We start from the raw sequence: 144179 nt of genomic DNA, 5'->3' as shown, positions 1-144179 counted from the left end.
TGCTAGCATGCATATGTATTTACCATGTTCACCCTGTTGGTTTAGCATGTTAGCTTGCTAATATTTGCTAATTAGCATTAACCACAAAGCACAGCTGAGGTTGATGGGAATGTCATTAGTTCTGAAGATATTTGGTTATAAACTACAGGAGTGGACAAAATGAGATTTTGACCAGATGATGGCGCCAGATGAAAAGTCAGGAGATCAAAGTTCTTACTATTCATCCTCTAAGGAACATTAATGTGTGAAGCAAATTTCATATCCATCCATCTAATAGTTGTTGAGATATTTCAGTCTGGATTCAAGTGCTGCCGGACTGACTGACTGACATTGCTGTACCTGGAGCTGTACTGCTAGCATGGCTAAAAAAAAAAGTTAAAACATGCATGAAAACAAATGATCCACAGTCCAGTCTAATGTCATACTCTTCATAATATACTAGCAGACATAAAAGAATGGATCAGAGATACTGTATGCTACCTATGGTCCGTGATCGAGTTATCATCTGGCCGATGTCATGGTAGACTTTGCAAAGGAATTCTTGAGCCCTCTCCCACAGTCCTCGCCGCACGTTGTTTAAGCCGCACACAGAGGAGAAAGCCAAGAGTGGGCTGTAGAGGAACAGAGTGAAGAGACTCCCACGCTGAGACTGATCTGAACAGGTAAGAAGACACACGGTCAGAACATACGACATATACGTAAACCAGACAGATACATAAACCAGTAAAAACATTTCATTTACTTTAAGGTAATATTCTAGATTTTTCTTATTATCAACAAATCTCATGAAAGACCACAACCAACAAAGAGACTTTTGCTGTAATGATTTGTTGTTGTAGAGTGACACACACCTTGTACACTCTTGGGATATACAGTAGGTGATAGTAGGCACACCAGAGGCTGGCCAAACAGATTTGTGAAATTCTATTAACATAAGCAAAAGACAGAAAAGGTTATATGAATGAGAATATACATTCTTAGTGTGATCACATGATACAGATTTTTTTTTTTCAAAGAAATACACGTGTTCAGGTACCTTGTAGGCTGTGCTGTTTGAAGAATCCACAATGACAAATAGTGGCTTCCGGGTGAAAGGGAACAAGTCTCCAGGATGAAGGCTGCAACATTACAAACAAGCATTATTCAGTGTCAGGAAGCTCCATTTATATCGCAGCAAACTCAGTCATGAGTAGTTTCTCAGGTTGTGCACACAGTTAGAATTACTAATCTGAACTTTAGCTTTTCCTAAAAAGTTAACTGAACATTTGATGACATCAGACATGATGAGTTAGTTTCTCACCAGTGCATTTCTTTCTGGGCCTGATTCCTCTTCTGCACCGTCTCTCCATTCACCACGTCTCGATTCGTATTCGTGAGAACTCCTCCAAAATCATACGGTCCTATCAGAAACGCCAACAGATAAAAGCTTCATTGCTTCAACTTGAAAAGACAGATTGTGACATGTAGATCATTGTAACTCTACATGATGTATGTAAGCTTTTAACACATGATGAGGTCACTACATCTAACTTGATGAAGAACATTCTTTTTTAGATTGTGGTTTTACAGATTGCTTTGACAAATGACTTGACACTAACAAACAAAATGTTTCTGATCTGACTTTAGTTTTTTTCAGTCTGTTTTGGCTTTCAGTCCACACTAAGGTGGCATTTTTCACACCAAAAAACTCAAAAACACGGACGTCAGCCTGCTCACATGCAGTCAGAGGCCATCTGGCAGAAACTTATGAGCCCACATCAAATCACTATTTCATGCTGGTTCAATTGTATGATGGGAAGCTTTACAAAAACAACTTGAAAATGTTTTCACATGTTAACAGTGTTTTCAGTGTGTACATAGTCTCGGAGGCTGAATGCTGTGCTCAGATGTACACTAAAATGCAAACAATGCACATGTTGGCCTTTTAATTTGTAAATGTATAATAATATAATATTAATATATATACATACTTTTGATTGGTGGAACAACAGTGGCAGACTCTGTTCTAATAAATGTCATTTTACCTTCATAATCTGAATGTCCAGCAGGGAAGACTCCAGTAGCTGACAGGTAGACGAGCAGAACGCTGTTTGCAGGCAATTCCTAGAAATTAAAGCAATGAAAAATAAAAGATAATGCAGCTAAGTAATACCACTATATCTATGATATATGATATGACTATGATATGAGTGCAACATATACTTGAAAGGCTCAAATGAAATGACTAAAAATAGCTCATGGCTAGGGATGCAGAAGATAACCTATCCAAATATGGGTGCCCAATAGTTCAAATCTCCCCCAGTCAGTAAATAACTTGACCCTTAAGACAGGATGACCTCCCAACTCATGTATCTTACCATTAAAACAATGTTTGGATGTTTACATAAAAACGGCAGAGGAAAGCTGAGAATCAATCAGTAACAATGTAACGCAGCAGTGTGTGTAATACTTGAAGGTGACATATCTTGACAACTTTGCATGTCTAATAATAAACTATTAACTTAAGTGACATTTAACCGGGAAAGGTTAAGATTGAAGTCAGTACTGACCTTAAAAGAGGCAGACAAGAAAGTAAAAAGCTGGCTGAATGTTGGCTTGTAGAGCAGATACTTGTGAGGGTTTTCTCTTTTAGCTGGCTTCTCATTGGGCTCCTGTGGAGAAGCATTTCAAATAATTATCCTTCATATTTCAAGTTTATTTGATGTACAACAGGGTAATCAGTCCTCTAGGCAGCAGTGGAAACTAACTAAGTACGTTTACTCAAGTACTGTACTTAAGTTTTGAATTTTCTGCTACTTTGTACTTTCTACTCCACTACATTTATCTGACAGCTTTAATTACTTTACAGCGGTCCCCGAACTTCACATGAAATCAGTTTGTAGTTGTGTCTGTTTGTCCTGTTTCAGATGTCTATGAGTTGCCCCTTTTAACTTCGTTTCAAATTAATAAAACCCAGAGAGGGAAAAGTGCAATATTTCACAAAAACACAAAGACGAGAGAAAAGGTCTGGAAAATGAGTCCAAATGTATCAGAACTTTCTTCTTCTTTCCAACACAAACTATCATCTGACAGTCGCTCAGATTTATCTGGTGACTCTTATTAAGTCCTGAAGATCCAATAATGACAACAAAATGCTGCTTATGCACTGATTCATCAGCATTATTAATGTACTTCATTAAACATATTTGCAGTCACAGCCCAGTTTTCTGCAAAACAGGTACTTTTACTTTTAATACTTTGAGTAAATTTACTTGTTAATACTACTTCTACTTTTACTTAAGCGGGACTTTTACTTGTAATGGAGTATTTTTACATTGTGGTATTTCTACTTTTACTTATAAAGGATGAGTACTTCTTCCACCACTGTCTCTAGGAGGGTATCCATGCAGTTATGTGTTCATTTGTTCATTAGTCAGACTCCAGCGGGGAATGATGCAACTCTGGAGGGAACGATGCACTCAGTTATAGCTAATTACAGGTTTGCTATCACGGACTAAAACAAGGTGACATACAGGTATTTGCTACCGACTGGTCCTGAGAGAGACTGCATTATTTATGAGACATAACATGTTTACTGTTGCCATGGTGAGAATATTCTGCTCTGAGTTTTGACATTCAAATACTAAAATAAAAAGAGGATTCACATGAGAAAAACAACAACACACTGAAACTCACCAGCGTTCCTTGTTTAGAAGTCTGTGTGGCCAGGTTGACGGGTTCCCTCTCCAGAGCTTGAAGCATGCGGAACATGTCGATGGTTAACTCGCTGAACTTCACCTAAAAAAAAGGAAGAAAGCAAGACTCAACTTATTATTAAGAGATTTGTGGATTTTAGGCCGTGTCATGATGTTTTTTACAACACAAAAAAATTAGTTTGAAGGCTAAAAACACTTGTTTACTGCATTCAAAGACAAATCAGGGCTAAAAACTGAGAGAAAAAAAAAGGCAGTAAAAATCCTCTCAGAATTAGTTGAAACAGGGAATTTAATTTTGCGTCAGTGTGGTTTTACAGCCAGCAGGGGGCACTGCACCTCCCAACAGGAGATGAGGTGTTATACAGTACAGACGCCTCAGATCAGACACACAGAGAGCAGAGAGGGTGAGATAACATCTCTGTAACACCTGAATGTGTGTCAGGGGAATAAACTATACACTTCCATGGACACAGAGCTACTGTCAGCTAAAAAAAGTGGGACTTTACCACTTTCCCAAACATGAATGACCTTTCTTGAAATTTCCTTACAAATGTAAATGTGTGATGATGGTTGTTTGAATGATATGTATTCTGTAAACTGCCTGCATTATTACACAGCCTGAAAACACACACAGATTTGGTTTACATGCACTTTACCTCCACTGCCTCCCTAAAATAACCGAAGGGCCGACATCAAACAAGTTTCTGGTTCATGTTGTGAGTGCTGGTGCTTCACATTTGCCTTACTTCATGTCTGCTTGCTCCTTGACTGACCTGGAAATCAATCTGGTCCACCATAATTAAGGACGTCTCAAAAAACCCCTTTTTATTGCTCAGGGGGATTGAGGATAGAGGATTGAAGAGGGTTGAGTGAGGATACGCGACAAAGTTCTTTGAGGAAGTCTTTTATCAGACAGATGATCAGGACATCATCGTTTTATACCCAGACAAATGACAGACTCTGGGATCATGTTATTCCCAAGTGGATGTGTAGTAACTTTAGGATGACTAACAAAACAACTTTCATATTGTTTCTGTGTCCCGTCATTCATGAAGATTCTCCTTTAATGAAAGCCTGCATCTTTGGTTCATAGTCAGGAAGAGCGGACAAGTCTTTGACATGCAGTCTTTGATCCGTAAACACATTTTCTCACATGCGACACTATAAATCAGTCATTATTTTAATATGAACCAGAATTCACTTCATCACTTCCATTTTCCCCCTTTAGGCTGATAAATTATTTCTACATGTAATCAGGCACTCTAATTATAACATAGACTATCAAATGATGAGCTAAAAAGCAAAATATCTATAAATGCTGGTGCAAATAATTATTATATGTAGAAGTGGCTCATATACATGCAGTGCCTGAGAAGGGAGGTCAATGTACAAACTGTGCAGGATGAATACAGGGTTAATTTAGTATGTGCAGATGCTTGTCAGTCCTTTTTAAGACTAATAATCAACATCTATTTTACATTATGCATCTCATGTGGGATGCATAAAGACGCTGGTGAGGAAAACAAGGAGACATTTAAGACAAATGAGAAGCATCCTTAGAAAAGTGTCGCAAAAGCTAAATGTGCAGTGTGCTCCCTAAAATGTGTATTATACTACAACTATATGGTGACCTTTGCTTTCTCATCATATTGCTTTGTAAAGATTTACAGGGAGGGGAAGTGATAGAGCTGCCCTTTAGTAGTAAGGTTCCTACCTCGCACAATTCATATCCTGTATGTATCATTATTTTTATTAGAAAAATCAGTCAGTGAAGATATGAATGAAGATTCTGCTCTGGTAGAAGCAATGTCTTGAAAATGTAGGTGAACACTTCCCTTCCCCATAGTGTTGTGTTAGTGTTATGACCAGAGTGGAAATGCAGATCTGTGCGTCAGACAGTGGAGCGAGAAGCAGCTGGCAATTAAACAACGGGTCTACTGCAAGAACGTTTTATATCATTATCCTAAACCTCTCTGCAAGGTTTGCTCGTACCGTTGTTCTATGTCAAATTTATCAAACTCTCTTAACTACACAAACTTGTTGTATGTTTCTTACTTTAACCTGACGAGTGCTACAGGTGGTCTTCCTCTGTCAGGTGTGATGAGGATGTCAGGTGCTTAGTTAAATCAGCAGCCATGATGTAGTTTACATCACACTGATAATGCCATGAAAATATGATGTTTCTACAGTAGCCCAGAACGGACAAACCAAACACGGTCTCTAGAGAGGACCTTTTGTGTTTTTTGTGACCACCGTAGGTTCTCCTACATGCTTGGAAGGGGATGGTGAGGGGTATTCATTTGGTTGCAATCTGCAACCTCACTGCTAGATGCCACTAAATCCTAAAAAAAAACAAAGCACACCAGTCCTTTGAGTCAAACAGGAACTTTTACTCCTGTTGAGAACTGCAGACCATCTGTGTGTGATTAGTGCATCAGGCCTGGAACACTTGTGAATTTCCTTCATACCTCAAGTTCACTTCAATCACTCGTACCTGTAACAGATGAATGAATGTATTCGTGTGAGTGGTTCTTGCATGAGACCCATTGGCTCTATCCTTATTGTTGTTATTTTGTTAAAGAATGGCAGCTGTCACAATACTACTGGCTATGGTTAGAAACAGTGGGTTACAGTTTGAGGAGTGGTACATGGCATGCACCATCTATCAAAAGTTGGTTTACACAACTGACATACAGTACTTTACCCATACTGTAGTACAGTAGTGAAAATATCAGCAATGAGCACGACAGAGCTGCAGGTAAAACTGACACTGTTCTAAAGTGAAAAGCGTTCAGGTTTTTTTTTTTTCCCTTTCTCCAACATCATAGGTTTTTCTCCAACCAGATAAACAACTGTGTCTATGTGTTTGAAGTGTTAGGAACTGTAAATTAGAATTAGTGGGTTAAAACCTGGTTGTTACAGTTGCCGATGATTAGTGCATCTGCAAGGACGAGCTGCCCAACCACCATGCCTTGTTCCAGGGGAGGCACACTTCCCTCCTGCAGCCGGTTGCTGGTGACGACGACAGAATTGTTGTCATTCAGTACGACCACTGGGTCTGCCTGTTGTACAAATGGAGAGAAACACCAGTCAGCAGACAACTCACAAAAAGGAACTTCTTTATTTACCTGGCTGTCTTTCCAGAAAGGTGAAAAGTTGCACTAATGTTAGAATTTTTGTCTTACCCAGCCAAGGACTACACAGTTATGGGACACATCTAATAAAACCATTTTGTAATATGCATGTTGGGTAATAAAACAAACAGTTAACGTTCTGAGTTACTTTATTTTTGGAGAGTGTATTACCTCTACAAAAGCTGCAACTTCCTGTAGCACTAGGTTCCATTCCAATTGGTCCTCTGTGTTGAATCGCTGGGTGTAATCTTCGATTTCCTCAGATAACTCCTGCAGGTAGCAGACAGGTAGGAAGATGCATATTTACAAATATACAAACACTTTTTTCAGACTACTGATTTATAAAAGAAGGTCTCATGCACATTACAAGATGACAGCCAACTTCCTCCAGTATTCTGAAAGGGGAAACTGGGAAACTGAAACAAAGTTTTAGTTTTCCTCCTGAAGCCAGTGTCACCAATCACTTCCAGCTGCCTGGATTCTCTTATACAGCTGTTTGTGTCTCTGTGTTATTACGTGGCGTCATATGGGCTTCATTTGTAAGAATTGTGAAAAGACTGCTGATGAACAAAAGACAGATAAAAAAACCAAGGTGTACCAATGATGGAGATGGCTAGGTGGCTAAGTTATAACACATTCACTGATTACATTTCCCCATTGTTAATTCAAACCTCCATTCAAATTAAAGCAATTTATACAACAAATGTGTTTCATCTTCATTCAAAAGTTATATGTAGTCACTTTAAGCAAGAATGTTCCCCTTCATTCAATCAATGTGCAGAACACACACATCTTTCATGTCCAGGTGCTGAGTCCAAAAAATTGTGGATACTTCCTGCTTCCTAGGGACTTGCAACACTGTCAAATGCTCCCTTTCAAAATGTTTTTCTTTATTACATTTACAGAGAGTACAACATTATTAGCCCAAATATCCTATTTTTTAAAAGGAAGCATTTGGGACTATGGGATACATCACGTATTTTCAGAGTAACGACAAACAGGCGTTTTGACGCTGGGGCTCGATGTTGTATATACTGTATATGTACTGTATATGATCTATCAGGTGTCTGTTCTCATAGCCACTGGTGAGATTACCATTACAAAGTACCAATATTTGTTTGTGTGTCCAGCACTGTAACCAGGTGGTCTTGGGCCAGGCTGGTCTAACTGACCCACTTCTCCGCTAAGGAAAAGCAGGATATTTTGGACATTCAAGTTTTTCCAAGAAGCATGAGAATACAGCCAAGCAGCTCTGTCTTCCAGGTAAGATGCAGGCCATGGTGCAGCTGCCTTCTAGTCAGACTTTCACCCAGGTGCCTTTCAGGTCCAACCCAAACCTCCCATGTGAGCATCTCTGAACAGCCGCAGTGCTCAGGCTCTTGTTGCAACATTCATCAGAGCTCTTGATACCAAAGCTATCTGGCCTAAAAGGGCAGGACTGTGCCATCTCAAAAATGCACATATTAACTATTTATTGCTATCAGCAGTCTTCTAAATGCTAAAACATTTTCTTCCATTTCCTGAGGCCATCATGTACTGTGAGGAAGGACAATATGACCATGGTGGCCTTCATCTGTGATCAAGGGCAGCTGTGTTCCCATCATTTGCACATGCAGGTAGACTGTGGAACAATGCAGGGTTCAGATTTTAGGTGCAGATCTGCTGTCCGGGGCCATTCCCTGCACAGGAAATGGAAGATATAGTAAATCAGATCTGGGCACAGATTGCAAAGGCAGTCCTGTTTGTAGAAAGACTGGAACACATCACTGACAGTAGATGCATCCATACAGGTTAGGGGTGTAATGGTACGTATATTCACCTTTTCACTGTGTATACACTACTTTCTACTGTTGGGAGTCCACAGCTGACAGTGATGATGCAATATGATGATGATTAGTGATTGTCTTCTTGTCAAATTCTTACATAAGAGTTCTATCTGGAAAGTTTTTGCAGTGAGCCAGCTCTTGTTGTGTGTTAGCTGTTGTGTTACCGTTACACCTTTTCAGAGAACACATTTCCTGTACTCGCCTCAGGATTATGGAAGAATTGTTTACCTAATTTGAATCACTCCTCACTGGCCGTTCATGCCCTGGCTGGCAGAAGCAGCTACTCTGTGGCTGTTCATGACACCTCCCTCTGCAAGGACCTGCTGTCTCATGTCATACAGAGCTGCTTGGCTCATGAGTAGTGCAAGTGTTATACAACCAAGACGGAGAGAGCGTCCTCCACCAGGTCCCTTAATAACTGTAAGTTGAGAGTGTTTGAGAAACGGTGAAAATCCTTTCCAGTGTGTAATTTCAGCATAATCTTCTTACAGGAATCCCAGGTGTCTCCATATCCAATAGTGTGACATTGAAATGAATGCTATGAATGCTACATGGGGTACACAGGGGCGGGGGGGGGGGTGTTTATGATACAAGTCATAAAATTTTGCTTCCATACCTTCACCAAAACTTTGACTAGGTCCATCTTGTTGAGCAGTAAACAGACGACTATGTAGCGAGCATAATATCGAAGCTTCTTCACTACTAATTCTGGCCTAACAGAAGATGAGAGAAGATAAGAACTTGTGAGGTAAAACAAATCCACAGTAAAGTACAGTCACATTTCAAGCTTTGTTCATTAAGGCATAACAGCTTATGGTTCACTCATCAATCTGAGGATTACAATTTGTGTTTTTACATACGACTGGTCGTTGTCTGTGGTTGAGAAATTTTAAGAAATACCCTAGACTTGAAATTTGCTGAACATATTCATAATCTTTGGAACAAGAAAAGTGTTGTTTGGCTTCATTTTTAAAACAGCAGAATATATGAGGAGTTCACAATTTTTTCTAGATGTTCACCCATAGACCATATAAAAATATCTAAAATAAAACTGGGCTATTTTGAAAAAAAATCTAAGTAAAGTCTATAGTGCAATGACAATAAAGTCAGTACTGGACTTCCACTGTCAGCACTTGCGTGACAATAGAGATGACATGGCGTCTAGGCTATGTGATGATGCAGTAAATGGAGGTCAGGGGTCGCCTCCTTCCCTACTTGCAGATTTGCAGAGATGTGGGTAAAAGAGGAGCGAGACGCCGCAAATGACCCCTCCACAGGGAAGCATAAATACAGACAGAAGTCCATCATCGAAGCAGACTGTTTTCTTAGTCTGACAGGTAGGTACATACTGTAGCCTTTATTTTTATAATGACGGCACATTGCGCTACTGCATGTTGTGATTATTTTGTATTTAATATTGAAGTTTGCCTCGCGCTGTGCATAGAGCTGAATTAAACAGGGACTTGCAAGAATGATTTTAAGTGTATTGACACGTCTGGCCAAGTGGTGCTATCCACAGTACTGAAAGGAGCGTTGAGGGATTTCATTCTGGTATTTTAAATTAGCATTTAACCTTTTGTTTTGTTGTATACGATCTATGTGTCTGCATGAGGAAAGACAAGACGTGAACTTGACATCACATCACTGAGAGTGAAAATAATGCACTACTTGATTTTTTTTTTTTTTTAACGGATTAAAATATTTCTGCGAATGCAGTGGTCAAGTTCAAGTTTCTTAATTATTTTATTAAAGCTCATAATTATTTTATAAATGTTACTGGAACACCTGCAAGAAAAAGTCTAATATGCTTCATAGTCTATATAGGCCCACTGTGGCTCTGATTTATTTTCATGAATAACATCTGATTTTTTCACAAATGGCACCCTGTATGTAGGTCTGCATTTCACTACAGCAGCTCACTTCACTGATGCATTTCATTCATTTAGTTAGTTACCTGTCAGAAGGTTAAAGCTGCACTGATCAATATTTTTATATTAACAATAGATTCAATTACTATGTCAGATATGAAAGGGATCACAGAGAGGCCTTTCAGTGTCTTTCAGCTTATTATTTTGGTTTTCTGGCCCACAAACTCTGATCAACCTTGTTTCCAGCAGCAGCAGCAGGAAGCTGATATGTACACCATATCAACTTTAAAAGGTGATAATATTGTGTTTACAGCTTCTTCCACTCTGCACAAGTAGTAAAAACAAATCGATTAATGCAGCTTTAACAAAATTGAATGTCCATACGATTTATTATATGCCAAGTAAAGGCAACTACAGTAGTTAGCAGCAACTAACAATATTTTAAGAACATTTTTTAAGAAGTGTTTTTGGAACTTACCTGTCCTCTTTGTTGACCTGAAAGTAGTAGGATCGCTGACGGATGGCTGAGTAGAATGAAAAGGCCTCATTCAGGTAACTTGTTTCTGAGGTACGAAGGCTGTCAATAAAGATTAGAAAATACAAAGTGTATTACTGTCTCTGCGGAGCACATTTAATCTGCGCTTGGGCGTGCAAATGTGAATACATCTAATCAGTTAGTCGTGCATTCAAATTAACTTTAATTATTTGTGCCATAACTCTTGTTTTTGAATATTTGTTTGAATTTTATACATCTATGAGAATTCATTTAATAATAATAATTACATTATTAAAGGACCAGTGTGTAAGATTTAGTGGCATCTAGTGGTGAGGTTGCAGATTGCACCCAAATGAATATACCCCCCTCACCCTCTCCTTCCAAGTGTGTAGAAGAGTCTACAGTGGCCACGAAACTCGCGAAAACACAAAAGGCCTTCTCTAGAGTCAATGTTTGGTTTGTCCGTTCTGGGCTACTGTAGAAACATAGCGGTACAACATGGTGGGCTCTGTGGAAGAGGACATCCTCCCTATGTAGATATAAAGGGCTCATTCTAAGGTAACAAAAACACAATGATTCTTACTTTCAGGTGATTATACACTAATGCACATACTTATGAATATCATATTCCATTTCTGCTTTTCTGATAGATGCCACTAAATCTTACACACTGGTCCTTTAAATTAAGGTAATGTATTTTTGTTCATACACCCTCAAGCTGCCCCACTTGCAGGCAAACTCTATTATCTCAGAAATTATATCGTGACCAAAAGTTGTAGAATGATTTATAGTTAGAGACTTAACTATTTGCAGAAGTATTCTGGCTTTTTCTCTAATATCAAAAACTATTTGAAAACAGAGAGTGAGACCGTGATGCATGCGGCTGAGACACAGTGTGACTTACTAGTAGTGGTAGTAAAGCTGTCCAATTTTGGATGCTACTTCCCCAATCTGCCATCTCTTCAGCCCGTAGCGACTGTCCAGAACCTGCCTGTCAATAAATGAGAAATTATAACACTGAACACCAGACAATGATGTCATTTAACACCTGGCAGTGACAGAACATCTGGTAAACACCTATTACATGTACATCTGTCTTTGGGCAAAACTGTGACACTGTATATGTCTCAAAGCAAAATTGATTCAACTCAGTATGTTTCGTCATTGCTGAATTCATTCAACTAAAAATGTGACTGCTGAATCGAACGGCCACCCTTCACCTCACAGAAACACAGCACTCTTCATCCATCCATTCTGACTTTGCAAACACTTTGTGAACTATTACAATAGTAAGAGATGGAAATAACCTGTGCTGCTGCTGAAATTTCCACAGCTTAGTGTAGACATCGAATGTCCGTCCAAAGTAGGACTGCCACTGTTTGTGTCCATACTGAGGAAGGTCTCTGCAGCAAAGAGTACAACAGACAGAGGAGAGATAAGAAAACGTCAAATACAGCCTGCAATTAATTTCAGGAAATACAATTGTTTGCATTCATGGTGCTTTAGTTCCTGTGGGTGAGGAGAGTTTTCAGACTTTTCTACACATGATACCGGTGAATGACTTTGGAACATCCAAGGAAGAGCCTTGACCTTTTGGTCCTTTACACTAGTAGTCAACACTTCAGTCACTTTTCTTTATGACCAGGAGATTACTCTACACAGTAGTGACATTAAAACAGACCTCAAAAACATATCCAAATTAAAACTTCTACACTTCAGTGTCAGCTGAAGTATTCAAAATCACGTGATAAAAACTTTACTCATGGTGCCCACTTTGTTAAATGTTTTTTTTATCATAATATCTTTATGTGAGAATTTTGTAAAAAACAGGATTTTGGTATACAAAGACATACAAAAATTCTCTTGTAAGCAAATTTTAAGAAGAAATAAAAGAAAAAAGTATGGGACAATAAATATTTACTGTCCTGGTATCTATGAATTCCTGTCTTCCAATAATAAATAGAAATCCTTATTTCATTTAACCATGTAATCTTTACAAAGCCCTAATTTTTTTTTTGCATGAATTCATAGTATTAAAGGAGCCCAAATGAACGTTGAACATGAACATGTTTTTCTTGCTGTAATCATTCCTCCTGTTCATGCTGACCGTTAGAAGATCCTTTCATAATATACTTATAATGTCACATTTAAAGGGTACAGTGAGTGGGGAGGAACAGGAGGAATGATTACAGTGAGGAAAAAAACCTCTTTCACTGTTCATATGGACACCTGACTGTTGACCCGTCCTTTAATGTACTACAAAAGACCATACCATTACTGAGTAGTTGCCAGGCGGCATCTGATCTGATGAATCCATTCATCTATCACATTTCATGACTGTAACAGTAGAAGGACAGGAGAAGATGCAACAGCCAGCTGGATTTTTTATTTCGGGTTGCAGTGCTTGTTTTGCTGCAACACATGGATTCAAATGTAAGCCATAGAGCTCGTCCGATATATTGATCAGCCGATATTTTCAGTTTAAAGTTATATAGGCAGCACTTTGTATATATTTGATCCTTTTGTTTAACTCAAGGTTAATATATACGTACATGTTAGTTTTTTTTTTTATTTATAGTTATTTATAATTATGAAATTCCCAGTGAAGCTTACTGTTTCAGTACACTGACTAAACTGTAAAATATCATACCTCCATCACAAGTGTTTGATAACCACATTTGAGAGATCATTGCAAAAAATGTGCGTTTATGTATATATTCAGTATAAATAAGATTATCTGCAAATATATTGATATCGGAATTTTTTGTACTCCCTAATATTGGTGATGGCATCTGCCCAAAAAATCCAGTATCAGTCAGGCCCTGTAAGGCCAGTCAGAATACTCAAGCTCAGTGTGAACGCTAAAAATCATTTCACATGGCTCTGAGTGTGTGAGCCCTTTAAAAACGGGTGCTTTGAGCTGACGATCGTGCCGTTCCGTCGGTGATACAAAGACGACCAGAACGCAGCATCACTTCTGACTAATTCACCACAAACCCGATGTATCACTCAGCTGAGATCATAACAAACACGACGTACCAGGAGTGGGTGTTTGTCTGTCTAAATCGATTTATCGTTTCGTGCATTCATCTATCAATCAAGCTCCGGCCTGGCGCTTTTCTGTTTCTCTGTCAGTGTTGTCGGTGTTATCCTGTTGGCTCACCAGATGACAGGTTCACTAGCTCAGCAGGAAAACTGCTACTCCAGATGGCCGGTCTGTCTGTTTGCACTCTACAGTCTTTCTGAGCGTATTGTGATTTTCACTGGAACCATATCAGAATAAAAACATTCAAGATCATTTAACACACAAGAGTCAACCTGAGGATTTGATCTAGAATTCAAATATAAAACATCCTGCTAGATTCTGGTAGGAACCACCTGAGTAGTCTTAAGAAGATTGATGCAGTTTCAGTTTTGAGGCAAATCTGTTATTTATTTGTTTTCAGTGCTGGAATCAGTGCCAGCAGCAGCATTTTTTCAAAAACTTGAACTGAAGAAGAACAATGATATTGAGATTTTAGGTTTCCTAATGCCATCGATTTAACGAAGACAAGGTGTCTCCTGCATTCTATGATCACGTCCTCACAACCTACTGCTCTCTCAGCCGGTGAGGCAGCTCTTCATATCACTGATGAATGGAAATTCTGAGAGATCACAATGATGTGCACATATATGGTAGATTCACTGGAATTTTAATAGTTTATTAAATTATATATTTAATATATCCCTGACATATGAAACAGACTGACACAAAGAAAAAACTTTGGAGTAGGTGGGAAAATAAGACCTATTAGTGTTTTTTAATATCTTATTTATATTTCTAAATCAAGTTTAAATTCTGTAATATGTTTACTGGACTTGAAACAAAAATTACTAAATGAGGAAAGCAATTATTTACAAAAGAAATGTTGGCAGGTAAGGTTATTATTTGTTAAAGGTGATTTAGTATCACCTTTAATTTAACCTTTTATATATTTTAATAATAGAATAATCGCATAAGTCAATTTTCAAGCAAGAAATGCCAAAAATGTGATGGTTCTGGGTTCTTAAATGTGACAATGTGCTCCTTTTGTGTTCTTACATTATAGTAAATGGATTCTCTTTGGACTTCGGACAAAACAAGACATGTGATGACTCTAGGAAATCATGATGGGCGTTTTCACTGTTTTCTGATCTTTTACAGACCTCCTCCAGAGCCACAGAAGACATGATACCAGTGTTTTCACAGTAGCACTCCTGCTAATGACTAAACTGATGTTGATGTGTATCAGTAAAATGTTTGTAACACTGAAAACTGAGAATCTCATTACGAGTATATTACTGATAGCAGCAGTCAAGCATTTACTTTACATAGATATGTTAGTAGGTTACAGTACCAAATGAATTTGTTGAAGCCAGTGTTCAACTGTGCATGTTTGTGGTTCAAAATACTAACAGTGTCTAAGATACAGAAGGATAAAATGTATTCCAATGGAAAGCTTTTGATAGTAAGTTTAAACCAGCTCGATGGGCAGAAAAAGGAAAAAAAACAGCACTCCTGTTTTGGATACCTGCAACTAAGAGTTTACTACCATAAAGAAATGAAACATACTGTACACCAGTTCACAGATATGGAGGGACATTCCCTGGATAAAATGCAAGCAGTTAAATAGACATCAGATATTTTGGAGAGAGTGTGGATTCTTTTATATGGATCGCTAGAGCTGAGATGATTATCTGATTTATCCATTCGTCGATAGTCAGAAAATGAATCGACAACTATTTTGATAGTCAAATTATAGTCTAAGTCCCTTTTCAAGTGAATATTTGTTCCAGCTTTTTAAACGTGACAGTTTGCTGCTTCTCCTTGTCCTTTATTATAGTAAACTGAATTATTTTGGTTTTGGATTGTTGGTCTAACCCTAACCCTTTTTTTTTTTTTAATGTGTTTTCTCAATAAGTTAATTGAGAAAATAATCAGAAGATCGATAATGAATATAGCCCAATCATATATAGATATTTCACTCTGAAGAACTGTACTAGGAAACCATAGATATGTTGTTAAAATGCCATTAATAGCAGGTATTACAGGTGATTACAAGAAAGTAGGGAAAAGTAGCTTCCTTGACTCAGGACCAACAACTTGTCATTTTTGAAGAAATCTTCTTGATGGAGACACCACATATTTCGAGACTACAAGACGGAACTGGAAGAAAATGGGAAAGTGGACTTATGGATGACTGACAGAAATATATCTCTCAAACTGTTGACATTTTTGTTACTGCTATTATTTAATATTGAAAATGTCTCGCCGATAAAAAATTCTGAGTGACAAAAAAAATAAATAAAGATGACAGTATATAACTGTGATAGTGGAGCATCGGTTAATCTACAACCATTCACAATTAGCCTATTAATATAAATAGGTCAGTGATGTTCAGCTGGTAATTGCTTCAATTACATAATCACAAGGAGAAAAAAAAGAAAAAAAAAGAAAAAGGTTTCAATTTCCAGATCAGGAAAGTAGTCAGATATCTGCCATAAATAGAAGCTGGCAGAATGTCAGTGAAGCAGGCGTACATGCTGTTATGTTTATTAACAGTTCTGCCTGAGGAAGAAAGTGCCACTAAAGCCAATAAAGATGGGAGATTAAATTCCACTGTGTGGATATTTATCATCTCACAACAAAACGTCACAAGCAGATACAGGATTAGATGGGTGCTTTGGTGGGAACACACATAATAAATGGTTCCTGCTCCTCATAAAGACAGACAAAGGGGATGAGGAAAGTTTGAGTTCTACATGCAGAGGTTCTTTCAAAAACTATCATTGCCGAACCCCGTGTTATGTTCAATGACAACATATTTAAGTCAATTCATTTTACAATATTTGTACATTGCAGTTTCACATTTGCAGGTCTATATTTATTTTCTGGGGCTCTACTGGAATATCTTTGCATGATTTACATTAAAAAAAACTCCTTATTTAACTCATACTGGCCCTTTATGCGGCCCCTCAGTTCAGCCATTTAGCTCCTGTCTCTTTGAGGCCCCGCCCCTCCTGATGAGCTCACTCTGTGCCGATTGGCCAGCTCTTGGAAGCTGCCCCTCAGGAGGCTTCTGCCAACTCCAGAGGGTACGTCAACAAACTATGAAACTAACTGTAGTAGTGGGATTTCACTACTTTTTCTTGTTCTTTACTCAAAATGTCAACTTCTCATAAAGATCCGTACAAGTTTGAGCCGAAGCTGTCGACAACTCTCCACCGCTGTCAGTCTCCTCCGCTGCGCTTCACAAGTACACGGAAGGCTCAGACCCGCCGCGGTGAGAAAGAGCAAAGTAGCAGCGAGACAGCAACCATAAATGACAGCAAAACGCAGTAGAGACTGTCTTTATTTATGTTATTTACTTCATTTATGTGCACTCTTTTAATTTGAGCTCAGTGTGTGAGAGTCTCTGCTACAGCCGCAGTGTTGAGCGGAGGTGTGTGGGCGTGTTTGTGCTTTAGAAGTAACCGCTCTGAAACAATCGGAAAATAATGTTTTATTGATCTGATTCACCGGCTTTCTCGCTACCGGCGCTCCCTCTCTTCATTCACTCTCTAGCTCACATGACCGCAGCTGCTCTCTCTCTTTTTCTCTCGTCTTTTTTAAAATGAGTCAGGAAGCCGACAGAAAAGTCTAACTTCATTTTTAATGTTGTCAAACAAAGAGAAATGTCCTCCCCTCGTCCTAGTAACGTCTTTGTCCTCCCTCATGGCAGAGTTTACAGCTCTGATCAGTCTGATCTTCATCACGCCTCTGAATCCGGAACACCTGCATGCTATATAAAAGCACACACAGAGGCGGAAGGACGGACCAACTATTCATACATTGAATTAAAATGTGCTATATCATGATAGGTATCGTTATCAGGATATGAAATGACCTATATCGGGATATGAGATTTTGGTCATATCGCCCGGCCCTACTGGACAACGCAAACAACACATGGAAAAACCATAGCAACAACCTTAACAACCAAGGCTACGGAACGACAGTTATGGGCATGTGCAACGAGCTGATGTCAGCTCGTCAGCAAGGCAGAAAAAACATTACAAACTAAGCTTTCAGAGCAGGTTGAAGGCCTGACTTTTGACTTGCAGGGAGCATTTTTACATACCTCAAGTTTTGGAAAACTTTGACCACGTTTAACATCCAACATCATAACAGGATATAAATAAAAGAAAATTTCAAAAAGCAGAATATGTCCCCTTTAAGAGGATACCCTAATTTTTTTCTCCTGATGTTTATTCTGGCACGTAATCTCGAGGTATCTGCAGATACTGAGAACCTCTCCAATACCATTTCCCAAATTTAAAATCTGTATAGCTCACTGCACAGGAATGACATATTTTCATATAAGGTAACAAAAGGCCAGGGACTGCAGGAGATTCAGCAAGTGACTTAACGAATGGAATGCACTTGAATTTCCTCTGAGCTCAGCTTAAATCTCAGTTTTACACATCCATCCACCTTCCCAACCTCCACACCCTTATATAATGGACACACTACTTCCTCCAGGGGCACTAGACATAAATTGTGTGCTGCAGAGTTATCATATATGAATGTACTTCCTCAGAGTACTGGGCTAGAATTTTAGATACACCCCCCTGGTGCATCTTTTGCATGGAATAAATTTCTCTTCTTGGCTTTCTACTTGCAAAGCTTTTATTGCACTTACAGTAAGGTAATGACAGTAGTTATCATCAACTTGAGAACTAAACCTGGTTCACTGTCTCTCCTCTGCTGCGCTGTGTGCACAGAGGTGATACACAGAGAGTAGAGGAGAGTAGCGCGACAATAACTGAGAGCAAAACGCAGTAGAGACTCTTATGGAGCTGAAATGAAACGAGTGCACATAAATTTGTTAAATAACATAAATAACATAGTCTCTACTGCGTTTTGCTGTCATTTCTGGTAACGCTGCTCTCCTTTGCTCTGTGTTTCACCACAGGTGGGGATGAGCTCTCCATGTGTGTGCTGCACACACAACGGAGCAGAGGAGAAACAGTGAATCAGGTGAGGTACGCAAGTTGATAACAACTACATTCATTACTTTACTGTAAGTGAAATAAAAGCGTTGTGAGTAAAAAGCTAAGAAGAGTCATTTATTAATGTAATCTGTACAAAAGATGAACAGACTCCAAATGATGAAAAATATAGCCGTAAAGACTGGGATGAAACAGTATACATTTTTCTATCATCACATGATATATATCATATCTCACAGCCCTAATGCTTGATTACAAAAAGAAGCAACACAGCAGAACAGATTAAATACAACAAAAGCTGACCTTAGCCCATTGAAGAGTTGTTTGGACTTGTCCAGGAGATAGCAGAAATCTGTGACAGTCTTCCTTTCGCCTAATGGAATATCATCCTCAGTCTCAGCTCCAGTCATGACAGTGACTTTTCACACCTGATTACCAAAAAAAAAAAAAAACAGAAATAGTGTATATAGACTGTGGGGGGTACTGCATTAAAAAACAATTACTGGTTAGTTATAAATGGTTAAAAATAGTACAACATGCAGCAAACACAGCAAATCTGTACCAATGTGAACGACTGATATGTTCATGTTAAATAAGACATGCATTTCAATTAGTGAGAAGAAACTACTGATATCTAAGTAGACGTCGCTGGTTGCAGAGTGTCTTACAGGTGCCCTACTTACATATGAATAGAAATAAGAAACTATGGAGGAAATGCGTCACATGGTCACCTTTTTTAGGTTGACCTGGGCTGTCCCAGATTTCATTTTCACAGTGACTGCAACCTCCAGTACGCTAAGATGGTGCAATCAGGTCAAGGCAGCACACAGTCAGGTCACATTTTTCACCTAAATACTAACTTTATTAGAACCATTTGCAGCCAGTAAAATGTTTATTCTGCCTCATGAGTGACTGACTGTATCATGGCTAGCTTTAGGAGATGTGTGTGCCTATTTATGTATGATGGTGGGAGGCTGTTAGTGTCGCCAGAGAAAGCCTGCAGGATCACCTCAGCTGCTGTACATCCCGAGTACTATCTCCAACCAATGCACTACTATAAAACCTCCAGCACGCGTATATCCTGTTATCCTTCATTAGGGTCTGATATACTGTAGCTATACCTCAATAAACGCTTCTCGCCTCGGACATATTGTTCTAAGATGATAAAAAAAAATATGCAGGTATTTTCCGTGCAGGACTGAACACTTCACATCCCACAGCTCTCATTCAGTTTACGAGAAAAGAGCTCACGCCGCCGCGGTTTTTGACGTGAACATGACGGGACGTCTGCGGACGCAATGATTGGAGAAAGAAACTACAATGAGCCGTGCACGGCGAGACAGGACACATACATTAAATACTTCTTAATGAAGAAAAGCATGTCACAACAAATGTGCAGAAAATAACAAGGACTCGGTCAATGGTTGCTAGTTGTGAATTGTTTATTATTTAATATCCATACTGGACGTGTAATGTAAACTACTGTGACAGTGATGCCCTCGAGGTAACATTAATCTACCAAACTAGCCACTAATGGGACCAAGCCTAATTTAGCCGTAAGCTATGACATGGCTAATGCTCTGTATCTAACGTTATATCAGCCTTCCATCATCCCCAACATCGTTCAATTAAAGTCAGGACACGACTCCATTAACGTCACAACTAAATAAACACCTGGACAACAAACGCTGACGACGATAACCAGTAATATGTGTCAGTTACACCGCCTGGTTAACTTACATCAGTTTGAACCTCCCTTGCTTGTGTAATTCACATTTGTTCCTACCTCGCCAGCCGGATAACGTTGATGGTGAACAGGACAGAGAACCACAGAGATGCTTCTCACAAATCAGTGCAAAAGCCACGACGAGCTGTGTCGGTGAAGCGGCGCCTTTCTTGGCATCTCACTGCGTGACTGACACCCGGACCGTTGTCTGCTGAGCCTGTCCTCCAGCAACCTGCTGAAGCCTAATGTTACTCCGTATGAAAGGCTGTTGTCCCGTAGCAGGCACAGAGGCTTGGGAGGCAGCGGGAGGCAGTGGGAGGCAGGGTTAGGAGGTGAGGAGGTGAGGACAGCTGCTGGCTCCGTTCCACTACAACTGGCTAGCTACTTCTGGGTCAACATTTTCAAAATAAAAGCGTCTTCTGCTACTTCTTCTTCTCTTATTGTTTAATGGCGGTTTGCGAACAACTTTCAGCTGCATTACTGCCACCTTCTGGATTGGAGTGTGGATCAGAACAATTATTATTCTATTACATAAAAGGTATACTATGCAGGATTTGACGTTGGTGTTTGTAAAGACAGAGTTGAGAGTGATAGAGAGATAGAGATAGAGAGACTTTTGATGCCCTTTATTAAAAACCAAGGCACTTAAAAATAACACCGGGTATAGCTCCTACCCATTGAGAGAAAGTAACATAAACCAAAATCACACCTCACAGACACCCTTTAAGCCATCCACCAATCACGCCTCAAACACATGCACACACACCCCTCACCCGCACCGCACATGTTTGCATACACACCCACACACACAGCTGCAGCCCTGTACAGCAGCATTCCTTATAAGAAGACTAAAAACATATCAAGCCTTCACCTTCAGATACATATACAGAGACCCTCCTCCCTCACACTACAAACAGCCCTTTCTATACACCACACCTTCTGAAACCCAGCAATATCATTTACCAGACTGTAATGAGCATACTCAGCCCTTAGAGACCAGCCCCTTTAACACTAACACTGGCTCCACCGGCCCACAGGCCTTCACTTTATTCCTCCTTGTGAGGAGGAATAAAGTAGCCAGTTTAGCCTGCCCAAACAGAAAGTTCATCAGCACACTTCACAGAATACAATGGTCCCAGAACGTACAACCCCACAGAAAAAAGAACCCCCATTTTTCCACATAGCACATTCAACAGAGCAAGAACTGGTGACACACAGCTACATTCAGTGAACACATGTGCAAAAGTCTCAGGAAATTCTCAGGAAAATTAGTCACTAGGGCTTCATGAAGCACCCTCCACCAAACATCCCCTGTTCTTTTAAAGCCCCCACCTAAACCTTTCCATAGTCTGCTCTCTCAGAGCGTCCTGCCACTGATGCTCCCTGATGTCCTGCAGAGCTCTAATGTTTCTGACCTTCACGGCAGCTGCGTGCAATGCCTTCCCTTCACAGCCTCCAAACTCCCAAGGCTTGGAGTAGCAAAGGACAACAGCCCCCCCCATGCCCTCCTCCTGCCATCCTTGAGTCTCAGCTGACACTGTTAGGGAGGGAAAACTCCCGCACTTCACTTGGCAGTGACCTTAAGACCTCTCCCCTCAGCCTCTCCCCTCAGTCTTGCCATGACTGCTGAGGTGTCTTCCACCCCGCACCTTCAGCCTGTCTCAGATGATCTGATCTCAGATTTTGTCAAGGACACGTCTCACTGGAAATGATGCTCTCCCTCCATTAGTAGTGAACTGCATGTCACTGCCCCAATATGAAGGGCCGCCCTAAAGACCTTGGATAGGTTCTGCAATGCAGGGTTTTTTTTTAAAACTCTTTAATTGTTTCCACACATTTTTAACAACAAAACCTGGAAGATTATCCTCAGTCTCTATGAGTGAAGTGTTTAGAGACCGACCTGTGAGTCAACCTGCACACAGGCATTTACACAAAACGTCAAACCAGTCCAGTATTTTTTATGTCTGAAAACATGTCTAGAGGGGATCTGTCAGTGTTTAGTAGAACCATAGACTATCCCTATCCAACTACTGTATTTTTAACTTAAGTTAAAACATTAAGTTATTTACATCATTGATATTATTTACTTTTGAAGTAGTTACATCTTTTATGCTGGTAATGAAATAGCTGCACTTATCCCTAACTCATTACTGCAGTTGAGGTGCCTTTGAGCAAGGCTATTTGAGTGTAAAGCACAGTGTTTCTGAGGACGAGACTCTTTCACCTCAGTGAAACTATCCTGGTTTAAAAAAAGGTCCCATGATGCATAGCATTAAGCTTCTGCCTGGTGCATTTAGCTTTGCAACCATGGACTCACTAAATGTTGAGTCATATGTGAACTTTTAGAATGTAAAGATGTGATGGTGAAGTCCGTGAAAAGTAAGAGCTTGGGAATTAAAGGTCAGATCAAATCATTTGTCTCTCATGAGACAAAAATGAACCTGAAATTGACAAAATGACTGTAAAGGGGCAACATGTCTATTACTAGGACACTGGAAAGTAGCTAAAGCTTAAGCAGTCAGTGCCCAGTAGACTAAAATGTAGCTTGGAACATTTTTTTCTAGACTAATATTTAGAAAAAGATGATGTGTGTGTCTAGATTTCTTTCATGGCTAAGAATCCCCTGTATATGGGATTGTTTACTCTCTCATTTTATGTCATTGTTAACTGGGCCCCCTCTTTAATGCATGTTTTTTTTATTGTTTATTTTCTACACCATGTCTTGAAATGTCAACTTCCGTTGTGACCCTGAAATGATGTTAAGATCCACTTGTTGCCATGTGCCAAGCCTTTTCTTTAGAAGCAAAAGGTAAAATCTCTAAAATAAAGATAAGAGCAGCAAAGCAGTGACAAAGTTATGTAATAGGACTAAGTAATGTACTGCAGGTGTGCGGTCTACAGTGCCAAAGGTCAGGTCAAAAGACACAGATATTCAATACAACTACAGTATGAGTCAAAAGTTTGGACACACAAACTCATTCAAGGGTTTTTCTTTATTTTTACTATTTCCTACATTGTAGAACAATACTGAAGACATCAAAACTATGAAATAACATATATGGAATCATGTAGTAAACAACAAAGTGTTTCACATTTTAGATCCCTCAAATTAGCCCCTGTTTGCCTTGATGACAGCTTTGTACACTCTTGGCAATATCTCAACCAGCTTCATGAGGTTGTTACCTGGAATGGTTTTCAATTAACAGGTGTGCCTTGTCAAAAGTTAAGTGGTAGAATTTCTTGCCTTCTTAATGCGTTACAGACCATCAGTTGTGTTGTGCTGAGGTAGTTTTGGTATACAGCAAATAGCCCTATTCCACTACTATAGTAATCCATATTATGGCAAGAACTGTCAAGCTAAGTAAAGACAAATGACAGTCCATCATTACTTTACGACATGAAGGTCAGGCAATCCAGAAAAGCTCAAGAACTTTGAAATTTCTTTAGGTACAGCAACAAAAACCATCAAACACCGTGATGAAACTGGCTCTCATGAGGACCATCCCAGGAAAGGAAGACCAAGGGTTACTTCTGCTGAAGAAGTTAAGTTTATTAGAGTTACCAGCATCATAAATCGCCAATTAACGGCACCTCAGATTAGAGCTGACATCAATGCTTCCCAAAGTTCAAGTAGCAGACGCATCTCAACATCAACTGTTCAGGGGACACTATGCGAATCAGGCCTTTGTGGCCGAATTGCTGCAGATCAACTGAGGGAGACGAATAAGAAGAGAATTGTTTGGGCCAAGAAACACAAGGAATGGACGTTAGACCAGTGGAAATTTGTGCTTTGGTCTAACGAGTCCAGATGTGAGATTTTTGGTTCCAGCTGCCGTGTCTTTGTGAGATGCAGAATAGGTGAACAGATGGTATCTGCATGTGTGGATCCCACCATAAAGAATGGAGGAGGAGGTGTGACACTGTTGGAGATTAATTTAGAATTCAAGGCACACTTAACCAGCATGGCTACCACTACATACTACCTGACCTAAACCCAACTGAGATGGTTTGGGATGAATTGGACCGCAGAGTGAAGGAAAAGCAGCCAACAAATGCTCATCATGTGGCTACTTTGAGGAATCTAAAATATGAAATACATTTTGGTTTAACACTATTGTGTTTACTACATTATTCCATGTGTTATTTCAGTTTTGATGTCTTCAGTATGCTCTACAATGTAGAAAATACTGAAAATAAAGAAAAGCCCTTGAATGAGCAGATGTGTCCAAACTTTTATTGTGTATATGTGTACACAAAGTGGACCACTTGCAATTATCTCAAGGGATTCTGCTTTAAATCTACTGAGGTAACTCTTAGGTATTCCAGCCTCTCACCTCATGTTGACAGTCACCTGCTTATCCTGAATTCCACTTTAAGCAGTCCCTGAACACCCACTTGTTGATATTTAGTTCAGTTCAAAACATGAAGCATGGATCTTTCTGACATGTCCTGTTCATTGTAACCATGTTATCCCACATTTTACATTGGTTGTGACAACATTTTAAAAAAAAATTTAGTTCACAGACTTAATGAATGTTTTATTCAAATTACAAAACAGGGGAACAATGTCAAATAGCAATGTTCGCTGCTTCATACACAACTACTGAGCTGAGCTAATCAAGAAAATGCACTTTCACCGTGTGATTTGTTTTCTTTAAAATGTAACTCATATTGCTTTTGAAAGCCTATTACATACATGTAGGTACACAGAACTGTTTCAGTCAACAAGTCATCAATCTATCAAATTAGTCAGAGACAGTGAAAAGAAACTGCAAAATTCATTGCTAGTTTAAGACACTTGTGGATGTTTGTCATAACAAAAAATACCTTATGTGTGCTTCCATATTAGCTTTTTTGCATTGGCTCCCTGTATAATCCAGAATTGAATTTAAAATACTTCTCCTCACCAACAAAGCCCTTAATGGTCAGGCACCATCATATTTTAAAGAGCTCATAGTACTCTATTACCCCACTACAACACTACACTCCCAGGCTGGAGACTTACTTGTGGTTCCTAGAGTCTCCAAAAGTAGAATGGGAGGCAGAACCTTCAGCTATCAGGCTCCTGTCCTGTGGAACCATCTTCCAGTTTGGGTTCAGGAGACAGACACCTTCTCTACGTCTAAGAGCAGTCGTAAAACTTTCCTGTTTTGATAAAGCTTATAGTTAGGGCTGGCCCAGGCTTGCCTTAGACCAACTAGTTATGCTGCTATAGGCCTAGACTGCCGGGAGACTTGCCATGATGCATTGAGCTCCTCTCTCCTCCACTCCCTCTCCATTTGTACTCATTCACGTCCCATTAATGCATGTTACTAACTCGGCATCTTCTCTCTCTGTAGAATCTGTGATTGCAAGCCACCCACTTCTACAATTATTATTATTAGTCTTATTATTATTACTATACATATCTATGTAGAACTTGCATCGTGATATGCTCCCTCCCTCCTTCTCTCTCAACCCAACTGGTCAAGGCAGATGGCCACCGACCTAGAGCTCAGTTCTGCTCGAAGTTTCTTCACGTTAAAGGGGGCTTTTCCATGCCACTGTCACCAAGTGCTGCTCATGGGGTAACGTTGGGTCTGTACAGAGTACCGTCTACACCTGCTCTATATGAAAAGTGCCCTGAGATAACTTCTGTTATGATTTGGTGCCATATAAATAAAATTGACTTGACTTGAGCTGACAGGATACAGAGCTTTTTTAAAACAATAAATTAAAAAAAAGAGACTGAGTTGAAATGAAACCAGCATTTAAGACAGGACACTGTATGGTGGGCTCAGCAGCTAACAGTCTTTATACAATGGGTCTGAGGTGTAACTTACAGCTCAATTTACTTCCTAATTCAACAAGTTTATTTTCACACTGAGAAGAAGCAAACTAGTCTCTCAAAAGGCAACAAGACCAAACTGGTATACTGATACTTAAAGGAAAAAAATGATATATCACTTTATTTGAACATGTATTATTGGCAGTCAGCACCCAGTTTAAATGTTTAATGTGCTTCAGTAATGCCTGACATCAAAATTTAACATTTTCCTTATTTAAAATATGAAGAAATTCATGAAGAAATAACTATAATTTTCTCATCGAGGGTAGAGGAGGATTTCTTTTTGTTATGACAGAACAAAGTGAGTGTGGTGCAAACATACAGTAGCTTTGGAAGAAACCCTATTCAAGATACTGTAGACCTGAAAGGGATGTTACTCTTGTGACTTTCTCAAAATATGTTGCATATAAATAAGTTTGACAAGGTGGAGAGGAAAGAGAGAGAGAGCTGGCTCTTGTCATTAGAGGAAGTAGGGAGTGGTTGTTCGGGGAGGTATGACGCGCTCGGAGTCGGGGACGGCGCGGAACAGCTTGGGCTCTCGTCTGTTCACGTCCTTGAAGACCATGATGGACGCGATGTTCCCGCAGCGGTAGCAGTAGTTGGGCGCTGACCACACGGTCACCAGCTTCTCGTCAAACATGAACTTGTAGCCTTCGTGAACCAGCTGATGTGCACGGCAGATGAGCTTTAGGTTGTTGATGTGAACAAACTAAAACAAAAAGGAGGTGTGAGCATTAATTTCATACAACTGAAGTTTCCAGTCAGTTTCAAATGTTGAGGATACAGCTTACTTCTAGAGCTGCAATGATTTGTTGATCAATCACTTGGTCGACAGAAAATTAATCTGCAACTATTTTGACAATAGAATAATCCTTTCATTCATTTTTAAGCAAAAATGCCAAATAACTGCTGGTTTTAACTCCTCAAATGTGATTATCTAATGCTATCTTTGTCATACATGACTGTAAAGTGAATATCATTGGCTGTTGGTTGGACAAATCAACATTTTTCACTATTTTCTGACATTTTATGCACAAAATGATTAAAAGATTGATCATGAAAATCATCTGCAGATTAATCAATAATGAAAATAATTGGTAGTTGCAGCCCTATAATCATTTAAGTAATTATTTAAGCAATAATCCATTGGTTCCAGCTTCCCAAAAGGAGATTATTTTCTGGCCGTCATACTCTTCTGTGATGATAAACTGAATATCTTTGAGTTTTGACTGTTGGTCGGACAAAACAAGACATGTTGAAAAGTTACTATGAGCTCTGCGTACTTGTGATGCAATTTTTTCACAATTTTCAGATATTTTAGATGAAGCACAAATAATTGATTAATCGAAAACATAATCAATTGATTCACTGATAATGAAAATAAACGTTACTTACCTCATTGGTAACCTTGGAGCCAAACAGCCAGCCTGCACCTCGAGGACTGATAGCCCAGGTGTCCACGTCCTCTGGATCTGACCACACCAGATCACAGAAGGCCCCCTTGTGGGGAATCTCTTGGTTGCGTTCGATAGTGCGGATTTGGTCCAAAGTCTTGATGTCGGGTGAAAGACCACCGTGAACACACAGGACCTGCTCATCTATCAACTGGAAATTCAAAAATAAAAAGATGGCATTAGAAAATCAGGTAGTTCTGAAAATATCTCAGCAATATATGACCTGAGTCTAAATGCTCAGCGACAACAACAATTATACAAATTGTACTTAAAATAAGGATATCAGATGATACACTGGGGAAACTTAATGATTCTGTTGATATCAGCTCATGTGAAGGTGCATACTGCATTACTGCATACTGTACATTACTTGGGGAGATCAGTGACATGGCAGCATGGCAGAGGCTCCCCCCTGTAAATAACAACTGCTCAGATTACAGTATCTACTACTCAGTGAGTGTGGGACTACAGCCCTGTTATTAGCTGACTAACTATCAGGCATTGTTTCATCACTTTAAATCTAACGCAGATTCTCACCTGAATGAGTTCTGCTACTAATGTTGCCACCATGATGAACTGCGCTGTGTCTGTGGGGCTCTTTTTGGTCATGCTAGCAGCCTGGCTAAATGAACGACCATGTTGGTTGGTCATTCACCACTTTGGTCCAGACTGAAATGTCTCACCAAATATTGAATGGATTGCAATCAAATATTGTACACACATTCCTTGTCTACAGAGGATGATTCCTACTGACTTTGGTGATTCCCTGACCAGCACCACCATGAGGTTGACCATGAAATTTGGTTGAGTCATTTATGTCCCCATAGGATGAATTTGAAAAACTTTGTTCCCCCGACCTTTCATTTAGCGCCATCATCAGGTCAGGATTTGTTTGTCCAAATCGTCCTAGTTTGGTTTATGACCAAATACCTGCAAAACTAATGACATTCCCATCAGCTGTATTTTGTATTTAGTGTTAATTAGCAAATGTTAGCATGTTAAGATACTACACTAAGATGGTAAAAAAAATAATACCTGCTAAACAGACTAGCGTTGTAACTGTGAGCATGCTAAAATGCAGATGTTAGCATTTAGCTCAAAGCACAGCTGAAACCCCTTTTTCTAACAAATGTAGATGATACTGAAAATGTCTAAAGATAAATAACTAGATACAACTAGGGGTAAGTAGGAAAATGTGTTTTTATTGATTAAAAAGGACAGGTTCACAATTTTTCAAGTGTGTCTTAAAATAGCAGTCAGGTGTCCGTATGAACACTGAAAGAGGTTTTCCTCTCTGTAATCATTCCTCCTCTTCATAAAGATCTCATTCAAATGTGCTTTCATTTTTAAAAAATGGATGTGAAGCTTATATGAGGCTTCAGCAGTCTGAGTTCAATTCAAGAGTCTTCAATACAGAGTGAAGACCTCTGAATTATTGCTTTAGGGGAGAATTTATCCACGTTTACTTACGATTAAAGATTCACACTATGTGACAATTAAAAAAGGCCCAACAGCCAAATGTTATCATGTTACCAATGTGAACCATAAATAAAAAAAAGAACATAAAGAACCATAAATGCACTTACAGCTGCCACAGTTAGCATGTCAAACACTTTTGTGCAATACCGCCAGGCATTTGCGTTTCCATATTTTGTTTGGCACTCGTCTAAAAATAAGCAGAACATACATGGCGATGTGGTTGGATGAGCTTGTGAAATATGAAAGCTGAACAAATTTGCATACATAAAATAGTAGACGGAGAATCACGTGTCACCTACCGTAAAAGCCGTACACTTGTGTTATTTGCCTGCTCTCGTGGTTTCCTCGTAGGAGCGTGATACGATCCGGCCACTTCGCTTTTAAAGCTAGCAGATGTGTAAATGTCTCCAAGCTATAATATCCTCGGTCTACAAAATCTCCCTAAGAGAAGGAAAAGACCATCAGAGACCGCCAAGATCCTCCCTAAATCCATTCAAAACACATCTCTTCAGGACTCTGATTTAGCATCACTCTCCTGTAACACTTTCAGACTTGAGATGGACAGTATTTAAAAAAAAAAAAAAAAAAAAGATCCAAATCAGTGCAGCGGAACCAGAGATATCGTTTTGTTTTTATTCTGAGCAATCTTCATCCTTGTCAAAACCACCTATCACCATCATTACCCACAATGCACCTCGACTTGATTCACTCGACTGTGCAGATTCTGGTATGTTAACGCTTGTAGCCCCTAACGTAGCCAGGAGCAGCAAGCTAGAGCAGAGATGGTAACCTCAGTCCACGCTTACTCAAGTGACATCACTTGAGGCAATTCATCAGATTTCAAACAGTTCCCTCCGGAAACACAAAAGTCTTTACACTACTTTTTTACACATATGCAGTAGTGCTCCCCAACACGTGGAAACATGCTTATATGTAAAATTGGACTGAAACAGAGACAGATTCAGTGCGGTGTTGGCGTTTTGACAACAAAACTGGAATTCACAGGTTAACTCAGGAAACAATGCTATGTATGTTTTAGGGTTAGAGTTAACATCAAAATAACATTGCAATATATAATATATATATACATTTGTTGCAAGACGATCATCATAATATCTGTGTAAATGATATCTCTAAAATGTCATTATTCAAAAGGAAAGACAGAGTTCAGATGTTTTTTTTCAACATGGAGGTTGACTAACTGAAAATAAGGCATGATTGACAGAAAACTAACTTACCATGAAAATGTAATTTGTGTCTGGAACTTGGCCTCCAGTTCTGAAGAGCTCGCAAAGATCATAAAACTAGAAAGAAAATGAAAGAAAGCTCATTTATTCTTGAATTCATGACTATGATTGTTCATAACAACCACAGTATTAGACATGTAAGAAAGATAAACAAACTCATTTTGCGTTTTACATGGACTGTGTTTTAGATGATAGAAGGTTTAGAAGAGCTGAATATAATTGCAAGTATCTGATATCTGCTTAGGCTGTTTTTTTACAGGTATAATGCACATTAATTACAATCATTGTAAATGTGCCAGTGTTAGCCACAAGACTCATTTTCAACTGTTGATCAGATGCTAGATTAGCCATTGAAAAGAGCAATAAAGCAAATAATGTGCAAAATCAAATCAGAATTTTTTTTTTCCAAGTGAGTAATTTAGATAGACGGTTAGAGGACATGCTTACCTGACCATGGATATCTCCACAAACAGTAACTGGAGTAGAGACTGGCTGAACATTGGATTCTTCCAGCAGTAAATCACAAACATAATCACATAATCTCTGGGAAAAAAAAAAAAAAAACATGACAAAGGTCACTCTTCACGGTCTTACATTACAGAATCACGCTGACTGATCAGCTGTTGTACTCCATGGTTTCAAATTAATGATAGCTTTTCAATATTTAACTACTGTTGTTTAACTCAGACATGGACACTGCTGGATGCACAGGTAGGAGCTACAGAGGTTTAAAAACTCCAGATGATCAGCGAGATTCATTCTATATCAGGGCTGAAATGCTCATTTATTCTTCATTATCGATTTATCTGACAAGTAGTTTCTCAATTCATCGGTTTATCTATAAAAATGTCAAAACCCAAAGCAACGTCACAAAATTCCTTTTTATCTCATCATCAATCAAAAATCAAAAGACATTCAGTTTACTATCATATATGGCAAAGAAAAGCAGGAAATGCTCATAACTGAGACACTGTATTCAGAAAATGTTTATGTCTATATTAAAGCTAACACCATTACTCATTGACTTTGGAAACATCATGCATCTATTGAACTTTAAAACTGTTTAACAGTGGATTTCATTTAACTTTAAATATAATTAAATTGAAAAACATAAAAGAAATAAATGTAAAATTGAGATAAATAAAATAAATACACACACACACAATAAATAAAAATAAATTAGACCAAAATCAATTAGAATAAATGTAAAATTGAGATAAATAAAATAAATACACACACACACACACACACACAAACACACACACACACACACACACACACACACACACACACACAATAATAAATAAAAATAAATTAGACCAAAATCAATTAGAATATGTTGGAGTGCATTGCAACAACCTACTGACAACTGCTAATGTTTGCTAACATTAAATTAAAGTTCAGCTTCCTGACTCATTTTAGAGAGGGCGAGAGAAAGAGGGAGAGAGACAGCGGTGGTCGAGCAAGCCAGAGAGTGAATAAAGAAAGGGAGCACTGCTGGCGAGAGCAAAGCCTGAGTCAGATAAATAAAATGTTATTTTCTGATTGTTTCATGGCAACAAAGAGAAACGTCCTCCCCTCATCTTAAACTGGTCCTAAATCAATACTACAGCACTTCCTTGTATGTATTGTTAATGAGGCGACACACAAGACAAAACTAGAGCATCATTGCAAAACAGAATACAGCACAATAATAGTTTTATCTCAATTATCTTGTTTGTTTTCATAATCGTTGGACGTATTAACTCAGAAAAACTTGCCCACCTGAAGTCAAAGTGCTACAAAGATCATTTATAGTTCTTAACAGGAAGTCTCAATACCAGTGGGGGTCTCACAGTGGGTCAGGAGATAAACAAAGTATGTAGATAAACAAATTAATTTACACCTGTTGCAGAAATATGAAGCCAACAAACTGCACTATAGTGTGACAGATAAAATGCACAGGAAAGTAATAGAGAAAGTCCAAATATAACTGCAAACTGCTGGATGAGATGCTCACAGACATGGCCAGGTTGGAGAGGAGGATGAAATGACAGATATAATTCTAAGGCTTGTTTGTCAGATTCTGGGTTCAACACACGTATTGTTGCTCTCATAAACAAGTGTTTTCATGCTAGTTATCCTTTAACTCATTGGTTCCGAACATTTTTGGCCTGTGACCCCTTAAAATAAAGCAAAGTCTTCACATGTTGCATTGTATACCAGTTAAGTTACTGACGATTGACTTGATTCACTGGTTAATCATTCTGTCCATAAAATGTCAGAAAATGCTGAAAATATCGTTTACGTTCAAGTTCCCCACAGTCCAAAGTTGCATCTTCAAATGTCTGGTTTGATCTTACAGTCCAAAACCCAAAGATATTCAGTTTATCATCATGTTCCACAAAGAAAAGCAATAAATCACCACAGTTGAGAAGTTGAAACCATCTTTTTGCCCCCCATTTTTGCTTTAATATGACTAAAACAATTATTCATTTACCAAATAGAAATCCAAAAGAAGAAAAGCAAAAATCAGAAGAAAGCTTAAAAAAACCCCAACAATTTTTATGTTTCCAAAATGTTTTTTTCCCCACTGTACTATATCCTGGCCTATAATCTCGCGACCCCTTTGATTAATCGAGCGGCCCCTGCTGGGGGTCCCGACCTCAAAGGTTGGGAAGCACTGCTTTAAATGATATTTGAGCGACACACATTTGAAGTTTATAATACTCTTTGTGACTCTGGTGAGAAACGATGTACTGATTTAAACTGCCGATGAAACTAGCTGATACCTGTTCGGTTTGCGCTGCCGTGTCTCGTTGGGAACATTTACCTGCTAACGCTAGCTCGTAGCATAGAGTAACTTTCATGTCCACACTAACATCTTCTCGTTTCGTTTCTTTCGTTAACTTAGCCGATGATCGCCATGATCTGTGACGCTGGTAAAATGTAAAAAAGAAACAACAATCCTTGCTACATACGAGTAACGTTAATAAATAAGTTACTAGCCACGCTTGTTGAACAAACTTAACCTAGTATCACAACGTTAGCTTCCACTGATATTAACGCACCTTCCAGTTACTTTAACTCACCTTTAGATCATTTTCCGGCAGATATTTGCAGTGTCTTGCTATTTCAACGTACTTATCCAGGTCTAAAGGCGCCATTATCAAGACGCTAAAACCAGAAAAATGCTAAGGTAGTTAGCCAGCTAGCAAGTTCCTCTTCTTCCTCTTTACCGCTCCTTCACAGTCAACCTTCGTTTCCGGTATCGAGTCAAGCACATCCTGTAAGGACCTTCAAAATAAAAATCTTGACTGACAAGACGGTCTTCCGGTAATGACGAACACAAAATGAAATCCAGCAAGCTCTTCAAAATGAATGTTTCACGTCTGTTACTTTAGACGCCCATTTCGGAAAATGTTCTAAAAATGCCAGTAACAGTTTGTACACCTTTATTTCGAAGGTAACATTAACGTGAAATAATCGGAAGGTAACGTGACCTAACGTCGTCCCCTGCTGGTGCAAACACGCTGTTACAACTGTATGTTTTGTTTTCTCAGTTATGCGTTATGTAGTTGCGTCATTTTTACGGCGTTTTTACACCTGGTCGTGCATTTAATTTTGTATCGTGCACGTGTATTTAAATGACATTGATAGAAATGTGGCGTCCATAACAGGTAGTCGTTAAAACAGAAGACATATGTTCCAGAGACACTGGAACAACTAAACCGACAAGACAACATGTACTTGGTTTTCCTCTTGTAGAACAAATACTTGAGTAACTCAATGACACAAAAAGGTCTCTGTTACAAAGGGCTTTCAGGACTGTATTATTAATTTAACAGCAGGGTTTTGGATTTTAAAGATCTTTGGACACACGTGAGGTCCATATAAATCCTCTGTATTAAGTATTCAGTCCCCATCATAAGTAAAACTTAACTAACTATAGTTGTGGACAAAATATTAGAAACATTTCAACATAATATAATCCAATTTAAACCCTGCACTACCTGCAGTGAACACTTGATATTATAAACTTAGTTAAGAAAAGATTTTATAGTCTGGCTAATATATTGGACAGATTTTACAGGTGTTAAACTGGTGTCTGTTATCTTTGTAATGTATTAGCAGTAGTTTTATTTGCATATACAATGGTACAGTTATGTTTTTAATAAATTGGAGACATCTGTGTTATTTTAATGGTATTTACCCCGAAGTATTTTACAAGCCTTTGTAATAAATGCATTTGAAATTAACCAGTTTGACAATTAATGAGATAAATATTAAGTAAGAGCTCATAACCCAAGTAACATTTGTTCTGTATTTTGTAATAAAAAGGTAATAAATGTGATTCCCTGCAAGTGTTCAAAATGAATTCTGTATGTGTGAATTTGTGAAGCTCAGATGTAGCTCGTGCCAACTGAACCCATCATCAAACCTCAGCACCACCCAGTTATTAGCCAGTGCTCTCACTTCGTCTGAGGAGTTTCCAAACTCAGACATCCAACTATTAGCATATGAAGCAATGACTGACGGCTCTGTTACCATGAATCAAAGCCAACATGAATCTGCATCTAGCAATCAATCCTTCCCACTCCTGTCAATCTTAACATCTTACATGAAGAACCTGCACAGTATTGCCTCCCAGACAGTTGCAGCAGCTGTTCTGACTGTACAACCCCTGCAAACATAAAGCTAGACAGAGAGACAACCAGACATGCCCAAGACAGATGAGCAACTTGTTCTACAAAGCCGTACCACAACTACTACCTCGACGGGAGACAGAGAATCAATTGTTCCACACATGAGCTGTGGTTTAATAACCTGTACGGCAAAGGTGAGCAGCAGGGGTTTGATGGTGGGAGTCATCTGTGGAATTCTTCTTCAAGTTTTGAGTTGAAGAAAACGGAGACGCCTATCTGACAGCAGCTGTGTTTGGATGAAAAGAAACTCAATCACCTTCTTCAAAACAACTCCAATCCAAACTGTGATGAACCGAGATGAGAGATTCAACAGCCCAACAACATCCTGCTGCTAAACATTCGGTATAATCTTAAACAGAACTCATTTCAGTTTCATTTTTCGAGCCAGCTACATTGGAAAGTAATCAAAGGAACATTAGAAAATGACTTTATACTTTTTTTTTTTTAGTTTTCCAAAACAGATGTCCACCTTCTGCAGTTTATCGGACTGCAAAGTCACTATTATACTTTTCACTCTGTTTTACTCGTAAATCATTGAGAATAAAGAGCACACCTGAACTCCTACACAAAAAGGCTTTTATGCAGCTGGTTACTAGTAAATGTCAAATGGCAATTTTACTACGATAAATAATTTGTCCTGTACATTAAGGATAACGTCACTGTAAATACCTATAATTGCTTGTAACTGATATACTGTCGTCAGTTTTAATGCATGTTTCAGCAGCATTCACATCCAGACACAATTACACCCACAGTCTGTTATCCAGCGTGGGTGATGAAAGACTGCCAGGCCTTATAAAATGTATGAGTGCATCCCCTCAAAGTGACACCAACTTCCTCTAATTGCAAAAAAAACATTAGATCCCTTAACCAATGAGTGTCGGTGGGCGGTGTTTCATGTTTCCACTTTAGACGCCTCGGTCTTCTCACAATCAGAACGCAAACATAAAAGCAGAATCTAACCCTGACCCAGTGATGGAAGGGGAGAAAAATATGTAATCTGTTTGTGCTGAAAGGGGCATTGCTATGAATCCATTCTTTTCTAAACTGTAGCCAGATTTAAGGGATTGGTTGTTTTTATTTGACTAGAATTCCACAGGCGAGGGGCTCATGAGGGAGAGCAGGTAGTAGAGATATTTTACAAAACAAGGCTTAAATTTTCAACCTGGAGGAAATGAGAAAGATTTCTTTTAACACTGTTTAAATTATACAACTGCAACACCAGATGAACAACAGAAAACCACAATAAAAACAACTGGAAATACTGTGGAATAAAAACTATGAAAGCTTTGTCCAAACATGATGTTTTATTGGAGAAAATTAGAGGGTAAAGTGTTGGGAAAATGGGGTGGAGTGAGTGGATGGGTGCAACTTGAAGCATGAGACCTGGGAGATTTCGACATACCCACAATAAACTGTACCAGCTCATTTGAAGAAGTGGACTGGTTTGAAGTACTGGAGGACTTTTTTTTTTTTACAGAGAAGAGCTTTTCTTTGGTGTCTGTTTAATCTATTCCATATTGTAGTCCAGATCAATAATGCTGTCCATCATACCCCTGCTCACTTTACAAACGTTCTCCTTCTCCTACAGGGTCTGCTGCATGTCATTTACAACCTTTAAAAAACAGGACTTAACCTCTTGGAGAGTTTCTCAAACTTTATTGACTTTGCAGACCCTCCTCTGCAGAATCTGTCTTGACAAAAAGGCTCAGAACCTTGATCTTTGTCTCTCTCTCTAATAAAACCACAGCATAGGGAGCCTTTCTGTTTGGAGCATTTACTAAAACTTCAGTTCAGTGAGTAAGGCATCCTTTCCCTTGCGTAGGGCTCTAGCTTTGTGGCCTGCTCTGCTTTCTTCCGCTGATGATTTAATGTATATGTTGAGCTCAGGCAGAGATATGAAGGTCTCCTGTGTCTGTTGGCAAAAGGCCTCCAGTTCATCAGAGGTCTTGACCTCACCTGTGGTTCATGTTCAGGTGTTCTCTGAAGGGTGTGGTAGCATGGAGGGCAATCTGTTCTTAGTCAAGCTCAAGGTTTCCTTTCATATTAACTACAAGTAACATCACCTCTTTGGGGTGTTTTAGCCTCTTTAAGCTCATTGTTTTGGATTCACTGCTGTGGTTCTCCCACAGCGATTATCAACTACTTTTCTATCTGGTGCAGGCAACTGTTCTCAGTGAACCCAAATAAACCCCCCAAAAACAAAATAAACCCACTGTACACAACCTGTCTACCACCAAACACCACACAAAGTGAGTGAATAGTGTTAGCTTAGGAAGAAAGTTGAACATGTAGCAAGTTAAAAAGCCAGATATTTCTCTCAGGAGTTGGTAGCGTCAATATTGAACTTATATTTATCAGTTGGCCAGAAATACGACTCCAAATGAATGATAATGTCATCCTGTGTCTGCTGGATGTGTGAACTGCACACTACATGACTCTATTTGACTCATAAATAGGCAGGCCCATACAATAAACACATAAATTCAGTCTCAATTCAAATCACTTTTTTTTTTCATTCAGTAATTATTCAGTTATATTTTCTGTAGATGTTATTTCCAAACATTAATGTATAAATGCTGTTTCAAAGCCTTCTCCAAACTGTCTGGGATAAAATTCTGGTGGGATAATAGTGAATTCTTATTCAATATATTAAACATATTAAGTTTGAAAATACTGGAGTCAGTCAAAAGCATATCCAGCAAGTTTTTAAAAGTAATTTGAGAAAAAAAAATGTAATTTCCCCTGCCTGCAAAACTCCTCAAATTCCCAGAAAAAATACAGAGGACATGGTCTGAGTGTCCTACTATGTCCATGGAAATAGGAAATTATTTGCTAACATGTTAGCCATAACAACTTAATAAGGTGGTAAAACGTCAGAGGCGTGTCTGTCAATTAGCTGCAAAGTTCTTCTGCTCCCTCTTGTCCAAAAAATTCAAACAATGCAGTTTCTGAATGGTGAAAAACAATCAAATATTCCTTAAAGGGGCAATCAAGTGATTTAGCATTGCCCTTTGCAATGCTAAATCCCTAGTATGGGTCTAGCCCCAGTTTGTATCTCTCGTGTATTAGCTTGCATCTGAGCTGCAGAGCTAAGCATCCATGTCTCTAAAAGATAAATATTCAGTGATGTTGATGTTTAACAACGCTTACTGCTGTTCAGAGGGTATTTCAAGAATTCTTAAGAACTCTCTTTATGGCTGCATGATAAAAAAAAAAAAAAAATTTAAGCCTTTTCCCAAGTTGGTTGGATGACCCTTTAATGCAAGTATTAACAATGGAAACCACACAATTACCCATATGTTTGGACTATGACAATTTGTAGGAAAAAACAAACAAAAATTCTTTTAAATTACACACTTCACAATTCTTTAACTGACAGGAAATACTTAGTTTTTAGTGTGTAGTTTTGTGTGTCAAACTACAAATGAGCAAATTAAGTTCTGAAAATCTTCACAATGAGCTCATTTCCTGTAGACTACCAAATTACATAACCCTGAATTAACAGTTACACAGCAGTTACCTTTGGGAAATGATTGAAAAAAAAAGTTTGACATACAAAACTACACGCTGAAAACTAAGTATTTTCTGTCAGTTAAAAACACCGGCAAGAGTCAAATTTATGAAGCGTTTTTGCACATTTCCATTAGTCGTTGTACAGTTGGAGTAAAAGGGGTTAACTGACGTGTGCAGTGTAGTTGAGCACTTGGGAGCTTGTAAAAAGTGTCATTTGAAGAGGACAAAGAAATCCCCCTGCAGTCATTGATTTCCACAACACATCGTCTTCCACAGCTCGGCGGCGGCAGCGTTCATTAAAGCTCGTGCTCTCTGCTCTGCACACCGTGTCATTGTTTCAGCTTGTGTCTGTGCGGACATGATGCAGGCTGTCGTGTTTTGCAGCAGCATCTTGCCTTTGCACCTCTTGCTCTGCGTTCACTCTCTGCCAGTGCTGGAGCGGACGGCCGTCAGCAGGTACAAGCAACTACAGGTGAGTGAAACGTTACTTTAGCTGCCAGAGATCACACAGCCTCGTGCAGGATGCGGTGAGTGTGTATAACAGAAATAGAGAAATGGAGTTAAAGGCACAGGTCATGGTATACAGAGGAATTACATTATACTGAATTTGTTGACTTAGTCAATCACTCAAACTTTATTTGTATAGCATCTTTCGTGCAAATTAGTGCATTTCAAAGTTCTTTACTAATGACTGACAAGCTGGTAATAAGACAGAACAAATGTAAACAGTAAAACAAATTGAGACTAATGCACAAGAGAAAGAGATGATGAAATAAAAGTAATAAAACCAATAAAACAGATAAAAAAATAAAATAAAAATAATTTAAAATAGACAAGGACAAATACAATCGGTGAGAGGGAATAGAACATTTTAAAACATGAATATAAGAAATATGTACTTAAATAAATAATGGCCATAATAATTCTAATTAAAAAGCCAGGCTTATATCAACACTTCCAGCTGCTCTCAGATCCTCGTCAGACTGCTCCAACAGCTCGGTGCTTCACCAAAAGTCTTTCCTGCGCTTTGGAACAACTGAAAGCCTCGCGCCAGAGGACCTGATGGACTGTCCTGGTTCATACACTGAAAGCATGTCAGACAGGTAGGCTGGTGCATGACCATGAAGTGCTTTAAAAACAAGTAAAAGAATTTTAAAATCAATACAGAAACTCACAGGCAACCAATGTAAGGACTTTACACATGGGTGTAATAGTCCTAGTCAGCACTTTCATGACATGTTTCTCATAAAACTGCTAAAAAATGGTGAAATTGTGCTCTGCTTTTTATGTGCTCAGTTGTAATAAAAGGCAGAATTTCAAACGTCAGTTTTCATGCAAGGCTATATGTCAACTTTTAGTTCAAACGGAGGCCTGCCATGCACTGCAAATGCTTTTCCACTTCATAATAAGCTTGATTTATCTGGCTGATATGCTATTAAAGATGTGAAGTTTCTCATTGAAAGCTGGTGCCTTAAAGGATTATTGACCTCGAGGAACTCAATGGTGCTGTGGTTGTGATGCAATAGCAGTGTTTGTACTAGATCGGATGTCTTTATAGATTAGAATCAACCATTCCTTTTCTTTCAGGAAAAAACAACAACAAACAAAGCATTGTGCATATTGTGTCATTGCACTATATATCCAAACAGAACAGTCATTTGTGTCAAACTTTTTGCAACTTGATGGATGCCAGGCCAGGTTTCCGGTGTGGCTGTCTACAGCATGACTGAAAGATTCACATTATGCAGGCACAGGCAAGTCATCTGGCAGTCTGTGGAAGCTAAAAAATCTGCTCATTTGCTGACTCGAGCAGAAAAGCAGAAAACAGCAGATACAGCCACTCAGAAAGAGGCACATCAGGCAAACAGACACTCAGAAACTGAGCAACCTGCCACTGAGACTTCTGTATGCATATTATACTGAGTTTCAGCAAGAAAACAACAAGCCACACCAAACAGGACGACGCTGCAAACACAACCAAACATCGGTATTCATTATATGATCCAAGATATTTAAGCACTTAATCTTCATAGTCAAACCAGACTTGCTGCTGACAGATTAATCTTCCCCAACATTCAGTCAAGCCCTGACAGCATGCATGAAGCCACCCCATAAGACCCTTTGTGACTACAAGTAAATAATTTATGTTTGCTTTTCTAGTTTGCTAATAATTTGTTTATTGGCATATTCAGAAGTTGCTCTATAAGTGCATTTTATGTGGAAATCTATGAACGTAAAGTCAAAAATGTTTAATGAGAGGTTCAAGAGGTTTAGTAAGGGATGTTTACAGTGGAGGATCAGTCTCTTATCCACTCTTCATCCTGCAAACATTCCACCCCCTTGGTACTTGTATGTGTGCACAAAACACAGAATACTTGCTGATATCTGGGAGCTTCTGCGATTAAATATTTACCTTTGAGAGAATTCATGTACATTATTTATCTAAAGTTTGGACTACATTTTATCTGCCCGAGAATGTCCGTGGGAGTACATCTTATCACAATTGTAGTGTGGTGGTTTAGGGAGCCAGATCAGATTCTGCACATGTATTGTTGCTGCAAGTTTTGAAGTTAGTCATTCACAATAATGTCAGATCAGCATCCTTGAAATCTCTCATAACACACCCCCATGTTATGGTGCAGACACACTGATGTCATGACTGAAGTGGGAATTTCCAGACATCTGGTCAGTGTGTGTCATGCAACTTTGTGGAGGTTTGTAAAATAGATTTCTGTGCCAGTGTGTGTTTGTTAGTGGTGCACATTTTTGCAGTCTTGTGCATGCTCATACCTGCATGCACACTTTGTATTTACATGTTTGAGTGACATCAACAAAGACTCCCCAATGTAACAGATGACACCTATTAAATAAAACAACAATGCCCTACTCTGTAGACGGGCTCAGCACTTAATTTGGGTTGAAGCTCGGGCACGTCCACAACCACAGCCACAGTGTCCTGTAGTGACATGTTAGCTCCATCTCCTGGATTCCCCCGACATAGAAAAAACTTTGTTTTAGGGTCATGTGATTTTGTGCTTATGCTTTTTAAATGAAAACTTGCCCATACACTTGTGGCCTGTGGCTTCATCTTTGTTGAAGTGGTTAAAACCTCTTCAACCCTGCCAGACAAATCAGTTGGTCTATTATTATGTGCTCATGTTTTGCATGAGAGCTGTGTTCAAACTAGCATAAGTTTATTTTACAGTGAAGATCTCAACTAGAGCTGACACGATTAGTCAATTAGTTAATCATTAATAATAATAATAATAATAACACAAGTTAACAATTAGTTAGACATCATAAAATGAATAGGCAACTATTTTAATAATCAGTTAAGTTGTTTCAGTCATCTTTCAAGCAATCATTCACTTCTCAGAGGTAAGATTTACTGCTTTTTTTGTCATAAATGATAAACTGAAAATCCTTGGGTTTTGGACCGTTGGTCAGACAAATCAAGCAATCTGAAAATGTCACTTTGGGCTCTAAGAAGTTGGGTAATGGTATTTTCACGCAGGCCATTTCTGCTGATTATGACAGGCTGATTTGTTGCCAACTCCTCCGCCGCCTGACTGTGCTTCCCTCCACAGACTGTTTCACCCTGACGGTCCCGGTCCTTCCTCCGCAGGCTCCACTTCACTCAAGCTGCCCGTCAGACCCGCTGCTTCTTCCCACTTTAACTTTAATAACAAACCGGGGCTCAGTGCTCTGGTTGGATCCACAATTAGAACCGGGGCTAACGTTAGCTGGGAGGCTAGCAGAGGCTAGCTGGCTGTGCTTTCCTCCGGTCATGCTGCGGCTAACGCTCCGCTAGCCTCTCAGCTAACGTTAGCCCCGGCTCTCAATGTGGATCCAACCGGAGCACCGAGCCCTGGTTTGTTATTCAAGTTAAAAATGGAAGAAGCAGTGGGTCTGACAGGCAGCTTGAGTGAGGTGGAGACTGCGGAAGAAGCACCGGGACCGTCAGGCAGAAGCAACCCGTTGAGGTGCTGCTAAGTTCGGCTGCACAGATAGGAAACATCTTGGCTGACAGGATGTACCACTCTGTTTGGAAAAAAAAAATCTTTTTGGTTTATAACGGCAGTTGGCAACCAGCGTATTAGGTGCATTACCGCCACCTTCTGCTCCGGAGTGTGGACCAGAGATTAAATCCTACACATTAATCCTGCTCCACCCACTTGGCAAATTCATTAAAGTTTTAAGGCTTCCTAAATTCTTACTTCATATATTGTCTTTCTTGATCATACATACGTGCATCCCTGGTATTTTTCACATTTTATAGACACAATGTGCAATCAATAAAATAAGTGACAGATTAATAATAATGACAATAATCATTAGTTTCAACACTAATCTCAACATTTTCTTATATATACAAATGTATTAGAATTATTCAGAAGAGAACTAGAAATTTTTCCTTTGATGAACTGATGCAGCAACTGAAATATCTGACATTTCCGTCAGTGTAAGCATCATATAGCTTCAGTTAAGGGTTAGAACAAGCAGATACAAAACATATACAGTATATGTGATGTCACAAAGTGAGGAAAACTTCAAACTTAACTTTTTGGAGTAAACCACTTTTAAAATATTGTAAAATAATACAATATATTGAGCTTTCTATTAAAAACGTCTCAAACTCACTCGGATGAGATAACCCTGATGACATCATCAGGGCCAAGATAACCCTGATGACCCTGATGACATCATATCTCTATCTATGAATATGTACGTTCATTTCAAAAGTTTAACTGCTGGACAAAAGATGTGTCCTACTTCATTGTAAAGTCCATTCTCAGTTTATGTGCAATGGAGGCTTCAAGTTTTCACATCACACAATTTGCATACTGGACAACGTACTTGCCTGTTGGCACCTACGTCCTATCAGACTCAGGCTTAAGCTTTATGGCACATACTTGTGTTGTTGTCTCCTGACTAGATCCCTGCTTGTGTTGTATCAGTCTCAGATGTACGTCGCTTTGGATAAAAGCGTCTGCCAAACGAAAAATGTAAATGTAAATGTAAATGTAGTCTCCAAATAAGTTCTGATGTCACAATAATGCTGCTGGTGCGTTTAGGTGTTACACTGAGATTTAGGGTGAGCACAGAGAAACTTTCTCCTTTTAGCTGATGAATGTGAAAACAAACTGCACATCATTCTGCACAGTGGGGCTCAAACATTCAACGGAAGTAAAAGGAAGCAAAACACATTTTTTAGTCAAGGGGACTTTAAGTATTTCAAAGCCATGCAGGTGCCAAAATTAAGTTTAGACATGGTTAATCAGAGATGCGTTATAATGCTCTTTTGCTATTTTTTCCCTGCCTTTCAACTAATATATGCTGGGTGATGCTCCAGCCTCATTAACCCTGATTAGAAATATATGGGTGTAGAGAAAGTATATATAGTATGGACTCTAATTAGACATATTTAGGTGTCGTAGGAATGGCACTTGTGATTTGTGGCCCATTAATTACCCATCTTTAAGCACTAAGGCACACTTCTCTTCTCTAGACAGCATAATGAATGGATTGATTTGGCCCAGATGGCACACCTGACTTAATTCGATAGACTTTGTTGTTTTTCAAGGCTGTCTCAGAACCAGCGTGGCTTTTGATTGTCAAGTGTTTGAACAAACATCTGTGTTAAGCCATAATCCTTGTACATTAGAGCACGTTTGAAGCTTTGTTTAAGCAGGAAATTCCTCTCATTCATGGTCTTATTTGCTTTAAAGTCATGAAGGACAATTAATCAATAAATTATACTGTTTAATTAGACTCTGCACTGAGGGGTGGGGACTTGTTTAGGTTGCTAGGTTAACGTAACTCGAAGCTAAAACGGTCCCTTTGTCTGTGGAGAGAGAATAATCCTGTTTGTTTTATCCCTAGTTTTGCAGAACAAAGAGCACAGGTGTTTGTCTTAGCTGGCAGATTAGTGGTTGTTGGAACTTTTCTAGTGTAGATTCATATATCATAGGTTCATTCTGACAAGCATTTTATTACATTAGTTCAAAGCAGTGAAACTGTAGGTGGTCTGATATCAGATGAAAACAGCACAAACATGTTTTCCAGAATGAATGACAGTAATACTTTCCATGTTTTGAATCACATTCATCTCAAATAGTGATACAAGACAATGATTCACCATCCCCGTTACAGTTCTCACCTAATAATTTCCACCCTCCTGCTCATTCTCAGCTACAGTATTTTTTGCGGTCAAGCTTGTTGTCTTCTTGTCTTAAAATGTCCCACTCAGCGACTCTGAACCTGAATTGTACCAACAATTATAAGCTAGTGTAATAGCCGACCCTGCTGGCTTGAAACAGTCATGTCAGCAGAATAGAAATCAAACTGTATCAGCAAGTAACTGACTTCATTGTGTGGGGAAGGTTGGCCACCCAGCATAGCAGCATATGACATTCATAAGCTGCTGTCATCACATGGATTTATGAGCTTAGACTCTCATCTGACTACAGCTCTTGAAGTTTCTTAAAGCTGCTCTAATCAATATTTTTATATTAACAATGGATCAAATGACTATGTATAATGTGTCAAGTTGTCGCTTATAGTGACGAATTATCACCAACTCTGCAGTCCCCCTCACCTCTACAGGTTAACATTAAGTATATTTTTAGAGGCAATATTAGAACGAAAAGAGAATTCATATATATTTGTTACATATAGTATACCTACATCAGTGACTTCTGGTCCAACTGACACATCAGTCAACAAATCTGAATCAGTACAACTCAGCACAACAACTCCACAGCCTTATGACAGCACGAAGACGATCAAGAGGAAAAGGAAAGTGCCTGAATCGAGTCCAAAAATGTCACAATAAACTAAGATCATTAGAGTTTACCGCCAAATATCCTCAAATTATATCAATATTTGGTAAGTCCCATCAGCCCTAAAGGATGCCATCAGTCAAATTTAGCAGCTGTGTATTTAAAATCAACTATCCCTTGCTGCAGCCAGTAGATTGGAGTGGGGTTAGGTGTTTAAATTGTGAAAGATGATAAAATGTACTTGTGAAGGTCTGAATGATAGCTCTAAGATAATTTATGCAACTATTCTAAGTCATAGTCTAGCCTGCTCCCTGTGAGACCCACCTAAGTTTGGCCCCATGGGTTTACAACTAAAACAAAGACCTTCATGGACAAGAAAAAAGTCTGTGTGACTGATGGTCAATCACAGGGTTACTAGAAAAGTATTAAAACTGTGTTTGATACAGTTCATTTTTGGTAAACAAGATGTCCTTGCCTGCACGGAGGGAAGCTCGCACTACGAGACATTGTAGAGTGTTGTTACTGGGACAGTCACCATCATTTTGTTATGAGACTGTCTAGTCATTGTAATGGTGCCACTGTACTTGTAACACTCCTTCACTGGTTGAGCCTTTTGACTGTAAATTGGAAGATCTTTTCCACTGAAAGTATGTGGCTCTTTAGCACTTCGGGAGCAGTGTGGAACAGATAATTTAAGCAAAAGTCTGGCTCTGTGAGACAATAAAAGTCTTACTCAATCTGCAGACAATTAGTTGCCGACAATTTTGATCAACGAATCACTTAATTCATTCATCATACAGAAACATTCTCTGGTTCCAGCTTGAGAGGATTTGCTGTTTTTCTTTGTTTTATATCATCTGACATATTATTGGGTTTTGGATTGTTGGTCTGACAAACATGTTATTTAAATCTGAACTATGGAAAATTCTGGCACTCTTCACTATTTTTATTGACAAAATGATGAATCAGTTAATCCAAAAAAGAAATTGATCATTTATAATTAAATTAATTGTTAGTGCCTACCTAGTGCAGTTCTAGGTTGGGTCTAATGCTGAAGCTATATCTCTGCAGGACTGGAACTTGCTTTTCAGTGTCTGTCCACATTTGCTATTTCCCAGTCTCTCTTAATTGTTCTGTATGGAAGGTGTGGTGTGTCCAGCTTATTACTCTGGACTTGTTAAGCAGGTAATCATTGTTAAAGTAAACAGAAATAGTAATTTCAATAAAAACAATACATGAAGTGATTTGTTAAATTCACATTTAAAGCACACGGCTAATAAATCAGTAATTAAAATAATACAGATGGTTGTTGTCTGTATCTGTCCTCAATGACTGTGCCTGTGTTTGCAGGGATGGCCTCACAGCAACAGTCATGTTGATCTGAAGAAGGGACGACATGAACAAGACACGCTCAATGAAGATTACCATTTGAAGTCTGCACTGCCCCCAAAAAATGACACAGAGTTCTGGAAGCGTCCTCGCTGTGGAGTCCCAGACTATCCCACCTTAACACAGGTCAGCCTGTCATACTACAACCTGAAGGAGACGGGAGGACTGAGCAGACAGCAGCGCATGAAGCGATTTGCACTCTTTGGAGGGCGCTGGGAGAATACTGACCTCACTTACAAGTAAGAAACACAAACATTCTGTCTGTAAATACATTGGAAAGACTCAGTTTTACAGCTAATGTGAACTTTTTCAACAATGTCTAAGAAATGTTTCATGTGTTTTTTTCCCCTGGTGATTAGCTGAATATATTACAAGATAAATAAAGAGTCTCTCAAAGTCTGCCTGTCTTAAATCACAGTTAATAGACAGCTTCTCTTTGCAGTTTGGCTCAAGGGTGTCATGACCTCCAGAGAAACAAATCCATTTCAGTATGTTGGAGCAAAACAAAACTGAAGGCTCAAGTTTAGTAAGGAGCTAATTGTTAGTTACATGAAAATGTGTTTACATTTTAACTTTGCACGAAGCATTGTGGTGTAGATTGTTTGAAGATTCAGTTTGTGAAAGCAGTGAAGTAGGGCTGCCAGCTGCCTCGTAAATTCTGGAATCATCCTGTAATTAAAAGTTAGATTACCCAATAATGATTGTAGTAGATACTCTGTTATTTATGAGTTTATCAGGGTGGTAAGTGTGACAAAAGTAGAGTTCTGAATCAAGTCAGCCTCATTCTGAAATACTTTGTGTGTGTGCATATGTTCTTGTGTTAACAGTCTACACAGACTCTTTTTATTGTGCAGTGTGTAAACTCAAGAAAACATTTGAATAGGATGACAAACAGATTGCGCTCCGTGGGCTTCAACAGTGTAACTGAGCCTGTAAAGTATCTATGTGTGAGCAGTTGGCAGTAAACATTCAAGAAAAACTTGAGACACTGGTGTTTTTGCCAGTAAGAAGAAACATTGATTTAAAAATAAAACTTCTATTCTACATGCAAAATCAAAACATCATATAACATGAATACTGGGATCCGTGGGAATGCTCATCCAGTTTCTGGTACATTTCACTGTGTGTACTGATAACTGTTGTCCTTTCAGCCCTATGGAACTTTTAGTGGCTTGTTTTGGTTCAGTCTATTCTCATCAACCGTGTTTCCAGCAGCAGCATACAATTTTTCAGAAGAAATGCACTGAAGAGCAGCCAAAGTTAGCAGTTAAGTGGTGAATATAGTGAAGCATTTAGCACTAACCCCCTGAGATGTTTCTCTCAGGGGTTGATAGAGACTAAAAAAAATGCTTAAAGGGAGAGAGAATATTAGACTAATAATCACCAGGTGGCTAGAAACACGACTCTAAAAGAATGATAATGTTGTTCTGTGTCTGCTGGATGTAGGCAACTGTTCGCTAACACACATCAACTTCACAGGGTAATAATATGCCTTGTTATGCTGCCCCCATGTGGCCAAAAACTATTTTTAGTTTTGGCCTACAGTTTTTGTGGCTAAGTGGTGTCATACCCGGATATTTTTCATGCAGCTAGCTAAAAACAAGACCAAAAGTCTATGGCCCATGGGGTTTCTTTGAGGTTATAGTTAGGCACGGCAGTGCTAAGCTAAATGCTAACATCCGCATAGGCTACTAACATGGTGACAGTGATACACTGATGTTTCAGAAGTAATGTTTACCGTGCTCATCAGGTTAGTTTAGCATCATAGCTCGCTTACATTTATCAATTAGCACAGAACACTTTTTTTTTTTTTTTAATTTCGAACATGTTAAAATAACAAAATAAAATATATAGGAAACGAAACAAAACAAAACAAAAATAACAGCAAACTTAAAACTAAAAGAAATGTAAAAAATAAACTAAAAGAATAGAAACAATAACAACAAACAAAAACAACACAAGTCAAAAAGAGACTCTGTGCCAAATGATATTATTCCAGTCCACCTCTATGTTCATTCATTCTGTATCTGTTCAATATGTTATTATATTATTATATAAGATTTGTTTAAACTTACTTAATGTTGTACATGTTTTCATTTCTTCACTACAGTTGTTTCATAGATTAACTCCCTTTGTTTGAACATACATATTCCTCTGAAATCATATTTACTTTCCCTCATTTGAAACAACCTTTGGAAACTGTTTGGTAACTGCTGATTTTTTACTCATTACATTACATTACAGTTGAGGCTGATGGGAATGTCATTAGTTTCAGGGTGGGGGTGGGGTGGGGGGTTTAACTGTGTACATCACAGCAAGGCAGTATGTTCAAACTCTGCTGACTTCTAATTTTCATTTTTGACACGAGTTTCCTTACACAGCAGTAAGCTCATCATCTGTTTGAAGTGAGAAGGGTCTCTTAACACTGTCAGTGATACTTGCCAGAGGTAAAGAAGTTCAGATTACATCCTGTCTGATGTGTCTGAGCTCGTCCACACAGCTGAACAATAAGAAGGAACCCATTCTCTAATCACTGTCTGTTAACACAATATCACAAGATCACTGAACACTGAGGGTTATGACCACCATGTATGCATATAGGCTTACTTTGTTACGTATTGCTTTTTGAAATCAGTTTACATTTTAAACACTTGGATCAAACTGATTTGGGATAAAAGTAAAACCATGCATGGGAAGAAGTGTGAAAATGTAAACTGAGAAATGGCTTCATTAAATCTATGTTGAGAACTGCTGTGCTGCATTGCTTGACAGATGAGAGTTTTAAGACCTTGACAAAGTATCAGGGTTCATAAACTTAACTGAATTGACCTTGTGCAGTCATTTCATAATCAAACACATTGGGAAGCATGGGATGGGGTTATATATTTGTTATTTTATTTAAGAGGGACAATACCAGTAATGCAAATACATTGGAGATATGGAGAGGCAATGCATCAGATGAAAGAGATTTGCAGCTCCTGTCCCTGGTTTGAATTTAGGTTAAAACAACTATATTAACAAATGGATTTAACAGATTCAGGATGTAAAAACAACAGAGCAGCTGCATTTGTACAGGACAAAAATTAAAACATCAGCAGGAGAATTATATCACAGTAATAATAACTCCCCAAAAACAGAAAAGGCAGAAATATTGTCAGAATACTTAAGCAGTGTATTTGTGAACAAACCTGAAGGGCACATACCTGAATTGCCAAGATTGGAAGTTCAGCAAATAGAACGTTTTATAAGAACTACTGATACAAAACTGCTTCTACAGAATATTAACATCTATAAATCACCATGTTCAGATGCGATACATCCTAGGATTTTAAAGGAATGGTGTGATTGCTGAATATCTATTAGTATTATATAATCAATCGTTTAAAGAATCAATTTTACCCTGTGAACGGAAAGAAGCACAAATCGGTGCAATTTTCAAAAAAAGGAAACAAATCATTAGCGGGAAGCTACAGGCCAGTTAGTCTGACATTTGTAGTATATGAGACAATGGAAAATCTAATCAAGACATACTGTACAATGTTGACCATCTGAAAACAGACTTTTTAGCAATAAGCAGTATGGATTTATATCTGGAAGACTGACTACACCTCAACTTCTCACGGTTCTTGATAAGTGGTCAGCAGCTTTGGATAGAGGACACTCAGTTGATTGCACATATATGGACTTCAAAAAAGCTTTTGATACAGTTCCTCATTGTAATCCTATTGCATAGACAACAGAGTTACAGACTGCATACATAATAGGAAGCAGCAGATGTGTAAATGGTGCCACTTCAGGCTGGAAACCGGTGACCGGTGACGACACAAAAATATTTAGAATAATTACAAAGGACACCGACACAGCCCATCTGCAAGAAGATCCAGAAAAATGTAAACATTTACACACTGGGAATTCAAATGATAACATAGTTAATGGTACAGTTGGATAGTTCAGCGAGTGGAAGAAAAAAATGATATAGGTGTAGTGGCTGATAGTTCACTTGAGTTCCACATGCATATTTTAGAAAAACACAAAAAGGCAAACTCTCTAGTGGCAATAATCAGAAGAACTTTTCAAAATCTATGCAAGGAAATAGTTTCACCATTATATTAACCCTTTGTGAGATCTCATCTTGAATTTGCAAGTTCAGTCTGGTGTCCTTATAAATTAAAATGTATAGAAAAAAAACATAGAGGAGATATGATTGAGACATGATTACGTCGATAAACTTGTTCACAGAACATATGATATCACAGCTGAGCCTGTCATCCACTTTTGGAATAATAGGTATGATTTAAGAGGGAACTCATTAAAATTATTAAAATTATTCCCACTAAAGTGTTCCTCTGAAAAGAAAAAAAAACTTCTTCACACTTTGTGCTTTAAAAACATGGAACAAACTTCCAGAGGATGTAGTGTAACTGAGGGATGTAGTCTCCTTCAGTTAACTCTTTTAAAATTAGATTGGATACATTCTGGTCAACAAAGGATATTTTGTATAATTATAATGCTGATTTTTGATTATTTGTGAAATTATTGTTTGTTTGTGGTATTGTTTTGTTGTATGATTTATTTATTGTAGTTGGAGAGTCTGGTGCGGAGGTTTTATATCTTGTACCAAAAAATTTACAATAAATTTCAATAAATTTCAATAAACGTGTATATGCATGTGTCATGCATGGTTCAGTGCTGTCTTACTTACTTGTTTGAACATACAACAATTTTTTTTCCTGTTTTAATGTAATCAATTAATATGGTTCTGGAGCTGTGTTACAGGAAATTTTGAGTATTAATGGAAGTAAGACTGTCACCGATACCAGATATAATGATTTGCAAAGTACTTCAGTGTCAGGTAGTTGCATGATATAATTATATTTCACCAAGTTAGCCTAAAAGTAAAATATAGACAAGTATTTTGTAAAAAAATATACTCACTAAGTACCGTGACTATGTCAGCACAAATCAAGTTGGCTTGGGTTTAACAATAAAGTAGAATTAGGATTGGTCAGAGTAAATCTGTAGTTACTGTACCTTTTCTCTTTTCTCCTTGTAACACTCCTTCTTTTCTTCCTACAATTTATAATTCCAACTGTGAAATGCATTGTTATAATACACTGTTCTTAAGCAGGCTGTAACTTTCTGCTTTCAGCAATCACATGCGTTTCTCCAGGAAATGTGTTTTTTAAATTTTGATGGTATACACTTGAGCTACAGGCTACAATCATGCAGTGTAAAAGATACTACCGATCCACACTAGACTTGGAATTTCAAGGCTTTCACATGAGCGCTTTTATCCATGGCAATTATGTGTCAGCAGGTTCAACAATTGTATGTACTATGTTTCCTATACATTTTGTGGTATTTTAGTGTTTTTGGTAATTATTATGAAATTAAAGTGCTTTTTGGTAATTCTACTTTTTTAGTCAACCTTTTGTGTCATTCACTCGTGACATGAAGACAGTACTTCCCAGCTGCTGTGGGAGGTAGACATGAAGTGATACATATGGCCACGTTTTAAATGCGCAAGCGCAACGACAAGCTTGTGATACACATGGCCATATTTTAACCGCGCAAGTGCCAACGACAAGCATGTTGTGGTAGGACTGTGTGGGCGTCTCCATGCGCACCTGCTATTTTGTTTCATGTATGTGTAGCAATGCAAAGTGCAAAAGGGCTGAGTGAAGGTGGATATAGATCAGTAGGTGTGGTGATGATTAAATACTGTCTCAGCCAGTCACGTCACTGCTCTCATTGCTCTGAAACAGCTAAGCCAATCACATTTAAACATGATAACGACAGCTCAACAAACAGAAAGCTTCTCTTGAGGAAATGTCTGGATGATTTAGAGTGCCGACATGAACACACATCACTACAAATCTGCACCTAAAGACAGATAGAGTAGTTTTTTTTCATTATAAGTTGCTATAATAACAATAGAAATCAAACTTTTTTTTTTTAAAGGCTATATTTGGTGATTGCATTGGACTGACGCAACTATAGAGCCATAACTCTAATGTAGTTCACCTTGTAAATAGTCACGAAGTTTAGTAATTAATGTTACACAACAGCGTTTGCATCACAATGCATCTCAAGAATAAAACAAGAAGCACAACTTTTGTTGAAAAGAAAGTTGAAAAAGAGGCTGATGAGCCCTGCTAACCTGATATCTCCATCATAAACTCATAAACAGGCAGGATATCGAGTTATAACACAACCAGTTTGATGTATGAAGAGGTGTGTGAGGTTATTCTGTAGCAGCCTGGTAGCATCAAGTGATTTAATGAAGGTAAACACAGTGAACGACCATGTGTAATGGTACTGGTACAATAAATATTTAGTTTGCTCTTGTTGATAAAATCACAGCAGCAACAGCAGTAGATTGATGCTGCTCCAGAAACAGATGTGGTCCTGAGACATTTGTTTTTCAACCAAATTTCAACCAAAATGCAATAACTGGCTTTATGCTGCTAAATGAGCCTCCTCTGCACCATGGCTCTGCGTTGCTCACCAAAATACTACGCAGATGGGCAAAGCAAGTTTCAAGGTCAGGAAAATACCAGAGTGCTGCTTGCACTAGTCATTGTGCCTCCATGAAAAGAGAGCCCTAAATCTTTATTGGAAAGTTGAAAGTACATATGGAAAGTCACAGAAAGTCAGCCTATGCAGGAATTTAACATGGTTACAGGACACAAATATGTTTTTTCACAAGTGCTGTGTGTGTGTGTTTGTCTTTGTGTGTATCCAATAGGATTGTGCGTTTCCCTTGGCAGATGAGTGAGGACAAAGTGCGCCGGATCTTACAGGAGGCATTTGGTGTGTGGAGCGCCGTGACTCCTCTGAGGTTCACAGAGGTCACCAATGACAAAGCTGACATCATTATTGACTTCAACAGGTAAAAAAGGCTCCACAGCAAGCACCAGAACACAGTTTTGTTGTTAATAGGCACAATTTTGCTTAATGATAGATTTCAGAGAGCAGAGCTGCTCCAGATAATCTCAGTTATTTGACCTTGACATGCATCTCTTGGATCTCTTGTTAAAGAAAAACCAAACCAGATGTGTCCTAGCCAGGCCCGATAGAATATCACAAACATGAATGAATGCAACACAGGACTTGTTTGGCAAGATTTATAATAGCGTGCCTCCAGCTACATTTTTTAAAACTCAGATGAGTCATTTTGGAATTTGGTGTACAATACTTCCATGTCATAACAACTTTACACCCACATTACAGTCTCATAACCACTCTGCCAAGCCCCTTTTTTAGTTTGAGACTTGACCTGTACAAGTTACTTTCATAACTCGCTTTCATCTCTGCTGTTAGGGACTATTTGAAGATTACTGCGTTTGGAGGGAAGCTAAATCTTAAATTATATATTCACTTTAAAGAGAAAGCAAGGCCCTTAAAGGTTCCTTCCCTTAACTGAAAACATAACAAAATAGTTCAAACAAATCAAGCTGCTCTCTATTTGTGAATAATTAGCTGCTAAATTAAAGTTATTGCAGCCACTCAGTGAGTGAGTGAGCACGGTTGACAGCTCTGTGGGTGCTGATGAACTTAAGTTCACAATATTTTCACCTCATCCCCAGGGTCTTGATCATAAAAATTGATCAGAACATGTTGCAGCCAGAGCTGCTGAGGGGCATCAGCCCACCCCAGATTGCAAAACCAAGCATTCCATTCTTGTATTATTGAAAGCAACTTTATAATGAAACTGATGCAGTTCAGCTTTTAGCCTTCACTCAAGTTGTCAGGCAACACTTAACAAAGAACATGGAAACAGGAGTATGAAAGTATGAAATAAAAATAAAAGACAACAAACATTTCTTACACACAACTATTAACACAGCAGTCAAAAAGGTATTTGCACATACTGTATGTGGCCGAGAATGAGTTTAGTGTATGGACATGTGGTTTTAGACCAAACAAATTCCTGAACTCTCGCAAGTTATGGGGTTGTGTTTACTGCTGTATATACTGTACATGACACCATGTTTGGTCCACATATAGGGGAAGTGCATCAGTACTTTTAACTGAGGTATACTACAAAAAGATTCAAATATATTTTATTGTTAAAATGTTCTTTAAGTACATACTGAAAATACAAAAATTTACAGTAACGCTATAGATTACAGCCTACAATTTACAGCGTAATTATTCCCAATTTACAATGTAATTCTTAGTTTAACAGTATGTAGCAATACATACATGTATGTACAAGAGAACAAGATGTGAAGTTAGGGAATAAGGAGGGGACAATCTGGCCATAAAAAAGAATTTATACTGCAGGTACTTTTTAAAGTAATGGTTACCTTTTCTAATATTACTGGTATACAGTATGTATGACCTACTGAGCAACAATCTGACATATGGGAGGAACTTGAGGAGAACTTACACTATAAGAATCTTAACCACAGGCATTTATTCTATTATTACAGGTTACAGTATGACCGTTACTGAGCAATAAAGCTGGAAGTTTAGGGGAAGATGGGGTAATGAGTTCTGTAGTTCTGAATGCAGTAAGTAGAAAAGCATTTTTATGATGTCCTGTTACTGTACAGTATGTAACAGCTGTGAACTTGCTTGCTGAGCTGTGTTGCTCAGTAGGTCATGCTGTACCTGTGATATTAGAGGAGGTACCTGTTATTTTTAAAATACCTTCCGTATAAATTCTTTGTAAGTTACCAGATTGTCCCCTCCTTATTCCCTAACTACACATCTTGTTCCCTTGTACCTACATGTATGTATTGGTACATACTGTACTGTGACACAAAAATGGACACAATTGTAAATTGGGAATAATTACACTGTACGTTGCAGGCCGTGATCTAAAGTGTTACCAAAATGACAAGAATTTTTTTTAAAACCCAGAACTTCATTTGAAAAGAACACAAGCTATAAAAATAATCACCATAGTCACCACAGTGAGAAATCCAAATGAATGCCTCCTAAAAATAAACTTTTGAGGATAAAAAAATGCAGTGCGTCAATTTAGTAATCCCGTGAGTGCTCACAGACAGGAGCTGACGTAAATGCTAGCAGGTTTGTTCTTGTTCATGTAAATTTCGGCAACTACCAAAGGAAAGTTTTTCTCTCCTGACTGCAGTAATGTTCAGGTTAGCATTTCAGCTTTCACAGAGCACACGTTTACTCAACTGTGCCTCATAAAAAGGAAGAAGGTACTTTTGGATAAATCAGACACCCTAAATGATGCAATTTTAAACAATTTTTGCTTTTTATCTTCCCACCTGGATTTCCAACATGCTAAGCATAGAGAAATATCTACAAAGGGGTGATATTACATAATAGATGTGCTTGTGTAGGTACTGGCATGGAGATGACTTACCATTTGATGGTCCTGGAGGAATCCTCGCCCATGCCTTTTTCCCCCGAACACACAGACAGGGAGAAGTCCACTTTGACTATGATGAGCATTGGACTGTGGGCAATGATGTGGGTAAGTACATGTGAAAAATGTTAAGGTAAACAGTGGTTTTGCTTTATGTTGAAAGAACCTGGTTTTAAAATTCTTTAAATTGACAACTTCCCCGAAAGAGTAACACATTCATCAGCTAATTTTAGTCTCACTGTCTCTTTATCCTTTGTTGTCCCGTTTAGGCACAGATCTCCTACAAGTGGCAGCCCATGAGTTTGGCCATGTCCTGGGCCTGCAGCATTCTCTGGAGCCGGATGCTGTGATGTGCCCTTTCTACAGCACCTCCTACCCACTGAAACTGAGCGAGGATGACAAGAGGGGCATCCAGTATCTGTATGGCCCCCCTCGGCATGCACCACCTGAGATGACAGAGACCAATGAGATTGGCATTGGAGTGGTGAGACAATAATACTGGGATTGGACCTCAAACCTACATGTACTGTTTTTACAAGATTTCACCAGTTTTGTATTTTGCAACTTACATGTTAGTGCACACACAAAAATTCCCCCGCTGTGTATGTCGTTGTGCCCCAGCCGGATGCCTGCAGAACAACCTTTGATGCTGTGTCCATGATCAGGGGAGAGCTGTTCTTCTTTAAGTCTCGATATGTTTGGCGTATCCGTGATGGGCAGCTACAACCTGGCTATCCAGCCTTGGCTTCACGCCACTGGAGGGGCATTCCTGACAACATTGATGCTGCGTATGAAGACAAGTCTGGCAACATCTGGTTCTTCCGAGGTTGGTCATAATAGAGACTAACAAGAAAAGTTTGCTCCCTGCCGAAAACTTGCAGTTGAAATTAATGAAATAATTGAAATACTGAAACAGTTGAATAGGTCAAATGGTATTTAAAATAGATAAATTGGAAGTGCTGAAAGAAGTTAAAATATAAGTTAAAGGGCCCAATCTTTGCAAAACCAGCGGCACAGCACAGACCACAGTCAAGTGGATACAGGGTGGGATGAGAAAGAAGACATTATAAGTGGGTGTGTTAGAGGCTGCACCAGTTGTAGCTAGTCATATTTGCTAATTTCATCCCCTTTAAACACAAGGATTTCCCCGTCATGTTAATTGACAAATAACAACAACAATTGATGCCATTATTTTTGAAAGCATCCTCACTTAACTTTTAGTGCGTAAAACTTTTGCACAGTACTGTATATACTGTATATAACTATTATTGTTACGGTGGAAAATTTCTTGATGTGGCACCTTTTGTATTCTTAACCAGTATGGAGGAAGCTATCTTATTAGCTGTGTCCAATTTTATATAACCCTGCTCTGCCAAAGTCAACTCCACAAAAGAGATGTTTGCAGTGAGACAGGAGTGTTAGGTGATTTAACTATGTTACCTTTTTGTCTGGTTAGTGGGCAAGAGCGCAAGTAGTTGCTATGCAACTAAGAATGTAGGATCACCCACCTCCTGAGGATGCACAAATAAATTTGACATTGCCACTTTCTGGTGTGATCTGGCACTTAATGTACACATAAAACATCCATCAGCAATGTCTTTCCTGAAACAATGTCCTGGTTACTCTGAAAAATTCAGAATATGCTGTCAGTTTACATTGAAACCTCTTTCTACTGGACAAATAAGCAACTTAGCAGCTGAAAATATTTTTGTTCTTGCTGACCTCCAGTGATTTAACTTCTCAGCTCGCAGCAGTGATGGAAAGGGTGCGTCAGTACATTGTGATTTCACTGTTGAGTGTGGTTACAGGTGCAGCAGAGCACTTACAACCACATCCATCAGTGATATTGAGTGTGGTCAGCCTGAAGTGGCTTTTCAGTCTAGTGTTCAGTTACTGTTTGAGATGGATGAAGTGACTAAAGATTCATTGTAGAGAAGACGACAAAACAAAAATGAGACAAAATAGGCTCAATAACAAAAAAGTGCAAAAAAAAGTATTCATGAAAATATTTTTTGTTATTCTTATTCTTATCATTGCTACAGAACTTTCAGACCAGCTGTAAATGTTTTGTTCTGGATTAGGGCACTGCCTTGAAGAAAACTAACGGTGAAATAAATCCAGGTAAATGAAGTTCAAATTTTGGGTTTTAAGTCCATGTTCATATCGTGACAGGTGGAAACTACTGGGTGTTTGATGCAGAGAGGAAGATAACAGGACCAGATTCAGTGCAGCAGCTGGGTCTTCCCGTAACAGACATCCAAGCAGCTGTGAAGTGGGAAGAAGACAAAGTCGAGAAAGTCTACCTCTTCAAGTCCACTTCTTACTGGCCCTTCAATCCTCGCGAGAATCGAGTCTCTGATGTCCACCCGCGCAGCTTGCATGAGTGGGGAGGAGTGCCCCTCCAAATTGATGCAGGTTTTCGGGACAGATATGGTGAGGACTGGGATGACGGGAAATAATAATTTAATAATATTAATAATAATAATAATAATTTCATATTAGTTTTCTGTGCCTCTGTGCTAGTGACTGATAAAAGTCGGGAGATTGTTTTAACCTGCAAACCCATAGCTGACTGTTGCCTTCTCTCCCATCCTGACAGGCTACGCCAATTTCCTGAGTGGGTCGCACTATTGGAAGTTTGACCCTGTGGCGCTGAAGATGCTAGAAGGCTACCCCCGCAGCATCGGCATGGATTTCTTTGGCTGCTCTGCCTTACGGTCCAAATAAGTTCAAACACATACAGTACATCTGGTAAACTTCTGAAGAGGAGTGGGTTGATTTTTCAGCTTTATATCCCATACAGCACATTCTGGTCATTTTGAAAATATACTGAAGGCTGATGTATTTCATTGAGATGACTCAAAATCCATATAACTATAACGGCAGCCACTTGTCAAAGTCATCTTCTGCTGCAACCAAATTATCTTTTGAAAACAATGCATTTGTATTTGAATTTACACATAAATTCTAGATTTTACTGTAAATATAAGTTTGCAGGAACAGTCCACAAATGATTTTCTCAATTTGAAAGGACAGTAAACATCTGGAGACAGGTAATTCAACCCTGACAAAGCTTCACCCTCAGGCTTTGATGCAAAAACCCACTGCCCAAGTGCTACAAGTGTTTGTCCACATTTAAAGAGCAACTCCACTCTAGATCTAGGAAGAGCAGTACTGCTGCACTGACCTCTGTGGGTTGAAAAGTTCCTGTCTGTAGTGATGCCCTATAATGCAATGTGAACTGCTGTGGTTGTGGAAGGAGCATCCACCAAATGTTGACAGTGCAAGCAGACTGGGTGCAAGTACTCTTAAATGCCTGCAGTAGGAAAACCTGAGACAAATCAAGCAACACCTTGCTCATTAGCAAACTTGAGGCATGTATTAAGGCTTCAGTATGGCCAAATAGAATTTGTTGTTTTTGTCTGACCGTGTAAGTGCAAAAATGATTATACCTGTTCTGAATGACCACACCTGAAGGTGGGGCAAAAAGCCTGCTGTCATAGTTCCCCTCTCACTGCATCTAGGGTTGAATACTGAGAATTGAGATCCCCATATTTCCCAGAAATTCTTGTCAAAATCTGCTCCCATTTTCTTGGGAAAAATGCCTGTGGATTGATGGTATGTGTCTGCTTGTGTGTCTGTGTTCACATACTGAAGGCTACTATGTACTGAAACAAACATGCCTTCAGTGAACCTCATTAACTCTACCACGCAACTGTTGTAAATACACTCTGAACCTGAAACACCATCATCATGGCACTATAACTGGATCAACTTTTTTTTTCATGCTAAAATGGCAGCCCATTGTTCAGTTGTGTGAACAAATCCGCAAAATCTATATACACAAACACTATCATCAGACAACCCCAAATCAGATTGCAGAGCAGCGTTTAACCCTAACATAACAACTAAAGAACAACTCTCCTGTTCCTCAAACCACAGAAATAACATGCTGAAACTGATGCATTACACAGATATACCCTCTCTTCCACTCCACACTAGTCTTGTTTTGGGCCTTTGAATCACCATTCACATTTCAGTTTTTCAGTGAAATAAATGGTAATAACAATACAATAATAATAGCCAAATAAAAATAATATAAATAATATTAATAATAATACATAATGAAGTGAAAACAAAATGGCAGTCTAATGTGATTATCAATCTAACTCTGCGGAGTAATAACCTCAGGTGACCATAAAGGTGGTTATATAATACTCTGTAACTACTTGTAACCACTCGGATTATAAGCTCCATATTCAGCAAGAAATCCCAGGAGTCTTGGGAAAAGAGTGATCTAAATATACAGTATTTTCATGGCCAGGCTCACTGGGTGCACCTCTGGAGTCACCATCTCTTCAAAAGAGATGATGACCCTTTTGAAGTTGAATTCACTTCTCTGGACACACTGATTATCCAGTAATCACAATGTTTCACCCGTGTAATAGTAATTGATGATTTTACTCAGCATCACAATGATCCATACAATAACCATCTGCCATTAAACACCACCGTAGTGTAGTTTAGTATTTTGCATTTTGTATTTTTTCATTTCTGAAATTATTTTTAAAGTTTAAATCTGTTAGTTTCAACTGTTATACATGCAAAAATAACTGCTGACATTCTTTTTGATTTGTGTTAACTGTACAAAATTCATCAGGACCGATAAGTTTTATGTCCATAAAACTCACCCATAGTCTCAATGCGATGAATCATACAAATGGGGATGATTCACCACATACTCTCTCACCTCTTCACACCTGGTCAGCAGCTATGTAAAGTGCCCATGACTGCCAGATTAGTCAGACTTTCTGTTCAGGAAAGTTACAAAAATTCCTGATGCTGCTGTCGGAAATGGGATTTCAGGTGCTGTTAGACACTTTGTTTGAAGCATACTGAAGCCTTTAAGACTACACATTTAAAAAGCTGCCAACTTTTCCATCTTTCCCTTTGAAGAACACTGTAAATTGTGTGTGTTCGTCCCTCATGTCATATAATGTTAACTGTTTCATCCATTGGAGCCACTGGCTTTGTTGCCTGTGCTTGACAACTCTGCCAGTTGTGTTTGAGGGGGAAATTACTCACAGGGGTTCCTCAAGAGTTAGTGCTCGGTCCCCTTCTCTTCTCAATATACGCCACCTCACTTGGTGCAATGAGCCACTCCCATGTATTCTCATACCATTGCTATGCTGACGATACTACTGTTCCTGCCGGAAGACCTCACAGTCTCGGCATGGAACTCGTCATGCCTTGCCGATATCGTGGCATGGATGAAGGAACGCCACCTTCAGCTTACCTTCACTAAGACTGAGGTTCTTGTCATCCCAGCCAGTCCTTCTATACAACAACAGATCAATATCCAGCTCGAATCAGCCCAACTCATGCCCACAAAGTCTGCCCGAAACTTGGGTGTCATGATTGATGACCAACTAACCTTTAAGGTTCACGTGGCCTCAATTGCTTGGTTGTATTTATTTGCAACTCCTTACTGGCAGGTCTCCCCATGTTCAAACCTCTACATATGATCCAGAGTGTGGTGGCATGTCTGGTCTTCAATCAGTCCAAAACAGCACATATCACTCCGCTGTTCATATCCCTCCACTGGCTCCCAATTTCTGACTGCACCAAATTCAAAACCTTGACACTTGCTTACAAAACAGCTCCCACCTACCTGAACTCCCCCATTCAGGTCTACACTCCCTCCCACTCACTACGCTTTGCCAATGAAGGGTGCCTGGTACTAACAACAGGGCACTAAGTCCCTAGCTAGACTCTTCTCTTCTGTAGTTGGAACGAGTTATCAAACTCCATTCGATCTGCAGAGTCCCTCTCGATCTTTAAGAAGAAGCTAAACACCCAGCTCTTTCGTGGACACCTCTGCACCTGATGGTCATATAAAATAAATTTAAAAAAACAAACAAACTAACTATTATCCGCTTCTATGCACTGCATGTTGGCACCTACATCCTATCGGACCTAACTTAACTTTATGGCACTTGCTCGTGTTGTTCTCTCCTGACTAGATCCTTGCTTGTGTTGTATTAACTCTGTGAAATTGTAACATTGTAACATTGTAACCAGCTAAGTCAGCACTGAAACCAGAAACTGAATTTAGGTTCCTACAGTGGTGCTTTTTACCACGCTAGCATTGGTCCAGACTGAAATATCTAATTATCAACAACTAACAAATGGACTACAATGAAGAGACATTGATTGCACCCAGAAGATGAATCCGATTGACTTTGGTGATCCTCTGACTTTTCCTCTAGCGCCACCATGTGGTTGGCATTTGTGGTTTGCGGTTTTAAGTGAAATATCACGAAAACTATTGGATGGATTGCCATTAAATTTGGTACAGACATGTCCCCCCTTAGGATTAATGATGTAATAACTTTGGTGATCCCTTCACTTTTCACCTAGTACCATCATCAGTTCAAAATCTCAATGTCTCCAATACTAAGCTTTACCACTGAAATTACTCGTGAAACTAATGACATCGACCTCAGCTGTACTTTGTTTAGTGCTAAGTAGCAAATATTAACATGCTAACACGCTAGTAAACTACACACATAGTAAACTTTACACCTGCTAAATGTTAGCATTAATATTATCATTGTGAGCATGCTAGCATCCTGATGTTAGCATGTCGCTCAAAGTATCACTGTGCCTCAGTACAACCTCACAGATCTACTAGCATGGCTGTAGTTTTGCATCTTAGTGCCACCTGGATATGCATGTACATATAGCTGGCCCAGTGAAACTGATATCTGTTGTAAAGGGAGTCACACAAAAGAGCCACTCAGCATTTTTGGCAGCAAATACCTTACCTTTGCCCAGCCTTACATATCTATTCTGGCCTTTATTTTTTATTTCCAAAACATGTTAATTGCAATTGTGCTTTGATTGCTTCCTCAGTTTCCTTTGGTTTTATTTCCTGGTTGTTTGGTTCTTGAGCTTGCCAACCCACTGGGTAGTCCAAAACACTATGTAGGTTGGAGCTTGGTGGTCTGTGCAGCCAGTCATCTCCACACAGCCTCCTGTAGCCACCTCAACCACTGACAGTTTAGATCTGCACAGACGACTTCTTCTTTTGGCTGTACCCGTTAGAGGTTGCCACAGCGGATCATCCGGCTCCATATCTTCCTGTCCTCTGCATCTTCCTCTGTCACGCCAACCACCTGCATGTCTTCCCTCACCATATCCATGAACCTCCTATTTGGCCTTCCTCTTTTCCTCTTGGCTGGCAGCTCCATCTTCAGCATCCCTCTCTCAAAATAACCAGCATATCTCCTCTGAACATGTTCAAACCATTTCAATCATACCTCTCTTGATTTGTTTCCAAACCGTTTCCAAAAAGAATTTCAACTCTGCCACCTCCAGCTCCACCTCCTGTCTTTTCATCTGTGTCATTAGCTAAGTTGTATGGTTTGTGCCTCCAAAATACAACATAGCTGGCCTCATAAACCTCTTGTAAACCTTCCCTTTCACTCTTGCTAGTACCCTTCTGTTGCAAATCACTACTGACACTCTTCTCCACCCACTCCACCCTGCCTGCACTCTCTTCTTCACCTCTCTTCCACATTCCCCATTACTATTAATAGTTGACCCCAAGTATTTAAACTCATCCACCTTCACCACCTCCACTCCTCGCATGCTCACCATTCTGCTGTTCTCCCTCCCATTCATGCACATGAATTCCGTCTTGCGCCTACTGACTGTCATTCCTCTTTCTCCAGTGCATACTTCCACCTGTCCAGACTCTCCTCAACCTGCTCCCTACTCTCACTACAGATCACAATGTCATCCGTGAACATCATAGTCCACGGAGACTCCTGCCTTATCTCGTCTGTCAACCTGTCCATCACCATTGTTTTGAAACTCAAAGTGAGCCACTCCGGCAGTCGCCATCTGTGCGTGACGCTGCCTAATTCCCAGCCAATCAAAAATGGGCAAAGAGGCGGGCCGAATGGCTGAAATAAGCCACCTAGTGGCTGGCGGACCTGTCACTCAAAGCAGCCATGTCCTTCATTATGCATAACTTTACGGCTTAATAAAATTTAAACGGGTGAGTTATAAAAAAAATTCACCCCCCCATACAGTTGTCATGAAAGGAGAAATTAGCTTTAGAGACCAAAACTGTTTTTTGTACCAGGCTGTAAACATTTATTTCTGCTGTAAAGATGGGCATTTTAACATGGGGGTCTATGGGGGATGACTCACTTTTGGAGCCAGCCTCAAGTGGCCATTCAAGGAACTGCAGTTTTTGGCACTTCCGCATTGGCTTTATTTTACAGCCCCAGAGGTTGCCGCTTGGTCCTTCCACATTCCTCTCCTTGGTGCCATACCTGCCCATCACCTCCTCATCACCTCTGCTCTGTCCATTGAATGATATTCATTGACAGTCAGTATTGAAAATCAACTGTGTGTCTATTTCCTCATGTTGATTTATCTAAATTCACTCCAGACGTGTACTACATCTTTGAATATTTAAGGTGCTAAAACTATTTTCTGCAGGCAAGGGAAACCAGTACCTCATATTACACAAATGCAAATACAGTAGATTCTAATAAAGTTCAAATAAATCTGTTCTTTCCACTATTCAGTGAACTTCTTTGGTGCATTTTTACAGAGCCATACGATAGTCCTCATTATCTGTTGAATAGCTTTGTTTCAGTTCTCTGATTGTTATGGTGCCTTCGTTAGAAACAAACATACTTTGGTTTATATTATAATAATAGTAATGTTAAATCAAGTGTTTCAGTCCTAATCAGAGAAATGAGACAGAGCTTCACTCAATGTATATTGTTTTATAGATATTAAATCTGTATTCAAGGTGTTATTGTTGTAATCAGTGCAGGACACTGATGGTTGCATTGACTTGTTTAATACACTGTGTTGTGTCTGCAATAATAGCAGTCTGGTTTAGCTTGGAGACTGTCAGTCATGACTTTAAACAATGACATCATGTCTTGAAAACTATTTTGATATACCTTCAATATATACTTAACTGTCTTCCTTTTATATTCAGTTTTTTTTCAGTCAGAATGTGTATTTCTCATGTGAATAAATCTGTAAAGTTTTTTGTTTACAATAAAACCTCAAAACGAATCATTTAAACTTACGCCCCTGCCCCCAATTCTACAAATAATGTAGTTCCACACAGCTTCTGGAGAGCTGTAACCTGTGTGTCGCTGAATGTAAGGAGGCACCGTTTTATCATCCTGCCTTGGGCATCCTAATGCACTTTACAGTATGTGAAACGACTTAAAGAATCAACCAAAATCAGCCTGAAACATTTTCCTTCATCTATCAATATAAATCATAAATTAATTGAAAGTAGTACTCAGTTCCTCCCTGTACATTTTTGCTGATGACACTGAAGGATACATTTGCTGTCTGCATTTTGAGCAGCAGGAACTTTCCTTGAGGGTCAGCAGGCCTGCACATGTTCACACAGAAAGGCATTTATTGTGTAAATGCTAGAAAGCATTCACAACATGTTATTCTACATTCTTTATTATTATTCCGCCCCCTTGTTTTGGCACTTAACTCCTTCCACATTATTCAACATAGAAACTTCATTCAAACATCAAAACATTCAGCTCAATTAGGACATTGTTACTATTACTTTTCTCATTCATACCCTTCATAGTTTCTGAAATATTCAGTGTTTTCCAGCAATTTTGCTTCACTCAAATGAATGGACGGAACGTTCAAAATTTACACATTTTTATACTTTTTCATGCATTTTCAACTTTTTTCTTGTTAGAGAGTAGCATAGCAGGTGGACCCAAAAGCACTGTGGGCTGAGTGAGACTGAAGAAACTTCTTTATTCTGACATTGTGCAGGCAAAAACAAAAGCTGAGTGATCTGAGCAAAACAGAATACAGAACAAGACTGAAGAAACAGAAAAGGAGATCTAACAAAGACTGAACAAAAAAACAGGGCTTAAAAACTAACTGAACTAACACGGAGATTAGGTACATGTGGGTAGATGGGCGGAGAAGCTCAGGAGAGGGGAGTGAGGTGATGAAACAGGAGAACAGACAGGGAGCTGATTGGTTAAGGGAAACAAAGGGAGCAAGGCAGGGCTAACGAGGCTAGTTGCAGAGCAGGTGTGCAGATGGGAAAAGGAGGAAAAATCAGTACAGGGGCACAGGAAGGGAAACGCACAGCAGGAAACCCAAAACCCAGAAAACATAAAACCTCTTAATACAAATTACAATACAAATCAATCCGTCCAAGAATATACATGAATATAAACTTAAAGTACACAACACTGTAAGCTAAATGATCATGCAAGACAGTCCTTTAAAGATAGAACCCAAATCATATGAATGAGCAAAACCATATGACCAAAAGTACTGTACCACAGAAGTGTAACACAGGAAACCAAAAGTCCAAAAATCATGAGTCCATGACATATCTACTCATTCATACTTTCAGCTTCAAACTTCATTCAAACTTTGAAATGTTACTCATCTTCAATACATTCAAGGTATTACTTTCAAATCCCTTTAAAACGTTTCAAAATATTCAAGTTTGTTTAAACCTTAGTTATAATGGAAGTCAATTAGAAAAATATTCAAACCCACTCATCTTCAACCTCTTCCAAATCATTCATACATTCACGTAGAAACTTCATTCAAACTTTAAAACATTTACAACACTTGGGACTTTCTCACATTAATTCTACATTTTCATATTGTTCATACTTTTTACACAATTGCAGCTCAAGTTTGATGAAATTTTCAGCCCTTCTCAGATTTTTACATTAGTGTGTATTGTGCAGAATGTTCAGACCTACATAGAGTGACATCAGTCACTGTAGGTCCAGGCCTTGAAATTTTATCAAAAATCTTAAAGACATTATTACCTTATTCACACAGCTTCCACTCTACGAGCATAATTTATACATCAAAATGCAGACAAATTTGTCTCTTATCCCAAGTTACTTCCATTTAAATAAATTGCCTAAAAGAGCAAAGGGTGCTATCTAAAAGTCTCATTGTCACACTGTCTGACTGTCAATAGCCTTCAGCTGTTTCAGGTTTAATTCACAATTCAAACCTTCCTCTCTCTCATACTCACACACACACTCACACACACACACAGTCATTTCCGATTTTTTAAATTAAAGCCCAAGATGGTAACTTTATCATAACAGGAACCACAGGATGAGGCTTGTTTTTTTCAAAATAAAAGCCCCCAACAGTCACTATATGTTAATAGGAAACTATAGATTTACCTAGTATTTCAAAATAAAAGTGCTTATAGTTCAAATCTTGTCAAGGCTTAGACCTCAGCTAATGTTTTATCTTTATTCCAACAAAGATAATTAAAGGAAACCTCAACTCCCTCTCAGTACACTTAAGCTCATTTAAGTCCTTGCTCTAAAACTCCCATTTGAACTTCTTTCATTGCTTAGTCTATATTTTGCATTCTTCATCCCTCTCCCACTTTTCCAACTATTTATATTGCTTCTGCTGCTTTATCATGCTTCTCCAACTCTTATCCACTGATTCATACTCCATTCAAACCTTAAAATGTTCCACATCTTTCACACATTAGGAGTTTTATTCATCTTTTAAATCCCATTCATACTTTTTTTTTTTTTTTAAATATTCACAGCTTTCAACTTTCAACATTCAACAGCTGATTGAGATTTCCTAATTTGACCCACTCATTTCCTACTTTTTCCAACTCATTCATACTCCTTCAACTGCTTCGTCCAAATTAAAGCCAGCAATCCAGTTCAGCCTTTCAACAGCCAGCATTCACATGCAATTTCTCCATAAATTGCATTTTCTAGTTATTTATAAACTCTGATATTTGGCAGCCTGACAACAGTATTAAGATGAGATTATGAACAGTACCAGTCAAAGGTTTGGTCACACTTTCACTAGTTTCTACATTGTAGAACAATACTGAAGACATTAAAACTATGAAACAGCACATATGGAATTATGCAGTAAACAAAAAAGTGTAAAATAAACCAAAACATCTTTCATATTCTTGATTCTTCAAAGTAGCCACTGTTTTCCTTGATGACAGCTTTGCACACTCTTGGCAATATCTTAACCAGCGCCATGAGGTCATCACCAGGAATGGTTTTCAATTAACAAGTGTGACTTGTCAAAAGTTAATTGGTGGAATTTCTTGTCCTCTTAATGTGAGACTATCAGTTGTGTTGTGTTGAGGTAGTGTTGGTATACAGCAAATAGCCCTGTAGAAACTCATAATGTGATAACTGCATAATGTAATTAAAATGTAATAAAAACGGATAATGTAATAATCTGACAATAATGTAATAAAATCAGTGACTGCAAAATGTAATAACTTTTGTGCATAATGTAATGAATTATTATTTTGTGCAAGTTACTACATTATGAGTAACTTTTTTTGTTAAAAAATGTAATAACTCAACATACTGTATATTGTAATAACAAATTAAAAATGTAATGCTTTCAGGTCTAGTATGTACAGAGCACCTTTTCCATCCCAACCATCACATCATGGCCTGCATGATCCACATTTCAATTGTGGCCCATGTGTTTTCTAGTACAGGGTTGTCATTCAAATACAGACCAAATACAGTTGCTCCTTTATGTGCATTACAGTTGTTTTATGTAATAATACACACTGTCTCAGAAGATAAGAGATAAGAGACAAGATTGGGAAATCTAGTTCTGTCCATGAATGCATATATATATATACACGCACACACACGCACACTATATATATATATATACACATATATATATATACATATATGTATATATAATACAAAAATGACATAGGCCTACAAATAACTACTTCATTAAACCTAGATAGTATTTATATCAGAATTCTTATCAAAATGTAATAGAAATTATATTCAAACTTCAAACATTTAAACAGATTATATAAAACATCTCCTGAGCGCCAATGTTATTATAATGTTATTTTAAAAATACAATATATATATTTTTAAAACTATGAAACACCCATATATATATATATATATATATACTATAGGTCATAATAAGTAGGAAGGCTCTAAAATGTACCAGTAGGCAGTGCAGTGTTGCAAGTAGTGGAATGATCTCCTTTTGTATTAGTCTAGATCCCCAGCTGCAGTTGTTGTTTTTGTTGAATTTGTTCAAGTGTTGCAATCACTTAGGCGACTTGTAATAAAAGCTTGTATCAGCATTTCAGAATTTGTCACCTTGTTAAAAATGGCAAATACAATTGAGGTGTACCTCTAAATCCACTCCCAGATCTGTAACAGATATTACTTGACTTTTTGTTACACTTTTATCTGTAACACTTATTCTAAGCCCATTATTACACATTTATAATCAACACACTGTCTTGTAGTTGTTAACAGATATAAGGATAATTCATTTGTCAACGACTATAAATCCTCTTGTGAAGCATCTTTTAGTGCTGTATAAACAGTTAACAAATGATTGATAATATAAAACGTGTAATGATATGTATTCATATCAAGTTCAACTTCAAGTTTGTCACTCAACCACATGTTAATTCACACATCTAGTTGAATGAAGTGTCATCTCTACAGTGTCCAGTGCAAGCCCAACACACATATAAGCAAAAAAGAACACACAATAAATATATATCTAAAAAACTAAATTACAGAAATCTATGTCCTTGAGTAGTAAAATAAATTAAAACATTGTAGATAAGAAATATTATATTAGATCGATATGAAATATGAAGTATGTATTAATAACATTTAAAATATGAATTTATAAATACTTAATTACTACAGGAAGTACTATTTTTAACCTTGAAACTCAACGTGTCTTTATTAGTTTTGACCACCTTCATAAACAGTTTTGAACCTGCCTGTGACTGATTTATACATGTGTACAAATGCTTTGAGGCGTGCTGTGAGGATTTGTTCATTTGTATAAACATATATCATTTAATATGATTACAGCTGTGTTATACTGCGTTATTAATACATCATGAACTGAAATGTGCATAGATTTGCTTACAACAACATTGTAGTATGTTATAAACAGGATAGGTTAGAAATTGTTCAAGTGTGTCTTAAAACAACAGTCATGTGTCCATATAAACAGTGAAAGGGGTTTTCCTCGCTGTGATCATTCCTCCTGTTCATACTGGCTCTCCTTCAAATGTGCTTTCAATGTAAGTGATGGAGGCCAAAATCCACAGTGTGTCCACACAGTCATTTTGTGCAAAAATGCATTTAAAAGTGTATCTGAAGCTTATATGAGGCTTCAGCAGTCTGAGTTAGTCATATCAAGTGGATATCTGACACATTTACAGTCTTTTTAGCATCAAATTCCCTCTTTGTGTTTCCTTGGTCAGTGTTTCCCTGTTGAGCTGTGGTGGAAGTATAGTAACAAAAAGAGGAACTTTGGCACTAAAAAGACTGTAACGTTGAAAGATATTTACTTGATTTGACTCATTTGGATGCTGAAGCTTCAGAAAAACTTTTAAATACATTTTTGCACAGAAGGAGGACTGTGGATTTTGTCCCCCATCACTTACACCATAAGCATTATGAAGGGATCTTCTAATGGTCAGTATGAACAGGAGGAATGATAACAGCAAGAAAAACATGTTTCAATGTTCATTTGGGCTCCTGACTCTTGTTTTAAGTCAGACTTGAAAAACTGTGAACCTGTCCTTATACTGTAGATACTATCTATATACTGCTTATAAATGCCTCAATTAGTGGGGTGAAAGTAAAGTTATTTAAATTGCCTTCTCAAAAGTTTATTGTTATTATCATTACTACTACTAGGATAAAATAGGACTTTCCAGAGTTTGTTTCAGAATCACTGAGGTATCAGTTATGCAGAAGAGAAGAACAGAGGTATATAGAATAAAAAAATGATGCCCACATACTGTATGTTTAGAAAGCTCAGCTCCAAATACTGATTATTTCCAGGTTTTGTCTCTTCAATTTTGCGCACGAGTCACGCTGCAGTCGTCCTGCTGCGGTTAGATTGCTATGCAGCAGATGGCAGCTCAGACATGTGAGATTTCATTGTTTCCAGTGTATAATAGTAAACAGCTGTCCAGTTATATTTCGTTGTCTAGGGGTACCGGCTTTGTATGATGATGAAATACATGAACTGACTACATCAACAGGTAAATGACTCCAGTGTACAGCTGGCACTCATACATTGCTGGAGTCCATGATTTGCAGTGTGAATCAACAACTCAAATGAATAAATACACTTAAAACTATAATATGTAACTGTTCTGCATTAAAATGTCTAAAAACAACTAGAGATGTTATATATTTTGTTGGGTTGTGTACTTACATTATCTCAAATGTTTCCAACAATTTTCAAACCCAGAGAAATCAGTAATTTAATCAAGGTAATGGTCTGTTTCATTTGGTTGCCTGTCAATCAAACCCTGTACCGAAGGGATTGTGTGTGTTGGCATTGTGGTTGTCCGGTACAATGGCCTCTTTCCGCTGAACAGCATCAGAGAAACACCGTTTTTTAACGTAAAATTGCTTTATTCACTGTTTTTACAGTTTTATTCTCCGGGTATGTTTGTTTTGGAGAGAAGGAGACATCTGTGGATAATTCGGCTCACGGTTAAAACCTGCTGAATGTCTGTATCTTACGTTATCAGAGAAACAAGCTAACGTAAACAGCAGCTCAGCTCACAGCCCCTACCGTAAGTCCACCAAATAGCATCGGAAAAACAGTTATTTTTTAACGTGAAACTGCTTTATTCAGTGTTTTTACCTGTTTTAATCACTGGATCTATTTGTTTTGGAGAGGAGGAGACATCTATGGATAATTCGGCTTCCTGTAAAAACATCCTGAATGATGAACACTGAAGTAATCCTAACCCCAAGATGCCGGTTGTTTAACAATGAAGACAACAACTCCCATGATCCCACGCTACTTCACACCATCATCACAGTCTGTATTTTGTTATTGTTTTAATTGAGAGACCCCTAACGTCAGGAATTACATATTTTGCGTTTAACTATAGGGCAATAGGGGAGATACATAGAACAATACATACAATTACTGCATCTAGTTTCTGGACAGCATGCACACTCAAAATACAGATGTGCATTTTAATTTAACTGATTGAACAAACTAATTATAATGTACAATCTATATATATAGTGATAAAGTGAAAATCATGCTATTTTGTGGTTTTGTCCAATGTTGAAGGCATTTTGGAGGGAAACAAATAAAGAATTTTAAAACATTTATTAGAGAGCCTCTTGTTTTGGATGAAGAATTTTTATCACATTGGTAGTATGCCAACAGACACTCAGTAAGGATGATACTGTATATTGTAGGGGAAAGTTCCCTTATGGCTTTGATTGCAGACAGTACCCTCAAGCTACAAGACCAGCTCCTTCTCCAACCCCCCAGGAATGCTGACTAACAAAGACATCAATGATATTCACAACATCTGGAAAGCAGCAATGATCACGATAAGAAGACCCCTTTCCTCCTGCATGGCCACTAAACCAGACCAGACCTGACCCAAACCCCCTTTGATCCTTCAAGCTACAGGAGCCAGCAAGATGGGAATCACATCCCCAAGTGTGAACTGATAGCACCACTTGCTAGCATAACCCACCTCTAGGAACACACACACACACACACACACACACACACACACACACACACACACACACAAATTTAGCAAATGGACCCCTGCTCTTTCAGTGAGACCAAGGAGAACAAAAGGATGGTAAAACCCATGGACTTATAAATGAAGGTTTAGATTTTGTTTAAGGACAATTACCACATTGGTCCGAATACTAGACAGGTTTTTTTCCAGGAAATTCATCTGAAAAAGTGGAGTGTCTTATACTTGGGGTCTAGACTTTTAAATGTCATAATACGTTCACAAAAACAGATGGCTCCAAAATCTATAAAATGAGCGCTACCCGCCTGACTGAAGTGAGCCACCGTCCCTCACAACTAGCCTATAGTGGCTCAAAAGTAGGCAAACAACTGAGCAACAGTAACGCAACAAATGTTGTCATCAACTCCACTGTCTCTCCACTGCTACACTTAGCTCTGTGTGTGTGGAGCATGGATGTATAAAGAGAACTGGATGCAGCATTGGAGGCGGGGCGCCAATCATTCCTATGAAAGTTGCTCAGTGGCGCATGAAGCCAAAAAAGTTCGACTTCTGCCTATAAAATTACCCGGATCTTCTGGGATCATTGGGCCCATAGAGCAAGCACACCAGTGACTTTCGCCGGCCTAGCTGGCTACTTCCAGTTTAGCCCTCCGGTTAACTTGAATGGGGATAAAACAATTCAATTGTGCGGCTCTTTTAGGCTTTCGAAATGTGATCAGACCAAACGGATCAGATTCTGATTGTGAGACAAGTCATTTCGCGGGGGTTGTGATGCTCAAAAAAATGTATCCGCTGATTTACGGACGTCTCTTTCACAGTGTAAGTCTATGGGAAAAAGTCTTTTTGGGCCCAATGATGTTGTAATTACATGGTTTGGCCGCTATGTCAAATAGGCTTCACAACCCAGCGCTGTTCCTGGGGGCTTGGTGTGGAGGGGCAGCCCCACCCGTGGTGAAACAGAGGAGAGGAGAGAAACTCAGCACGACCATAAATGGCAGCAAAATGCAGTAGAGAGCTTCTCATTGTGCTGAAATGAAACAGGTGCACATCAATTAGGTAAATAACAAATAAACATAGTTTCTACTGTGTTTTGCTACAGCTCATTCTTCAGAAAAAAATGATGAATTCAACATTGTCCAGAGATGATGATCTCCGACCTGCATTCAGCATCTCTGTTCACAGAAGCAGCCGTCTGTAGCTGCAACTCCTGGGGAGCTGAGCAAGAGTACCTAGCTGCAGACAAAATGGCGGACACGGAGGGAGACATCTCAGACCTGTTGAATCTCCAATTGAATCTCGTAACATGATTCACACAGTTTGTACTCAACAGTACGCTATCCATTTTAAACTCATTTAAACTCAGGATTCATTTACACAAATATTTTTAAAAAGTGCTTACATGACCTACAACAATGAGACAAAAATTGCCATTGTTAAATGCTTGGAGCCACTTGGCATTTTCAAATCTATTTTCTCCGTATCGGTATACCTACGCTCACTGGATTCTTCGATGTATTAAAGTTTGATAATCAAATATTAAATAAACCTTAGAAAAGCCAACAAACTTTTTTTTAGAGATCCTTTATAGACTCTGTATCTTAAAACTGTATAGACTCTGTATCTGAACACTGTATAGACGTTGTATCTTCAAAAGTCCTCCTGCCTTCTCACCTTTTCTGCCACAAGTGGACTACACACATGCGCAGTGCAGATGTTCACACAAAAACAACATGAAGAAGACCAACTTCCACTGCTGAGGTCACATAATTTCCTGTCAGTGGCGGAGGCAGAGGTTCAAGATGTCTGCCTCCGTGGCCGCCATTTTGTCTGTCAAACTGCCTTCACCAGACTGACTGACAGCAGAAATTTACAGTTTCAAAATAGTTTGCATGTTGGTTCCATGAGAGGAAATCAACCGTGTTTGTATTTATCGATTCCCTGCCCACCGTAGCAAGTGAAGGGTATCTGTTGCCCAAGCTCACAGACAGACTGGGAGCACTGACACATATACAGCAGGGAATTTGTGTGATTTAAACAGCTGTCTGTGCAGATTATGTTTCACTAAATGCGAAAGAATTAGACTCAGAGTGTAAAAAAGCTGAGGGTCATCGTGTCATTTGTCCTTTGATGCCTTTATTTTGCAGTGTGAAAGCTCAGAAAAATCACCTAATCTACCATGAATCCTCCATTCAATGGAAAGAAATTGCATAAAAATTGTACATTCTTATGGACTGAGTTGTACAATCCTCTAACTGATTTGTATCAAGCTGCATGGTGCGGCTCTGGGGAATTGTAGTTTCTAAAAAAATATTAGTGTTTTTCCTAGAATTGGAAGTTATAAATACTGAACTGAAAGTACACTCTGAGGTTTAAGGGCCGTATACAAGGATTTAGCAGGCTCAGTTTTTTAAAGCTAGAGTGAAGGTATCATGGTATCATATGAAACTAGACGATCTAAGGCATCAATTGGTACCAACCATGTCATGCTAGCTTATCGGGAACTGTGCTAAATAAAGCTCCAAAGTTAGGAGGGAAAAGCTAGCATGGCCATTTTCAGAGGCGTCTCTTGACCTCTCACCTCAAGATATCTGAACGAAAATGGGTTCTGTGGTTACCATGGATGTATTATAAAAGCTCGAGTCCACGAGTCTCCCCTTTACAGACATGCCCACTTTATGCTAATCCCGTGCAGTTTTGGGCAAAAACCATGCAGTTTTTTGCATGCAGTATAAGTGTGTTATTGTTGCCAATATTCAAATGGTGTATTTGAATATTTCTGCATACTGGGGTCCCTAAACAGTCTTGGAATTGCATAAATTTTATATGACTGGAAAGCTGAGACTCTTGTGGATTCATGGAGCCCAAATGTATTCATGTGTGATGATGTTAGTCCCCATAGACATTTCATTGTAGTGAGACCATTTTTTGAAACTTGACCTCACTGTATAAAATTACCTAATGTGACCTCTAGGATAATCACAGCCTTGTGAAACTTTACATCCACAAACTAGAGACCTAGGGCCTTCAGAGGATGTATGGCTTTCCTCGGTATATGGATAATAAGGGGGTTTCTGAGCAATTTCCAGAACAGAAGTGCTTGCCATCCAACCACCAAAAAATTCAATTCTTACAGAAATCTCCAAATGTCAAAGGTTTTTCATACCAAATCATAGCATGAATTTGACTGTGGTGTTCCTCAAGGTCTTAATGTGGTATTTTAGAGGGATTTTTGACCATTTTTATCAATTCTCGGTCAAAAATGATTCAATTTTGCACCAAGTCTGTGTAACAAATGGTACCAACCCCAAAATTGCCGCAACATCTTGAGACATTATTGAGCATGGAATGGGCCTCATGTACTTCCATCATAATGTTCTAATCAAAATTTGAATAGGCGCCTAACCAAAACACAATGCTTATTACAGATTTATGACTAGAAAAATTTGGTCCACAGTGCTGAGCTGCATCTCAAATTAAGTTCCCAGCTTTCAGATGATGTATACCACTTTTATATGGCATATACTGTTGACCTGCTATCTTCCCCTAAGTATCCCATTCCCCCCTAAAAAAGACAAGAATCGGTCTATGGCGGTCTATATCTCTAATGGTTAAAAACTTAAAGAAGTTTCATTTTATTTTTGTTGGTTATGTTCATATTGTAATGATATTTTGATTTCAGTAAGTGGTTGATAGTGGATTTTAGGTTCAAAATGTTCTTTCTTACATGATTGTTATTCCTTTCATAAACAAATATTGTATGTTCATCAAAGTATAGAACTTATTTTTAAGGACCATAATCATATAAGAAAACATGCATAAACCAATGTATGTTTTACAGCATATATCATTTATAAAGTTCTTTTTCATGTGTGTGTTGAGGATGGAGACCCCCCCCCATACATATTGTGTCATCCCCACAGTACCCCCCACTTGAAACATGTTCCCATGGATATGCTACATCTGCACCTTCAGCAAAGCTATTCATTTCATACTTGAGGGAGATTCACCTAATATCCACATTGAAAACAACATATTTTAAACAAGTTCCTTTATTGTTACTTTTAATATAAAAAACAAGTCCACTATAAAGGTAAAGCAATTTTACAAAACAAGATAACAAGAAGCGTCAGTACATACGTTTACATCATTCTACGGAGTATGTTCAAGTTGAAAAATCATCACTTTAAAAGACACCATTGGTTCACGTCAGCTTGTTTTTTTATCCTCTGTATTACCCGACCACAGCATCAGTGAAACAGAGGCTCCAGTCTGCTGACACTAATGCTATGTGAGGCACAGTGCAACACACAACTATGGGAACAGTTGTTCCCTCATGCACAGGGTACAGTATGAGCTAGCTATGTTTCAGCATGCAGATGAACACTGGTGCACATTACTTGTCAGAATCAGAGCTCAGAAGCTACATACTTAAACCACAACTCCTCTGTGATTGGCTGCAAATCCCAGCCATGGTGTCTAATGACCTGTCTGGACAGCAGTGACATCACTAGTTTGATTTTACACATGCACACTGGTCATTTGTGAGATGTACTGCATCTGACAAATAATTCTGATAGTTTGTTCAACAATTCTCACTATTCCAGTAAGAACCGGTGTATTCTATAGCGCAGCTACTGACATCACAGTTAGCAAATATGGTCACATTACACTTCCAGTCCTCAAATGATCTGCTCTGCTGTTTCCTGTTCCGATCACCAGTCGGCTCAGACTCACCTTTGTGCAGATGTGCTCAGTCGGCCAATTGAAACACTGAAGCACTGTGTTTGGAAGTGGAGAAATTATTCCATCACATTTCATCAAGATGTTTCGTACAATGTTTTGATTTTTGATTTGCATGGAAGCAGTAGCCTACTCGCAAATTTTCTACTCTGAAATGGGCCCTTGGAGTGTTTTTTTTTTTTTGGCTCCTTGTTGAGATCAACATATGTGGAAGTCATCATGTCACACTATGCATTGTGGGTTATTCCTTTAAGCAAAGTCTGCAAAGTTCTGTCTACAGCACTGACTTTTCATCTGTTTTGGTCCCACAGCTTTAAGCTGCTTCATTTACTATTTCTGGGGAAACGTCCACCAACAAAGTGTTGATGTGTGAGGTCAGTTTGACACTACTAAACACAACACCTCTGCCATCAGGACAATTATTTTCATTATTGATTTATCTGCCAGTTTTTTCAATTAATTTTTTTTGTCTATAAACAAATAAAAACATTAGTGAAAATATGTCCATCACAACTTCCCAGAGCACATGGTGACATGTTTAAATGTCTTGTTTTATCCAATCAACAGTGCAAATATATTTCTAATTCACAATGAGATCAGAGCAGGAAATCCTCTCATTTGAGAAGCTAAAACAAGAAAAATGTTGAGACATTTTTCACTCTTTTCACCCAGAAAATGATGATTTAAAAAGCTCTGCAGGACGCCCTGACTCAGTAAAACCAACCACTGGTCATGTGGAACAGAGGTAAGAACAGGCCTTTTTCCCAGCAGACATCTTGACTTATGGTGGCATTCATATTAATGATGACTTCATTCTATACAACTGTGTCAGTACAGGGCTCTGGACACACCATACTTAATGTTATTAGTTATCACCTGTGTCGCCATGGTAGCCAGAAAAAAAATAACACCTCTGATCCAAATGTGACAGAAGTCTGAAGATTTGAAGTTGCTGTGGTGATGTTATACACATGCTGTCCAGATCAATGTAATGTCACACACCATTCATACAGATACATTAAGCTCAGTCCGTTGTGCTGTGATGCAGAATGTCTGTGGAACACTCCTCAGATAAATGACAACACCAGTTAACGGTGATCTTGTGTTACACTTGAATTGTTGCCATGACTGATGTGCTAAAGGCAAAAGGAAACATGAAGGATGGTAGAGTGTGTGAGCAGAGGAATGCCTGGGTGTGTGTGTTTGCGTTGATGAGAGGCAGGTTCCCTCACACTGACCATGTGTGTATGTATGAGTGCATTCATGCTTACAGGAACGTCCAGATGCTTTGTGGATGACCTGTGTGTGAGTGTGTGTGTAAGTTTGCTTGATCATTTCAAAGTAACAGGAGTCTCCAGAGGACATGTCATCTGATGCAGCTTCATGTCTCTCTCTACCAGGAGGGAGCGGTGTTGGCCAGTCGTCTCATACGCCTAGAAAAACACATTTTATTCACATTATTTCAAGATTCTGTTAAAGCTGTAGATCTGAACCTTCTCTAGCTAGACAGGACTGACATGGACTGGCTCCTCTACAGTAGCTACATAACCACACCAGTAATGCATCCTCCCACACATAATGTCCACATGTAATGTTTCTTCACAACTTGTGGAGGGGAGTAGCAAAAACGCAAATGAATGTAAACACACAGTGTACATGGCAGTGTGTTGCAACTGTAGATGAGAGAAATAGAAACCAATACAAAGCAAACTTCCTTTAGTGTGCAAGAATGGAGTTATTAAACAAAACTAATACTTGTGGTTGACCCTGTCCCACATATGAATAAATCTATTCTTCTGTAGAATACAGGACTACACAATGATTTTGTTAAGATGTATTCATAGTCTGCATAAAAGGCATATATTTATTTCCAGCTCTTCCGGATTCAAATGGAGGCTCCGCCTTTTATTTACTTGTTGCCGCGGTGAATCATAATATTGGAGCTCCATCAAAGATAACTTTTTTTAATTGATGTTGGAGTGTTGTGCTAGATTTTCTGTTTACTGAGTGAGAAGTGTGCTAAAGATCCTCTTTCCCACAACTAGCAGTAAACGGCGGCCAGCTGTGTGATTTAACCTACAGTTCTTGTAACTGTTGACTCAACAGTTACAGGCAGCGGTAGCAGCTGCAGCAGAGTAAATATATCCCTATTCAAAGTATCTTGACTGTCTCACCTTGTGTTCCTATCTTGGTCTCGGATCTTCTTCTCCATTTCGGCGTCTGTGAGGGTCTCTAGCAGGGGGCACCACTGGTCTGCATCGCCTGTGTTGCGGATGGCAATCTCTACTGTGGGCAGCGGGTTCTCACTGCAAAGTACAAGCACGGCAGTACACAATTCAGTGCATCATAACACCAAAGTTAGGGATGAGATTAAAGTATACACAAAATGCTTCACAACTGTCAGATGAAGTTGTTTCATTAATCAAAAAAGTCAAACACTTTTACTGTTTTATATGTCCAGCTTTTGACTGAATCAAAGCTTACACCCTGCTGTTAGGAGGAAAGGAACGATGTGTGTTTAGACCACTGAAGCCGCTGATTTTAACAGCTCTGTGTGTGTGTGTGTGTGTTACCTGAAGGCGTAGGTCCTCTGGTGCCAGCTGAGCTGACCACGAATGCTGTAGGCGATAGTGGTAACAAACTCTCCGCCCAAACCCAGCTCAGAGCAGAGCTTAAGTGCAAAAGACTCCGGGGAGTTCTCCCTCTCTGACATGTCCCACTCAAACTGGTCCACCAGAGAGATGTTGCCGACGTGGATGTTCAGCTGTGGAACACACAAAAATAATAATAAACTTTATTTATATAGCACTTTTCAAAAAACAGATACAAAGTGCTTTACAATAAAAACAAGGCACAATGGGTGAGCTGTAAGCAGGAGAGAGATGACTGACTACTGATGCCAGAGAGCAGGGAGTTACAGTAATCCAAGCCACTGGTTATGAAGGCTGAATAACAGTTTCAAGGATTTTGGCAGACAGAAAAGGTCTAATACTTGAAATGTTTCGGAGATGTAAAAAACAGGACTGGACTATTGATTTAACATGTCTGTCTAAGCTGAGGCTGTCATCGAATATGTCACCATGATTTCTGTAATGCTGAGTTACTGAAGACTGTTTGATATTTGGGTATCTACACAATGACAGACTAACCAGTACATAACTTGAGTTGATGACGCACCCGCACACATGGCAGAGAATGATCAAAAACCTGGATCAGGTGTTTACATGCCACAGTATCCTGGTTTCTATCAGTACTCCAGCTAGCATGTCCAGGTTTATCAAAACTAGGATCAGGGCTTATCCTGTTTATGGTGTTATATGCAAAGCATAACCAGGATACTGGTTATATTCCTCAACTCCTCTGAGGACTTGTTTGTTCAGCACCAACCTTGATGATGACTCTCTGGTCTGCCTGCTCTTCTAGTATGCTGTCAGTGGGGTAGGACTCAATCTGCTGACGAATGGCAGAGGCGATGGCGGGGACGAAGGCTAGAGGATTCAGGTCCAGGTCATCACACAGAATTTCTGCAAACATCTCTGGGGTCATCAGTTTCTCTGGAGGGAGGGATTGGTGAGGTTAGACAAAATATTCAAAGTGGATAACTTGACACGAGACAAATCAGACAGCAAACGATACTGTATGCTTGGATGTTGGCAGCTAGCTGACTTTACCGTTCATGTTCCATGTGAAGGCATCTCGCAGTTTCTGTCCGTCTATCTCCATGTCTAGACGAATGGGAACCAGCGCCTCTACCTGGGCTGCATTCTCATGGATCACTGCAGGGTCATGGTCATCAAAGCTGAGTGAGACACAAGACACAACAAAACTCAATATACAAACGAAGGCTTTTTGGTGTTCAGACAGATGTGGCTGTTGTGTAAATGTTTGTTATGGCTTTATTCAAACATGACAGGATATTTATGGAGTCAGGAGTCACCTGGTGCGCGATCACCCAAAACTGAAAACATAAGGTGTGATTATTACTGTGGTTATGCTAACACCTCTGATCAGACATGAGGAGAATCTTAAATTGGACTCATTCACAGTGTTTTGAATAGAGATGCACCGATCGAAATCGTCCAGGTTTTCAGCTGTTGGCCATGACTGGTGACCGGCCAATCAGTCTCATGTAGCTGATTTTTTGCTGGTCATATTTTCCGCACATAGACAGGCTATGGTTCACGTCGTGCACACGGCAGCAGCTGCGGCACAGACAGTGTACCAACACACACACACACACACACACACACAAAATGCATGTCACACACACAGCTACAGACAGCCACACACACAGACAACATGCCTGCTCACACACACACACAGTGTAGCCAAGAAACCATCACGCCGATTTCAAGTAAAATGTAAATAGTTAATAAACATACGATTGAATTTCAATATTCCATTAAAGAAAAGATACAAAAAATGTTTGTGTATGCTGTCAAATACTTCTTACTAAATTCTTATAAAGAAACAAAATGGGAATCGGCAGGTTAGACTTAAAAAAATCATAATCGGCCAAGAAAATTGCAATTGGTGCATTTCTAGTTTTGAAGTTTATGAAACTTATACTTTCTTCAGAAGAGGACATGCATTTTAATATCTCTCTGCTTATTTAACCTTGTGCTGCTGCAGCCTTTTCTTTAATATGACCGACTCTAACGAGACTTGTGCTGCGTTGGCAGTGATACTCATGTTACTAAAGCCTCTTCAAAGACTCGCACCTTGTTATGTAAATGTGATGGCAATCTTATGTGTCGGTCTCGAGGTGTCTGTTTCATTTAATAAGTCTTGACTTTGTGGTGTTGTTAACTGCATCATATTGTAATGTGTTTCTAATATTTTTTTACTCCTGTAGATATTTAAATGGACTAAATATTAGAAACACTGCAGGATACACAGCTTGTGCCATACTGTGGCTTTCTTACCACAGTGGGAAGGTCCTCTTCTTGTCACGACCCATTCGGTTGCGGTTGATGGTGGTGGAGCATGGCACGGCGTCTAGATGGTGAGAGCTGTTAGGCAGCGTGGGGACCCACTGACTGCTCCTCTTTGCTTTCTGCTCCCTTTACAGAAAGGATCAGAAACATACTGTTGAGAAGGGTACTTTAGTGATCCAATAGTGCACTTTCATAAAGTTGTTGGACTGAATGGCCAGAAGCGACGAAGCAGAGGCCAAGATATTCACAGACTTCTATTCTCTAGTACAGGTCGAGCTCCATAAAAGCTGGAACCTACACTTCCCCTAATGCAACTTGATACTGTCATTAAACCCTTCCTGGCTGGTAAATGCCCATATCTTTCAAATTACGCACCCTCAGTTTGTAACGCAATGATGACCTCACTATTACCTCAACAGGGTTATTCTCTGTAATTTGGAACACTCTCTTTGCTAAAATGTGCAAAGTGCTCCTTAAACTGTTTACTACCTAGAGTATACATATTGACTGACACACATGCCCACACACACACACACAAACTTGCTTGTTTGGTCCAGGAAAAAACAAGTAGACAACTGTAAAATGATAAAATTGTAAACAACAACAACAAAAACAGACAAATGCTGGATCACTCATCATCTGATAGAGATTACCTGAGGTAAGCCGGGGGCTCTGTGCTGATGGACACCGCCTTGTATTTCTCATCATTACCCTCGAAGATCTCTTCACATTCTGATGCCTTCAGCAGAGTAACACTGGTGGCTACAGATGGACGATGGAGTAGGAAAAAAAAAAAAAAGAGATGCTAGACAACTTGTGCACAAATTTCAAGTGGTAAATATGAAGTGCATTAAGGCTTTGTGGCTACATGTTGCATCACTCTTACATCAGAGGGCTAACATGCTGAAACTAAAACACCATTACACTGAGTGACCAGAAAACTTTACACTGCAATGTAATCTAATATCACAGTCCTGTAATAGATCCTACTTTTGTGAAACCTTTTATTTGTTGTCGACACTTTCAGAGGTGTTTATTCAACCCAATAAGGCTGTAGTTACTGTATCTTATCTTTATGTGTTGCTAGTTACAACTGAAGTGGAAGCTGCTGTAACTGTTGCATTTTTGCACTTGTTAATCACTGACACCACTACTGTGACACAATAATGTGGGATTTTCTGTTGATGAAATCTGAGTTTCTCTAGGCGTCGATCTTTACTTGGTGATTAATTATGGTGGCTTTGACTGACCACCAGTTCACCACCTCCATCACCTCCTGTATGCCCGAGGACTTACCCTGATCACACACACACACACACTGGTAGAAGATTAAGTGAATATCTCTAGCAAAATGAAAATATGGATATAAGTTCAAAAACTTATTTTACTTTATTCTTTCGTTTGAGATAATATCTTAATTGTTTAGGCTTTTTTTGAACCAAGTCTCTAGTCTAACTGGGTCCTTAATTCAAAAATGAATTGTCATTTGAACTATTTAAATCAGCAATATTAACCATTATAGATAACATATGGACCTTCCAAACTGGGAGTAGTCCAAACTGACTGTGTTGGCACTCACCATGTGATGACGCTACAATTTTCTTCCTCTCCTCCACTGACGCCAGCCTCCTCCATAAAGATGGATATCTTTTATACAAAGAGCCTCTGAACATACGCAGATAGTTTCCAACCTGGAGAACAAAAGGCAAATGTTCTGTGACTGAAAGTGCATCCCTTTAGATTCACCTTTTAGCTTAACCATCCAGCTTTAGAGGTGCTACACGTTTCTAAGGTGTTCTTACTGTCTATTTAATAAGAGAGAAAATAGAGAGAGTAAACAAATCTCTACAAATGTGTATAATGTACAAGTCCAATTAATACACATTCAGTAACTGGATATGTCTGCATCAGCTTTACACATGTGCACATGAAAATGTCTCCCTCAGTCTTCTTTGTAAAACTTTGATTTGACCCTCTCCCCTCACAGCTAGATGCTGCCACCATCAGCTCCATGCTGGGGATGGTGTGTGTCTGCCTGCAGCTGGTCTTGTGTTTAACATTCATTAATCAGTGTGTTTAAGTTTGATGGTGAAAAAAGCTAAACTTTGATTCATCAAAGCCCAGAAGCTTTTTCCACTCACTCACTGTCTCACTGGTTGGGCAGTGAGACAAAGTTGGACACGGCAAAAAGTTGGAGATGTCCTTTAACACACTCCCTCAGTCTCTACACGGAGAGACCACACAGACCATGACCTGGCGCTTCAAACACAGCCAGTTCACACAGTAGACTTCTGTACACTACAGCACACACTTTATCTTTACTTCGAAACCAATATGATAAATGGTTTGGCTTAATTTACTTTACTAGGTCACATTTAAATATATTATAACACGTGTGCATGGCCTGTTCATAACTGTAATGTTTAAATATCAGAGAAAAACACACATCTTGACTCTTGCACGTTAACGTGACTTCACATTGATGCAGCTAAGTTAACTTAACGTTAGTGGTCCAGCACAACTAACTAGTTGGAATGAGAAAGTTAATGCAAAACAGCAACATTTGTGAGCTGTTATTTATTTGATTTAGAACAGCATAAATGATGTTTCATTCGCCAGTTGTTGACCTGACGTTACCCTGTTCAATCTCGTCCTTCGTTGTGAGGCATTTCTTTGTTTATGAAGCCATCAATGGGTGCTCGTTAGCACGCTAGCATCAACTAGCCAGAAGAATGGGTAACTGATGCTAACATTAGAGACCTAAATAAAGCATTGCAAAACAATGAGTAGATAGTTACATACCTCCGACCCAACCATGTAAAAGTCCCCATCTTGCTCTAACTGAAATTTAACTGGCTTCTGGCCAAACGTTTTACTAAGAGCCAATTGCATCTTTACGCAGTCGCTAACCAGCTAACTACACGTACACAGCCTTCCTTCCTCCAGATGTGTTTCAGGTCTACGACAAAAATGGGACATCAGAGTGTCCTGGAAAATAGCGCTCACTGAAGCTCCTCTGCCTTTAAAAAACAACTGAGAGCATATCTGCTCGTAAAGTGTAAAACGATATAAAGAGTATCCAAAATCATCAGAAAATTACAACCACCACGATTCACTCCCCGCTTTAAAAAACACGTTATGTGAACACATCCAAGAAGTGGTTTTTCACGACTATTGTAGGAGGCTTTTTTTCTGAAAATAGTAAACGCTGCATTGACCTTACTCTTCGTTCATAAAAAAGGTAGAGGAACAATTTACAAAGTACATTACCACCACCTGCTGATGTAAAGTGAGAAAAAGATTTAACTGTTCATCTGCAAAGTTTATCTATTTCCATCTCATTGCGGATTACTGAAAATTTTCTTGTAAATCTCATGTGCTGCATTACAACAAAAACGTTATAATTAGATAGATCAAAACATACATATGAATATGAATAAAAATATGAATTATATATGAATGAAAAGTACTTAATATTACATTGAAATACCGTACAATATGTTGATTAGAACTTGACCTGCGCAGCACCCCTAAGAAGGATTTGTGAAAGGACATTTGTATCTGTAGAAGTAAAATCCAACTACATTTTGCACAAGATTACTGAAAAATAAAATAAAGTAAATTAAAATAAAAACAAAACAATACCACTACAGTCAGCTATAGCTTTTGAAAAAGCTTACAGTCCATTACTCATCTCAACCCACTCAATAAGATCCACAGTATATTATTAGAAACTCAACTTAAGGCCCATGAAGGTTTTTTTTGCCATTGCCACGAATTATAACTTGTCTTGTACCCTTCTCAAGAGCAACAAACATAGGCTGAACATTCTTTACTGGGATTTATAATCCCTCCCACACATGCTGCTGGGCCAGTAAACTAGGTCACATGCAACATAAAAATAAAGAAATAAATAAAAATGTGTGCAATATCCATTATATAAAAACAGAAGCATTGTCACATACAAATAAAAGGCATTACTCACACCCTTTTTGAAAGCGGATTGTGTAACACACCTACATATCAGATTTAAGGCTGTATGAATCAAATGAAAGAAAGAAAACCTTGAATGAAGTTGAGAACATGGTACAAAACTTGATATACAGTCCAGACTGTAAGTATTTGGACAGTTACACAGTTTTTGTTCTTCAGGCTCTGTGCATCAGCACATTCAATTTGAAATAAAGTTATGGATACTACATTAAAGTGCCAAACACCTGAAAACTTGCTATTCAATCTTTGTTGGGTAGTTGTGTGTCATTTCAACATTAGTTCAGCGCAAAAGAGCTCACATGTGGCTAAAAGCTGATTGTGAGTTGCCATTTAGATTGAGATTGAGTAGTATGTCAATATGAGTAAAGAGATGCAAGAGAAAGAGATCAAAGGTAGCTATTTTGCCAAAATCAACAGTTGGGTACATCTGAAAAAAACAGGTGAACACAGGAAAACTAGAAAATGGCAAACAAGCTGGTAGACTGAGGAGCACAAGTCTTGTGAATAAAAAGCCCTTGGTGACTGCACAGCAAGTCAAGAATGCATTCCAGGGTGTAGGCGTACATTTCCTTGTTAATGACCAGGAGAAGGCTTGATGACCAGATCTCAGTCCGATTGAGCTGCAATCCACCAGCTGAAGACCAGATTAAAGGCAGAGAGAGCCCACAACGAGCAAGAGCTGATGGTTTCTGCAGTGAAGGCCTGGGAGAGCAACACAGGAGAAGATACAAAGCTGTTGTCTTTGGCTCCAAGACTTCAGGCATTGACTTCAAAGGATTTTCCATGATATGGTCATTTTGTTTGACTTCATGTGTATTTGCCCAATTACGTTTGAACTCCTAAACATTGGGCACCATGTGTTAAAAGGACTATATCTCCCATACACTTCTTTCTATAATGATGTAAGCCTCAAATTAAATCTGAAACTTGGCACTTTAATGTAGTATTAATTACTATATTTCAAGTTGAATGCACTGAACAAAAACTGTGTAACCTACTATAACTGACCTGCTGTGTAGAGAGAATGAGGTTCCCTTCCATAATCCATAAAACAATTTTCTGCTGAGCATAATGTTATGTGTATGGCTCAATTCTACTAATAAGTTGAGACTTCTTTGGTTTCATGCAGTACTACAACAGTCAAAAGAGATGAAACCAAAGCATCATTTGCCACACACATTTATTCTTTAAAAAAGTGAAATGAAAGAAAAAAAGCACTCTCCATCTGAATAAATTCATTTCGATAATATTTTACTGCTGTCATTTTTTGACTCTTTTATATGACAGTTGTTGTATTGTCAATTTTTTTTTTTTCCCGAGATGAAGACAAACATCAACCAAGCCATAAGGCTCACCGTCCATCCAAAGCTTGTGTCCTCTAAAATAGTCTTAGAGCAACAATCTGGCATCAAGAAGAGTTTCTGAGGATGATTTAAGCCCATATACAAAGACAACAGATGGTTATCTCCAGACAAGTTCTGGTTGTTTGGCATTCTTCATCCAGAACTAAACAAACACGTCAAGAACAAAGACCATGTTCGTCCCCTTCATCTCTCGGAGGGAATGTCCTTGAAAGTGACCTGACAATCAGGGATGATCTCGGGGTGTATTTAACCTCCAAGGCGTTGTCCCTCCCCCCAGGCAAAACCTCCCGGGCGCTCCTCAGGCAGGGGGTTGTAGTTGGCATCTTCCTCTGGAGTGTCAAACAGCATCTTTCTGTGGGAGACACACAGAGGAGGATGATGCAGGATTTCTTAAGACATACAGAAGTGTTCATAATTGATGTGATGATTCTTTAGGCCGACATCTATGTAAATAAAGACAATACATCTCTGCGTGACTGTTAGTGTTGGTGGTTTGGGGCTTTGGAATGGTAAATGGTAGATGGACTGTACTTGTATAGCGCCTTTCTAGTCTTCTGCCCACTCAAAGCGCTTTTTATCATACGCTGATGGCAGGGGAGGCTACCATGCAAGGTTCCAACGTGCCCATCAGAGGGAATCTAATCATTCACCCACATTCACACACTGATGGCACAGCCATCAGCAGCAATTCGGGGTTCAGTATCTTGCCCGATCTTCCGATTGGTGGACAACCTGCTCTACCTCCTGATCCACAGCTGCCCCATTAAGAGTTGCCATGTTGATCAGTCTCTCTATCAAACACTCTGATCCAGATCAAAACATCTGGACTACTAGCCAGATAAAAAATAGATTTTTGTGGGCATTTTGTATCTACACGACAGAGTAGAGAGGGCAGGGAGCGAGGGAGAGTGTTCCCCAGCTGGATTTTAAATGGGGACGTTGTGGTTCATTGGTTGGTGTCTTAACCCATAAGTCACGGGGGAGCTCCTTCTGGCCAGATTTAGCATGTCTTTTAATGGTCCCAAAAGGATGATTCCTTATGTTTTGGTGAGCCTGTGACCTTTCATCAAGCACAAATTTCCACTCATACACAAGAAATCTCAAAAAATCTCATTGGAAAATAGCCATGAAATTTCCTAACCAAAGTCCCTCTCTCTCTCTGCCTTCTGCTTGTGAGATTGGTTTGGCTTCCTGGCTCAGAAGCCAATAGGCATCAGGAAACTACCTACACCTGAGTAATTGAGGCATCAGCCTATTTAAGTGGCTTCATTGTTAACCTCTCTCTGTTCTCTTCCTCCAAGGCCTCCACAAGACAGATGGTTTTGTTTGTTTGCTTGTTGTTGCTTGCTTGTTTGTTTGTTTGTGATGTGCATTATGTTTGCATGCATCACACACACAATCCACGCACTGCATCCATTACTGACCTAGCTGACTAACATTATTATTATATTGTATCTTAAGTTGAACCAACAATTAACAAAAGTTAAGTGTTGGTTCATTATTATTATGAATCATTTCGATACAATAATTTTAATGGATATCATTACACACTGTTTATTTAAACATTTATTCCCCTTTTCTAAAGTTTTATTTAATTTAATTTTGGTATTTTAACCAATGACACTTTTTTTCATCAAGTTTTATTTCCTGATGTCATATTTGATAATGGAGACACCGACGTCACTCTAGTCTAGATAACAGGAACTAACTGGCTAAATTTGGTAGCAGTTGTTGAGCTTGCTTGGAGGAAAGGGGCATGTGTTGAAAGGTGAAGGGGCGATGATAACACCACTGTCATGAAAATGACATTATAAAATAAAATGCGTCTTTATAAATAGTGACATTATGAAATAAAACATACTTTTGATAAAGGCAATTTTTAAATAAAAAGGTCTATTAAGAAATAAAAATGAAGTCCTATACAACTCTGTTATTATGGAGATAAGAATGATACATTTCATAATGAGTTGAGTTTTAATGCTTTTTGAAATCACTTCACAACTTATTGGTTCATTTATAAATTTTGCAGAATTTATTCATGTGATTATATATTTCATTTTTATTTATTTCATATTGAATACTTTGGGACTACCTCCATTTTGGTCACTCTGTGAACTTTCCTCTGAAACCACCATGAGGACTAAATGTCAAATTTGTACAAAAATACAATCAAATACATCACAATCTAATAGGCAGACTGCCATGAAATTTACTTACCCATTAGCTCCCATGCAAATAAAGTTCTAACATTCATTCCTGCACTTTCAGAGTGTAAGGTGTGTTGAACATTGCATTTGCTGGAGCTGCTAGTAAAGCTTTTCACCTTAAATGTTAGAGGAAGCTAGGGACTCACATGATAGATGGGGTCTTGAGCCACCTTCCACCACCTGGCTGGTTGGGGAAAACATCCTCCAGGAAGAAGTACACATGACCAACAGCGATACCTCAAGAAAGGTAAAAAATCATTTTAACACAAGCACCATTCATACTGTACACCACCAACCATATCAGTTCCCTTCAGCCCTTTAAAACATCAGTAAGGAATAAACAACAATGACTGCAGGTGACAGTGATAGGTACCTAGAAGATCCACGATGATGGAGTTGCCCAGCAGAAGTGAGAATCCCATCAGCACCCAGGGCAGGAAGGGTGCCTGGAAATTCAGCAGCCCAAAGAAATTCATGCGAACGTTTGGGTTTCGTCGACTCCAAACGTACACCAGCATGATAGTGAAGGCTTGGCCCAGGAACACCAGACTCACAAAAGTTCCAAATATCTGAAACCTTGTTAAAGAACATGGCGAATAAATGAATTCTACTGACTGTATCATGGGGGACAAACTGGCACCATGCTGAGTTCTAACATTAAGTGATATATTTTTGGCCAGTTATTTAATGCTGCTATTATTAGTTGCATTTGTGCAGTCCGAGGTCAAAAAGCAGCTGAAGGCATGCTACTCTTATTTTAATCATATATGCTTATGGGTTTTGGTATGCTGCTGCTGTTGTAGTGGCTTATGGCACTTACATACAAACATTATGTCACTCATGCTCCTCTGACAGAAACCACCCTTTACCGGCATATACTGGTTGGGCGCCAATATTGTTTTAGTGTCATATGCCGATTCTTTGTGTAATGCCACTGACTATAGTGGTATGTCACATGACAATAACATTTCACTTTATATTCCACTGGCACATACCTCTCCCCACCACCACATGATGATTATTACTGATATATACTGCTGCTGTGCTGATGATATGCCTAATAAAGAACAAATCACCACAAGGTTCACATCTGTGACTTTGAGTGAAATGTCTACTAAAAATGAAAACTACTCCACAGATTGCCATGAAGTTTAGTATAGGCATTTATGTCCCTTTCAGGATGAATTTTAATAACTCTAGCGGCCCCTGAAACTTTTCATCTAGCGCCAACATCAGGTCAAAATATGTCCAATACCTTTGTTTATGACAAATACCTGCAAAAAAACAGTAACATTCCCATAAACCTCAGCTGTACTTGGTGTAGAGCTAACTAGGACATGTTACCATTGTCACTGTGACCCTTTTAGTATGCTGATGTCAGCATTTAGCTTAAAGCACAACTGTGCTTGACTACAGTCTCACAGAGCTGCTAGTGTAGCTGTAGACTTTTGAGGCTTGTTGAGGCTCTTGAGCTCTGTGAGCTGCAGAACAGATAAATATGAATACCAAACAAAATATGAGGAAAAAAATAGGAAAACTAAATAAAAAACAGGTTTACGGAGGTTAGTAGTGCTGATGTGAAAAGGGTTCTAGTAACGTGTACAGTCGTATTGCATATTTGTTTGATAAAGAGACAAAAATGCAAGAACATCAACCAGTTGTTACACAAATCCTACATTCTTCTTCTTTCTGCCTTAAATTTTTCTGCCAAGCTATACCAGAGAGCTGTCAATGTTGAGGTCAGTATAAGTAATAAATGACATACTGGTCATTGAATTGTTCAACAAGGATCTCATTATCTGTATATTAAAATGCTTTTCACTTTCATGGGAAGGATACAGTCATCAGAAGCCCACCAAAGAGGAACATGAAGACAAAGTCAGCCGTGCGTCCCCTGAAAGAGCCTTCCTCTAGCATCCGACAGTATCTGTACCTGAAAGCAGATGGTTAAGGAAATGTACACAGAAAGTCTGCCAGAACCGTTTGACGGATTTCCTCATCATCTACATAACGAAGAACTGCCACAGCATATGTGTTTGTCACTGGTTTGAATGATTGAGAAGATTGAGTAGAAGTTTCTCAATGTTGTATACTATAAAGATTGCAAAATTTGTGGCGGCTGTGGCTCAGGAGATAGAGTGGGTCGTCCACTAATCAGAAGATCAGCGGTTCGATCCCCGGCTCTTCCAGTCCCCATGTTGAAGTGTCCTTGGGCAAGATACTGAACCCCAAATTGCTCCCGAAGGCTGTGCCATCGGTGAGTGATTGTGTGTGTGAATGAGTATTAAATTAGATCTCCTGATGAGCTGGTTGGCAACTTGCATGGCAGCCTCTGCTTGCAATGTAAGAATGTGTGTGTGATAGGGTGAATGTAGCGTAAAGCACTTTGAGTGGTCGGAAGACTAGAAAATATATAAAATGTAGCCCATTTTACCATTTGTGGTTTGTGATATTGGGTTATATAAATAAAAAACTGACATGACTCCATTTATATATAAAGACAACATTTTACTGTGAAGTTGCATCATCCCATCTCTGAAAACACGTATCCCTTGTGAAACAGAAAGTATGTAAACTCACTTCACATGATAAATGCAATGAAACTGAGAACTGAGAAGGATACAAAAAAATCATATTGAACAGGAAATTGAAGCCAACTGGACCAAAAAACAGGAAGTTGGTTATTAGCCGCCATACCTACAAAGAGAGAGAGAACATTCAGCTGTACGTAACATACAAGCATACAGTAGAATAAACAAATCCAGAGGTCATTTCCTTAATTAGAGTGATTAGAGGCTTTGTTTAACTGCAGAATGTCCAGCAGTTAGTCAACATACTGAAGTGAGGCAGGCCGCATGATGTGAATGATAACTATTTATGCAGTTATTATAAGAGACCCGTTCCTTGTGCAAGCCATCCCACCTTAGGACAACAGAGCTAATTATATTTGATTTATAAAATGATGTGCAAAAACCGTTGACAATCCATGTGGTAGATGTCTGTTCTCATTAAAAAAAACCACTTGTTGCCCAAATAAGTCAGGTAGCTGAGATAATTGAGGCTGTGAAGTATGTGAAATGGTATGTGCCCTGACACTAACCCCTGAGGATGAGGATGAGCGGATGAGATGAGATGAGCCAGATTACTCACCTGGTAATTCCTTAGAATCAAATCCGGATTGAAGTATAGCTGAAAGGGTGTGATGATCTCTAGTTGCTGTGAGAAGAAGACAACAAAAGACAATGTTATAGACGGTAACAATAATAATAAAGAACTTCGCAAAATGATCCAGATGTGACAAACATCTTTTCCTGGCTGAGCTCTTGAGATAAGACATTTACACTGAATGATACGCGGGAATTTAACGGAAGCTACTTCTCTACATGGAAATGGAGTTTCAGTTTGTACATTTGTGGTGTATTATTTGGATACATGTAACGACATTAGAAGAGTGCTTCTGCTTTAAATCAATATTCAGTCATAAACTTGGTACATGGTGTTTACACATAACCTCAGTAAGAGAATATTTGAATATGTGAATATAAATGGACTCACTGTTGACTCATAAAATCCAACTGTCATTACTTTGTTTAACCAAAACACACTGAAATCTCTCTGTTAAAACCTATGACTAGATGTGTCCGTCAACATTACAGATTCCACATCTGCACGCATCTGCATGAAACTAATGTCTTTAATGCATTACAGTTATTCATGATCATTTTTGTGAAATATCAACTTCACAAGACAATATGGATTTTTTTATTACCCGATGCATCAGAAAAGAGCACTAGCCTTTGAAGAGCTGCCAACTGCATGAAGCTAAAGTGCAGCCTATCAGTGTAGAGAATTTTCAGTGGCGTGGTGGAAACTGTGACACCTTACAAGAAAAACAGTTTACCTCTGAATATTGTAATACACGAAGTGCATGCGGTTTATGGTCGAGCGCAGTGTCACGTTTGTGCATCAGAAACGGAAGGTGGAATAGTGAACGTGTTCTTACCCGTTTTGACGCAATAAGTCTGAGGTGACCAAACAAGTGCAAATGAAACACTTTCTCACTTTTGGGTGTTTTGTTTTATTAAGAGTTCCCTCAATAAAATCACCATTGACTAAACAAGCAGACAGCCTTGAATAAATTCTCAGCCTAATCCACTCCACCTCCGGTTTCTCTTGTGGAACCATATGCAAAGTAGGGAGTATCACTTCTCCTCAGGACAGAATGAAAGTCGACTAAAAAAACCACGGTTGTATGAACACTTCAGAGAAGAGTACAGAGAAAATGAGGCCAGAGTTTCAATTGTGTGACCAATTAGCCAGCTTATTAATGTAAAGGTTGATGCAAGTTCAATTAGATTAAGACTAAATTTCATTATTCCTCAGTTGCAAATGACTCCATTAACCCCCCACTAAAAATAAAGGTCATTATGCATGACAGCTTCTGTCCTGTGAATTATATTACAGACAGAGTTCATTGAGAGAAATAGGAAAATATCAAAGTGTCTTGTTGTCTTATTGTGGTATAGTGAATGATGAAACCGGAGTACAGTCAAGTGATACAACTTTCTTATCCTTATTATCAGACTGTGACACCCAAAATATCCTCACATTACCTGTAGATACATTGCATCAAAAGTTATAGGATATTTGCGCTGCACAGACATACAAAAACACAATACCAACAGTATGACAACAGCACCACCACTTATGGGATGCAACCAAAACTTCCTTTACATCTTAACAACAGTCACAGTATGTTTCTATAGTTATGGGAACCCAATGCAAAAACCCTAGCAGCCTGTATATAAGACCCAGGTACCTGTTTAACACTAAATCTGCAACACACAAGATCATTCCCTCTCACATTCATTTGGACACGTTGAACTAATCAGAATAAACACCACACTTGTGACCTGAGTATGAGCCTTCGAGAGGACTGCAGGACTCACAAATTTATCTGTAGTTTGCCAGTGACAATCATTAATAAAACAGGACGCTGGCACCTTTTTGTAAACAGTGCTAGCGAATCAATTTGTGAAATGGGCTCCTGAAACACTCTGGCTGATTCCCCTGTGCAGCACCTGCTTCTTCAAGTCATACATGCTCTGCACCGACACCAAAACTTCAGTGTACATACAGATCATCCTCTCAGGGTTGTGTGTACGTCATCATTTTGAATGGTTGTCAATATCTCTATCTCTCTCCGTCCCTCTATCTATATTATCATTATTCAGTGAGTCAGAGAGAAATATTTATTTGACAGATGGAATTACTGGTTACCTATGGGATTAAGGACAGAGTTACAGTTTTTCAAGTCTGTCTTAAAACAACAGTCAGGAGCCTGAATGAACATTGAAACATATTTTTCTTGCTCTAATCATTCCTCCTGTTCATACTGATCATTAGAAGATCCCTTCATAATGCACTTACAATGTAAGTGATGGGGGACAAAATCCACAGTCCTCCCTCTGTGTAAAAATGGATTTAAAAGTTTATCTAAAGCTAAAATGAAGCTTTCAAAGTCTTCTTAGTGCCAAAGTCCCTCTTTTTGTTACTATACTTCCACCGCAGCTCAGCAGAGAAACACTGTCCGAGGAAACACAAAGAGGGAATTTGATGCTAAAAAGACTGTAAATGTGTCAGATATCCACTTGATGTGACTAACTCAGACTGATGAAGCCTCATATAAGCTTCAGATACACTTTTAAATGACACTTTTAAATGGACAAACTGGATTTTGGCCTCAATCACTTACAAGCACATTTGGAGGGGATCTTTTAATAGCCGGTATGAACAGGAGGAATGATTACGGCGAGGAAAACCTCTTTCACTGTTCATATGGACATCTCACCGTTATTTTAAGAAAGCGAGACGAGAAGAAATGCGATAATATATGATCAATTTCTAACAAATGTTGCATTCTTATTGATTAAACTGCCCACCACTGTTATTGTCATTTATAGATAGATAGATAATGTGCATGCATGTAATGTTTATAATGTAAGTTTACCATGATACGGTACTAGATCATTCGGGAGGATTTTTAGCAGGTTTCCTCTTGAGAGAAGAGAACTGTTACCTGGCAGCATTAACAGGAAAACACATAATAGCCGTGTCGCCATTCTGTAATCTGCCAAACTACGGAAACGCAACTTACCGGGCGCCTTCAGTTTTGGTTCACGTATTAAAATAAAGTCCGTCGGCTCCGGAGACAGGCAGCTCGGCTTTCAGCTTATTTTGTAACTTCAATCAGAGCGTTAACATCCTGGATAACCGGGTTTGGACACGTATCCTTCTCAGAGGAGCTATAGCTAAAGCATCGAGCTAGTAGCAAAGTAAACAGGTTACCTTAACTCCGTTAAGCGACACCAAGCTTTGCCCTAGCCAACACGGTGAGCTTATGAATTTGTCTTACCACTGCAGCAGTTGTGAGGACACAGGCGGTTGTATATGCCCTGGTAACAACAGGGATCTGTAAATACTCCTGCTGTAAGGTCTGGTAAGCCATTTTGGACAGACTGAAAGCTTCCGGCACTTTGTTGACACGTCATTCACAAGGCGAATGGTGTTGCGTTCACCCACGTGGGATGCTGTTACGTCAGGTATTAAAATTCTGCTGTTATTTGCCAGAATATTAACCAACCAGAAATATTATCCATCAAACAACTCCACCAGAATTGTATATAGGGAATTCACATCCTTTTTTGAGTATAAAAAATAAGAATAAATATGTAACGGAGATAATCCGGATTGCACAATTAGTAAAACTGCTTCGGTATTTGTTTGGAATAATCTGTAAACAAAAAAAAAACCATGTTTATTACTAAAATATTTTTTTGTTTCAAATAATATGTAGTTGTTATTATTATTATTATTATTATTATTATTATTATTATTATTATTATTATTATTATTATTATTATTGTTAGCTAATGAAATGTCTGTAAAGAAAATGTATATTATTAATCTTATTTCTTTATTAGCAGAATTCCATATACACGCCAGCAAATTTGCAATACAGAAACCCAACTTTACTTTCTTCATGTCCTACTTAAAATCCTACTGGACAATCTAAAATACCGCACAAACTATAAAGCTGTGAATACTAGAGCCTTGGTCCATTTTTAAATCTGTACTAATGGCAAACTTCCCAATTTAAATATTGTATGAAGCCTTGTAATGAATTTGATTTATAATTAATTTAAATTAGTTTTGTTTATGTCTGCTCTTTATTTTTATTTATTTATTGATGTATTATCTTGTCTTATTTATTTACTGGGACCAGTGTACAGTGTTAAACATAAATGTTACCATTTGATGTATTGTACCAGAGTTAGCTTATAGCTCATTTTCATCTGCAGTCCCTTCAGTAGATCACAATTAAAACATATAACAGCACAATAACAAACAATACAAAGCAAAAAACACACAGGACACATAATACGAAATACAAAGCTACACACAATAGCACATCACATACACCCACAATGTCAACTAGAAATTAATAATGTAAGCTTGTCAAATTAAAAGCAAGATAATTTGCGTTCATGAGAAGACCTCAGCTAAATAGCTTCACTTTGACTTTTACAACCAGATAATCAACATTTTTACTACAATCATCTACCGAAACACTGTGGAGAATTGCATGGGAGCAAAGCACCTCTGGCAGCTTAAACTATATTAAACCAATTGCAAATTATATCATTAATGTGCCAAATTGAGCAGAACCCCTTCATGATTAATAACATATCTTAAACTTAAAGAAAATGTGGAGGCGTCATTAAAGTGACTTTAACCAGTAACACACACAGCTTACATTATGAGCTGCTTTCCTGGACTATGATGAAGCCAGGCCCTACACTACAGATGGTTAGTTGTGGTAATAGTCAGGCTAATGTCAACTGTGTGCTACAGTACAAGCTCTAACGTCAGGCATTAGCCAGACTGAGCATCCCAGCAGCTAACCTCTGCTTCCTATTAGCGAGCTAATGTAATGCGAATCAAACAGTTTGTCAAACTCAACAGTACAGTATCTATTTTAAAGTCATTTAAACTCAGGATTCATTTTAACCAAATACTTTAAAAAAGTGCTTACATGCAACATCGAGACAAATATTGCTAATGTTAAATGCTTGGAGCCACTTGGCATTTTCAAATGTATTTTCTCCATATCGGTATACCTACGCTTGCTGGATTCTTCAATATATTAAAGTTTGATAGACAACATTGTATAAAACCTTAGAAAAGCCAACAAACTTTTTAAAAGATCCTTAAGGCCTCTTACTGCTGTAAAGTCCTCCCGCCCTCTCACCTTTACTGACTGCCAAAAGTAGACTACGCACATGTGCAATGCACATGTTCATGTAAAAACAACATGAAGAAGACCAACTTTCGCTGTTAAGGTCATGTGATTTCCTGTCACCTGCGGACAGCAGACAACTGTCTGCCATTTTGTCTGCATCCAGGTACAGCTTTAAATGGTTTTACTCTTTTGTCATGTTAAAAATATATGTCTGAAAACACTGCTCAAATGTATTTGATTATTGGCTCAAAAGTTTTGAAAAAATAATCTTGGGTAGGCTGAAATGAGAAAGATGTCAATAATTTTATTTGATTGACTTAAAAAAAAAGTGAAAATGACCAGACAAAATCACAATTTTATTATATAATACCTAAACCTGCAAATGACAAAACACGCTGGGCGTAAAACTTTGTAATAAGTCATCCTTTATAAAGGGTTTGTAAGTGCTAATTAATGGCTTTAATAATAATCAAAGTCCAAGAAAATATTCAGCCGTAAGCTATTATTAGGAACAAGTTTTTGGTTACCAGATTGTGAAAAATTCCTCTAGCTGTGGCTGTGGAAGACCCTCTTGTGGACAACTTTCCATATGGAAAAACTTGCAGACAAATATGGAAAGCTACAGCTTTGGATCAACTGTAACTGCCCTGTTTTATGTTATTGTATACCGACCACCAAAACCCAATCATGCCTTTTTAACCAAACTCTCCAACACGGCTTGTGTCAATGTCATGTCAACGTCATCCATTGTACTTGATTATGATAAGGTAGTAATGGCAGGTAGTTTTAATGTCCACACAGTTGATAGTGCTTCTTCCTATAGGCCACCTTGTAGTTTTTAAACATTCACAGTTTTTCAATTTACAGAACATTTCAAACTCCACACATAATCGTGGGAACATTTTAGATTTGATTTTTACCCTGGGCCTAAGTATAAATTCACTGTGCCTGGAGGATATTTTTATCACACACCATAAGTCCAATGTTTTTGATACTGTCCTCCAATACCACCATCATAAATGCTAATATTGTCATACTCATCGGCTGATATTTCTTTGCTCCGTTTTCACCTCCATGACACTGAACTTATCCCCATTTTCTGATAATGCTTTTTGCATTGATTCTGAACAATTTTTAGATTTTTTTTGTAGACAAGATCAAGATCATCAGAGCATCAATCACAGCTCCATCCACAGATTTGTATATAATCCCATCATGCAACCATTCAGTAACACTATACCAGTCCGCACCCGCCTCTATCAATAGCTTAATGGAGACAGTGTCACATCTACAACCTTCTTTCAGTCCTTATGATTGCATTCCTTAGAAATTTCTGAAATAGGTTCTGTAGGTCCTTGGTTAGGTCCTTGGTTATTGGCCATTACTAATGCATCCCTCAACTCTGGTTGTTCCTAACTGTGTTAAGTTAGCTAATGTGCAGTCCCTGCTCAAAAATCCTGATCTGGATCCAACTTTATGTAATAATTTCAGGCCTATCTCAAAATTACCTTTTATTTCAAAGATTTTAGAAAAAGTGAAAAGTGCCACACAGTTAATTGAGAATCTAGAAGCCAACTGTAATTAAGAAAAGTTTCAGTCTGGCTTTCGTCAAAAGCACAGTACAGTGCTTGCTCTCCTAAAGGTGGCATTTTAATAAAAGCTGGCTCTGGGGACTTTTGTTGCACTTGTGTTGTTGGATCTTAGCTCGGCTTTCAATACAGTGGATCATAGAATCCTCATTGACAGGCTATGATAGTGGGTTGGCCTATCTGGTCCTACTCTTAGCTGGTTTATAGCCTATTATATTTATCAAATAGACAAGTTTCTGTTTGATGCTGCTGCCTTGAGTTATGGAGTGCCTCAAGAGTCTATTCTCGGCCCTCTTAATTTCTATTTATATGCTACTGTTGGGCCTTCTAATTCGTCGTTTTAATGTGTCTTTCCACTTTTACACAGAAAACACATAGCTGTACATTTCCGTCAAATGTGACAATCCCAGCATCTGTCTGACTTAAAGGACTGCTTGGACTCTATGAGAAGCTGGATGTCTCAAAACCTCCTTAATTTAAATGAGGATAAAACAAAGGTACTTATTTCTGGCTCTGATATGATATTATATGATATAAATATGATATAATATTTCCCTCTGAAATTTAGTGGAGTGGAAGTATAAAGTAGCATCAAATGGAAATACTCAAGTAAAGTACAAGTACCTCTACTTAGTTACTTTCCACCACTGTAAATGAGTTTAGTATAGAGAGGCAGACTAAACTGGGGAATGAACCAAAAGACAGTAATGAGCAGGTAATGTGGATAATGATAAACAGACATAATGTATTCATGCAAATGCGATTCCACAAACAATCTTTTCACAAAAACTGGTCTGAACTGAAAGAAAAGAGCCAAGTGATTTTGTATGTCAGGTTCAACTCAGCAAACAGCCTACATCCATAACTCATATAGTTTATTGACTTAGATATCATACTACAAATATACATAATAACTTTACATGATCAAATAAAAATGTCAGATCCAAACAATATTTAAATACAATTCTGTCAGCATGTTATGGGCTCGGCAGAAAGTGGTAGGATGCAGGCTTTCAATTTAAAAAAAAGTTTTTATTTATCCAAAAGTTAAAAATAACAAATGTGAGCCCCAAAACGGAACTCAAAACACAGCAGACTAATACAGTATTTTGGGTAACAATATGTTGACACACCACATTCTCATTTTAATTGAATCCTTTCACTTATCAAGCTTTATTGTCAATCCACAGTATGTGCAGGACATACAGACGAGTGAAATTTCGTTCCTCCAGGGACACAGTGCAACAAATATAGACAAGAGACAAGTGTGCACAATAAATACAGTTTATATACAGAATATAAATCTAACAATATATACATAACAATAATTATAAAAATGTTCACATTATACATTATAGATACAAAAATGTTCACATTAAGTTGTTTACTATTATATACAAAATGCAAGATATAAGTATAGTTTGGCACTGCGTGGATAGCACTGATTAAAGTGGCTTGTGCATCTGTTGTTGAGTGAGGATGAGTGGTGGAGCTGGCTCGGATGCTTTTTCCCAGACAGCAGGAGGGTAAAAAGACTGTGGGAGGGGTGACAGGGGTCACCCACAATGTTGGAAGGTGTCCAGTAGTGGGGGGAGAGGCCTGTCACTGATCAATGATCTCATTTAAGTTTACCTTCAGTTAAAGACAACTTTCATAATTAAACAACCAACACGATTTGATTTTGCGTTTAAGTGTATTTGCATTTCTTGGCACATACTGTAAGTTCCACATGAAATGTTTACTTAGTTTAAGTCACATTAATATATTTTTTCTCTGAATTACTGTGCTGAGCGTCCACCATGTAAAAGATGCAACTGATGCAATGAAGTTTAAACCTGGGCCCTGGACTTTAACAAATTCTTGTTATAGCAAGGGAAGGTTTAGGGAGACCCCCCCCCCCCCCCCTTTTTTTTTTTTTTTTTGGTGTGTTTTGCAGCTAATTTGCAAGTTCATGGTGATTTTGCTCTGTTTTCTAATATGAAGTTTTTTGCTTTCATGTAGTCTATGACATATAAACTTAGCACAAAAAGTAAGGAAATTTGTGTTTGGTAGATTATTTCTTTGTTCTAACAATGCTTCTTAGCAATAAATCTTATACTGGAAAGCCTGTTTATTTCCCTTTTAAATTGTGCCACATTTGTAAGGAACATGCATATGTGGGATGAACAGCAGAGCTGAGTATGTGGGTTGCACCCATGAAAAATTTGCCAAATCTTCTCTGCCAATGCCAAACAGCTTATTCTGCCATTGACTCTTGTTTGGTGTTTGGTGGATTGGATGATTGAAGTTTGAAGAAACAAGACATATTGGCAATTTAAAAATTTATTCATTTAACAAACAGGAGCCTCAGTAGCGTGTGGAAGAACCATACACAGCCACAACAGCCTGGCACCTCCTCCTCATGCTGGTCACCAGCCTGGTCACACACTGCTGTGGGATGGCATGTCAGTCAACTTGGTTGTGTTGGTCACTCTGGCACGAACAGCACGCCCAAGCTGATCCCACAAGTGTTCAATGGGGTTGAGGTCAGGACTGCTGGCAGGCCATTCCATCCTCTCCACTCCCAAATTCTGGAGGTAGTCTCTGATAAACCTCGCTCTGTGGGGGCGAGCGTTGTCATCTTTCAGTTCTGTCCCAGACTGTGGAGATATGGGATTGGCACTGGTTGCAGAATCTCATCTCGATATTTCTCTGCATTGAGATTGCCTCCAACGATGACAAGCCTCGTTTTTTCCAGTGAGCGAGATGCCACCCCACACAATCACACTGCCTCCACCAAAAGATGTTACTCTATTGGTGCAGCAATCAGCATAGCATTCTCCACGTCTTCTCCACACTTTGACCCTATGATCCAATTGCCGTAGGCAGAATCTGGACTCATCACTGAACATAACGTTCCTCTACATGTTCAGGTTCCAGTGTATGTGTTGCCAGCACCAACGCAAACGGGCCTGATGGTGAAGGGCAGTCATGACAGCCCTATGAGACCGGAGATTGGCTGCGTGCAGTCTGTTCCAGATTGTCTGGGTAGAAAGCCGTCGGCCATATCGTCCTGCAAACCTTGACTACGAATCTGTAGAAGACAGCCTACGTGCTGACAGGGTGAGTTAACGGTCTTCTTGGGGTGTCGTCTTCTTGGGACGCCCACTTCGCGGCCTGTCTCTGATATCCCCCCTTATATGAAACTTGGCCTTCACTTTGGAGATGGTACCAGGGCTCACTCCAAATAATGCCGCAACTTATTTTTTCTCTTTATGTTGCAAAAATTACACCCTATTGCATTAAAATATGATGTCAAACCATATTTTTACATCCTCGTTCAAACAAACAAAACAAAAACAACAGCACTCACCAATCCATCTTCTTTTATATTTTGATTGTGGACAGAAAACAAACATGTTTCAGCATAAAGCCATCATCACGCTGGAGATGGCTTTACCCTAGACTTGATTGCAACCGTGCACCCGACATTATCTTGAGATTAGGTACCAGATTAAGTACCAGTTCTACATCCTTGTTCAAACATTCTTATTAGTAAGTCTACAAATAACAGAAGAAACATTATGGGGGAATGCCCCCCTTAAGAACATTGTTAATTTACTGAAAAGACACAAGGTGTTTGAATGTGATTTCAGTGTGCACAGTATCATTATGCATAAACCAACACAGTTTGTGGGGTAATATGTTGGTATAGTGTTAAATGTAGTTCTATAGCAAATACAACCCCCCCCCACCCTCCCCCCCCAAAAAACCCAAAACAAAACAAAACAAAACAAAAAAAACACTAAAGGACATTTTAGGGGGTAAGATGCCCCCTCTAGTAATTTTGATTTTAGGTATCTACAGACTTTGTAATTAACATAATGCATACTGTCTCATCAAGAGCATTTGCTTTTATCGATTCCTTTCTTATATTGAGTTAAATAACATATATTTATTTAAAAAAGGCCAAGTTATTTTAAATTGGCAGTTTTAATGAAGTGTAGCTCTAAAGGGTTTAGACCTTAAACAAAGCAAAATAATGTTTTTTTGTCAACATTTCTACGTTTTGAAGACAGCTCAATGACTAAATTATTGTAAATTGTAGTTATATTCTTCACTAATCATATTTTTTTAAAATTTGAATGCTAATTGTAGTTAGCTTAGGTTTTGCTAACAGCAAATAAGCTAGTAGCATTATGAGTTGATTTCATGTCCTTTCATTAAAACATGATGTCAGGTCTTAGTTTTTCCAGGAATTTCAGTAATTGTGTCTTTTATTAATTTCAACAAAAGTCCGACTGCACTGAAAAACATGGTCACAAGGGGGCATCTTTCCCCAGAAATGAAATTTTTTATATTGTTATAATTATCATAAAAAAAAAACTATTTTATATTTTGCTCCACCCTAATGAATGGTTCTTCACATGAATCTCCTAAATGGATTACCAAAATGGGTCTCTGTGTTTCTGAAAAACACACAGATCATTAAAAACCAACGAGGACAAATTAGAACAAGTTTGTTACCTTAAAATCTGTTAATAGGCAGAATTCCAAAACAGAAGAAAGCAAGATATGACAGCTTTTACTGAATGTAGGCAAACACATAGACATAAACTTTACTATTCCCCCCTATTTGATAGATGAGTAGTTGTACTTATAAGCTGATGTAATTTACATGTGTTTGTGTTTTGTTTATGAACGTGCCATGATCCTTTATTTACCATCACTGATGGAGGTGGGGGTCAGTGTGATGATGAAGATGAGGCACAGGGGATAAGAAAAGTGACTCTCGCGATAGTGTCAGAGCGGCTCCTGTAAAGATGGCAGTCAGCAGCATCCGAGGTCGCCCGTTACGGAGCAGTCGGATGCGAGGTGAGCCGGATTTTTCACTCACAGGGCTAGACCGCAATTTCAGCAAGACTTCAGATACTGAATTATCATCAGCGCCGAGGTTGTGTCGAGCCTGTCACCAGCTGACCTCATTCATAACTTTGTGTTTGTGCTGACAGGTCGGACTGACAACGGTGAGGAACACGTCCCACTGGATCTGTCAAGAGGTAGGTTTCAACTCTGTTACCCGAAACATGAAGACTCAGGCAGCAGCCACATTTAGCAGCACTGTCGCTCACTTTCTGCTTGTCTTACCGGTATGTCACTGTGTTTTCTGTATAGGTACGTTTTCGTGGGTGACGTCATGGTCAAACTTGGTGTTAAATGGTTTGGCTTTTACTGTCTGTGCCAAACGCACAAAGTCATCACTGTTAATCTGCGAAGTAGTACTGTCAAAACTTCAAAACATGTACTGCCTTTTTCAGTACAAACATTTGAACCTCGTAGTGCTATTAAAAACGCAGGTAGCAGTGATTTAAAAAAAAAAAAAGCAAATCATGACTTTGAGTTAGTGATAAATATCATAGCAATAATATTACATCTATGCTCTCTGTCATCAACATGGATAATGTCATGGATCATTTAAATTTTTCACTTTCTAATGATGTTAAAGGATGAGACAGCAGCAATATCAAGAATCAGAATCAGCTTCATTGGCCAAGTGTGTTTCAACACACACATTTGTCTCCGGTTTCCAATGGCTCTCAATGTACTCGCAAACAATATACCTTTTCTTATTGTCAGTTAGTCTCACAACCAAAACCAACAATTAATTGATCTACTAATAAGTATTGTATGTGAATCCAAAGCCTCCCCAGACCATAAAAAACACATCAATGATCAAACATTTTGCTGCTTGAAATACTCACTAGAATACCAAATGTGGATTCATCTGCCGCTCAGAATAGTCCCCAACAAATGCACTATTTCCTCCTGATTGAGTAACGATAAAACCTGCAATAAACTAACATAGAGCTGTGTGCTACAGACAGGGTGGGGAAGTTCAAAGGTGTTGAGAGATGGACTAACACATTGTTGGTTTTTGTGTTTTCATGGAATTTGTTGACAAAAAGAAAGATACAGAAAAACACCAGCTTTATCCTTTGAGGATGTTAAAAAAAACTGACTCCCTCAGAAGTTGAGTTAAAAGAGCTAAAGTACCTACCCAACGTCCTCTATATGTGTTTCTTGCGGAAAGCTTCTTCAGTGTGTTATACACTCACAGGCCACTTGAGCAACACCTACAATCTAGTACAATCCAATGCACTAACTCTGGCTTGAATTCTACTATTATTCTACTACTATAACCAGGCTTTTATGTTTATTATTGAGGTTGTAGCGGGTGGTCTTGTTGTAAAGGACTGCATTGCATTAGATTGCATTAGACTACAGATGCACCTAATAAAGTAGCCAGAGTGTATACACCACTGATATTCAAGATGTTCATTCGATAGTTTAATAGTATGGTGTGAATACTAGTCTGCAGTACCAGTCAAACCTTTGGACATACTGTAGATTTAGATTTACGTCAGCCAAAAAGATGTTTCAGCTTTAATTCACGGTATTATGAATAGAAATATAATCAATGACATTAGTGTAGCCGAGGTAAGATCATTGACTTGGATTACGCCATGGTCACGTTATGTAGTCAACGTTGTTGCTGTGGTAGCAACTTGTCAATCACAAGGTAGCCACACCCTAAAGCTGCTTTACCGTCTGTTTTACTTTAAATAGGACCATAATTTACAAAATTAACATCGTGCTGTATTGAAGAAGACTTGAAACTAGCAACTGAGACCATAAACTCATTTGGAAAGTGTTTACTGAGGTAATAAATCAAGTGAGAAGTAGGGTCATTTTCTCATAGACTTCCATACAATTTGACTTCTTTTTGCAACCAGTGGAGTCGCCCCCTGCTGGCAATTAGAGAGAATCCAGGTTTAAGTCACTTCTGCATTGGCTTCACTTTTCAGAAAGGGAGCTACACGTTTGGGTAAGATGGATTCACAATCACAACTTTCTAAGTGCTGCACAAAAGAGGAAAAGAACATCATATGCAGCTCCAGTCTTTTTCAAAGTGGCAAACTGGCTGACCCTGCACCCCAAATAAAAGTCAAGTGTTGCAAAGTACATACAGTCATTTCCTTCATACCAAATTGCACATTGTATGCACATTGTAAACTGGCTGACATATTTGAGATAATTCATGCTTACTTTATGCAACTTCCAGTAAAGGATGAGCAGAAGAGACTACATTATCAAAGAGAGTGGTGTTGACCTCACATAGCTCATGGATATGCATATGTTGAGGCGACATATGCTGAACATCATGCCCCTGACACTGGATCCTTTTAATATTCAATGAAAGAATGTATTTACAGCTTCCACATATGGGGGGATTGATGCTTAGTGACATCAAATTATTAAATATTCTTGCCAGAAAACTAAGACTCATTGGTCATGCTCTGTTTCTGCCCAAATGTAAATGTTGCCTCTTCGTGGAGTCATTCTCAGCTCTAGACCTCTCAGGCAGGACTTACGTGAGGTGAAAAGTGGGAAAAGGCTGATTAGATGCTGTTGGTACATGCACTGGTTTGAAAGGTTTTGGTTTGAAAGCAATGTGGAGGAGACTCTGAAACAGCTTTTAGATCATTATGTTGTGAGATAATCATTATGTTGTGGCTAGTCAAGCATGTCTTAGGGAGATGGATTGCGCTGGGGAAATGTAGACTACATCAGTAATGTCCTGGCTGTGGGCCTGCTTAGTGCTACTTGTTGTACAGTCTTATTGCAATACAGGCAAGTATTGCCAGATGTCAGATTTGTGATCACCAACATGTAGAACACAAAGAATCACATGATGAAATAATGTGGATGGCATCACAATTTTTATATTTCAGTGTCCAGTCAGTCAGTCAGCTCTATCCCAATGGCTGCTGTGAAAAGCATGTTCTTTTTGTTTCTGTCCTTTCTGTATTTTTCATCTCAGTATTCTGCTGTTTGGATATCTTAACTAGCAGTAGATGTTTCTTATGAGGTTTTCACCTCACCATTTCACCATTTATCGCTTCAGTGTTTTAGTGCCACTGTCCATAACAAAACATAAACTTCAACATTTTTGTGAGTGCAGAAACAGATGTGACGGTGTCTTGATTACAGGGAGATGGTGTCCCTGTAAAATCACAGTAATCTGCTGAGTAACACTTAGCACAGTTTCACTCTGCAGAATGATTTCACTCAAGCCTGGAATAGAATGCTGAAAATGGAAAGCGAAAATGAGGAGCAGTTCAACAGAGTGCAACAGAGTCCCTTACATGGGCTGCAGTACTTAATATAAATAATATTACTTACTTCCTTCATTACATTACATTGCATTAAATGATGTGGTAGGGCAGAATCATGGCATGTTGCATGACAGAAAGAATGTTCTAATAAGTGCCATTCTCCTCTTCATATCAGAATGGACTGACTCAGACAATTCATTTATAGCAGTTTTATTATGCTTTAATTGACTATTCCAGTGATGGATTGTTCCACAATAGAGAGAAAACAGTGGACCCTGTTTACGTCTGACTTTGTAATAGTGAAAAGGAGATGGTTCTTCCGGTGAGGGTACCAATATTTACCCTAGCTGTGTTTGTTGTTCCAGTTTAATTCCAGTTTTATTGTTTAACAAGTTCTAACACTTGTTAATAACATGTCTCACACAGTATGGGTCAAACCTGACAGAGAATATGTAAGAATCTACTGGGCTAAATGTATTGCTGCAAATTTAATTTCATTGTCTTTAAGTAATAGTTTTTGTTTTTCCTGTTGAGATGTAGTGTAGTGTGTGTAGTACTTTGAACTGAAAGTCATGCTGCTCTTCACCGATTTCAGATCCTGCAGAGAACCTTCGTGAAATTCTTCAGAATGTATCAAAACAGCAAGGAGTCTCCAATATGTGCAAGCTTGGTCATCTGAACAACTTTGTAAAGGTTTGTTGAAATAACACTAAAAAACATAATTCCCCACTTGCAAATCCTAATGATGGTGACAATGGAAAGTGTACCATGGCGTCATATACTGTAGGTGGTTTGTATTTACTGAAGTTGCAGCCACTTTTATTAATCTTTTTCTTTCTCCCATAGCTTCTCTGCAGTGTTGGCCACTCAGAGGAGAAGCTTGGCTTTACATATGAGGAGATAAGTATTTGGTGAGTATTTAGACATGTATGCCATGCTGAAGCTCCTAGCTCACAGCTCATTAGACTGACTTTCTTAATTATGAACAAGAGTTCAAGAATTCTTGATCCAAGTTTTCCTGTGTTTTTCTCCTCCCAAGTCTTCGATTAGCATTGCTGAATGAGGCTAAGGAAGTACGTGCAGCTGGGTTACGAGCTCTGCGTTACCTGATCCGAGACAGTAGTGTACTAGAGAAGGTGCTTCGTCTGCAAGTGGACTATTTGATTGCAAGGTGGGTGAAATATTATAACCTCTGCCTTAGCAACACAAATGTCCAAACAATGTTGTCTTGCTTAGACTTAGCAATTACCAGCTTCTTAAGGCCATTTACACTGTATGATTTTGGGCTGTCTGAGTGGAAAGTTTACAACTGTAAGAGAAAGGTGGTGAAATCTTTGAATTGGGCCTGAATGCGCCTTTAGTTTGCATTCATGACAGGGCAGAGAGTTTAATGAGTAGTTGTCTTCAAGTAGTGTAACTTTATCTTTGTGATTAATAACAGTTAGCATTCTCCTTCAATTAAGCTGACCTCTTGATTCCATCCCAGGTGCATAGACATCCAGCAGAGCAATGAGATTGAGAGAACACAGGCTCTCAGACTGGCACGCAAGGTGAGATCTCCTTACAATAAATACTCTTTCCATCAGCTCTATAAGGTGTTCACATAGTTGCATGACTGCTGCTTACCATTAGAAACTGACCAGATGCATGAACACAGTGCATCTAAATTGACCAATAATGCATTTATCATGTAAGTCAAATTTGAAGATCATTATGTCTAGGACAACCTAGAATTAGCTAATTCAAATTGTTGTTTTGATGCTACACTACCACAAGGAAACAGGACAGGTGGTACGATTTTAATAGTCCTTTCCTTTTAGTCATTTCACTGTCTTCTTGATAGGGATATGCATAGAGTCCAGTATTTGTTTTTGTATCTATATTTGTTGAGGCAGCAAAATTACTTATATTTGTAATTGTAGTTGAATAAAAGTGGAAATAGGCGTAAAAATCCAGTTTTTGTTTTTATTACGCTTCAATTTTAGGATTTTAAAGTGTTAAAACATATTAAACATACTAACACTGTATTTTCAAAAGTAACTTGTAACTGATTAAGGGAATTAAAAGATTATTATGGTAGGTTACTAGTTAAATGATAGATAAGGGTGATATTGTAGTTGTTGTCCTCATTGATATTAGAAAGACAGTGACTTTTGACAGTGTTTTTGTTAAAATTTTCACCTGATTCTCTCAAATGGATAGGATCATACGTAAATGGCAGAACACAATATTCATAATCATACATTCACAGCTCTTAAAACTTATACTGGTGTCCCACAAGGATTTGTACATGGAACATGTATATAGAACCACTTGTCAACAATCTGCCTTCTGTCTGTCCTGATGTAGAGGTCCAGCTATATGCTAGGGGTGCACAATTCAGGAAATCTCATGATTCGATTCGATTCCGATTCTTGGGATCACGATTCGATTCACAATCGATTCGCAATTCAAAACGATTCACGATTCAAAATCGATTCGATTCTAGATTCAAAATCAATTCTCAATTCAATACATTCATAGATTTGATTCTAGATTGATGTTTTGAGTAACTCTTTCCATTTTACTGCTGTAGACACTTTTATAGGTCTCAAATAAAAAGATCACATTGAATCAAATGTAAACATTTGCTACTCAATGTCAACTCTGAGTAAGATTTATTTTCCTTTAGTCCACTCAGTCAATAGGAAACCAAAGCAGCCCTGAGATAAAGGGTCAAATGAATACTTAACACAAAAATAAAAATGATTGCAAAGATAAACTGCTAAGTGCAAAACTTTAAATAACTTAAATTCTAATTCAAATAACTAAATCATTTTGTGCACCCCCACTATATGCTGATGATACAGTCATCTATGGACATGGTTGCACAAACTTACTAATGGAATGAGCAGTGATACAGCAGGTTGAAACCGACCACACCTTCAGTTAAATGTAACTAAAAATGTAAGAATGTTCTTTTCAAAAAGCTTCTGAACCAAACATACCTAATCATATCAGGGAAAAAGTTACAAGTTTTGTCTGAGTTCATGTAGCTGGGTCTGTGGTGTAATTTCCAATCTGTTCTTAAGAGCTCACATGAAAAAGAGTTTACTAAAGGTTGGTTGGTTAGGCTGACAAATCCATATCAAAACCAATGGAAAGTTGATATTATCATACTCTTAAAGTTCTAGTTCTCTTTTATTTATTACATTATCCATTACGTTATATTTCAGATTCATCTGTATATATATATATATATGTTCTGTCGATCCATCCATCCAGACAGACAGACAGACAGAGAGATCACAACTGTCACATTTTAACTACTGAGCTGAGGAAATTTGATAAAATATGTTCATCTTTGTATTGTTTTTGAAGAAAATGTATTTACATAGTACTGCTCCTCCTCCACTTCAAACATTTATTATACAAAGAACACGCGGTCGATTATCAGAGGCACCGTAAGAGGAGATTGTATGACTCCCATTAGAAGAAGTGTCTTCTATCTGTCAATGTTTTTTTCTACAGTGTCAAAAAATAGAATTTTGTACCAGTGCACATCAGAGAACTCACTTATGTACTTATTGTTCTTTCTCTGGCAAGTCGAAGCTGTGGCTCATTAATAATCAAACATGTCAACATTAGGATACTGGCTGTCTTCCCTGCTGCCATCTTGATGTCTGTCTTGTCTTGACTGCCTAGATCAGTCTTCTACTATTCCTTCTCTTACATGTGTTTTTCTCTCTCACTTACTTAGTATGGATCGCAGCTAACTGTGTGTGTATGTGTGATTATTAATTGGTGGATATGTGGTGTACAATACTGTGTATATTTAGGGGTCCAAACAGCGAAGCTGCTGGAACTCTACTGTATTTGTTAGGATTCTTCTTGTTCAAACTTGGCAGATAGGACAGAAAATTATACCGATTGGCTAGATGGTGGTGCCGTAACAACGAACTTTACATTTTGGCCTGTAACTTTTGAACCATAAGTCTCCGAGACAAAATTGGCTCAGTGGGTCCAGATGAATCCATGGATGTGCTAGAATATGGAAAGCTGTCTTCCGTAATAGAGCTATTGAGAAACACTGTTGTAAAATGTCTCTCTTCCTCAAGTTTTGTAGTAAGTGTATGGTACAAAGTTCATAAACAATCACGGTCAAACGTACATCTGAATAAATGTTTATTCAAATAATAATAATATAATACAAAGATATAATACAAGAATTTCTGAATATATTAAAGTAAATTTACAAAAGAACAATTTTAATGCAAATGCATGAAGTCATACATTCACCTAAAAAATTCCACATATATTTAAGTCTGTCTTTAATCATATCAATTGGTTGATATAAATTATTTGCTGGAATAACCATTGTCGGAATATCCAAAGTTGTCCAAAGTCAAGATCAAAATCAGATCATATTCTGATCCTCTGATCTCATTCTGATCTTGACCCACCCTCCACAAAATCTTCAAGTTCTTGGACTGACTGTTTCATCAATTCAGCGTGCATTCATGAAAACCACAATCCATTAACATTTAAATGGGAAACAAGCATCCAAATGCTCCCAATTGGCTTGGATCCCAATCATTGCTGCTTGTGGCCATATTTATTATATGAATTTTATAAGATATGTTGTTTTATACTATTTTTTAGGGTACTTTTTTAATATATGGCCAGGGACAGCAGATGTAAATGGGCCTTCTTGGCTAACTCTGACTCTAATAAACTAAGAAGAGTAAAAAAAAATCAACAAAAAAAACTGACCATACTGTGTGTTTGTGCTGCTGCTTTTTACAGATGATCACTGTAAATGCACTGCTTTTCCCCTCCTCTCTCACCAATTCCCTCATCGCTGTGGGCAACGATGGGCTGCATGAACAAGATCGTATGGTGCGGGCCTGCATCGCCATCATCTGTGAGCTCAGTGAGTACAAATAATGTGCACCCACACATACACACACACACACACACACTCACTCACATACGTACACACTTTGGCTCTGACGTCAGCAGTGTAACAGTGTCGAGAGAACTCTGTGTGGCCCCTTTATTCTGCAGCCTTGAAGAACCCTGTTGTGGTGGCACAGCGTGGCGGTCTCAGCACCATTCTGAAGAGCGTGACCAACTGTCAGCTGAGTCGCATCAATGAAGCTCTCATCACCACAATCCTGCACCTCCTCAACCACCCTCACACAAGGCAGTACGTCCGCTCAGACGTTGAACTCGAGGTACTGACAAATCTCTAATTGACATGTATACAATAACTCTTAAAGTGTGAACGATGCTATTAAAAACACACATCTCTCTGTCTCAGCAAATCCTGGCCCCATACACTGATTTACACTACAGACACACTCCTGATATAGCAGATGGGCAGCTTAGGTGAGTCCACAGAGTCTGTTAAAGCATAGAACATTAACTTTGTAAGATAGTTTTTGTCATTGTTGAAATATTTTTATGTGTTGTCTTCAGGGAGGACAGGGAGGCTCGATTCATGGCCAGTAAAATGTCTATAGTTGCCTCGTTTCGCTCCTGGTCAGGTAAATGATAAAACGGAATTTACAGTCAGTTTTGTTCAGACAAAATATGTATACAATAAAGTCACCTCTTTTAATCATGTGGCACTAAGAAGACATTCCTCTTACTCTACATTGTCCTCATCTCTGAATGCCTTATTAACATTTCATTGTTTATAGAATGCCAGCATATTTGACCATGCTGCAAATCACACAGTGTGTAGAGTTATTTAGAACCTGTGTTTCTCTGGCTAACCTCACCCTCTGGGCCCATTCACCTTGCAGGCATCATTAACCTCTGCAAGTCAGGCAACTCTGGAATCCAGTCTCTTATTGGCTTACTCTGTATACCAAATATGGAAGTGCGGGTAGGTATTCAGTATAATGTAACAGACCCATTTGTTTGTTTTGCTTTGTGGAAGGACACAACCTTCACCCACCAGCTAAAGGCATTAACTTCTTCATGAGCTTCTTTGTAAATCCAGACATTAATGCATCAGTCTAAATATGAAACATGAAATGGTTCTCATTTCCTCTGAAATACGTCACTGAAACTTGATAACCATTTCAACCAGGCAGTTTCAAACGTGTTTTAAAATATGTATAAACAAAAATTTATGTACTGTATATTTTTAACTGAATTTTAGGGTTGTATTGTATAAAATGATGCACAGGTCATTTGCGAAGCCATAAAAACATGGTGTCTTATGTCAGCATGATATGGAAGTGTTCCAATACACAGTACATGTGATGTTGTCATGCAGTGTATGAAAAGTGTTTTTTACTCTGCTTTATCACTGTAAAGCACTTAAAACAGCATCTGTATGATATTGTGCTATAGAAATTAACTTAAAATGCAAACTTATTTAATAACTGATATAAATAAAAATCTCTCTTAGTGGCTTGCAGATAATTTATCCTGGTTTTGAGGTATCTGCCAGATATTTCTGCTTCACCCCAATATAATGGAGGTGAATTTTATTTGTTATGTTCAAACATTGAAAAATGTAAAAATTTCTACAGCCACATCGCTTTCCAGAATTAGTGCCCTTGTTAGTCTGGATAATCTACAGACATTGTTGGGATAATGATATGGGATGTGCTATGTCCATTATGCGTATTAGAAATGTTAACTTTTAGTTTTTATCCTGTGCCATGCTTCAGTTTTACGCATAACACCTTGTTTGTGATACATGCTATTTATAGTTTATTTTATTTTATTAATTTCATTTGTTTTGGTTGTCTTTTTCCTGGTTGTGTGTATATTTGTAATATAACTGAGTAATGCCTCTTTTAAGGCTAAATAGAATCAAATGAAACTGAAAAGTCATTTTAAGTTTGACCATGCTGAAATCAGGTCTTTTTCCCCCACAGAAAGGTTTGTTAGAGGTGTTGTATGATATCTTCCAGCTTACCATACCTGTAGCAACTACAGACTTCAATGAAGCACTTATTAGTGTAGGTGGGTATAGTGAAATCACCTTGATCAACTTCTTTCTTTTTCACGTACCTGAATTCAACTTTGAAGCTTAGTTGAAACTATTCCCTGTTTAGATCCCAGTAAATTTCAAGATAGCTGGAGGTTGTCTGATGGATTTGTAGCCTCTGAGGCTAAAACACTTCTCCCACATGGATCACGCTCTAGGTAACTATATAGACAGTAATATATCTCATTATATGTGACGAATATGTCATATCATATCATATTTAAACTTCATGTATCTTGTTCTGCTCCAGACCGGACCTGATGGACAACTACCAGGCTCTGGTGCTTTCTGCCTTCATCAAGAGTAGATTACTAGAGGTACAGTCATTTACCACAGAGAATTAGTGTGTGAGTTTATCACCCAGTCAGTGTTTGTATCACACTGTATCTGTCTTCCACAGGGTCTGGTTGAGGTGATAACGAGCAGTGATGACACCATATCCATACAGGCCACCATCTTGGTGGGAGAACTCCTCCATATGGTACCTCCCTCCCGTGTTCCATTTACTGATAGAATATACATCAGAACAGGAGATTCTTTGGATTATTTTTGTGTGTAAATGTGATTTTGCCCACACAGGCCAACACCATCCTCCCTCACAGCCACAGCCACCACCTGCACTGCTTACCCACCCTCATGAACATGGCGGCCTCTTTTGATATCACTCCCGGGAAGAGACTGTGAGTACCACACCCCAGACGTGCTAGTGATGCCACAGGTTTGGTCAGCAGAATGTAAATTATGCAAAACTAGTGTCTTCTAATGTGTTATATAGAACAATTAATGTCAAGAGAATTTGTACTTCAATTGGTGCTTTTTTCAGACGGGCAAGTGCTGCAGTCAACTACCTGAAGTGCTTTCATGAGAAGAAGAAGCGTGGACCCAAACCTCACAGTCTCTATTTGGACCACATCCTCCGCACATCAGGAGCATCGCATTGTTGTCGTGAACAGCACCTTAGACCTCAGAGAGACATTTTCATTGTCAAGGTACACAGATTGCATATTCCTGCAGTGTATCTTAAGCTGTTTCACTACTCAAAAAGGACTTTTTCTACTTACTGGAACTCAAGGAGGTTATGGATATTTGGGTTTAAAAGAAAACATGAGTACTGAATAGTAGGGAATTGTATGTTTTTTTGGTAATGCGTGAGGACATGTGGTGGGGTGGGATGCAGGGTAAACATGACAACAAATGGGAGGTAGTTGTTTCTGTACGATAGAGAGTGCATCTGCTGATCAGGTTCACGTCATGTACCATGTTTTGCCATATACAACTCTTGTCAAACTGGGCATGACAAGTTCCGAGTGATTCATTGTGCCAGAGGCTATCTGTATTTTCTGCATGTTTGTGTGCGTGTGTGTTGGAGGAAGGGGGCTATCATCTGTTTCGCTTTTAGTAAAGAATGTAAATAGTAGAAATACTCTTCACCAGCTATCACAAATTTGACAACAGCATAATGGCACGCTCTGAAAAAAAAGAACAAATACAGGAACACATGATGCAAATACAGAAGAAACAAGCAAATGCGGGAAACACAATCAAATGCAGAGACACACTGCAAATTGTGTTTTCTGTATTTTGTGATGTTTTCTGTGTTTGCTTATGCTTATGTATTTGCATTGCATTTTGCTGTGCTGCATATGTGTTGTCAAACTGGTAAATATTTCATCATTTCTCAATGATGACCTCTATCTCTGCCTCGTTCAAATCTCTTGTCAAACAAAAATAAGACAAAACCTCCTGCTTCATTTCTACACAGCAGTTGAAAGTATTCTCACATCATGCATAACAACTGTTCAGACATTCAAATCCACAAAAGAGAGAAAAAAGAAAAATTATGTCAGACTCACCCAGCACACAACCTGTTTCTGAAACAGTATGTAATACAGACCCTGAACTCCTCAGGCTAATCCCACCCACTGTCCTCTGAATGAACTGCACAATCTGTAACTGTTGTGTTGTTGTATGTTTTAAGTTGATATGTGATGTGAATTGTGGCCCTGTGTTTGTTGTAATCTAATATTATGTATGTGTGATGGTGTTGATGGAACCGTTTACCAAGAACTAATTCCAGTTGCTTATCTCTGTGATCATTAAAGTGAAGTGAAATACAGTATGTTGTGGCACTGTTGGCCATGTACTAACAGTGTGGAAACAAACTGAATGTACTTGGTTGAATTAGCTAAGAACATAAAATTGGAATTATTGCATCTAGAAATCATTCCAAAATAAATGCTGAATTCTGAAGTATGGGGTAGACGAAAACCAAATCCATCTCTCAATAAACGAATCAGTCATTCAAAAACAAAAATAAGTTTTGCATACTGGATAGCATTAGCTGCTAAGTGTAAATAAAGCCAGCTGTGTCTGTTCTGTAGGAGACTGAGGATACTCTGATGACAAACATAAGAGATTGCCATATCCTCAGCCACGAGGAGAACCTGGACTGGAACTGGTGCCTTATCGGAACAATTTTAAAGGTAAAACACATGCAAGGCTCAACTGATCAAAACATTTCAAAATATTAGCCTTCGGAGAAATTTACCTTTGTTTTTGGAGCTTTGGCTCACTAAAAATGATTTCTGCTTTCCTATTCCTACCTATGCCAGAAACAAGCCTGTGTTGTAGGCCAGGATGATTGATTATTCCATTCTGTTTGAACTTATCCGCTGTTGTCCAGCTAGTATTGCTGTGGAATGTAAGGTGCTTCTAATGATTTTAACTTCTAATTTGTGTTTTATTCTTGTCTCTAGTACCCAAATGTTGGTCTACGTAGCAATAAGGATGAACAAATGCATAAGTTAGTATCGCACATGTTCTCACATGATCTCACATGTTCTCACATGATCTCACATGTTCTCTCAGCTCTCATTTGATTTTTGGCAAGTCACATACCTTGTTTGTATGTTATTGTGTATATGTGTGTGTGTGTGTGTGTGTGTGTGTGTGTGTGTGTGTGTGTGTGTGTGTGTGGTTTATTTTTCTGGGCAGATTTGTGCGAAAGCTGCTTTTCTTCTACAAGCCCAGCAGTAAGCTGTATGGCAGCCTGGAGCTGGAGCATCCCAAGGCCAGACAGCTCACTGTGGTGGGCTCTCAGTTCATAGAGTTCCTCCTGGCGTCTGAGGAGGTGAGGGGGAACTTTCGTAACCAGTAGCATTTAGTATTTGCATGTATCTTCGCTTATAGTGGCAATTTTCAGATTTTAAAAGAAAGTCCCTAGCTCTGATTTTCCAAGATGGGTTGGTTGGTTTTTCTTTGATGCAGTTGATTGAGAAAAAAGGTGAAATAAGGTACTCTGCTTGTCTCAAACTCAAACTAAGGTTATATTCAGTCTGTGGTAGCAGACGCTGTTTAAACATTGCTGGTATAGGTGAGTGACTACTTTTGGATGAGAAGCCAAACGTCTTCAAGAATCTGCAACATGTCCAGTTGCTCTTGACTCAACACTTTTGAATATATCATGACCTGGATGACTAAGAATCTTCACAGTCATTACTCCAGTCTGAGGCTACTTGGACTTGCTCAAACTTGCTGCCATTGCCAAGAACAAATACGCTTGGAACTTGCCTCCAGGTTCACATTAAGTGGTTTTTTTTCTGAATTACATGTATAACACAAGACATAGCATTATTGAAACAATAAATCAGGTTCAGCGGGAGCCTAAAGAAACATGTTCTACTCCATTGCTGGCTCACTAGGGTCTCCCTCTGCTGCTTTGGTTTTGATCTTGAATTTTGTGATACTCTTGTTAGTTCCTCAATACTAAATCACTGAGGTACCCCGTTACAATTTTTGAGTTTGCAGAAGCGAGCAAGAATTTAACATTATAAACTTGTCATTAATTTTGTTTCACTCCCCACCAAGGGGGCAATGTTTGAGTAAATGCTGCAGTTGACATCCTGTCACCCCTGTCTCCTAATCCACTCGTCGGTCTGTTAGGAGGGTCAGGTGTACCTGGAAGACCTGGTGAAGGACATTGTACAGTGGCTGTTTTCCTCAGCTCCGCTCAAACCTGACCGAAGTCTGCAGGGCAGCGGGCTGCTAACCACACTCAGCCAGTACTACTTCCTCTTCCTGGGCACCCTGTCAGCCCACCCACATGGTGTCAAGATGCTAGAGAAATGCAGTGTCTTCCAGTGGTGAGCAGCTTTTGTAAAGTTCATTTTTAATGTGTGTTAGCAGAAAGATTTAGCTAGTACAATTTTATAATTTACAAAAGGTAAAAGGCCTTGGACCCGGCACCTCAGTAGTCTCTTTTTGTTTACTTTCACTACACTTGTTTTTTAACATTTGAACCAATCACATTCAGATCTTGTTACTTGGTTCATTTCCCCTGTGGCTGTCATTATGTCTGTAATCAGCTGCTCCTTCACATTCGCTCTCCCAGCTTGCTGAACCTGTGTAGTCTGAAGAATCAAGAATACCTGCTGAAGTTGACAGTCTCCACACTTGACTACAGTCGAGACGGTTTGGCTCGAGTCATTCTGTCAAAAATCCTCACTGCTGCCACTGATGTAAGAGTCAACACAGCTCTCTGACAGGACTCTCTCATTTAATCAGAGAAGCTCTGATAGTTTGTGTAATATATAAATCAATATTGACTTTAAAGTCCCCCTCCACTCAAACATGTGTTTTTCTTCTTGTTCCTTCAGTTGAATGTTGTTCTCTTCACTGTGCAGAATGATGTATGTGCAGAGTTTGCTTGCACATTCATCTGCTAAAAGAGGAAAGTTAAATTGCAGCAATATGAATGACTGTTATTGAGCAGATCTTTGATTTCTATTCCTATTTTCCATTTTACTCAATACAGTTGTAACTCTTAGTATCAGCATAACTCTACTCACTCAGAGATGGTTTTTAGCTGTATAAGTAATTCCTCATCTGTGTCTAATCATGTGAACATAGTCCTGCAGGTTGTATGCTACTAAGCACCTGCGGGTTCTACTGCGTGCCAATGTGGAGTTCTTCAGTAACTGGGGCATCGAGCTCCTGGTCACTCAGCTTTACGACCGCAATAAGACCATTTCCAAAGAGGCACTAGACATCCTGGATGAAGCCTGCGAAGACAAGGTGAGGGAGCAAACCACACAATCTGCATGAAGCATGACCGGTGAGTTTCAGAAAACAGGCTCTTAATCAGATCCCCCTCCCCCATGCGTTATTGTTCAGACCAACCTTCATGCACTGATAGAGATGAAACCCGCTCTCACACACCTGGGGGACAAGGGTGTGCTACTGCTGCTAAGGTAAAATATCTACCACTCTCTGGCTATAACATCATTGTTCGGACAAAACAGCTCTCACTTTTGTCTCTGTTGTCACCAGGTTTTTATCTATCCCAAAGGGGTTCTCCTATCTCAACGACAGAGGATATATCACTAAACAGATGGAGAAATGGCAGAAGGTACATTTCAACCAGCATATATCCATCACTCTTTTCTGACATTAACAAAAACTTAAATGGCTGTGCCATGTTATGTGTGGCCCTGTAGGAGTATAACCTGAAGTATGTGGACATGATAGAGGAGCAGCTCAATGAGGCCCTCACCACATACCGCAAGCCTGTTAATGGAGACAACTATGTACGCCGCAGCAACCAAAGGTCACTCACTGTTTACTGTATTTCATATTGTGCTTTAAAACATAAACCGGTAACACTTAACTTTAAGGCCTTAACTTTAAGCTGAGCATCCCCTGTGTATCAGCATGTGGTGAAGACTTTACTGTCCTCCCCAATCACACACCTTTGTGAAACAGGTTTCTCCTTTATGTCAGCTACAAAAACAAGATGTAGGTATAGAAAAAAAACACCTTCCCATTATTTCTTTTACACATTGACAAATTATATGTGCATAAATAGGTCCAAATTATTACCATTTTTTAAATTTGATTTTTTTCTCTTTCTGATCTGAGCCATGGAATAATAAAATTCCTCATTGGACATTTACTCTAAATAAAAACATGTGGTATTCCATAAATGTAAGAAAATATTTCTATCAGCAGAAATAAAACAAAAGCAGTGAACATAAAAAATAGATGTGGTGCAGCAGATACTGAAATGTGTTTCAAGCTTGGCATCACAGAGTATGCTGACATTCGATTAGATTAAAACTTCAGTTATGCAGGTGCTATACTCGTAGTTACAGATATCATGATTTGGTGGGAGATTATTGTAATTTTAATAATGTGTCTGATGTAGTGAGGAGTGTGGGTACCACAGTAGAATGATCCAAAAAAAAAAGCATATCCAAAAGCGTTGAGTCAAGAGCGACTGGACCTGTTGTCGATTCTTGAAGACGTTTCACCTTTCATCCAAAAGGCTTCCTCAGCCTTTTTATTTCTTGCCTTTTCTAAAATGACTACAATACCTCCTACCAATAGTGTGTAGTACTTCAGCTACATAATACTTTCAGACAGAAAACAAGGAGTTATGAAAATAAATAAATAAATAGAATACATAGCACCACCCAAACCACATCATATTATTCCCATAGCCTCACCCACACCAACCCTCCCCACCATTCCCTCCAGGCAAAAACATTACAAAGTCCTGGCAATTAAAAACACTACCAATGAATACTGAGATCAGTAAGTCACCAATAAACACAGAATGAAAAACAGAGACATAATGCTGCTCTAACTTCAATCACAAAGATCCACATTTATCCCACATTTGGTTTATTGCCAAATAGGTTTGCACATACAAGCCTTGGTGTTGTGGACAACATAAGTCAAGTAATCATAGATAATATAAAATAAAAATGTTCAATGGAGAATGGAATTTCCAAAATATTGACCGGGGAATGTGCAAATGTTCATAGTATAAATGTACATGTAATGCACAATTGTACAAATAATATAAAATTTGCAAATAATGATGTAATTTAAAATATTAAAAAAAATATATTTCAAAGGAAGAAAGGACAGGACAATCATATTTTTTAAGCTTATATATAAAATGGTGTTTTTTGCAGGAATTAATTTTCAGCTGAAGTTAAAAACAAGTCATTATTGTAACGTCTGTGCTTCTGTGTGGTACACAGGTTACAGAGGCCAAATGTTTACCTTCCTGTGCACTTGTATAGCCAACTGGTTCATGATAAGACTGGCTGCCAGCTTCTTGAAGCCCAGGTAAGTACATCTGTTTGTTGCACCTCAGCTACACACTGTTTGACATTTTGGGAAATACAATTAATAGCTGTGTGCCTTACAGTGGAATCATAAAAACAGAAGGCATATGACTCACCAGCTGACAGTCATTCATTCAGGCTTGCAGCAGTAATGGGCTTCTAAAAAAACATTTAATTGCGTCACTGGATGAAATGTATGTGTTGCCTTCACATATTTCAGTAAATTCCTCACCAGCAATGTGGTGTCCAAACCTTTTCCTTTTTCATACACCACTGCTATGAAAGCAGTGTTGGGAGTTTGTTTGCAGAAGAGGCACTTCTGGTTGCTGGTTGCTGAGCATGAATGAGCCCTGATGTTGTAAGCTAAATCTTGGTTGTAACATGAAATGCAGTACTTTCCCAGACTTGCTAATCATGCAAGATTTAGAAATGACACAATCATTGGATCTCATGGAAGAAGATTCTGGTGTTCTTATACAATACAAAGTCTTAGACAAACTCTTACTTCTTTGTGACTGTTGTTTGTTTGCATCTGACATCTGACGTCATCTGGTGGATTTTGGAGATCTGCCTTAGACTATAAACTACATTTCCACATTTTCTGTAGTGGTGACTTTAGAGATGGTGAAATATGGGTCTCCCAAAACAAGCCATCTATCATGTTACACTAGCACTAGGGAAAAACAGACGCTAAAATATCATACTACTAAATACTTTAAAATATCAATATATTTGGGAGAAAACTAGTTTCATGATACAAGGCCGACTATCGCCCTGTTGAATCAGACACAACAGAGTCTGGAAGAGGAAGCAACCGCCAGAGTGATGCTACAGCTGCAGCCTGTCTTCACCTGCTGAGTTTCTCTGTTAGCTTTACAATATAATGTCGGAGCAGAGACGTGGTGCAACTATTACAACTTATGAGGCCGAATATCGCTCTGTGTAATCAGACAAAATAGAGCATCGAGGAGAAAGCTACCACCGGAGCTACGGTACAGCTGCAGCTGAAATAGAGGTTTGCAGCTTCGACCAGTGCTGATCGACAGTGAGAATGAGAACAGAAAACTCCACACTGCATCAAACATCGCAGTGCTTTGGTAAACCTGACTTTGTTTTCTGACAGAATATTATATCAGACTTTGCCAACTCTGAATACAGAATGGAACAACAGCGACTGTGTGTTTTCTGTAACTAGCAGGCGGCTACATTCAGCTTTGACCAGAATCTGGTCCGGCTCATCATCGTCCAAAATAGGTAAAAGAATCAGTGTTTGCTTGCACACTGTTTCAATATATCCAGACTCGATGAGGAAAAACCTTTTTTAAATGATAATAAGCCCCAGTAAGGAGATAAAACACTCACTAACTTTGTCTTTGGTGCTAAGCTGGCCGTGAACACACCGTCAGTAGAGTCAGTCTGATTGGACGAGACGTGCACAATGCATTCTGGTTGTTGTAGGATTCCCCCTTAAGAGCGGTATGAGGAATATACAGCCTTGCACATTTCTACTACATAGGGGACATAGTTTTAAGAAATCATTATTTTCACCGTGGTGAATTTTTCCTTTCTCTTCCTGGTTACTTTTATATGGTGTTCTATGTTCGTGTTCTTTCCTCTACCTCCTGTAGAATGTGGTTCCTGATTTGAGCTACAGTGTTCGATCTCCAGCCCTGGACAAATGGGAGGGCATCAAACAGCTGAAAGCAGCACTTTGGGCTTTGGTCAGCAATTGCACTTCCTCTATTTTTGTATATTTGATTTCTTTAAAAATATGCAATTTTAAGAAAAGGAAATCATAGTTGATGCTCACAAGTTGCCTTCTCTACCAGGGAAACATAGGCTCATCAAACTGGGGTCTGAACCTGCTGTTGGAGGAGGCGGTGATCCCTGACATTGTGGCTCTGGCCCACCACTGTGAGGTTCTGTCCATCAGAGGGTAGGGCTTCTAACCTGCTTCACTTTGTTTCAGCTCTGCTCACAGTGTGAAATAGGTATAAATACTGGGAATTGCTGCTATTATGGTAATATAACTGGATCAACTTTTCAGCTGCTGGTACCTGCTGGCAGCTTGCAGACCAGCTGTGTGCTGAAATATCATAACACTGCCCAAACAAATGTCCCATTAAATTAGAATAGCCAAAAAGGTGCTCCTTGATGAAATACAGTATATAGCTATAAAATGTATATAAGCTCCTTCCACATATAACATCAGCACAGACATTGGTCCTTATTTCAGAGAGAACAAAAGATAACTAGAAAATGCATTTCCTGCGGAAATTGTGTATGAATGCTGACAGCTGAAATAAATCGCAAACCATTCCTGAAAATGCTACAGACTTGTTCAGCATCCCCATCTGTACAACTTTGCTGAATTTGGTAACCATGGAATATTACATTTAAGAGATATGGCAGTTAATAAGTAAGGTAAGTAAATATAAATAAGGTAAAGTAATAAATAAGTGGGGATATTGGTGCCATGCTTCAATATGCCGTTCACATTCTCATGGAGAACTTGTGTAACAAGTTTAATTTTATTTAAGACAACAGAATTGTGAAAATATCATGTTATAACATTACAGTAGTGCCCTCTGTGAGTAGAATTGCATTAAATGTCACACACTTGTGCAGTGTGGCTGTATGTACAACATTCCCAAATTCGGTTGCAATCAAATGTAGCATAAAAGAGTTATAGCCCATTAAGTGCATCAGACCACGCCTTCAAAATTTTGGTTACCAATTACAGACAAATGGAAAGTGATACCCAAAAACAAACATAATTTTTGTTCAGGGTCATCTAAATATGGATTAGATGAAATATGTTTCGACAGAAGCAAAAAATGTGTTTAACAAAAACATTCAAAATGATGAAAAATTTTTCCAGGCGCAAATGGGCGTAGCGTATATCAGTCTAATCGGCATCATCCAAAGAACACTCTGACTGACGACATGGTGGTGTTATGTTTTAATCTGTTAAGCATTTCCACATGAGCCAGCTGTCCATAAAGTATGAATACTAAAGCACTTTTAGTTTTTGAGATATCACCCTTCAAACATTCCTCCCACAGACTTTCCATTATAAATTTTAATACTGTAAAAAAATATATAAATTGCTGAATCGCTGAAAGTATGCAGAAGTAGTTAGCGATCGAAAACCATACAGAAAAATAATGAATAAAACTTTGAAGAACAATAGTGTGAATGATTGTCTAATTAATGCTAAGTGTTCTTCTAAACACCATACAGGTTATCCATTACACACAGATTCCAAGTTTAAACAGTGAAATCCTTGTCCTCAGGATGAGACCTGGGCTCCGCCAGAGTTGTGAGGATTTTTTTATTTTTAGCAGGAGATCAGAGGATTGGCATTGTGTTTTTTCCACCTTGAAAATAGTGTCATTTTTAAAAAGAGTAGTAGTTATAGGTGGTGGCCACACGAACTGTGTGGGCATCTCCCGCTATTTATGTTAAAGTATGTGCAGCAACATAAAGTGCAAAAAGGCGTGGTGATTAATAGATAGACACTTCTCAAATCAGAGGCTGCAGATATATCAACATATCTGTCCTGCTGCCTTCAGATGCTACAGGGATTAAATGAACTGAAGGAGAAGCTTTTCAAGCAGTATAATGGAGCTGTGGACAGCAGATACTATAAGAATCACCCACATTCATTCATAGATCAATGCAGACTGATTTTATTTATGTTCCTGCTTTAACCACATTTTAAAAAAGCTGATTTAAATGTCTCTACAGGGTGGGAAATGTTTAATTAAAATTGTTTATATTTTAAGCATTAATCTGTTATTGTTGTGCATTTGCAGCAAGTATTGTTTGCTCACGTAGATAAAATCACCCAAGTGTCAGCGGAGTAATGTTGCCCCAGATTTTGATATTTTCTTTTATCTAGAAACAGAAAACCAACAAACACAAGGTATCATGCAGAATTTTTTGGATATACAACAATCATTGATAAAAGAGATGACTCAAACAAGATGCAATAAGAAAAGGAAAAGAAAAGAAGAAGAGACTAAGAGATCAAGAGTCTATACTTTGTCCTTGTGTCGTACAGATCATTTATCCAACTTATTAGACTCATTATAGTCAATTATGGTAACTCATAATTGATTGTACAGAACTAGGGGGGTTATAGTACAACTGATGCCTTTTTACAGAAAATCTGATCGAAGTGGTCAAACTCCATCCTTTCCAAACATTTATCATATATGTTTGTCTTAAGCAAATGTCTATTTCTCCATCACAAAAATGTCATGCAAACCAGTGTGATAATGTGGGCAGTCCTTGAATTAACCATTTCTTGGTGATTTTTTTTACTAGCAACCTGCATAAACGACATACAATTTAAAGAAACCAAGAAGATCTGATTGCATCTTGCCAACACCTGAAAACAAAATTCATTTCAGATTTTTAAAACCTTTTCCATGCTATCTCCGATTATCATCCAGAAGTTGGAAATCCCAGGGCATTCCCAAAACACAATAATGATTTGCTCTCTGAGTGCCACAGGCTCTCCAGCATGCTGGCTGCCTCACATTAGACTGTTTAAGTGCTGGTATTATAAAAGATCTGACCACTTTTTTTCCATCCAAACTCTCTCCAAGACAGTGATTAGGTTGATTTCCACTGCTTATCGTTTAGGTTTTCCCATTCCTCCAATGACATTACAAAGTTCCCTTCCCTTTTCCACTTTTCTTCTATATAAGATGTGTTCGCCCCACAGAACTCATGAAGGCCCTTGTATATTTTAGAAATAGTTCTAAGAACTGGATCAGCTCTGTATGCCGAAATAAAAACCCGAAATAAAAATAAAAACTGGATCCTGATTTTTCCAAATCCTCCTTATCTTAGGCCCAATTCCAACCAAAAACTTGCTTTGCACTGCCTCATTTGAATAAACCTTCCACCTGAGCACTGTGCACTCTGTGGCACCAAAACACCACACAGAAGGGTAAAGTGAGTTTGTCAAGTTTATCAAGTTTACCAAACTGTCAGTGCTGCTTCTGCTGGTTGTTCTGCTGGTTGGAAAATAGGGTCCATAAACTATTTCAATTTGAAAGAAAACATCAGAAATTTTATGTACCGTGAGAAATCCTGTGAACACTGATATTATCCTGGGAAATCATGATTTTAAAATCAAGGAAAGTCCTTCAAACCTAATGGTAGCCATCATTATAAGTCATCTGGCTGTTTTTTAGAAGGTGTCTCTGGGTTCTGTGCAGGGCGTGTCTGTATGTGCTGGGCCTCATCAGTAAGACGAGGCAGGGTTGCGACACATTGAAGCAGCAGGGCTGGGATGCTGTAAGGCATAGCCATAGCACATGGTGGCCTGTGGTACCTGAGGAAGTGGAGCCGCAGCCCAAACCCTACAACCTGCTGTCGTCTGTCCCCAGTACCCTCAGCCTTACCGAGTCCATCAGCTCCAGACACAACAGAGAGAGTGACTCAGTACAACCCAGTAAGCCCAAATCCCAATAAAGTCAAAGAATGATTTGATTGCTTTGATAACTTTGTTGAAAGAAGCTGCCGTGTTATTTGCAGGTTTGTATATGCTAGATGATGACAGGCTAGAAGGCTGTGACTTGTCAGAGGAGTCTTTGTACATGTGCCCCAAGCTGATGAAGGACCGAAGCACTTTCACCATGTTGGCCTCCAGCCGCTTCCGCAACCGCCTTCTCCACTCTCTGTCTCTCCCTGGAAAGAAGCCCAGCACAACCCCTTTCCCTAAAAGCAGCAGCCAAGGCCAGTCAGGAGGGCTGAGTGGAAAACAGGGGCTTTCTAATGCAGAACCTGCCAGCTACTCATTTGGAGAGAATCATGGGAGCAACCCTAGCTTTGGGAAGGGAGATATGGATGGGTCAGTGGTCCGGACAGTTGAGAACCACCCGGAGCAGAGCAGCTATGGGCGTTTGGCTGAAGATGGGCCTCAAGGAGGCAGTGGAGCCCAATTTAAAAGCCGTAGCCACAGCTTTAACACAGACACCACCACCAGCGGCATCAGCTCCATGAGCTCCAGCCCCTCCAGGGAGACCCTGCCCTCCACCATGGACACTGACTGTGTCAGCCTCAACACTGTGATAAGCACCCAAACCATCCAGAGCATGCACTCAGTGACACCCCGACCCTGCTCCACACCACTCTCAATTCCCAAGTCCTGCTCGACCTCGCTTGTACGTCCTGGCTCCTCTCACACTTTGCCCCGCCGAGCCCAGTCTCTCAAATCTCCGTCAGCAACCACCCTGAGCAGCTTAGCTGACTACAGCCTCATGTACTCCAGCTCCAGAGATGCATTGGGATACACCATGCTGAAGTACTCCAGCTCCCATAATGGCTGCACAAGTCCTCGCGACGCTCTGGGCTACGCCACTCTGAGGAGGCTGCAATACCAACGCATCCGGACATCTCTGTCCCACAGCGAGGCCCTTGGCTCCCCGGCCAAAGACATGCTCTTCACTGATGCCATCACCATGAATACAGGCAGTCTGGACTCCAGACTCCCTTCACGAAGGTACCTGTGATGTTAGAAATTTTTTATTATTATATTATCTGTAAATACTCCTCATAAGGCTGGTTGTCTATATTTTTCTTATTGTCAACAAATCTCATGTGTAGAGCCAAATCAAAGCCAGTCAACCATGAACTGATCTATTTATGCTGTATTGTGTGTGTATCCAAAGTCTGATATATCTTATTCCTCTGTGCTGTAGAGCTCCATTGTTGTCCAAAAACTGTTAAAAACACATCAGTGAGTCACACCGCTGCACTGGGTGACATGTTCCTTCATCATGAAGAGTTTGGTCTCATTAGTTTGTTTAGAAACAGTTCCAAAGACTTAGAACAGTGATCACATTTTCAGTCTCTGGAGAGTAGTTCTGTGTAAGGAGGGTGCCACTGAGCATTGCTGACAAAAATGTAGAAAATTGCCAGCCAATAACGTCCAGCTATTACTCCCATGTGGTTCACAAGCAAAGAATGAACAATTTAACACATCTTAACAGATTTACAGTGTTTACAACTGCAATTTTAAGATGCTTACTTTGCACAGACACACAGCTCTATCTAACAACTGCATAAACTCTTAACACACTAATATAATGTGGCCAGCCATGTAGATGCATAAAAACAGATGATGGTGTTTTAATAACTTGTAAGTTCACTCTTTTTGTTAAAAGTGCTATAAAGTGAGCACACACAAATTATCTTCATAAAATCTTGTGATTATGTATTTAGCAATATGTTGCATAAAAAACTTAAACTTCTCTCAAGAAAATAGGAGTAATTAATTTGATGTTATAGTACACTTAATTGACAAGTTTGGATCATATCTGAGGAAGCGTAAAACCTCCACTGTATGTAGGTGATAATGTAAAACAAGCTGGCAAAATAAGGCGTGGGCTAGAGGACTGAAAACCATACTTTATCCACCTGTGTCCTGGGGTTCCTCTCTCTCCAGATTCCTGAAAGCTCTGAGCTTTGCATCTCTGGATAAGGAAGATTTGTTGAGCCCAATCAACCAAAGCACACTCCAGCGCTCCTCTTCTGTACGCTCCATAGTGTCCACTGCCACCTATTGCTCCTCTGATGACTACATAGGCCTTGCCTTGCCTGTTAATATCAACAACATGTTCCAGGTAATACTAATAATCCATGGGAATGAATTTTGCTAACAAAACACAAAAGACCTCTGAGATTTTCTAGAAACCTGAACTGAGTAGGAGTGTGATTTTGTTCTTGGACTCCTTCAGATTCAAGAAACACCATATTTCCAAAAGAGGATGAGCCCGCCCTCTGAGGACCGCTCTGCTAAATTCTTCTCTGGAGACACTGATGGTGAGAAAATTGTAGAAACAGGACGCTATCTACATACAGCATGGTCATATTTACAGTTAGATCACAACATGTTTGGCGATCCCAGCAACAACTCAACCCTTTTTAAATTTTGTTTTATGCTTTATGTTTTATAAAGTTTGACATTTTAACATGTCAGTTTTTCTTGATCCAATTCCCAGCTGCCTTAACATTTTTAAAGAGCTGGTATTGTGGAAAACAAGAAAAAATTGCTTTGGAATGCATTAGGGTGACGGTGGGGCCCTCCTGTGCTGTAATATTACTCATTTCTATCTCCTTGCTCTTTATAAGCTATTTGAAATTTTGAAATTCATGGCTCATGAACTCGTTACTACATCACACCAAACAGTCAAATCAAATATACGGGAAGCTTTAGCATGTGGCCACCGCCACCCAGCACTATGCTGAGTGCGTGTGTGACTTCTGCAGTTGGATTTTGCATTACAGCTGGATGACAAGCAAAGCAGGACATTGAAGTGTACTAAAGCTAAGCTTGCAGCCACCAGAAACTTTGTTAAGAAACTTAGACATGATTAAATTTTTGATGTAAATCAGACATTTTCAGCCCACACCTACAGTATATGAGTATATGATGTCTGCTGTGTGCATCCTCAGGCCCCAGCGGTGGATGTCGGCCAGCAAGGTTTCGCTCTCAGCCCAATATCACTGAGGTGATGGCGGTAAGCCGGGCAGAACAGCAGCAGATCCTGGGCTCAGAGGAGACAGGTCTCCGAGAACACAACGATGACAACTGCCTGTACTGTGCTGGACTTTCTGTGTCTGGCCTCAGCTCTCAAAACAGCAACCCAGGTGGGATCCTGTTTCTGGAAAAATTAAACACAATGTAAAGCTGTTCACGGCTTTAATACATTTATTTTAGTGAGCTGCCTCTGCGTCTGACCGCACAATCTCAATTTGAGGCTGTTAGATTGTGAGATCAATGTGTGGTGAATCGTAGTGCTTGGATGTAAATAGAAAGAAATATGAGACCAGAGGCACATCATCAGTTCGCGTCATCCATCTGCAGCTCTGATGTTTTGAAAATCACAAAAAAAAATTTTGTTTCGTTTTTTGTGTGCCATTGACGTGTTAAGGAGAACAAGTTTTTCCTCCTGGTCTTTAAAAAACTGCACTTACGAAATGTCACACTGTCCAACACATTCTGTGTCATTTCATGTCGCATTCTGATTGGTTTGTTTGTAGGTGTTGATTGTAGCAGCAGTCATTGTGACAATTTGGTCTTAAATTTCTGGCACTGTCAGAATTTTGCCTCATGCTGTCTTAAGTCACTCTGGACAAGTCTAACAGTGAGATCTAGGAGCACCATTTTGGATTGATGACCAAAGATTTTACCACGTTTCTCTCATGATTGTCAACTTTTGTCTCAGACAGATGAAAATCACACCATATGAAAAGGCCTTTAGTGTTAGTTCTATAGTGAAGCTCTTTTTCCCCCCCCCTCTTCTTCAGATCTTACAGAGGTGACCCCATTCTCAGAGTGGTGCAGTCCGCCTCCAGCAAACCATCCAGACGTCATGGTCCAAGCCAAGCTGTCAGGGGTGTCTGGATGTAGCGACTCTGTGTCCCAGGGATCTGGGGGTAGTGGTCGCAGCACAGAATTTGTTTTGGGTAGGTGCTTGACAGAGTTTTACCATCCATATTTGAATGTGTGATATTAAGCAAAAAGTTGTTTCAGATCATTGCTTCATTCAGTTTATTCTACCTGGGCAGGTGTTAAGTCCATCCCAGAGGATGCTCCAGCTGGCAGGGTCCTCCTGAGGAAGGAGGTGCTTCGTCTGGTGATCAATCTCAGCTCCTCCGTGGGGACCAAAAACCATGAAACCAGCCTGTTAACGTAAGGCTCCAGCTGTCTCTACACACGCAGTTTCCCTGCTCTGCCACAGTTTCTGATTTGGTGGTCGAACGTGTTTTCTTGGCAGGATCAAGGAGAAGTTCCCCCACGCGTTTGATGACATCTGTCTATATTCAGAGGTATCGTACTTGCTGGCTCACTGCATGTTCCGCCTGCCCTCACGTCGCTTCATTCAGGAGCTCTTCCAAGATGTGCCCTTTATACCAGTAAGCATAAAAGGACTTTATACTTTGTATAGATTTTATGGGCTAATCAAGATCACAATTATTAGAAATCTGAGCAGAGTTTTTTTTTTGTCAACTGTCCACTAGCTGCTATCAAAGAAATAACCAAAAAATACTGCTTATCAGTGATCCACCACTGTTAATGGCACAAAAGCACTCAACTGTTCAGCCAGAGATAAGGTGATGGTGTAACAACATTTTCAAATGCGTTTACTGAAAATGAATTTGAATATACATATGATGAGTTGCAAAAGGTGGAGAGAAAGTAATTAAGCAACAAAAAAACTGAAATTGTTGACAAAAAAAATCACTCATATTTTCTGTGACAGCCTGCTGTATTCGTCATTCATTGATTCATTATTTTCTCAATCACTTCACTGTACACTTTCACAACCAGTTTTAAACAAAACATAGACTGTAATCAACTTAACACACATTCAACATAATACACATTCCATGATCGAAAAGGAGCAAAAAAGAAATATTAACTGCCCTCTTCTCAAATATGTACCAGAAATGGTTTACCATGGATGGTCTGCCAAAACTTTCATCAGCCTTAATACACATGCGCACACATCAAACACAAACACACACACAACCATTTACAGGAGCCCAAACATTACTCATTAAGTTCCTATTGTCCAATTATTTGGTTTCTAACCAAAAAGTTAAAAGTTGAACATTTGAAATGATTCCTTACAGAAGTCCACAGTTTGACTCCACACACTTTTTGCTTTAACTTAGTGTGTGTTGTAGAAATCTTGAGCTTGCTAATTCAGAAACACCAGGAGATTTGGATGTCTTGAAGCAAAAAGATTTATTGGCAACCAAGGGGATACACTTGGGATACAGTCAAGTGCACAGAGTGGACACTGAGGAGAATGCTACCCCAAACTCTAAAGGAGAGCCCTGAGCAACAGTTAGTTAAAACTTCTGATAAGGATTTGTTTACCAGACAGCCTTGGCTCTAGACAAAACATAACTAAACCTTGCCATAAGATTGTTTACTATAGTGACGGGGTTCCCATGGCTACGGCCATGAAGATAGGTCAGCTTGACCAGGGAGAGGACAGCTGTCTGCTCCTCTCTGCCTGCTTGGTTTAAGGAGTATTTATGTATGATATATAAGAAAATTCCTTCACAGTTCCCCCCTTTTTGATCAAAAGATCACCACTAATTACCTACCATAATAACCTTCAAAATATACAAAGATAAATATGAACAGATTATATAACAAGAATTAATAATGTAATGTAAGATTCATGTGATGGATGTAAAGTACTAATATGATGACTACAGTGTAGTGTAATATAGTAAATCTCAAATATCTAACCCTTAGACATGTTAACACAGAGGAAAATGAGTCTTAAGAAAACCATAGAAACCACCACAGAAACAAAATTAAACATCTATTCACACATTTTACCTGACTCTGAGAATAGCCAATTAAGGCTAAAATAATTGACATAAATCAAATATGTGGTGATGAATGATCAATCAAAATAACCATATGGAAAAATGAACAATTAGGTAGCATATTAGATCCAAAAGTACTTAATGATTACAGTAATTCTAGTGTTTGGAGCATGTAGTGATCATCTGAAATACATACTAATAAACAAAAAATATCAATCAATGTTCAATGAAAGTTATGTACATCCATGTGAGCACATAGTACTATGCATATGAATTGAAAATATATTCAAATGCGAAATTGAATTGAATATATAGTAAAGACCAAAAAATAAACAATATGCATTCCTAGGAGTACTTGCAGTCTAGTAAAACATAATGATTCATAAATGATTATTGCATCAGCAAAGAAACTTAACTGTAAGATTAATTTAAGAATAAATCATTAAACCAAAAGAAAACACACATGGCAAAATTCAGTTCTGCAGTACATGATGTTTACCTTAGTTCACATACATAAGGCACTTATGAATCACCATCTGTCTATTAGGGTTTTTTTTCTTCAACATCTTCAAAATTTCATGAAAGATATTACCCGGTGGAACCCAATCTTCAAACCCTCAAAGGTTATCATACATCAATTCCAAATCATTATCACCAGTGCTTACTATCTGCTGAGTGGCCTGAATAGCAGTAGTGATTCTTTTCAGGTGCGTACTATTTTCTGCCTTTCCTCCTATTCTAAGAACCACAACATTGTCGGCACAATTAACGTGGTAATCATGAAGACTACATATAGTGTAGCTCTGGGGCTACATCTCAACACAGCTCTACCTAGTCTTACCATTTTCAATCAAGTGTTAGCTTGATTTTTGTAAATTTAAAATGTGTGGATACCATGTGAGGGTGATTTCTCTATTCTGTCACTCAACTGCGGGTGATTTGTCCAGACAGTGATGAGTCCTACTCTAACTTCAATTATTTCCCACCTTCTCAGGGTTGAGGGTTCAGGGTTGTCAGTCATGTGTAAACCTAGTTGTTCACATCTATGATTGACTAAGTTTATGGATGCCTGACCTGTATATTCAAATATATAGCTTATTATTGTGACTCCTGTCCTATCTTGGTGAGCAGTTTCAATATGTGACAAGTAAGGGTCAGTTAGTATGTACAGTGCTTTCAATTCTCCCCTGTACATCTATACAAGAATTGTTCAGACACAAGTTCCGTGAGGAATTCAAACACAGTTCTTTGGAGAGTCAGTGGTAATGACCCCATCAGCTGTTATGTTTTCAGTGTTGGTGGGATCCCAGGGTCAGCAAACATGTCTACTATGCCCTGGACTCTCAAACCACTGGTTTACTGCTAAGTACTTCTGTGATTGTCGGTCCTCTTTTTCTTTTGTGTAGTCTGGGAACAACCCCACTCACTCATGAGTGTGACCGTTTCAGCAGATTCCCTGATTATTAGGGAAACAGTGGAGTCTCACCTAGTCAGGGGCTTGGCCAGAAGAAACTACCCAACTTTACTCAGCTACGGTTTGTTGTGATTTGTGGAAATCCCTCTTCTGGTTCTCACACCTGCTTGCAGTGGCTGGCATGGACCCAAGTGACTCTCTGACCTTTGCTGCTGATGCTGTTGTCAGCAACACCTGAAATGCTCCTTTTCCACCTAGGAGACAGAAACACTTTGTCCAGAGAGTTGATTAATACAATATCACCAACCTCATCAAAAATCATCAAATCATCAACTTTCTTCCGTTTCTGTTAGTATTAGTTCAGTAAGTCAGTTAGCGAACATACTCTGCCAGGTATTCATCAGTCCAAAGCAGGTGGTTTTGTGGGCTGTCAAAGGTACTCCCCATTAGTACTTTATGAGGATGCTATTTGTACATCACATTATATCAGACTTGTCAATTGTTATTATTCTGCAGTCATTCTGAGACTCTCCTAGACATGACAGTCATTGATGTTATTCATTATTTCATTTATTCATTTGTTTATTACAAATTATCTTTGTTTATATTTATCTTTACCCTACAGTATCTTTTGTGGTCTTCAATATTGTATCTTCTGATGGGAATGCCGTATGACACCGTCTTCCCCCACAACCCCCCAAGCAGTCACTTCTCACCCCGGGAGTCAAGTATGAGCTGTCCTCGGGGAAGGTAGACCTCTGGATCTTGGGCAATTTTGAACCCTCACCAGCTGCACACAGATTCACTTGTGTAGAAGGTGAATGAAGGACAGTATGAGTAAGGATCCCAGAAACAGACCCAGATTGCTGTGGCAATTTTGCAATACCCCTCTGATGAAGAGGAACAAGACAAAGATCTCTTTACAATATTTTCCTACGTGTGGGCCCATGAGCAATATGTACCAGCACATAGAGGATGGACAGAGGAAAAAAACACACCTCAATGTACACAACATACCATGGAGGAAGAGAAAATAGCAGCTTGTTTGGCTGCAGAATCAGCCACTGTATTTCCACATGTCATAGGATCACAGGATTGCAACTTTATCTTTGGCTAGAATACGCACTCTTTTAAGTGCATACAGTTTGGCTGCTCATACTGAGATGCCATTAGGTTACGCTTGAGCTTCTGTCACTACCCAGTCATTCACTACGGCACAGCCAGCAAGGTATTTGCTATCAGATGGTCTACATGCTGAACCGTCAGTGTAGAGAATCAGATCAGAAATAGGTATTGGTGTCTACAACAAATCTCGTCTTGCAGACGCGCTCGTCTCAATAACAACAACAAGGCAATCATGCTTACTTTCTGCCTCAATCAACGGATGGAGCGTGGCTTGATTTTAAGGAGGTGAGCATTTAAAGATATGTGGGAACTGGAAGGAATGATCCTCTCCTATCCTGAATGACAAATTGCCGTCATATGCTGAGTAGCAGGGCATGCTAAAGAATTCAAATGAAACCCCAAAGTCTGGTTTACATTTTCTATTACCCTGCCCTTTGCAGTGCCTCTATCATTTCAAGTGTTAATTGTAAAAACACAAAAAACCCTGCAAAATTTCAATACCGAATGAGGAACATGCACCACATAGTCCCGACCTGGTACAATGGGAGAAGATTTCTTAATCATGGAGGCAACTGAAGCCACTTATCTAAAACAACCTGGCATTCCAAGGACCACGGGCAAAAACCAAGACGAATAATACGCAACAAGTTGGGAGCAGCACCAGCAGTTCATGCCAACTGCTATGCTAGTGGGGAGCTGTTTAGTGACAGTACTAATACAATACTAACATAACAGACATAACTCACCACTGACTCTTGAGGACTTAAGAAAGAATCTGTTGAGAACATTGGGCTTACATTTCTGCTTACCAACATGCCAACCAGCCAGAGAGAGAGAGAGATAGAGAGAGAGAGAGAGAGAGAGAGAGAGTGAGAGTGAGAGTGAGTGAGAGGGAAGAGGAAGTGACCTCACCTAAGCTGGATATTTATATTACAGGAGTGATCTTGGATCGGCTAGATTGTTTTAAATCTTGTTTCTGCATCCAAAGTCTCCGCTCTCTCTAGTGTGCTTTATTTTTGTCATTGGCAGCGATTTGATATTATCCATCCATTTATTTATCTATAATAAATGAACCTGTGTACACAATTTATTGGTGCCTAGACTTAAAAGCCAGAAGCAATTTCAGAGCCTCCCTTTCCCAATGGACACAGACGCACCACACATTTTGATTACACCAAAATAAGCCTTTATCCATCTTACTCAGAACGTCTCCCAGAGGGTATAACCTCACTGATGGACTAATCTGTGCCGGGCCACAACCTCAAGTTGTCCCAGAAAAAACCCTCAATTCCCCAATGGGGAACCTCAAATTTACCTGCTGACCACTGACATCAGCTTTCAATTTAATTTCAGACAAGACAATTTTTCAACTCGCATGATTTCTTTCCTTGTCTGCAGACACTGAAATCTGTTCATCGAAATCTGATTATTGAGATATCAGATATACACAGCCAAATTGCATAAAATGTAAATTATTTTGCTCAATTTCATCAGGTGGAGCACAGGGTGAGTGAAAAGGTAATGAAAACATTAAATCCTTTTTACTTTACCCAGTGTTGTGCCTCCAACCAGACTGAAATCCTGTTTCGTGATGCCAGTTTGTTGTAGAAATCCTGTGTTTGCCAATTCAGAGGCACCAGGAGATGTGGATGTCTTGAAGCAAAAAGATTTATTGGCAACCAAGGAGACATTGGGATACAGTCTTAAGTGCACAGATTGGACACTGAAGTGAATTTTACCCCAAAGTTTGAGGGAGAGCTCTAAGCAATGCTTAGTTAAAACAGCCTTGGCTCTAGACAAAACATAACTAAACCTTGCCATAAGATTGTTTACTTTAGCACCAAGGTTCTCATGGCAACAGCCACGAAGAAAGGTCTGCTTAACCATGGAGAGGACCGCCGTCTGCTCTTCTCTGCTTGCTTGGTTGAAGGAGTATTCATGTATCATATATATGAAAATTCCTTCACAGTATGTGCATGCTGAGTTTTAAAATGAAATTAAGGGATTAAAATAGTCTCATTACTATTCATAAACAAATGTCAAGTTACGCAACTTGTAAAACAAAATGCACAAAAAAATGCATGAGTTTATCTCTGGCTGAACAGTTGAGTGATTTGTATCTGTAAATCTGTATCTGCATCTGTGCCTCTAATTTACCACTCTTACATCATCATGTGTCACGCAAAATCCACAAATGCAGGGAAGACCAAGTGATTTGATTTATTATTGAGTTATTATTTATATATATATATATACAAATTTAAAAAAAAAAAAAAATCTCCCTCACACCCCCCTCCCATGGGGTGGTGGTGGTGTGTCTTCCTCAAGCTTGGGTCCTCTACCAGAGGCCTGGGTGTTTGAGGGTTCTGCGCAGTATCTTAGCTGTTCCTAGGACTGCGCTCTTCTGGACAGAGACCTCAGATGTTGTACCTGGAATCTGCTGGAGCCACTCTCCCAGTTTGTTGGTCACAGCCCCCAGTGCTCCAATTACCACTGGCACCACTGTTGCCTTTACTCCCCACATCTTTTCTAGCTCCTCTTTCAGCCCTTGGTATTATTCGAGCTTCTCGTGTTCCTTCTTCTTGATGTTGCTGTTGCTTGGGATTGCTACGTCTATCACTACTGCCTTCTTCTGTTGTTTGTCAATCAACATGATGTCCGGTTGGTTAGCCATCACCAGTTTGTCAGTCTGGACCTGGAAGTCCCATAGGATTTTGGCTTGGTCATTCTCAACCACCTTAGGAGGTGTCTTCCATTGTGACCTTGGGACTTCCAGCCCATACTCATTGCAGATGTTCCTGTACACTATGCCAGCCACTTGGTTATGGCGTTCCATGTACGCTGTTCCTGCCTGCATCTTACACCCTGCTATTATGTGCTGAACTGTCTTAGGAGCATCTTTGCACAGCCTGCACCTGGGGTCCATCTGGTGTGGTAGGTCCCCGCCTCTATTGATCTTGTACTAAGTGCCTGTTCTTGTGCTGCCATGATTAGTGCTTCTGTGCTGTCCTTCAGTCCAGCCTTTTCCAGCCACTGGTAGGATTTCTTGACATCAGCCACTTCTTCTATCTGTTGGTGGTACATGCCGTGTAGGGGCTTGTCCCTGGATGATGGTACCTCCTCCTCCTCTGCATCATCGGGTTTCTGCTGCCTGAAGTATTCACTAAACAGTTCATCTTTGGGGGCCATCTTCCTGATGTATTCCTGGATGTTGGTTGTTTCATCCTGGACAGTGGCTCTGATGCTCACCAGTCCTCCGCCTCCCTCGTTTCGCTTAGTGTACAGTCTCAGGGTGTGGGACTTGGGGTGAAACCCTCCATGCATTGTGAGGAGCTTCCTTGTCCTGATATTGGTGGCATCTATCTCCTCCTTTGGCCAGCTTACTATACCAGCAGGGTATCTGATGACTGGCAGGGCGCACATGTTGATGGCTCGTATCTTGTTCTTCCCATTCAGCCGACTTTTCAGGACCTGCCTTACTCTGTGTAGGTATTTGACTGCGGCTGACTTCCTTGTGGCCTTGTCAAGGTTCCCATTTGCCTGCGGGATCCTAAGGTATTTGTAGCTGTCCTGAACATCTGCAATGCTGCCTTCTGGTAGTTCAACCCCCTTGGTTCTGATCATCTTCCCTCTCTTCGATACCATCCGACCACATTTATCTAGTCCGAATGACATTCCGATATTGTTGCTGTAGATCCTGGTGAGGTGGATCAGTGAGTCGATGTCTTGCTCATTCCCGGCATACAGCTTGATGTCATCCATGTAGAGGAGGTGACTGATGGTTGTTCCACTTCGGAACTGGTACCTGTAGCCACTCTTTGAGATGATCTGGCAGAGGGGATTCAGGCCTATGCAGAACAGCAGCGGGGATAGTGCATCACCTTGGTATATGCCGCACTTGATGGTAACTTGTGCAATTGGTTTTGAGTTGGCCTCCAGAGTTGTTTTCCACAGCCTCACTGAGTTCTTGATGAAGGCTCTTAGTGTCCTGTTAATGTTGTACATTTCCAGGCATTCCAGTATCCGTGTGTGGCATTGAGTCATAGGCTTTCTTGTAGTCAATCCAGGCGGTGCACAGGTTGGTCTGCCTGGTCTTGCAGTCTTGGGTGACTGCTCCATCGGCCAGTAGCTGGTGCTAAGCACCCCTGGTATTACTACCAATTCCTGCCCTGCTCATGTATTGGGCCCTGCTCATGTATTGGGCCATGTGCCTATTCATCTTAGCCACTATGATGCCTGACAGGAGCTTCCATGTTGTACAGAGGCAGGTTATTGGCCGGTAGTTGGATGGGATCATGCCCTTCTGGTGGTCCTTCATGATCAGGACTGTTCGACCTTGGATTAACCACTCTGGGTGCGTCTCATCCATCAGCAGTTGGTTCAATTGTACTGCCAGGTGTTCATGGAGTGCAGTTAGTTTCTTTAGCCAGTAGATGTGGATCATGTCCGGGCCTGGTGCTGTCCAGCTCTTCATACCTGACACTCAGTCTTGGATGTCTGCCATTGTAATGGTTACTGGATCTTGTTCTGGGAGATTGCTGTGGTCTGCTCTTAGATCCACTAGCCACTGAGCATTGGTGTTATGTGATGCCTCCTTCTCCCATATGCTCTTCTAGTATTGTTCAGTCTCAGCCCTGTTCTCATGTTATTACCTTTCCACTGAGAGTACACTTTGGATGGTTTTGTGGAGAACATCCTATTTATTCTCCTGGCTTCTGCTTCTCCTGTGTATCTCTTCAGGCGGGTAGCCAGAGCTCTGGTCACAGCACTTACGGTTGAAGTTGTCTTGGGGGAAATACCACTAGCTATGCTGCTCCTGCCCCTTCACTTGACAAGCAAGCAACCAGCGCTTGGTTTTCTTATTCTTCTATTTAGTTTAACAGCGGTTGGCATCCATAAATGTTGCATTTTGCATTGCATGGACTGGAAAGTCCATGATCTTCCCTGCATTTGTAGATTTTGAGTGACACATACAGTGCAGTGCAAAGGTCTCAACAGGAATTCATGCTGCATTTATTTGTGCATTGTGTTTTATGAGGCAGCAGTCATGCAATATTTTAGGGGTCAAGTACTCCCTGCATTTGTGGATTTTGTGTGAAACAGCATGGTACAACAGTCTTAAAAGATTCCACACAAATAGGTGGAGATTCACAAATATATTTCCATTTAAAAATGCTGTAGTTGATGTACAAATGATGATATATCAGTGGTAAATTAGAGGCACAGACACATATTAACAGATACAAATCACTCTGCACTGTGTGTTGTGTTTTATGAGTTATGTAATTTGACATTTGTTTGTTAATAGTAATGAGACTGTTTTAAATCCCATAAAAAATTTCCTTTTGTTGTCATCATCCACTGATCTTAACACAAACAACCTCTGTACATTTTCATGCAATCAATTTAGGCTTTTAGTTTAGTGTTTAGAAAACAAAAACTCAACAAATATTTTTAAAAATGTAGAGAAAATAAATGACACTAAGAAACACACAAAATGAACAGAAGTGTTCACCATCCACTGAATAATAATGATATAAAAACAAAAGACATTCATATATATAAAAAGGAAATGTGATAAATAAATATAAAATTTATTATAAAAAATATGAGGTTTCAAAGAGAGCTAATGATCTATGATGTATATCACCATTAATATATAAAAATATTTTTTAAAAAAAATTTCTACTTAATTACTTATTTCTACTTAATAGTAAGTGGGTAAGAGGTGAATAAAGCTAAAAGTTTCTCGATAGCTGACACATTCCAGCAGCTTGTGGTACAAACTTGAAGACATGATTCATGTAATTAAACAGTTAAGTCACTGTGGCTTTTACTGGTACTGAAGCACAGTACACTACTGTAAATAAACACACGACATTCTGCATGCTGATCGACTGTCTCTGTCTATTTCTCAGATGTATGAAGAGGCAGAGAGCATCCTGTCCATGTCTCCACAGAGGGCCTCAGCTCCACCCTCTCACCTCTGACGGCTGAAGCCTGACTCACCCTCAACTCAATCCTGTTTGTGAATTCTAATCCAGCGCTGACCTCTCCCCCTCACTCACTGCAATCCCAACATCCCCTGCAGCTGCTGTCTGCTCACCACACATGAGAGAGAGGGGGAGCAACAACTTTCAGAAATATTGTCTTAGTACATCCATCTGATCACTTCTGTTGATGCCAGCTGAAGTTGTTTTTTCCCCTCACCTTTTGTTTCTTGTACCCTGTGATTGTGTGAGTGTCTGGATCTCACCATTGTTATGACAAAAAGATGAAAAAAGTGTTCCCAAAGTGAAACTTTTAACACAACACTAAAGCTGATGTGCCAATACAGTACCTGTGCTTTTGATATACAGTAACAACAAACTTTTCCTCATTGTGACGACTCTTGTTGTAGATGTTGATTTGTCTGATGTTTGCACATGAGCAGAGGATGTAAAAACAGATGGAGTGAAGTCAGACAATCTTCGGTCACTGATGCAGTTTGGTGATTACTTACAAAGAAATGCACCTTCCCCTTCTTTCATTGTGTTCTAGTAATTTTAGCAATCTTAAGCACTTACATTAATGGAACATACATGGTGATTTATTTCATCAGTTAAAAACACTCGATTAATCTAACTACTGTATTCAATTCAGTTTTGTTTTGTTTTTGCCTGATAAGTATTTGAGTGAACATTCCAACGTTTATGAACATGAACATAATTATGTAGTGCATTTTTTTTTGGACATCAGGTACGTCTATGTATTAATATAGCCTAAAGTTACTTGCATTTCTTGACTTTCTAGTAATTTGTTGTTACAAAGCATTTTTCCACCAGTTATGTGGTTATTTTTGGTTTTTGGGTTTGAGATTTGCACAAAGAAGTCCATCATATCAAAGTGGAAATGGCATTCGGGACAAATATGTGACGACAGAAGTATATGAACAGAAAAGAAAAAAATTGTGGCCATAACTATTGTTTAATATCAACAAGGATTGTGCCATATTAAGGTATTAGTCTGGGGTTTCGGACACTGTTTGGCTTTTTTGCCACTGTAGCAATATAACTACTTTTAGAAATTAAATCTTTGCACCCTTTAAAAATTGGGGCACCACTTTCATTAGAAGGAAAATAAATAAACCAAATTAAACAGTCTCATAACCAGAAGTTGTCATTCTTTTTGATACAGGGACCTCTGTCATCTGCTTTAAGGAACACATACAGACAACTCAATGATAAATGAGTGCATTTATTTATAGCTAAATGTCTATCAATAATTGAATAAATCAGTCATTAATAAGGAGTATATAATTGAAGAAAAGGATATAACATGAATAAAAAAAGAAATCTTTTAATTGGTAAGATATAGTGGTATAACGGAATGTAGTTGATCCGTGATCCGTACGGATCACCCCCCATGGTTCATCACACGTGAACTGCGGATTAACTGCAAAATTTAATGTCTAAGTGGAGACCAAGTAAACAAACTGCTGTAGCCACAAGTCATGGACAGGCAGCGTGTCAGCAACAGGGATTTTGAAGAGCTACCACTAAACCAACATCTAACGCCTGGGACACACTGGATGTGTGAGCGGCGCGTGTGCATCGCGGAACCTCTTGCTTTTCATTTCGGTGCCCATGTTAACCATGGATGTATAAAAAGAATTGGAAACAGGAAGAGCACCAGGCTTTGAAGCAAATTTGACATAGTGGCCAAACTGTGTAATTACAACGTCACGTGATGCACACTGGCCCAAAAAGACTTTT

The 144179-nt window shown here is 39.0% G+C and overlaps 6 protein-coding genes across 7 annotated transcripts in view; 2 read left to right on the top strand and 4 right to left on the bottom strand.

The window, feature by feature from the left end:
* Positions 1-21141, bottom strand: part of scai (suppressor of cancer cell invasion) — a 25287-nt gene extending 4146 nt beyond the window's left edge. The window contains exons 1-15 of one of the 2 annotated variants that reach the window (XM_042395385.1): positions 20816-21141; positions 19333-19457; positions 12327-12422; positions 11924-12010; positions 11002-11100; positions 9272-9368; positions 7001-7099; positions 6605-6757; positions 3676-3777; positions 2550-2651; positions 2025-2103; positions 1301-1400; positions 1037-1118; positions 852-924; positions 481-654 (exon numbers count right to left, since the gene is read on the bottom strand). In XM_042395385.1, coding sequence (XP_042251319.1) covers positions 481-654; positions 852-924; positions 1037-1118; positions 1301-1400; positions 2025-2103; positions 2550-2651; positions 3676-3777; positions 6605-6757; positions 7001-7099; positions 9272-9368; positions 11002-11100; positions 11924-12010; positions 12327-12422; positions 19333-19439 — 1450 coding nt within the window. In that variant the 5' untranslated portion in view covers positions 19440-19457; positions 20816-21141. Of the gene's footprint in view, positions 1-480; positions 655-851; positions 925-1036; positions 1119-1300; positions 1401-2024; positions 2104-2549; positions 2652-3675; positions 3778-6604; positions 6758-7000; positions 7100-9271; positions 9369-11001; positions 11101-11923; positions 12011-12326; positions 12423-19332; positions 19458-20038; positions 20108-20815 lie in introns of those variants that run through there. The other variant, XM_042395386.1, reaches the window with a different exon arrangement.
* Positions 21142-26487: 5346 nt separating this feature from the next.
* Positions 26488-34033, bottom strand: LOC121885910 (serine/threonine-protein phosphatase 6 catalytic subunit-like). Its single transcript, XM_042395738.1, has 7 exons — positions 33834-34033; positions 31210-31305; positions 30754-30819; positions 29815-29956; positions 29623-29702; positions 27978-28187; positions 26488-27291 (listed from the first exon to the last, which is right to left on the bottom strand). Exons 1-7 carry the CDS (start codon positions 33906-33908, stop codon positions 27043-27045), a joined length of 918 nt encoding a protein of 305 aa, XP_042251672.1. The 5' UTR covers positions 33909-34033; the 3' UTR covers positions 26488-27042.
* Positions 34034-38708: 4675 nt separating this feature from the next.
* Positions 38709-62778, top strand: LOC121885692 (stromelysin-3-like). Its single transcript, XM_042395379.1, has 8 exons — positions 38709-39435; positions 47096-47373; positions 53883-54026; positions 56458-56591; positions 56753-56967; positions 57105-57309; positions 58656-58916; positions 59083-62778. The coding sequence occupies exons 1-8, from the start codon at positions 39322-39324 to the stop codon at positions 59208-59210; spliced, it is 1479 nt and encodes a 492-aa protein (XP_042251313.1). The 5' UTR covers positions 38709-39321; the 3' UTR covers positions 59211-62778.
* A 14354-nt stretch (positions 62779-77132) lies between these two features.
* Positions 77133-86954, bottom strand: LOC121885998 (SWI/SNF-related matrix-associated actin-dependent regulator of chromatin subfamily B member 1-like). Its single transcript, XM_042395869.1, has 9 exons — positions 85581-86954; positions 84358-84469; positions 83432-83540; positions 82767-82904; positions 81513-81640; positions 81229-81395; positions 80415-80605; positions 80016-80147; positions 77133-79274 (listed from the first exon to the last, which is right to left on the bottom strand). The coding sequence occupies exons 1-9, from the start codon at positions 85668-85670 to the stop codon at positions 79235-79237; spliced, it is 1107 nt and encodes a 368-aa protein (XP_042251803.1). The 5' UTR covers positions 85671-86954; the 3' UTR covers positions 77133-79234.
* Positions 86955-87934: 980 nt separating this feature from the next.
* On the bottom strand, positions 87935-96909 carry derl2 (derlin 2). The gene is made up of 7 exons (XM_042394601.1): positions 96758-96909; positions 93493-93558; positions 92966-93039; positions 92182-92275; positions 90716-90911; positions 90489-90579; positions 87935-88487 (listed from the first exon to the last, which is right to left on the bottom strand). Exons 1-7 carry the CDS (start codon positions 96848-96850, stop codon positions 88382-88384), a joined length of 720 nt encoding a protein of 239 aa, XP_042250535.1. The 5' UTR covers positions 96851-96909; the 3' UTR covers positions 87935-88381.
* LOC121885285 (rapamycin-insensitive companion of mTOR-like) lies at positions 96873-143573 on the top strand. The gene is made up of 39 exons (XM_042394600.1): positions 96873-96944; positions 104951-105087; positions 105225-105272; positions 108985-109082; positions 109236-109300; positions 109429-109560; positions 109876-109939; positions 113175-113301; positions 113436-113605; positions 113692-113759; positions 113850-113917; positions 114179-114261; positions 115268-115355; positions 115448-115538; positions 115631-115697; positions 115781-115861; positions 115960-116060; positions 116204-116369; positions 117762-117863; positions 118137-118183; positions 118375-118510; positions 119323-119522; positions 119771-119897; positions 120289-120453; positions 120553-120629; positions 120709-120787; positions 120876-120985; positions 122427-122514; positions 124142-124234; positions 124343-124449; positions 127748-127983; positions 128067-129033; positions 129979-130156; positions 130271-130355; positions 130989-131183; positions 131844-132002; positions 132105-132228; positions 132314-132452; positions 142344-143573. Exons 2-39 carry the CDS (start codon positions 105036-105038, stop codon positions 142413-142415), a joined length of 5055 nt encoding a protein of 1684 aa, XP_042250534.1. The 5' UTR covers positions 96873-96944; positions 104951-105035; the 3' UTR covers positions 142416-143573.
* Positions 143574-144179: the final 606 nt, after the last annotated feature.

The sequence above is a fragment of the Thunnus maccoyii genome, chromosome 19, assembly GCF_910596095.1.
Source record: "Thunnus maccoyii chromosome 19, fThuMac1.1, whole genome shotgun sequence".
Lineage (NCBI taxonomy): Eukaryota > Metazoa > Chordata > Actinopteri > Scombriformes > Scombridae > Thunnus > Thunnus maccoyii.
The sequence above is the reverse complement of the archived record's forward strand: the minus strand, read 5'-3'. Positions and strand labels throughout refer to the sequence as shown.

Bases quoted from the DNA above. Each gene is read 5' to 3' on its own strand.
- LOC121885910 (XM_042395738.1), bottom strand. From the start codon at position 33,908: ATGGCGCCTTTAGACCTGGATAAGTACGTTGAAATAGCAAGACACTGC. The intron at 30,820-31,209 runs GTAAGCATGTCC...TTTTCTTTCTAG, and splicing joins GTGGAGATATCCATGGTCAG to TTTTATGATCTTTGCGAGCT. The intron at 27,292-27,977 runs GTAAGTAACGTT...TTTTTGTTTTAG, and splicing joins GCTCCAAGGTTACCAATGAG to TTTGTTCACATCAACAACCT.
- LOC121885692 (XM_042395379.1), top strand. From the start codon at position 39,322: ATGATGCAGGCTGTCGTGTTTTGCAGCAGCATCTTGCCTTTGCACCTC. The intron at 39,436-47,095 runs GTGAGTGAAACG...CTGTGTTTGCAG, and splicing joins GCAGGTACAAGCAACTACAG to GGATGGCCTCACAGCAACAG. The intron at 58,917-59,082 runs GTGAGGACTGGG...CCATCCTGACAG, and splicing joins AGGTTTTCGGGACAGATATG to GCTACGCCAATTTCCTGAGT.
- LOC121885998 (XM_042395869.1), bottom strand. From the start codon at position 85,670: ATGCAATTGGCTCTTAGTAAAACGTTTGGCCAGAAGCCAGTTAAATTT. The intron at 80,606-81,228 runs GTTGGTGCTGAA...TGTGTTCCACAG, and splicing joins ACCAGAGAGTCATCATCAAG to CTGAACATCCACGTCGGCAA. The intron at 80,148-80,414 runs GTAACACACACA...TGTACTTTGCAG, and splicing joins CAGAGGACCTACGCCTTCAG to TGAGAACCCGCTGCCCACAG.
- derl2 (XM_042394601.1), bottom strand. From the start codon at position 96,850: ATGGCTTACCAGACCTTACAGCAGGAGTATTTACAGATCCCTGTTGTT. The intron at 93,040-93,492 runs GTGAGTAATCTG...CTCTCTTTGTAG, and splicing joins TGATTCTAAGGAATTACCAG to GTATGGCGGCTAATAACCAA. The intron at 90,912-92,181 runs GTATCCTTCCCA...ACAAGGTTTCAG, and splicing joins TTGGTGGGCTTCTGATGACT to ATATTTGGAACTTTTGTGAG.
- LOC121885285 (XM_042394600.1), top strand. From the start codon at position 105,036: ATGGCAGTCAGCAGCATCCGAGGTCGCCCGTTACGGAGCAGTCGGATG. The intron at 119,898-120,288 runs GTAAGAGTCAAC...ATGTGAACATAG, and splicing joins TCCTCACTGCTGCCACTGAT to TCCTGCAGGTTGTATGCTAC. The intron at 130,157-130,270 runs GTAATACTAATA...GGACTCCTTCAG, and splicing joins ATATCAACAACATGTTCCAG to ATTCAAGAAACACCATATTT.